The 144179-nt window shown below is 45.3% G+C and overlaps 1 protein-coding gene across 5 annotated transcripts; it reads left to right on the forward strand.

The window, feature by feature from the left end:
• The first annotated feature begins 18719 nt into the window (after positions 1–18719).
• P2RY6 (pyrimidinergic receptor P2Y6) lies at positions 18720–110122 on the forward strand. 5 transcript variants are annotated; one of them, XM_075334734.1, is made up of 3 exons: positions 18720–19014; positions 97708–97826; positions 107741–110122. In XM_075334734.1, the coding sequence occupies exon 3, from the start codon at positions 107781–107783 to the stop codon at positions 108759–108761; it is 981 nt and encodes a 326-aa protein (XP_075190849.1). In that variant the 5' UTR covers positions 18720–19014; positions 97708–97826; positions 107741–107780; the 3' UTR covers positions 108762–110122. The 5 variants fall into 5 exon arrangements, with proteins under 5 accessions (XP_075190849.1, XP_075190848.1, XP_075190851.1 ...); XM_075334736.1 differs by lacking the exon at positions 18720–19014 and adding an exon at positions 91268–91396; XM_075334733.1 differs by lacking the exon at positions 97708–97826 and having other exon boundaries at positions 18721–19014.
• Positions 110123–144179: the final 34057 nt, after the last annotated feature.

Genomic DNA, 144179 nt, shown 5'->3' on the forward strand with positions numbered 1-144179 from the left:
GGTTATCACAGTGTCGCCCGGGCATCTCACCGTGACCCCCCCAACAGTGAGTAAACACATTGAAAGACTTTTAGACTGTGTTTGAGTCATTCTGCGACTTGTGGTACTACAAACCCACACCGGGCCCTGGGGCTTGCCTCACTCTCAGGAGGCTACTATATCCGACTGCACCCACCATCAGCCCCAGGCGTCCCCTAACCTGCAGTGGCGGTCCCCACTGACCGCAATACTGAGAGTGGCGTCACGATCAAAACCGAAGATTCCCTACCTGTGACCAGTACCAGCTACGTGGAGTCCCTGAAGGTATGCACCGACACAACACCTGCGGGGCTTCACAGTTACTTGAATAAAGTGGGAAGGAGCATCGAATCCACTTAATTAGAGTAACAAGCACTTTATTGCTCGCTCGTCACTGATGATTATGCTTTTCAGAGTCAGATTTAAAGTGGTCATGTTACTTATATTTGACTCCACGCATTTTGTCTCCAGCAATCACAACACTGCTGAACCAAAATGTATATAAAAAAGAATAGATTTTATATATTTTTTAATCAGCCCAAAGCTGCAAAATATGATCCTGCGGCCTCAGTGCATTCACGTGTTTGCATTCCACACGTGGGGCGATAAGAGGGAAAAATTTATTTTTTTAATATCTGACACAGCTGAAATGGAAAATAGGGCAGATAGCAGGAATTCCTGGAGAAATCAGCAGCAACCTGCGAATTTTCCACTGTCTTATCACTCACTTCAATGTCGGAGATTGATCAGTGCTATTTTAAATATTTCCAATGTTCATATTCATAAATTCATTTACAATTTGGGACAGTTTCCAGATAAAAAATGTTTTTATGTTTTTTGAAAAAGTATGAAACTGTGGAGAAATCACTCGCATGTGCTTACTTTTCAAGGTAGCAAACAAGAACACTGTCACTTTAAATGTCCAGCAAATTTATTAAACCGCCATAAACTTGCATTATAGCAGCATAACATGAGCCTTCTTGTGGCTTCCAAGGAACCCAAACCCAGGGTACAGTCCCTTACTGGTCAGGACTAGAGTTGAGCGGATTGCTAATAATCCGGGTCCGGCGGATCAGTGGCGGGTTGACAAAGAAGTCCGGATCTGATCCATATAAGCACATATAAGTCAATGGGGAGCGGAATCCGGGACGAGAGAGAGAAAGAAGAGAGAGAAGAGAGAGAAGAGAGAGAGAGAGAAAAGAGAGAGAAAAGAGAGAGAAAAAAGAGAGAGAAGAGAGAGAGAAGAGAGAGAGAAGAGAGAGATAAAGAGAGAGAAGAGAGAGAAAAGAGAGAGAGATAAAGAGAGAAAGAGAAGAGAAGAGAGAGAGGAGAGAGAGAGAAGAGAGAGAAAAGAGAGGGAGAGAAGAGAGAGAGAGAAGAGAGAGAGAAGAGAGAGATAAAGAGAGAAAGAGAAGAGAGAGAGAAGAGAGAGAAAAGAGAGAGAGAGAAGAGAGAGAGAGGAGAGAGAGAAGAGAGAGAGAAAAGAGAGGGAGAGAAAGAGAGAGAGAAGAGAGAGAAGAGAGAAAAGAGAGAGAGAAGAGAGAGGAGAGAGAGAGGATAGAGAGAAGAGAGAGAGAAAAGAGAGGGAGAGAAAGAGAGAGAGAGAAGAGAGAGAGAAAAGAGAGAGAGAGAAAAAAAAGCCGAATCCGGACTGTGCACCCGGAATCCCGGATCTACCGCTGAAACCGCGCGGATCCGGATTTTTACAGTTCGGGTCCGCTCAACACTAGTCAGGACAAGCGGATCCCCTTTCTCTCAGAGAATCCTACCAGAGGAACTGCAACCTCTGGACACTGACCATGTGTCAAACAGACACCATTATAACACAATGGCACACACTCATGGGTGGAGGTATGTGAATAGGCAGACACATCCCTTTGAGCCTCTTAGTACTACAGGTCCCAGACTCACCATCTTACATACCCCCATCTACCTAAAGTCGTTGGGCTTGGCACCTTTCACAACCAGACCAGAGAGTCTTCTGTATCAACCCCTGAGACACAGTCTGTCTCTGTCACCAAACCCTTTGGTAAGCACCACTGTCAGACCTCCACCTCCATGATGGCCACCTATGGTTAGTACGGTAGTGAGATTCCCTTACACTAGAATGTACTGTCTGGCCTTATCCAGTACTCTACAGGAGCTACTATCTGGATCCTTCAGCTTTGAGCTTTCATAAGGTTTACACTTTTAGATCCTCTACATTCTCGTTTTGAAGATCGACTATTGTCACATGGAGTTTTGCACAAAAATCGCCAACTGTCATGGCGGCGTTTGGCGCTTTTCAGATTGCAGAATCTGTCACTGCGCCCAATGAATTCACTGGACTCTGGGATCAACACAGGCAGACTCAGATGTCAATCTGCTGATACATAGGCAGGTTAGCAAGAGTTAATCTTTGCTAGTCTGCCTTCTCCTTTAATGACATGTTGTGGGGAGACCTATGACATCTGCTCCCCTTCTATTTATACTGGTTGAATATGTGGAGCCCCACATTACTTTCAGGTCGCCTTAGGGTTTTCAGGGACTCCACGTGATGGGATTCTGCCGACAACAGGCAGGTCAGGTTAACTATAATAGGAATCGTGACGCCACTCTCGGTAATTGCGGTCAGGGGTGACCTGAACTGCAATTTAGGGAGCCCCCTGGGGCTGATGGTAGATGCAGTTAGTTGTTGTGGCCGCCCGAGAGTGAGGCTGGCCCCAGAGCCCAGTGTAAGTGTGTAGTACCACAGGTCGCAGACGAACTCAAACACAGGCAGCAATGTCTTTCAGGGTTTTTACTCACTTTTCTGGTGGTAACGTGAGACAACCCGGGCGATGCTATGATGAACCAGGTGGAACCAGGTATCCTTTAGGCTGATCCAGGGGTGACTGCTGACTCGCCTTCCTAGCCCTTCTTGTTTGGGGTGACCCCTGACTTAGTAGTATTGCGGGGATCACCCAGGGAAGTTGCTACTGTCGTTCTCCCCTTTCTGGCCCGTTTGCTGGCAGCGTGGACCAAGGTTAAGATGGCTCCAGGCTCAGTCCTCCTTATGGGCCCCCTCGTTGCTGCTGATGCTGCGGACTCTGTGTGGTTCGGTGAGGTGCATCCAGCACCCTCACCAGCAGGTTTAGCAGGCTGAGTAAATGGCTTCCTGCTCTAGGGACCTGTTTCCCCGTGCGGGCTGGTCTACCGGTAGTCCCCTTATTCAGCCACCTCTTCACTAGGTGGATTTCAGGCGGCACCACAGGGTAGCCTCTCCCCCCCGCCAGCAGCCACTACAGGTGCAGGGTCTGGCTAGTGTCCTGCTCTTCAGCTCTATACCTCCAGACTCGGCTGCTCCACTCCTGCTCCTCTGACTGCCACTGCACAACTCCTCAGCTCCCAGTTCCACCACCCACCTTTAGCTGGGAAGCGAGGGCCACGCTCCCTCCCTGGGTCTGCTCAGCGGTCCCCTCTAAGCTGTGTGTGTGTGTCCTGGTTACTACATGTTTGTGTGTCCACACCCTAGTCAGCCTTTGGGAATACCTGTTTGTACTAACCCAGACATGGGTGCAATACTCAGTGGCGCCTGACCAGGTCAGGGGCGCCACAAATACTTCCATCCATGCCAGCTATAGTTAATTATTCTATGTTGGTCTGGCAGGTGTGGTGCCCCAGACTCTCTGGTGAATGTTGAGCTCATTGCTTGGAGCAGTTGTGGAGTTTACCCCTGTTGTTTTGTTGCTTCCTTCCTGCTCTTGTTTTTCCTCCTGAATCTCTTCTTGTCTTTACCTTTGTGTGTGCGTGTGTGTGACAGAGTTTTGGTTTTCCCTTGTCTGTCTTTATCTGTGTTTTTCATTACACCCGTGTCCCATCGTCCCTGGGGGCAGAAGGGGAATCAGATCAGGACTGGTCAGGAGCAGGGCTAGGAAGGAGACTCAGGCTTCTCCATCATCAGGAGTATCCCTGAGATTAGAGATAGAGTACCGCCCCGTGCTCGGCAGCCGAGCCGCTTGGGTCCGGACCTTCAGTGGGTGGCTCAAGGGTCTCCGGACCCGGGAGTCCTTTGGTCACTTCGATCAAAAGGGGGTTTGTGGTTTGGGGACGTGGATGTACGGCCGGAGCCGTGTTAACTTCGTGACGCCACCCACGGGATGTGGTGAAGGTGGACACCACCGCTGCAGTTATGGGGCACCCGGGGGAGATGTTGCGCAGCAAGTTGTTAACCCCTCCGTGGGTAGGGATGGTGGCCCCGGGACCCGTTGGGGAAGTTGGGCGGTGCAGGGAGATGGGCAGCCGGAGGGCATTGATGTACTCACTATTAGTAAACACACGAGTCTCTGGTAAACCAAGGTGATGGTGGTCGGTGCTCGCAGCCGGCTGCAGTCTGGTCCCCCACCCGGTTGGTGGTCTCTGCCTTTCTCCTGCACCTGTTTGTGATGGTAGACTACCTGCGCTTGCAACTTCAGGAGTCCGCTCCCGGCTTGTGGTCGTCTGAGGAGCCCTTTGCACGAGGGCTACTACCCTGGCACCTGTCCAATTTGGATTCTCTCCTCCGCTGGAGCTGCACACAGCTCCAGCCCACACATCTCTCCAACTTGAACTCTGACACTTTTGTGTTGCTACTTTCCCGCCTCAGGCTGTCTGAGACTCCTTGGTGGGCGTCTTCTAACCGCCTGGTTCCGCCCTCTGGTGTGTCCATCAAGCCCTGAGGGAGGTGACTAGGGTGTAATGTTTGGCTGTGTGTTACCTATGAGGGACTGGTGTAATGCGAGGCGCTATCTGTGACTACCTGGCCCGGCCAGGGTGTCACAATAGCATAGGGTCTCCTAGCTTGAAGGACAGCTTATAAGCCACAGTTCTTCACTATCCCACAGTCATCGTGACAATTACGTCTTCTTCCAGAATGTCTTTGTCTGTCTCTCTGTCGGTGAATATTCATATCACCATCTCCAGCTGGAAACGTGTCAATAACTTCACCCCTACTTCCAGATTTAATTTCAAAAGATTTGGAACGTTCAGCTGTTGTACCACAGCGCAATGTCTACTTGGGTCCTCTATGACTTCGCCTCCTTCCACTGTATGGACTGCTTCCCTGGACAAACGAGGCTATATATTGATCAGGTGGGACATCCTCTTCTTTCTTTGTGTCCCAGCCTGAAGGAGATTGCCAACTCATACCAACTTGATGACAAAGTTGTTCCTCAATCTTCAGTCCTTCCAGACTTAATTGCTCTACGTCTTCCAGATATGCAACATGATAGTCTAGAAGAGTCCATACATTTCCAATACTTTCCCTCGTTCCTTCAATATCAAATGGAACTGTATCACCTCCACGGGAAATTCTGGCTTCATTATCAATCTCAATTCCCACAAATCCAGCTTTGTCTATAAGCTCCTGGATGACTTCTCCATTCTTCCCAATAAACTTTCTTGACCTCCGTTCTTGGCACCTGGTTGAAGTCTTCAACAAATTCCAATAACGTTCGAGCTCTCTTCACCAGCTCTGCTCTTTCTCCATAAATTCAAAATGTTCCCATATCTTCATCAAATTTGATAGCTGAGATACTCGGAATCTTCCTGGCTTTCTGAACGTTATTTCCAAGGGTGCGCAGTGCGCTCCTATGGCTTTGTTGAATCCTTTTCACTGGCACAAGCTTCTCTCAAGGCTTTGAAAACATTGTTGATGACTCTTGTAACAAACTCCGTCAGAGCCACGCAGCTCTACGATCGGATCCTTCATGTTGGAACCACGACAGGTTACGGTATGGATTTGTTCTCCTTCACTTCCATCGGACAGTTCCTTAGCAGCAGGTTCAATCGAGATCTCAGCTTCTGATGAAACCTCTGGTTCAGTGTTTACTTCTTCATTGGCATTTTCCAGTTCTGCAGCTTCAGCTTCCTGTTGGGTCTCGGGAGCGTCAGATTTCTCACACTCCATCTTCTCAGCCTCAGGTTTTCCAGAGTTCTCAATATTTTCTTTTTCAGATTTCTCTCCTTTTTCTGCCAGGGTGTCATACCCCTCACCGTAGTACTCTTTTTACTTCCCGTGGTTTAGTGCAGTTTCCATTGTCAATCACCCCACACCGGTCGATACACGGTCTGCTCACCGTGACCTTCGTGGATTTCTCCTCCACCAGTGCTCTCCAGGATTCCTGCTCCTACTGTGTCCTCCAGGATTTCATCTCGTCCAAGATTTCTTCTCCTATACCGCTCTCCAGGATTTCTTCTCCTATAGCGCTCTCCAGGATTTCTTCTCTTACTGTGCGTTCCTGGATTTCATCTTATGCTGCACTCTCTGGGATTTAATTTCCTTCAGGATTGCAACTCCTATAGTGCTCTCCAGGATTTCTTCTCCCACTGCGCTTTCCATGATTTTGTCTCCTACTGTGCCCTCCAGAATTTCATCTCCTACTGAGCTCTCCAGGATTTTATCTCCTCCAGGATTTCTCATCCTACTGCACTCTTCAGGATTTCTTCTCCTACTGGGCTCTCCAGGATTTCATCTCCTCCCGAATCTCTTCTCCTACTGAGCTCTCCAGGATTTCATCTCCTCCTGAATTTCTTCTCCTACTGCGCTCTCCAGGATTTTTTCTCCTACTGTGCTCTCCAGGATTTCATCTCCTCCAGGATTTCTCCTCCTACTGTGTTCTCCAGAATTTCTTCTCCTACTGTACTCTACAGGATTTCTTGTCCTACTGTGCTCTCCAGGATTTCATCTCCTCCAGGATTTCTCCTCCTACTGTGCTCTCCAGAATTTCTTCTCCTACTGTACTCTACAGGATTTCTTGTCCTACTGTGCTCTCCAGGATTTCATCTCCTCCAGGATTTCTTCTCCTACTGTGTTCTCCAGAATTTCTTCTCCTACTGTACTCTACAGGATTTCTTGTCCTACTGTGCTCTCCAGGATTTCATCTCCTCCAGGATTTCTCCTCCTACTGTGCTCTCCAGGATTTCTTCTCCCACTTCGCTTTCCATGATTTTGTCTCCTACTGTGCCCTCCAGAATTTCTTCTTCTACTGAGGTCTCCAGGATTTTATCTCCTCCAGGATTTCTCATCCTACTGCACTCTTCAGGATTTCATCTCCTACTGAGCGCTCCAGGATTTCATCTCCTCCAGAATTTCTTCTCCTACTGAGCTCCCCAAGATTTCATCTCCTCCAGGATTTCTCATCCTACTGCGCTCTCAAGGATTTCTTCTCCTACTGAGCTCTCCAGGATTTCATCTCCTCCAGGATTTCTCATCCTACTGCGTTCTCCAGGATTTCTTCTTCTACTGTGCTCTCCAGGATTCCATCTCCTCCAGTATTTCTCCTCCTATTCTGCTCTCCAGGATTTCTTCTCCTACTGTGCTCTTCCGGATTTCTTGTCCTACTGTGCTCTCCAAGATTTCATCTCCTCCAGGATTTCTCCCCTACTGAGCTCTCCAGGATTTTATCTCCTCCAGGATTTCTCATCCTACTGCACTCTTCAGGATTTCTTCTCCTACTGAGCTCTCCAGGATTTCATCTCCAGCATTTCAACTTCTACAGCGCTCTCCAGGATTTCTTCTCCCACTGCGCTTTGCATGTTTTTTCTCTCCTACTGCACTCTCCAGGATTTCATCTTATGCTGTGCTCTCAAGGGTTTCCTCTCCTGTAGCGCTCTCTGCCAACAGATCATCATCTTTATGCTCAGAAATTTTATGAGGACACCAACACTGTTTCCCCGGTTGTCTCCTTTTCTGTGATTTCATTCTGCTGATTTCTGTCGTCACAATGCATCTTCTCCAATTGTCTGCCTCTAAATCAGCGGTCGTAACTAGCAACATGCCTTTATCCTTCCTTCCATACCCATGCACATATCTTGGCTGTGTATCAAAATAAGAGGGTATACATTTCAGCACCAAATCTGCATCTCTTGGCAAAAAAACATGGTTTTCTGCTATGAGATGCATGTCTGTGAACTCAGTTCACCTGAGGTGAGGTCACTGAGTTTAATGAGGTCCCTTGAGATCAGTTTATCTGCGATCACAGGGTACCTCCAGCTGTGACTGCAAATAAACTGTGTGACGATTCCACTCATCGCTGCGACTCAGTCAGTCTCTGCCTGAAGCCACAGCGTGCGGTCATGTTCTGTGCCTGCATGCTGTGACTTCATTATGAAGCAGAGTCGGGATTGTAGTTTTGTTTGTATTTTATTTGAAATAAAGGACTTTCTCGATGTTTATTTCTTTTCACTTACAGATTAGTAATGGGGGTCTCATAGACCATCCCCATTACTAGTCTATGCCTTAGAAGCAGCTGTGAGCTGTCATTAACACTTTATTATCCTAATTGCCACCGCACCAGGGCAATCGAGAAGAGCCAGGTAAAGTTCTGGGATTGTCACGTCTGATGAATGTGACACCTACCCTCGGATCTACCTTGGGCCTGCTGCTGCTGTTGCTCCTCCGCTCCATAAGTCTTTGTGGACCCATCGATCAACAAGCTAAAGCTCCCTGCAGCTGCTACACATGCATTCTGGATTGCTGCCCGCAGTCTTCCACCAAATGTGTGGAATCACTCACTTGACCTCACTTCTCGAAGGAGCAAACAGGAACACTGTCACTTTAAATGTCCGGCAAGTTTATTAAACCGCCATACACTTGCACTAGAGCAACATAACATGAACGGCTTCCAAGGAACAGAAACCCAGGACATAGCCCCTTCCTGGGACAAGCGGATCCGCTTTCTCTTAGAGAATCCGACCAGAGAAACAGCAGCCTCTGGACACTGACCATGTGTCAAGCAAACAGCCTCCATTATAACAAAATGAGATCCACCCATGGGTGTAGGGCCGGCTCCAGGTTTTTGTGGGCCCCGGGCGGAAGAGTCCCAGTGGGCCCCATCCACACACAGACACCGATACGAACACGTACATATACATATTTATAGACAAACTCACAAAAATACATATAAACAGACAAATCTATACAGTCATATACACTTACAGACAGACAGACACACACACACACACACACACACAAGTCTGCTGCATACAGACACACACACACAAGTCTGCTGCATACAGACACACACACACACACACACACACACAAGTCTGCTGCATACAGACAAACACACACAACTCTGCTACATACAGACAGACAAACACACACAACTCTGCTACATACAGACAAACACACAAAACTCTGCTACATACAGACAGACAAACACAACTCTGCTACATACAGACAAACACACAACTCTGCTACATACAAACACACACAACTCTGCTACATACAGACAGACAAACACACACAACTCTGCTACAAACAGACAAACACACAGAACTCTGCTACAAACAGACAAACACACACAACTCTGCTACATACAGACAAACACACACAACTCTGCTACATACAGACAAACACACACAACTCTGCTACATACAAACACACACAACTCTGCTACATACAGACAAACACACACAACTCTGCTACATACAGACAAACACACACAACTCTGCTACATACAGACAAACACACACAACTCTGCTACATACAGACAGACAAACACACACAACTCTGCTACATACAGACAAACACACACAACTCTGCTACATACAGACTGACAAACACAACTCTGCTACATACAGACAAACACACAACTCTGCTACATACAAACACATACAACTCTGCTACATACAGACAATCACACACAACTCTGCTATAAACAGACAAACACACACAACTCTGCTACAAACAGACAAACACACACAACTCTGCTACGTACAGACAAACACACACAACTCTGCTACATACAGACAAACACACACAACTCTGCTACATACAGACAGACAAACACAACTCTGCTACATACAGACAAACACACAACTCTGCTACATACAAACACATACAACTCTGCTACATACAAACACACACAACTCTGCTACATACAGACAAACACACACAACTCTGCTACATACAGAAAAACACACACAACTCTGCTACATATAGACAAACACACACAACTCTGCTACATACAGACAAACACACAACTCTGCTACATACAAACACATACAACTCTGCTACATACAGACAAACACACACAACTCTGCTATAAACAGACAAACACACACAACTCTGCTACATACAGACAGACAAACACACACAACTCTGCTACATACAGAAAAACACACACAACTCTGCTACATATAGACAAACACACACAACTCTGCTACATACAGACAAACACACAACTCTGCTACATACAAACACATACAACTCTGCTACATACAGACAAACACACACAACTCTGCTGCTCTGTGGGGCCCGCACCCGCGGCTCGGCGGGGCCCGCACTCGCGGCTCGGCGGGGCCCGCACCCGCGGCTCGGCGGGGACAGCACCTGCGGCAGCACCCGCGGCATCGGCAGGGATGGGGGGGATTGGCAGGGCATACATCTGGGGGGTTAGAAGCAGCTCACTGGGGCCCATAATGGGGAGGCGGGGAGGGCACTTACCCGATTAGGTCACGGTGGAGAGGGGGCCCACACAGCGCCGGACAGAAGCTCGCCTCCCTCATCTGTGGGACTGAGAAGGCGGTAGCTCCGCCCACAGATGAAATTCAAACCAGGATGTCTGCGCGCCTTAAAGTGACGGCGCCGCAGATTGCTGCCGAGGACTGCGGTCCCCGGAACTCGGCCTGGGGCAGCAGAACTGTAAAGGCGAATGGGCCCTGGCCAAGGGACAGGAGAACTGACGAGGCCGAGTGGGCCCCCCCGGCTCTCCAGGGCCCCGGCATTTGCCCGGGTTTGCCGGGTGCTGACGCCAGCCCTGCATGGGTGGAGGTGTGAATAGGCAGAGATGCCCTAATGAGTCTCTTAGTACTACAGATCCCAGACTCTCCATCTTACAAAACCTTAACAAAACTTTTCTTTTCTCCCCAAATGCATCTAAAAAAAAGAAAAAAACAAACAACGTTACAATTAGTGACGGTTTTATTTATTTAATTGCTCTGTGTATACAGCTCGTGGTTACAATAATATAAATATCCTTCAATGTTTTTCTCAGTCACCAAAGCTTTGGGTCACACAAAGTAACGTTTTATAAATAGTATGTAAGTGGGGTTTATTACAGATTTTGCCTTAAAGCCAGAAGCAATTACACAGAAAGAACACATCATTATTATGGGCTCTGCTGTCAGACAAGCCCCCAAAGGACGTCACTGGAGCTCAGTGTGTACAGATTTTTATAGCCCCCATTAATTTCAATGTCTATTCTATAAATCTATGTACAGGGAGCTCCCCCTAGTGGTGACTGCAGACAGGATCTTATCATGCATCTCTGTATACAGGGAGCTCCCCCTAGAGGTGGCTGCAGACAGGATCTTATCATGTATCTCTGTATTGAATTGTATTGAATTGACCCTCTGAATTTCCTGCACAGATCCTAATCTGCTCTCCTGTTCTGTCTTCACACTTAAAGCTGTTTCTGATATTGGTATGTTAAACTGACCTATCTCTGCTGTGTAATTAGTTATGTGTTGTCTTCTCTCCTGTGAGTTGTTTCCATACATGGTGTAACTCTTTGATCTGCTTCCTTCTCTCTTGCTCACCTGCTGTTCATCTTGTGTAATGAGACTGGTATAAACTTAGGGCATTAGGTCTGTGTACCTTGGTCTGTGTACTTCTACAAGTGCTTCATAAGTGCTCAGAAATATACCAGAAATGTCCCAGAAGTGACCAGAAGGTGAATTCTACCTCTTTAACTGTGTGTCTTTCACTTGCACTTTGTTCCTTCCCCCTTATTCCCACTTGAAAACCCAATTCACACCATGTTCACTTATGCCCTCACAGTCTTTGCTCCACTCCTCCTCACTCTCCTTCGCTATCCCCAAACCCCAGCACTCTCCAAACAAATATTCATCTCCCCTTCCCTCTTACCTCCCCACCTGTCCTCATCTGCTGACCTGCTCCTAAACCTCAGATCGCTTCTAGTATCGCGCAGACCAGGCCGTCCACTCTCCTTCTCCCACCTGCTCTCCCTCTCCTCACTGCTGGTGACATATCTCCCAATCCTGGACCCCCACAGATCAGACACTCCTCTTTATCACCCCCCTATCGCTCCCCATCTAGTAGTAACTACCGCAACCTCTCCAACATAAAATCCATTCCCCTCTCTGCCACTCCGCAGCCCCCTCTCTCTGGAGCGCTCTGGAATGCCCGTTCCGTCTGTAATAAACTGCACTTCATTCACGACCTCTTTACCTCTAGCAATCTATCCTTTCTGGCCCTCACCGAAACATGGCTGACACCCTCCAACACTGCCTCCCCTGCTGCGCTGTGCTACGGCGGCCTTCACTTCACCCACACTCCTCACCCTGGCAATAGACAGGGTGGAGGAGTGGGCCTCCTCCTTTCTAACAACTGCAGCTTCACCCCAATGCCACCTCTACCCTCCCTTGTCCTGCCTTCCTTTGAAGTGCACTCTGTCCGCATCTATTCTCCCTCCAACCTCCAAGTGGCCGTCATATACAGACCCCCGGGCCCAACCACTGCCTTTATCGACCAGTTCTCTGCCTGGCTTCTACACTTTCTCTCTGCTGACATCCCCACAATCATCATGGGTGACTTCAACATCCCCACTGACACCCGCCAGTCAGCGGCCTCCAAACTCCTCTCCCTCGCCTCATCTTTTGGTCTAACTCAGTTGTCCGCCTCTGCCACCCACAAAGATGGCCACACACTAGACCTTATCTTCACCCGTCTCTGCTCTCTATCTAACCTCACCACCTCCCCTCTCCCCTTATCTGACCACCATCTGCTTACCTTTTCAGCCCTGTCCTCCTCACCTGCCCCCCCTGTCCAGCACGTATCACACCCCCGCAGAAACCTTGCACACATCAACATACACACCCTTTCTGACTCTATCCTACCACTGTCCTCCATATCTTCACTCCACGACACAAACAGTGCCACCATTTTCTACAACGCCACTCTCACATCAGCTATTGATTCAGTCGCTCCTCTTGTGAACGGCAGAGCAAGACGAATCAATAGACAACCCTGGCACAACAGCCTCACTAAAAAACTACGGCAAGTGTCTAGAGCCGCAGAGCGGCGGTGGAAGAAAACGCACTCCCAGGAAGACTTCACCACATTCAAAAATGCAATTCACACATTTCGCTTGGCCCTTACCTCGGCTAAACAGGATTACTTCAAAAACCTCATATCCTCTTTAACACACAACCCCAAACAGCTATTTAATACTTTTACCTCCCTCCTTCGCCCACCGCTGCCCCCTCCAACCTCCCACATTTCCGCAGAAGAATTTGCCACATATTTCAAAGAAAAGATCGACCAAACCAGACAAGTCTTTTCTGCTGAACCACCACAACCCCTTCATATAACAGACCACTGCCCCTCCCCCATAAACTTCCTCCCCACTATCACCGAAGGGGAGCTTGCACATCTTCTCTCAAAAGAGCACCTCACTACATGCGCACTTGACCCCATCCCATCCCACCTCCTCCCCAACCTCACCACTATCCTTATTCCCGCCTTATCCCATCTCTTCAACCTCTCTCTAACAACTGGTACCTTCCCTTCTGCCTTTAAGCATGCAACAGTCACACCTATCCTAAAGAAACCTTCCCTCGACCCAACCTCTACTACCAGCTATCGACCCATATCGCTACTCCCACTTGCCTCAAAACTCCTGGAACAGCACGTCCATGCTAAACTTTCCTCCCACCTCTCCTCTAACGCTCTCTTTGACAACCTACAGTCCGGCTTCCGTCCACATCATTCCACTGAAACTGCCCTGACTAAAATCACAAATGACTTACTTACCGCCAAAGCTAACAACCACTTCTCTGTACTCCTACTTCTAGACCTATCCTCAGCCTTTGACACTGTTGACCACTCCCTGCTACTACAGATCCTCTCTTCCCTTGGTGTCAGAGACCTCGCCCTCTCTTGGATCTCTTCATACCTCTCCAACCGCACTTTTAGTGTCTCCCATTCCCACACAACCTCTTCATCCCGTTCTCTCTCTGTTGGCGTCCCTCAAGGCTCTGTCCTGGGACCCTTACTTTTTTCTATCTATACATTTGGCCTGGGACAACTCATAAAGTCCCATGGCTTCCAGTACCACCTATATGCCGATGACACTCAGATCTACCTCTCTGGTCCAGATGTCACATCTCTGCTGTCCAGAATCCCAGAGTGCCTATCTGCTATATCTTCCTTCTTTTCCTCTCGCTTCCTAAAGCTCAATGTGGCCAAAACTGAACTGATCATCTTTCCTCCATCTCCCCTGCACTCTCCACCTGATCTATCCATTACAATTAATAACATCACGCTCTCCCCAGCACCCAAAGTTCGGTGCCTCGGAGTGACCTTTGACTCTGCCCTGTCCTTCATACCGCACATCCAATCCCTCACCACCTCCTGCCGTTTTCAACTCAAAAATATCTCCAGAATCCGCCCTTTCCTCAATCCCCAATCTACAAAAATGCTAGTGCATGCCCTCATAATCTCCCGCATCGACTACTGCAACATCCTCCTCTGTGGTCTCCCTGCTAACACACTCGCCCCTCTCCAGTCCATCCTTAACTCTGCTGCCCGACTGATCCACCTCTCTCCTCAATACCACCCCGCTTCTCGTCTCTGCAAGTCCCTCCACTGGCTCCCAATCTTCCACCGTATCCAATTCAAATTACTAACACTGACCTACAAAGCTATCCATAATCTGTCTCCTCCATATATCTCTGAACTAATCTCTCGCTACACTCCAAAACGTAACCTCCGGTCCTCCCAAGATCTCCTTCTATCCTCCTCTCTCATTCGCTCCTCATGCAACCGACTCCAAGACTTCTCCCGAGCATCCCCAGTCTCCTGGAACTCACTGCCTCAACACGTCAGACTATCTACTACACTTGCAAACTTCAAACGGACCCTGAAAACTCATCTGTTCAGAAATGCCTATAATCTACAATGACCTCACCGCCCCACCACCGTGCGGAGCTGCCGCCCCACCACCGTGCGGAGCTGCCGCCCCACCACCGTGCGGAGCTGCCGCCCCACCACCGTGCGGAGCTGCCGCCCCACCACCGTGCGGAACTGCCGCCCAACCACCGTGCGGAGCTGCCGCCCAACCTACACCCCACCTACTGTCTCCTCCCCAAAATCCTTTAGGATGTAAGCCCGCAAGGGCAGGGCCCTCTTCCCTCTGTGCTAGTCTGTCTATTGTAACGTGTATATGTATTCTGTATGTAACCCCCTCATGTACAGCACCATGGAATCAATGGTGCTCTATAAATAAACAATAATAATAATAATAATAATATACAGGGAGCTCCCCCTAGTGGTGGCTGCAGACAGGATCTTATCATGTATCTCTGTATACAGGGAGCTCCTCCTAGTGGTGACTACAGACAGAATCTTATCATGTATCTCTGTATACAGGGAGCTCCTCCTAGTGGTGACTGCAGACAGGATCTTATCATGTATCTCTGTATACAGGGAGCTCCCCCTAGTGGTGGCTGCAGACAGGATCTTATCATGTATCTCTGTATACAGGGAGCTCCCCCTAGTGGTGGCTGCAGACAGGATCTTATCATGTATCTCTGTATACAGGGAGCTCCCCCTAGTGGTGGCTGCAGACGGGATCTTATCATGTATCTCTGTATACAGGGAGCTCCCCTAGTGGTGACTACAGACAGAATCTTATCATGTATCTCTGTATACAGGGAGCTCCTCCTAGTGGTGACTGCAGACAGGATCTTATCATGTATCTCTGTATACAGGGAGCTCCTCCTAGTGGTGACTGCAGACAGGATCTTATCATGTATCTCTGTATACAGGGAGCTCCTCCTAGTGGTGACTGCAGACAGGATCTTATCATGTATCTCTGTATACAGGGAGCTCCTCCTAGTGGTGACTGCAGACAGAATCTTATCATTTATCTCTGTATACAGGGAACTCCCCCTACTGGTGGCTGCAGACAGGATCTTATCATGTATCTCTGTATACAGGGAGCTTCCCCTAGTGGTGGCTGCAGACAGGATCTTATCATGTATCTCTGTATACAGGGAGCTCCTCCTAGTGGTGACTACAGACAGAATCTTATCATGTATCTCTGTATACAGGGAGCTCCTCCTAGTGGTGACTGCAGACAGGATCTTATCATGTATCTCTGTATACAGGGAGCTCCTCCTAGTGGTGACTGCAGACGGGATCTTATCATGTATCTCTGTATACAGGGAGCTCCCCCTAGTGGTGACTGCAGACAGGATCTTATCATGTATCTCTGTATACAGGGAGCTCCTCCTAGTGGTGACTGCAGACGGGATCTTATCATGTATCTCTGTATACAGGGAGCTCCCCTAGTGGTGGCTGCAGACAGGATCTTATCATGTATCGCTGTATACAGGGAGCTCCCCCTAGTGGTGGCTGCAGACAGGATCTTATCATGTATCTCTGTATACAGGGAGCTCCCCCTAGTGGTGGCTGCAGACAGGATCTTATCATGTATCTCTGTATACAGGGAGCTCCCCCTAGTGGTGGCTGCAGACAGAATCTTATCTTGTATCTCTGTATACAGGGAGATCCCCCTAGTGGTGGCTGCAGACAGAATCTTATCATGTATCTCTGTATACAGGGAGCTCCCCCTAATGGTGGCTGCAGACAGGATCTTATCATGTATCTCTGTATACAGGGAGCTCCCCCTAGTGGTGGCTGCAGACAGGATCTTATCATGTATCTCTGTATACAGGGAGCTCCCCCTAGTGGTGACTGCAGACAGGATCTTATCATGTATCTCTGTATACAGGGAGCTCCCCCTAGTGGTGACTGCAGACATGATCTTATCATGTATCTCTGTATACAGGGAGCTCCCCCTAGTGGTGGCTGCAGACAGGATCTTATCATGTATCTCTGTATACAGGGAGCTCCCCCTAGTGGTGACTGCAGACATGATCTTATCATGTATCTCTGTATACAGGGAGCTCCCCCTAGTGGCGGCTGCAGATAGAATCTTATCATGTATCTCTGTGTATAGGGAGCTCCCCCTAGTGGTTGCTGCAGACAGGATCTTATCATGTATCTCTGTATACAGGGAGCTCCCTCTACTTGTGGCTGCAGACAGGATCTTATCATGTATCTCTGGATACAGGGAGCTCCCCCTAGTGGTGGAGGCAGACAGGATCTTACCATGTATCTCTGTATACAGGGAGCTCCCCCTAGTGGTGGCTGCAGAGAGGATCTTATCATGTATCTCTGTATACAGGGAGCTCCCCCTAGTGGTGGCTGCAGAGAGGATCTTATCATGTATCTCTGTATACAGGGAGCTCCCCTTAGTGGTGACTGCAGACAGGATCTTATCATGTATCTCTGTATACAGGGAGCTCCCCCTAGTGGTCACTGCAGACAGGATCTTATGTATCTCTGTATACAGGGAGCTCCCCCTAGTGGTGACTGCAGACAGGATGTTATCATGTATCTCTGTATACAGGGAGCTTCCCCTAGTGGTGGCTGCAGACAGGATCTTATCATCTATCTCTATATACAGGGAGCTCCCCCTAGTGGTGACTGCAGACAGGATCTTATCATGTATCTCTGTATACAGGGAGCTTCCCCTAGTGGTGGCTGCAGACAGGATCTTATCATGTATCTCTATATACAGGGAGCTCCCCCTAGTGGTGGCTGCAGACAGGATCTTATCATGTATCTCTGTATACAGGGAGCTCCCCCTAGTGGTGGCTGCAGACAGGATCTTATCATGTATCTCTGTATACAGGGAGCTCCCCCTAGTGGTGGCTACAGACAGGATCTTATCATGTATCTCTGTATACAGGGAGCTCCCCCTAGTGGTGGCTGCAGACAGGATCTTATCATGTATCTCTGTATACAGGGAGCTCCCCCTAGTGGTGGCTGCAGATAGGATCTTATCATGTATCTCTGTATACAGGGAGCTCCCCCTAGTGGTGGCTGCAGACAGTATCTTACCATGTATCTCTGTATACAGGGAGCTCCCCCTAGTGGTGGCTGCAGACAGAATCTTATCATGTATCTCTGTATACAGGGAGCTCCCCCTAGTGGTGGCTGCAGACAGGATCTTATCATGTATCTCTGTATACAGGGAGCTCCCCCTAGTGGTGGCTGCAGACAGGATCTTATCATGTATCTCTGTATACAGGGAGCTCCCTCTAGTGGTGGCTGCAGACAGAATTTTATCTTGTATCTCTGTATACAGGGAACTCCCCCTAGTGGTGGCTGCAGACAGGATCTTATCATGTATCTCTGTATACAGGGAGCTCCCCCTAGTGGTGGCTGCAGACAGTATCTTATCATGTATCTCTGTATACAGGGAGCTCCCCCTAGTGGTGGCTGCAGACAGTATCTTATCATGTATCTCTGTATACAGGGAGCTCCCCCTAGTGGTGGCTGCAGACAAACAGGATGTTATTATGTATATATATTTAGGGATTTCCTTCTAGTGATGTTACAGTGAGAAGTAAATCATTTATGAAGTCAACAAGAAAAAATCATAAACAAATTCAATCACTGTAGAATATTGGATTCAAATGCTGTATATTAGTAAAGTGCTGGAACATTTGGGAAGTGGGTGTTTTTGTTATGTATAGTCTCTGGGGTTAGTATGGGGGTATTCTGCATGGACGGGTCAGTATGAGGAGGCTGGAGTTTCCCTTCTCTGCAGGGCTTTTGCGGGTCCCCCCTGGCTCTGGGCTGACAGCTCTCCGCAGAGGAGCTGTGTACACTCCTACATGAGCTATTGACAGTTTCTGTGTAAGAAGGGAGGGGGAGTAAAGTGCAGTCCAGGGCTGGGAGGCTGGAGGCTGCAGACCTTCATTGTACCGAATCCTGAGAAGTCCGAGGAGCCCCTGGAGGAGGAAGATAAGGGGGCGTAGTCTGCAGAAGGTGCCCAGGGCTGGATCACAGCAGCTGTATACAGGGATCTGATTACAGTGACCTTGTCAGATCTCAGAAGTGGAAATCCACAGGACATGGCTCAGCTGTCAGGATAATCCAGGACCCCCTGCTCCAAGGTAAGGGGCTGCACTGGACCCTCCGGGCACTGTACTCAGGGGGCATTACACCGATTTTTGTGATTGATTAGATCATCTGATTTGCAACTATTTTACATAATGGGGAGTTAATAGAACTTGTTCTAACCCCCAAGAAAGGAGGGGATCTACTGTACATTGCGCCACAGTTTGGAAATGTGACCTATTTTAATCCCAATTTTTGCCAATATCCAGAATGTTGATACCATTCTTTTCACAGGGGAGGGTTTGTCACAATTGTATCCAGTCCAGAACCTGAGACTGACACATTCTATCTGCACTGATACATTATTACAAACTATCAGATCTACTGAGGTCCGGAGACGTTCTCAGATACTGAGGTCCGGAGACGTTCTCAGATACTGAGGTCCGGAGACGTTCTCAGATACTGAGGTCCAGAGACGTTCTCACATACTGAGGTGCGGAGACGTTCTCAGATACTGAGGTCCGGAGACGTTCTCAGATACTGAGGTGCGGAGACGTTCTCAGATACTGAGGTCCGGAGACGTTCTCAGATACTGAGGTGCGGAGACGTTCTCAGATACTGAGGTCCGGAGACGTTCTCAGATACTGAGGTGCGGAGACGTTCTCAGATACTGAGGTCCAGAGACGTTCTCAGATACTGAGGTCCAGAGACGTTCTCACATACTGAGGTCCGGAGACGTTCTCAGATACTGAGGTCCGGAGACGTTCTCACATACTGAGGTCCGGAGACGTTCTCAGATACTGAGGTCCAGAGACGTTCTCAGATACTGAGGTCCAGAGACGTTCTCAGATACTGAGGTCCAGAGACGTTCTCAGATACTGAGGTCCGGAGACGTTCTCAGATACTGAGGTCCGGAGACGTTCTCACATACTGAGGTGCGGAGACGTTCTCAGATACTGAGGTCCGGAGACGTTCTCAGATACTGAGGTCCAGAGACGTTCTCACATACTGAGGTGCGGAGACGTTCTCAGATACTGAGGTCCGGAGACGTTCTCACATACTGAGGTCCGGAGACGTTCTCAGATACTGAGGTCCGGAGACGTTCTCAGATACTGAGGTCCAGAGACGTTCTCAGATACTGAGGTCCGGAGACGTTCTCAGATACTGAGGTCCAGAGACGTTCTCAGATACTGAGGTCCGGAGACGTTCTCAGATACTGAGGTGCGGAGACGTTCTCAGATACTGAGGTCCGGAGACGTTCTCAGATACTGAGGTCCGGAGACGTTCTCAGATACTGAGGTCCGGAGACGTTCTCAGATACTGAGGTGCGGAGACGTTCTCAGATACTGAGGTCCAGAGACGTTCTCAGATACTGAGGTCCGGAGACGTTCTCAGATACTGAGGTCCGGAGACGTTCTCAGATACTGAGGTGCGGAGACGTTCTCAGATACTGAGGTCCGGAGACGTTCTCAGATACTGAGGTCCGGAGACGTTCTCAGATACTGAGGTCCGGAGACGTTCTCAGATACTAAGGTCCGGAGACGTTCTCACATAATGAGGTCCGGAGACGTTCTCAGATACTGAGGTCCGGAGACGTTCTCAGATACTGAGGTCCGGAGACGTTCATAGATACTGAGGTCCAGAGACGTTCTCAGATACTGAGGTCCAGAGACGTTCTCAGATACTGAGGTCCAGAGACGTTCTCAGATACTGAGGTCCGGAGACGTTCTCAGATACTGAGGTCCGGAGACGTTCTCACATACTGAGGTCCGGAGACGTTCTCACATACTGAGGTCCGGAGACGTTCTCAGATACTGAGGTCCGGAGACGTTCATAGATACTGAGGTCCAGAGACGTTCTCAGATACTGAGGTCCAGAGACGTTCTCAGATACTGAGGTCCAGAGACGTTCTCAGATACTGAGGTCCGGAGACGTTCTCAGATACTGAGGTCCGGAGACGTTCTCACATACTGAGGTCCGGAGACGTTCTCACATACTGAGGTCCGGAGACGTTCTCACATACTGAGGTCCGGAGACGTTCTCACATACTGAGGTCCGGAGACGTTCTCACATACTGAGGTCCGGAGACGTTCTCAGATACTGAGGTCCAGAGACGTTCTCACATACTGAGGTCCGGAGACGTTCTCACATACTGAGGTCCAGAGACGTTCTCAGATACTGAGGTCCGGAGACGTTCTCAGATACTGAGGTCCGGAGACGTTCTCACATACTGAGGTCCGGAGACGTTCTCAGATACTGAGGTGCGGAGACGTTCTCAGATACTGAGGTCCGGAGACGTTCTCAGATACTGAGGTCCGGAGACGTTCTCAGATACTGAGGTCCGGAGACGTTCTCAGATACTGAGGTGCGGAGACGTTCTCAGATACTGAGGTGCGGAGACGTTCTCAGATACTGAGGTCCGGAGACGTTCTCAGATAATGAGGTCCGGAGACGTTCTCACATAATTAGGTGCGGAGACGTTCTCACATAATGAGGTGCGGAGACGTTCTCACATAATGAGGTGCGGAGACGTTCTCAGATACTGAGGTCCGGAGACGTTCTCACATACTGAGGAGCGGAGACGTTCTCACATACTGAGGTGCGGAGACGTTCTCACATAATGAGGTGCGGAGACGTTCTCACATACATACTGAGGTCCGGAGACGTTCTCACATAATGAGGTGCGGAGACGTTCTCACATACATACTGAGGTCCGGAGACGTTCTCACATAATGAGGTGCGGAGACGTTCTCAGATACTGAGGTCCGGAGACGTTCATAGATACTGAGGTCCAGAGACGTTCTCAGATACTGAGGTCCAGAGACGTTCTCAGATACTGAGGTCCAGAGACGTTCTCAGATACTGAGGTCCGGAGACGTTCTCAGATACTGAGGTCCGGAGACGTTCTCACATACTGAGGTCCGGAGACGTTCTCACATAATGAGGTCCGGAGACGTTCTCAGATACTGAGGTCCGGAGACGTTCTCAGATACTGAGGCCCGGAGACGTTCTCAGATAATGAGGTCCGGAGACGTTCTCAGATACTGAGGTCCGGAGACGTTCTCAGATACTGAGGTCCGGAGACGTTCTCAGATACTGAGGTGCGGAGACGTTCTCAGATACTGAGGTCCGGAGACGTTCTCAGATACTGAGGTCCGGAGACGTTCTCACATAATGAGGTGCGGAGACGTTCTCATATAATGAGGTGCGGAGACGTTCTCAGATACTGAGGTCCGGAGACGTTCTCACATACTGAGGAGCGGAGATGTTCTCACATACTGAGGTGCGGAGACGTTCTCACATACTGAGGTCCGGAGACGTTCTCACATACTGAGGTCCGGAGACGTTCTCACATACTGAGGTCCGGAGACGTTCTCAGATACTGAGGTGCAGAGACGTTCTCAGATACTGAGGTCCAGAGACGTTCTCACATACTGAGGTCCGGAGATGTTCTCAGATACTGAGGTCCGGAGACGTTCATAGATACTGCGGTCCAGAGACGTTCTCAGATACTGAGGTCCAGAGACGTTCTCAGATACTGAGGTCCAGAGACGTTCTCAGATACTGAGGTCCGGAGACGTTCTCAGATACTGAGGTCCGGAGACGTTCTCAGATACTGAGGTCCGGAGACGTTCTCAGATACTGAGGTCCAGAGACGTTCTCAGATACTGAAGTCCGGAGACGTTCTCACATACTGAGGTCCGGAGACGTTCTCACATACTGAGGTCCGGAGACGTTCTCAGATACTGAGGTGCGGAGACGTTCTCACATACTGAGGTCCGGAGACGTTCTCACATACTGAGGTCCGGAGACGTTCTCAGATACTGAGGTGCGGAGACGTTCTCAGATACTGAGGTCCGGAGATGTTCTCACATACTGAGGTCCGGAGACGTTCTCAGATACTGAGGTCCGGAGACGTTCATAGATACTCTCTCTCTTTCATAGATACTCTCTCCTTCCTCGCCATCACAGAAACCTGGCTCACCCCCTCTGACACTGCCTCTCCTGCTGCACTTTCTTATGGTGGTCTCCAACTCTCTCACACCCCCCGCCCCAGTAACAAGCATGGTGGAGGAGTTGGTTTGCTCCTGTCCGACCAATGCTCCTTTACACCAATTCCTCTACCACCCTCTGTCACACTCCCCTCTTTTGAGGTGCACTCCGTACGCATCTACGCCCCCTCCAACCTTCAGCTGGCTGTCATTTACCGCCCTCCAGGGCCAGCCACTGCCTTTTTTGACCATTTCACCACCTGGCTACTACACTTCCTTTCCACCGACATCCCCACCATCATTATGGGTGATTTCAATATCCCCATTGACACTTCCCACTCATCTGTCTCCAAACTTCTAACACTCGCTTCCTCCTTCAGCCTCACCCAATGGTCTTCTGCAGCTACTCACAAAGATGGCCACACGCTGGACCTCATCTTCACTCGCCTCTGTTCCCTATCTAACCTCTCTAACTCGCCTCTCCCCCTGTCTGACCACAACCTACTCACATTCTCTTCCCTCTCTTCTCCAAGTATGCAACCCCCCCTCCACAAATTTTCATACCCTCGCAGAAATATCAAACACATTGATTTACACGCCCTTTCTCAGTCCCTTCTCCCCCTCACAGACATTGCATTTCTACATGATGCAGATGCCGCTGCAACTTTATACAACACTACAATCTCTGCAGCTCTCAAATCAGCTGCCCCCCTCACACACACCAAAACCCGCACAATCAACAGGCAACCCTGGCACACAAGGCAGACTAAAGAACTTAGACGGGCTTCCAGAATTGCTGAGCGCAGATGGAAGAGGTCTCATTCCACTGAACACTTCATTGCATATAAAGAGTCCCTCACCACTTTCAAGTCCACACTCACTGCTGCAAAACAAACCTACTTCTCATCCCTCATATCTTCTTTCTCTCACAACCCTAAACAGCTATTCAACACTTTCAATTCTCTCCTCCGTCCTCCGGCACCACCTCCCTCTCCTCTCATCTCAGCTGAAGACTTTGCCTCTTTCTTCAAGCGGAAGATTGACAACATCAGAGCAAGCTTTGGCCCACAATCACCACAGCCCCTCATCATAGCTACTCATCCCTCTTCCTCCAAATCCAGCTTCTCCACCATGACAGAAAACAATCTCTCCACTCTACTCTCAAGATCACATCTAACCACCTGTGCACTGGACCCGCTCCCATCGCACCTCATCCCCAACATCACCGCAGTCCTCATCCCAGCCCTAACCCATCTCTTCAACCTATCACTAGCAAGTGGTGTATTCCCTTCATGCTTTAAACATGCCTCTATTACACCCATCCTCAAAAAGCCCTCCCTTGACCCATCCTCTGTGTCAAACTATCGCCCCATATCCCTTCTCCCCTATGCCTCAAAACTACTGGAACAGCATGTCCATCTTGAATTGTCCTCATACCTCTCCTCCTGCTCCCTCTTTGACCGGCTTCAATCTGGCTTCCGACCACATCATTCTACCGAAACTGCCCTAACCAAAGTCACCAATGATCTACTAACCGCCAAAGCCAAGCGACACTACTCTATCCTCCTCCTCCTGGACCTGTCCTCTGCCTTCGACACAGTAGACCATTCCCTCCTACTACAGATTCTCTCATCTCTGGGCATCACAGACTTGGCCCTATCTTGGATCTCCTCATACCTAACCGACCGAACTTTCAGCGTCTCCCATTCTCACACCACTTCCTCAGCTCGCCCCCTATCTGTCGGTGTCCCTCAAGGCTCAGTTCTTGGACCCCTGCTGTTCTCCATCTATACCTTCGGCTTGGGACAGCTCATAGAGTCCCACGGCTTCCAGTATCATCTCTATGCCGATGACACACAGATCTACCTCTCTGGACCTGACATTACCTCTCTACTAACCAAAATACCACAATGTCTGTCTGCTATTTCATCCTTCTTCTCTGCACGATTCCTAAAACTTAACATGGACAAAACAGAGTTTATTGTCTTTCCTCCTCCTCACTCACCTCCTCCAACAAGCCTTTCCATCAAACTTGATGGTTGCTCACTCACCCCAGTCTCACAAGCTCGTTGCCTTGGAGTAACCCTCGACTCTGCTCTATCCTTCAAGCCACACATCCAAGCCCTCTTCAACTCATGCCGATTACAACTCAAAAATATCTCCCGGATCCGTGCTTTCCTTAACCAAGAATCTTCAAAAACATTAGTGCATGCCCTCATCATCTCCCGCCTCGACTACTGCAACCTCCTGCTCTCTGGCCTCCCTTCCAACACTCTTGCACCCCTCCAATCTATCCTAAACTCTGCAGCCCGCTTAATCCACCTCTCCCCTCGCTACTCCCCAGCCTCGCCACTCTGCCAATCCCTTCACTGGCTTCCCATCGCCCAACGACTCCAGTTCAAAACATTAACCATGACATACAAAGCCATGCACAACCTGTCTCCTCCCTACATCTGTGACCTAGTCTCCCAGTACCTACCTGCACGCAACCTTAGATCCTCACAAGATCTCCTTCTCTGCTCCTCTCTTATTTCCTCTTCCCACAATCGTGTACAAGATTTCTCCCGTGCATCCCCCATACTCTGGAACGCTCTACCTCAGCACATCAGACTCTCCACTACCGTGGAAAGCTTCAAGAGGAACCTCAAGACCCACCTCTTCCAACAAGCCTACAACCTACAATAGCCCTCAGCCCAGTAGACCACTGCGCAACCAGCTCTGTCCTCACCTATTGTACCATCACCCATTCCCTGTAGACTGTGAGCCCTCGCGGGCAGGGTCCTCTCTCCTCCTATACCAGTCTGTCTTGTACTGTTAATGATTGTTGTACGTATACCCTCTTTCACTTGTAAAGCGCCATGGAATAAATGGCGCTATAATAATAAATAATAATAATAATAATAATACTGAGGTCCAGAGACGTTCTCAGATACTGAGGTCCAGAGACGTTCTCAATACTGAGGTCCGGAGACGTTCTCACATACTGAGGTCCGGAGACGTTCTCAGATACTGAGGTGCGGAGACGTTCTCAGATACTGAGGTCCAGAGACGTTCTTACATACTGAGGTCCAGAGACGTTCTCAGATACTGAGGTCCGGAGACGTTCTCAGATACTGAGGTCCGGAGACGTTCTCACATACTGAGGTCCGGAGACGTTCTCAGATACTGAGGTCCGGAGACGTTCTCACATACTGAGGTCCGGAGACGTTCTCACATACTGAGGTCCGGAGACGTTCTCAGATACTGAGGTCCGGAGACGTTCTCACATACTGAGGTCCGGAGACGTTCTCAGATACTGAGGTCCGGAGACGTTCTCACATACTGAGGTCCGGAGACGTTCTCAGATACTGAGGTCCGGAGACGTTCTCAGATACAGAGGTCCGGAGACGTTCTCAGATACTGAGGTCCAGAGACGTTCTCAGATAATGAGGTGCGGAGACGTTCTCAGATACTGAGGTGCGGAGACGTTCTCAGATACTGAGGTGCGGAGACGTTCTCACATACTGAGGTCCGGAGACGTTCTCACATACTGAGGTCCAGAGACGTTCATAGATACTGAGGTCCGGAGACGTTCTCAGATACTGAGGTCCGGAGACGTTCTCACATACTGAGGTCCGGAGACGTTCTCACATAATGAGGTCCGGAGACGTTCTCAGATACTGAGGTCCGGAGACGTTCTCACATACTGAGGTCCGGAGACGTTCTCAGATAATGAGGTCCGGAGACGTTCTCACATAATGAGGTGCGGAGACGTTCTCACATAATGAGGTGCGGAGACGTTCTCAGATACTGAGGTCCGGAGACGTTCTCACATACTGAGGTGCGGAGACGTTCTCACATAATGAGGTGCGGAGATGTTCTCACATACTGAGGTCCGGAGACGTTCTCAGATACTGAGGTCCGGAGACGTTCTCAGATACTGAGGTGCGGAGATGTTCTCACATACTGAGGTCCAGAGACGTTCTCAGATACTGAGGTCCGGAGACGTTCTCACATACTGAGGAGCGGAGACGTTCTCACATACTGAGGAGCGGAGACGTTCTCACATACTGAGGTCCGGAGACGTTCTCACATACTGAGGTCCAGAGACGTTCTCACATACTGAGGTGCGGAGACGTTCTCACATAATGAGGTGCGGAGACGTTCTCAGATACTGAGGTCCGGAGACGTTCTCACATACTGAGGAGCGGAGACGTTCTCACATACTGAGGTGCGGAGACGTTCTCACATACTGAGGTGTGGAGACGTTCTCACATAATGAGGTGCAGAGACATTCTCAGATACTGAGGTCCGGAGACGTTCTCACATACTGAGGTCCGGAGACGTTCTCACATAATGAGGTGCGGAGACGTTCTCACATACTGAGGTCCGGAGACGTTCTCACATACTGAGGTGCGGAGACGTTCTCAGATACTGAGGTCCGGAGACGTTCTCACATAATGAGGTTCGGAGACGTTCTCACATACTGAGGTGCGGAGACGTTCTCACATAATGAGGTGCGGAGACGTTCTCACATAATGAGGTGCAGAGACGTTCTCAGATACTGAGGTCCGGAGACGTTCTCATATACTGAGGTCCGGAGACGTTCTCACATAATGAGGTGCGGAGACGTTCTCACATACTGAGGTGCGGAGACGTTCTCACATACTGAGGTGCGGAGACGTTCTCAGATACTGAGGTCCGGAGACGTTCTCACATACTGAGGTCCGGAGACGTTCTCACATACTGAGGAGCGGAGACGTTCTCACATAATGAGGTGCGGAGACGTTCTCACATACTGAGGTCCAGAGACGTTCTCAGATACTGAGGTGCGGAGACGTTCTCACATAATGAGGTGCGGAGACGTTCTCACATACTGAGGTGCGGAGACGTTCTCACATAATGAGGTGCGGAGACGTTCTCACATAATGAGGTGCGGAGACGTTCTCAGATACTGAGGTGCGGAGACGTTCTCACATAATGAGGTGCGGAGACGTTCTCACATAATGAGGTGCGGAGATGTTCTCACATACTGAGGTCCGGAGACGTTCTCACATACTGAGGTGCGGAGACGTTCTCACATAATGAGGTCCGGAGACGTTCTCAGATACTGAGGTGCGGAGACGTTCTCACATAATGAGGTGCGGAGACGTTCTCAGATACTGAGGTCCGGAGACGTTCTCACATAATGAGGTGCGGAGACGTTCTCACATACTGAGGTCCGGAGACGTCCTCACATAATGAGGTCCGGAGACGTTCTCAGATACTGAGGTCCGGAGACGTTCTCACATACTGAGGTCCGGAGACGTTCTCAGATACTGAGGTCCGGAGACGTTCTCAGATACTGAGGTCCGGAGACGTTCTCAGATACTGAGGTCCGGAGACGTTCTCAGATACTGAGGTCCGGAGACGTTCTCAGATACTGAGGTCCGGAGACGTTCTCAGATACTGAGGTCCGGAGACGTTCTCACATACTGAGGTCCGGAGACGTTCTCAGATACTGAGGTCCGGAGACGTTCTCAGATACTGAGGTCCGGAGACGTTCTCACATACTGAGGTCCGGAGACGTTCTCAGATACTGAGGTCCAGAGACGTTCTCACATACTGAGGTCCGGAGACGTTCTCAGATACTGAGGTCCGGAGACGTTCTCAGATACTGAGGTCCGGAGACGTTCTCAGATACTGAGGTCCGGAGACGTTCTCAGATACTGAGGTCCGGAGACGTTCTCAGATACTGAGGTCCGGAGACGTTCTCAGATACTGAGGTCCGGAGACGTTCTCAGATACTGAGGTCCGGAGACGTTCTCAGATACTGAGGTCCGGAGACGTTCTCACATACTGAGGTCCGGAGACGTTCTCAGATACTGAGGTCCGGAGACGTTCTCAGATACTGAGGTCCGGAGACGTTCTCACATACTGAGGTCCGGAGACGTTCTCACATACTGAGGTCCGGAGACGTTCTCACATACTGAGGTCCGGAGACGTTCTCACATACTGAGGGCCGGAGACGTTCTCAGATACTGAGGTCCGGAGACGTTCTCAGATACTGAGGTCCGGAGACGTTCTCACATACTGAGGTCCAGAGACGTTCTCAGATACTGAGGTCCGGAGACGTTCTCAGATACTGAGGTCCGGAGACGTTCTCACATACTGCGGTGTGGAGACGTTCTCAGATACTGAGGTCCGGAGACGTTCTCAGATACTGAGGTCCGGAGACGTTCTCAGATACTGAGGTCCGGAGACGTTCTCACATACTGAGGTCCAGAGACGTTCTCACATAATGAGGTCCAGAGACGTTCTCAGATACTGAGGTCCGGAGACGTTCTCAGATACTGAGGTCCGGAGACGTTCTCAGATACTGAGGTCCGGAGACGTTCTCAGATACTGAGGTCCGGAGACGTTCTCAGATACTGAGGTCCGGAGACGTTCTCACATACTGAGGTCCGGAGACGTTCTCACATACTGAGGTCCGGAGACGTTCTCAGATACTGAGGTCCGGAGACATTCTCACATACTGAGGTCCGGAGACGTTCTCAGATACTGAGGTCCGGAGACGTTCTCAGATACTGAGGTCCGGAGACGTTCTCACATACTGAGGTCTGGAGACGTTCTCAGATACTGAGGTCTGGAGACGTTCTCAGATACTGAGGTGCGGAGACGTTCTCAGATATTGAGGTCTGGAGACGTTCTCAGATACTGAGGTCCGGAGACGTTCTCAGATACTGAGGTGCGGAGACGTTCTCACATACTGAGGTCCGGAGACGTTCTCAGATACTGAGGTCCGGAGACGTTCTCATACACTGAGGTCCGGAGACGTTCTCAGATACTGAGGTGCGGAGACGTTCTCAGATACTGAGGTCCAGAGACGTTCTCACATACTGAGGTCCGGAGACGTTCTCACATACTGAGGTCCGGAGACGTTCTCAGATACTGGGGTCCGGAGACGTTCTCAGATACTGAGGTCCGGAGACGTTCTCAGATACTGAGGTCCGGAGACGTTCTCAGATACTGAGGTCCGGAGACGTTCTCACATACTGAGGTCCGGAGACGTTCTAAGATACTGAGGTCCGGAGACGTTCTCACATACTGAGGTCCAGAGACGTTCTCAGATACTGAGGTCCGGAGACGTTCTCAGATACTGAGGTCCGGAGACGTTCTCAGATACTGAGGTCCGGAGACGTTCTCAGATACCGAGGTCCGGAGACGTTCACAGCCTCTGGACAAGGAAGTTTCCATCCACTAACAGCAAGCAGAGATCTGATTTCCTCCCTGTATCAGTGAAAGGGAAAGTTCTTCTTTATGATCCTAATAATCAGAGCCCTAATGCTTCTCACAGCTGATTGTTTGTTACATTTGCATCTATTTAAAACAATCCTTATAATCACATAGACCCCAGACTGATACATTGTAACACACTATTCCCCAGGCTGCAGATTTCTCGGCTGCTGATGGAAGTGTCTGGACTGGACGCAGTTTCTTGCCCTCTGCTGTGGGAAATGTGAAACGATGAAATAGAAAAAAAAGTTGCAGAATTTTTCATTATACAATAATACACTTTACTCACTGAATTTGCACATTCATTCTGGAACTTTGTAACTCTTAAAATCTTCTAGTGGAAGATATCTATTAAAGGGAACGTGGCATAAAAAAAAATCATTTGTTTAAATCAGCTTTTTATATACAGTCATATGAAAAAGTTTGGGCACCCCTATTAATGTTAACCTTTTTTCTTTATAACAATTTGGGTTTTTGCTATTTCAGTTTTATATATCTAATAACTGATGGACTGAGTAATATTTCTGGATTGAAATGAGGTTTATTGTACTAACAGAAAATGTGCAATCCGCATTTAAACAAAATTTGACCCGTGCATAAGTATGGGCACCCTTATCAATTTCTTGATTTGAACACTCCTAACTACTTTTTACTGATTTACTAAAGCACTAAATTGGTTTTGTAACCTCATTGAGCTTTGCACTTCATAGGCAGGTGTATCCAATCATGAGAAAAGGTATTTAAGGTGGCCACTTGCAAGTTGTTCTCCTATTTGAATCTCCTATGAAGAGTGGCATCATGGGCTCCTCAAAACAACTCTCAAATGATCTGAAAACAAAGATTATTCAGCATAGTTGTTCAGGAGAAGGTACAAAAAGTTGTCTCAGAGATTTACATTGTCAGTTTCCACTGTGAGGAACATAGTAAGGAAATGGAAGAACACAGGTACAGTTCTTGTTAAGCCCAGAAGTGGCAGGCCAAGAAAAATATCAGAAAGGCAGAGAAGAAGAATGGTGAGAACAGTCAAGGACAATCCACAGACCACCTCCAAAGACCTGCAGCATCATCTTGCTGCAGATGGTGTCACTGTGCATCTGTCAACAATACAGCGCACGTTGCACAAGGAGAAGCTGTATGGGAGAGTGATGCGAAAGAAGCCGTTTCTGCAAGCACGCCATAAACAGAGTCGCCTGAGGTATGCACAAGCACATTTGGACAAGCCAGTTACATTTTGGAAGAAGGTCCTGTGGACTGATGAAACAAAGATTGAGTTGTTTGGTCATACAAAAAGGCGTTATGCATGGAGGCAAAAAAACACGGCATTCCAAGATAAGCACTTGCTACCCACAGTAAAATTTGGTGGAGGTTCCATCATGCTTTGGGGCTGTGTGGCCAATGCCGGCACCGGGAATCTTGTTAAAGTTGAGGGTCGCATGGATTCAACTCAGTATCAGCAGATTCTTGTCAATAATGTGCAAGAATCAGTGACGAAGTTGAAGTTACGCAGGGGATGGATATTTCAGCAAGACAATGATCCAAAACACCGCTCCAAATCTACTCAGGCATTCATGCAGAGGAACAATTACAATGTTCTGGCATTTCTGTGTATTGTCTGTTTTATTAGATTAGAATAGTGTCTCAGTGCTGGTGCTTAGGCTCTTTGTCCTTCTAATTTTTGGGTTTCCTGTTTGGTTCCCCTTTTTGTTGTATAATGGTTCTATTATGCTACGTTTTATCTGTATTTCAATTATATCTTTAGGTGGACAGTATATCTGCTAGTGAAGCGGCTCAACTGACAGATTCTTCATTTTTGTCTTTTTGTTGACATTTTTTGTATATCATAGTTTATGGTTCATGTATTATAATGTGGTGAATATTTCTGCCCTTTTTTGTTACCATGATTGTATAATGCCATTATTTCTGTACACTAAAAAATTTTTCATGTATCTTTTTATTGTAGTGTAAACTGATGAAGGTCGGATGACCGAAACGTCTTTAATAATTACACAGATCAATGAATAAAATATAAAACAATTTCAGTTGAATGCTTTGAGTGCTGGATTTTTTTCAATTTTTTAATGTTCTGGAATGGCCATCCCAGTCCCCAGACCTGAATATCATTGAAAATCTGTGGGATGATGTGAAGCGGCTGTCCATGCTCGGCGACCATCAAACTTACCTGAACTGGAATTGTTTTGTAACCAGGAATGGTCAAATCTACCTTCATCCAGGATCCAGGAACTCATTAACAGCTACAGGAAGCCACTAGACGCTGTGATTTCTGCAAAAGGAGGATCTACAAAATATTAATGTCACTTTTATGTTGAGGTGCCCATACTTTTCCACCGGTCAAATTTTGTTTAAATGCGGATTGCACATTTTCTGTTAGTGCAATAAACCTCATTTCAATCCAGAAATATTACTCAGTCCATCAGTTATTAGATATATGACACTGAAATAGCAAAAACCCAAATTGTTATAAAGAAAAAAGGTTAACATTAATAGGGGTGCCCAAATGTTTTCATATGACTGTATATATATAGCAAATTTTATTTTCCATCTCACAATCTGTATCTAAATTTATAAAAAAAAATTGCAATTTTCGCAAGCGTTACTGGGTCTTTTTAGGCTCTTAACTCCCTGTTGTTTTAGGAAATGCACATATACATTAACAGCAATGAACAGACCCCAACTCTGTCTTTTGTACCAAAGCATCTAATGAGCGTGTGCAAAGGTCATTGTGAAGAAAGAGGGTGGAGGTGAGCGGTGACATCATGTATTGTAACTGCTGGTGGATCCAGTGTTATATACTGTATATAGAGGTGTTATTAGTCATTGTACAGGAGAACGAGGTGAGCTGTGACTTCACCTATAGTGAAAGGTTGATCTTGTTTTATCTAGTGTTTATAGTGGTGTTATCAGTCATTGTACAGGAGGAGGTGAGCTGTGACATTACCTATTGTGAATGGTGAATCCTGTGTTATCTACAATATATAGAGCTGCTATTAGTCATTGCACATGAGGAGGAGGAGGTGAGCTGTGACATCACCTGTTATGAATGGGGGATCCTGTGTTATCTACTGTAAATAGATGTGAGCTGTGACACCACCTATTGCGAATGATGAATCCTGTGTTATCTATTGTATACAGAGGTGTTATCAGTCAAGTACAGGAGGAGGTGAGCTGTGATATCACTTATTGTGAATGGTGGATCCTGTGTTGTCTACTGTATATAAAAGGTGATATCAGTAATTGTACAGGAGGAGGAGGAGGTGAGCTGTGTCATCACCTATTGTGAATGGTGGATCCTGTGTTGTCTACTGTATATAAAGGTGATATCAGTAATTGTACAGGAGGAGGAAGTGAGCTGTGAAATCACATATTGTGAATGGTGGATCCTGTGTTATCCACTGTATGTAGAGGTGGTATCAGTCATTATACAGGGTTATACATTATACAGAAGAGGAAGTGAGCTGTGACATCATCTACTGTGAATGGTGGGGTGTCGGACCCCAGTCGATCAGACATTGATGACCTATCTTAAGTAATGCATTGAGTTGTTAGATAAGAAGGGGGCATCAAAAATCCACATATTATCGGTATTTGGAGAATTCACATATTGCTACTATTAAACATATGGAGGGAATGTTCTGCAGCTGGGGCAGAAAGTTACAAACAAACCTTATAAAGTTTGAAAAAGTGAAAAATTAAACACAGAAACAAACAGTAACATTGCACTGGGCTGCAGGGTCTTGTCTGGAGATACATAGTGTGCTGGCAGGGAGCTGCGTACACAAAACGAGGAGGGATCTTTAATCAGGACAGGAGCCTGGTTATGTGGAGGGACCGCTTCTTGGTAATGGAGCCCCTCTTGTTCCCCTGTGTATTTGGAAAAGAGGGGGCCACAGAGCCACCTCTCCATCAAACCTGGGAGTCCAGGAGACAAACTGTGAGACCGCTTTGTATTGGGCATGTTAAATTATTATATAATTATATTATACATTGTTCTGTATTATTTCCATATTTATATTTTTCCCATTTAAAAAAAAAAACAGCAAAAAAATTATCTATTACTCAAAATGATACAATAAATAATGCTGCCATTCCACGTCACTATGTGTGCTGCACAGAGGCTTCTCCCACACCTTCAGCGAGAAAACAGCAAAACCTCCGAAGAAACCACAAGGAAACTTCCACTTCAGCTTTTCTTTCTGATACGATTGAAGTCAATGGCAGGAAAAAGGCGACATAAACACAGCAAAGACTCAAGAAAAAAACATCAATAAGAGCCAAGAGTCTCGGGGTTTGTGTTTGTCTTAAAGTAAAATCAGAATGGAAATATATATATATATATATATATATATATATATATAGACACTGTCCCTTTAAAGACCCACATTTGCCTTATATGTTAAATGGTATCTGGGATAGTACAGCGAAGGGTTAATGTTACTACAGGTTCAATCTATCAGCAATGAGAAGTATAATAAACACATTATAAATAGCCAAACCGAGCATGTGACAGCAACAACAGCCTGGACACCTCTGATACATGAGATCATCCCCGATCCCTCATAACCGGAAAATCAGCGGCGGCCAAGAACACGAGAAGAAACGGGGTCATCAGAAGCTGTAATCCAAAGTATCTGTACTGAGAAAGGACATGAGCGGCTGCATACCGCCAACAGAGGGCAGTATTATAGCAAGTCTATTATACATAGGGGCAGTATTATAGTAGTTATATTCTTGTACATAGGGGCAGTATTATAGTAGTTATATTCTTGTACATAGGAGCAGTATTATAGTAGTTATATTCTTGTACATAGGGGCAGTATTATAGTAGTTATATTCTTGTACATAGGGGTCAGTATTATAGTAGTTATATTCGTGTACATAGGGGGCAGTATTATAGCAGTTATATTCTTGTACATAGGGGGCAGTATTATAGTAGTTATATTCTTGTACATAGGGGGCAGTATTATAGTAGTTATATTCTTGTACATAGAGGCAGTATTATAGTAGTTATATTCTTGTACATAGGAGCAGTATTATAGTAGTTATATTCTTGTACATAGGGGCAGTATTATAGTAGTTATATTCTTGTACATAGGGGCAGTATTATAGTAGTTATATTCGTGTACATAGGGGGCAGTATTATAGTAGTTATATTGTTGTACATATGGAGTATTATAGTAGTTATATTCTTGTACATAGGGGGCAGTATTATAGCAGTTATATTCTTGTACATAGGGGCAGTATTATAGTAGTTATATTCTTGTACATAGGGGGCAGTATTATAGTAGTTATATTCTTGTACATAGGGAGTATTATAGTAGTTATATTCTTGTACATAGGGGCAGTATTATAGTAGTTATATTCTTGTATATAGGGGCAGTATTATAGTAGTTATATTCTTGTACATAGGGGCAGTATTATAGTAGTTATATTCTTGTATATAGGGGCAGTATTATAGTAGTTATATTCTTGTATATAGGGGGCAGTATTATAGTAGTTATATTCTTGTACATAGGAGCAGTATTATAGTAGTTATATTCCTGTACATAGGGGGCAGTATTATAGTAGTTATATTTCTGTACATAGGGGGCAGTATTATAGTAGTTATATTCTTGTACATAGGAGCAGTATTATAATAGTTATATTCTTGTACATAGGAGGCAGTATTATAGTAGTTATATTCTTGTACATAGGGGCAGTATTATAGTAGATATATTCTTGTACATAGGGGGCAGTATTATAGTAGTTATATTCTTGTACATAGGAGGCAGTATTATAGTAGTTATATTCTTGTATATAGGGGCAGTATTATAGTAGATATAGTCTTGTACATAGGGAGCAGCATTATAGTAGTTATATTCTTGTACATAGGAGGCAGTATTATAGTAGTTATATTCTTGTACATAGGGGCAGTATTATAGTAGTTTGGCGCTCCCATTTTTTAGTATTGCCTGTGTTTATCTGTGATTTGTGATCTTTCTTATTTTTACCCTTCTTGTGATTGTTTTTTTACTCTTTAGACCTTTCTTCTTGGCTCTAGGACTCATAATGGGGTTAAATAGGAAAACTCTATTCAGTAAAGATTAGAAGTGTGAAGAGGAATAAATGCTGAATGTGTGAAGAGAGGGAAAGTCGTGTGGAGCGACATCTAATAATGGACATTACATCAGTGTGTGTTTTCCTTCCCTGAGAACAGACCCGTTCGCTGCGCACATTGGGCTGGAGGTTGTGTAATGTGCTGCGCTGCGCCAACCGGATAAACACTGCGCTCGTTTATGGGAGCACAATATAATCAAGCGCGGAGACCTTACATTATATACATGAGATTAGATGGTATATAGATAGTGAATATAGATTATTCAAAAATTGAGCATTTAATGGGTGTGTATACTTTTGCAATCTATTGGTTTTTGTTGTTCCAGTGTAGTTAACATGAATAGTTATTGTCTAAAATAAACACCTCCTGTGCAGACGTGTACGTCTCCATGGTCACAGACTACAAAGGATCACTAAGTAGTCACATCCTCGATTCTATCCTTTACTTTTTGATATTTTTTGCAGAACAGAACAGAACAGCCAAATCAGATTACACAAGGGATGTTTAGTTTAGTTTGTAACTACATAAGTCTGCACTGGAGCTGTGTACAGAAAACGGCGGAGGATAAATGCATCACCACCAGCTAAGGAGCTCTTACTGGGATGGGGATAAAATGCTGAATGTTTCCAAAGGCAAAATCTGGAAACAACTCAGAGAAAATCTGATGCAACAACATTAGGATTTCTCATAAACACTGAAAGACCGGCGTGACCACCCGAGCCTCGGATTCATTATTTACATTTATTATTTTTAAAGTCGCTTTCCTTCTTTGTCTTTTTGGTATTATTTGCAAGTTCTATATTATTTATTATAATTAATATTATTATTTATTATTTATAATTATTATTATTACAAGTTATTTGGCGCATGTGGCTCCCGAATTTGGCACTAAGGGGTACTTTGCACACTACGACATCGCAGGTGCGATGTCGGTGGGGTCATGTCGAAAGTGACGCATTTCCTGCGTCGCTCTCGACATCGTAGTGTGTAAATCCTAGATGATACGATTAATGATCGCAAAAGCGTCGTAATTGTATCATCGGTGCAGCATCGGCGAATTCCATAATTACCTTGCTGCAACGGTGCGATGTTGTTCCTCGCTCCAGCAGCAGCATACATACGAGGAACATCTCCTACCTGCGTCACCGTCGGCTATGCGGAAGGAAGGAGGTGGGCGGGATGTTTACATCCCGCTCATCTCCGCCCCTCCGCTCCTATTGGCCGCCTGCCGTGTGACGTCGCAGTGACGCCGCGCTACCCGCCCCCTTAAAAAGGAGGCGGTTCGCCGGCCAGAGCGACGCCGCACGGCAGGCGAGTGCATGTGAAGCTGCCGTAGCAATAATATTTGCTACGGCAGCTATCACAAAGATATCGCAGCTGCGACGGGGGCGGGGACTATCGCGCTCGGCATCGCAGCATCGGCTTGCGATGTCGTAGTGTGCAAAGCCCGCCTAAGGGTCTTTTTTTCCTCATTTGAACTCTTCTATAACTTCTAAGGCAATATGCGCACTAGAAAGTGACTATTTCTTATGAAAAAACCGGACCCTCTGAAAGAATCCCGCACCCATGGTAAAAACTGCAGGAAAACCGCACCCACGATTTGCTGTGGTTTTGCCGCGGATTTTTCGCAAGTTGGATCCCGCGGATTTTTACCATTATCTATGGCAAAAACCGCAGATATGTGTGGAAAAGAAGTAATTCTGCAGCAGAAAATCTGCAGGTATCAAAAAAAAAACGCAGTGTGCGCACAGCATTTTTTAAAACCAATAGGTTTTGACTGCAGCAATGTTAGGCTATGTGCCCATGCTGCGGAAAATGCGCGGAATTTGCCGTGGATTTTTCGCGGAAATTCCGCGGATTTTTCAAACATCTGCAGCACAGCTACTCTCCAGCCATTTCTACGGCATTTGGGAACTGCTTTGCCCACGCTGCGTTTTTTCCCGCAGCGGAAATAATGCGGATTTCCCTGCAGAAAAATCAGCAGCATGTCACTCATTCCTGCGGATTTTGCCCATGCAAGTGAATGTAAAAAAAAAAGCAAATTCTGCAACGAAATCCGCACCTATGCAAAGGTGCGGTTTCCGGGGGAATGCTGCGGATTTAGCTGCAGAAAAATCCACGGAAACAGAGTCCTGTGGGCACATAGCCTAAGGCTATGTGCCCACGGGCGCTCGTACCGGCGGATGTATCCGCCAGTACGAGCGCATGTTTCCCGCAGCTGCCCGCCAGCGTCCGCAGCTATTTTTAGCTACTAGATTACAGCAGAATAGCTGCGGGAAACATGCGGACATTCATGCGGCTTACCTGCGGACATCCCGGCCTCTTCACTGCATAGCGGAGGGCCGGGACATCCGCAGGTAATTCCGCATGAATAATTGACATGGAATTATACATGCGGATGCCTACATCCGCAGCATGTTCGGCAGCCGCACTTTCGGCAGCGTGGACACAGCACTCCCCATGTCCCATAGGATAACATGGGGAGTGACTGTACATGCTAAAACCTGCGGATTTATCTGGAAAATCCAGAAAAATCCGCAGGTTTTCCGCAGCAAAATCCCAGGTAAATCCGCAGCATGCGCACAGGGGCTTAGAGCTAAAAATCGCACTTTCATAAAATGGTGCAAACTTTGCCAACAAAGAGGGAAAAAAAATGCAGGTGGGCACATATAGAAGAGATTTCTGAAAAGGCGCAAATAGAAGAAGATTGGCGCAAAAGCTTTGATGATGTGTTCATTGGCCAGCAGGGATACATGTGTTCATTGGCCAGCAGGGATACATTGTTGCCTTTGATAAATATTATGAAGTTAAACACCACAAATCACAAAAGGAGGCGCAGCCTTTGTTAAATAAGTAGCAAAAAAATAAATACATGTGAACAGGAGGAGCAGACTATATACAGCTGCAGACTATATACAGCTGCAGACTATATACAGCTGCAGACTATATACAGCTGCAGACTATATACAGCTGCAGACGGACCTGGAAAAAGAGGCCGGACCCATTCATTCTTGAATTCGTGACATTCTTATTTTATTCTTTTAATTTGCACCTTTTTATAATTCCATTCTCTTCGTGTCCTCCTGCTTGTTGTATGCTCATCATTATGGCAGGGAGTTTGGAGTTGTCAGATATTTTTTAGGCAATTAAAAAGTCGCAACATCTTTGCACAAATGTTTCCATGATTTTACACCGGGTGTTTTTGAAACAAAAGCTGTTCAGCAAAACGCGAGACTTTCTGCTGTAAATAGCGGCACATCAGGATGAAGACAAAACTGAAAAGCATTTGCAAAATTTATCAACCACTTGCGCCATTTCCAAGAATTTGTTCCCCCCCCAAAAAAAACAAAACAGTCAGTGGATACCACAGAACAAACAAAGAATAGTGACATAAACCCTCCCTACAAATGGTTATTTAGGTCTAGGCTGGGTGCAGAGCACCGTATTTGTTAGGTCCTGGTGGTGGATTCTCTGGACCGTGCACCGGACTCCCCTCGAGAGGCAACCAAGAGCTAACCCCTATACAGGGACTGTCTGGTCGCCCCACCAGAGGGCCTAAATGCACGGCAGCCGGAACACAGGGAGTCCGGGGTACGGGTCCTTCAGAGAGTGGCACGGGAGAGGAGTAGGAGTCCAATGGTAACCGGAGGCAGCGCAACTGGCGGGAACTGGGTACAGGTGCCGAGTAGTCCCAGCCGACGGGATCCAGATCCAGCGGGACGTGCAGACAAGTATCCAGGTGAAGCCCAGGTGACGGGTTCAGACTGACAGGAGTTGGCGGAATCCTCAGTACACAGTCACCGGGACACTTCCTGGGAGATCGGCACTCTGGGACCAGGTCAGGACAGCAGACGGGCTCTGCGGAAGACAGAGGGTTAATTGCGTTGCAAGGCACAGAGAGACCTGACATCTAGCTCTAAGGAACACATGGAGCAGGCGCCGCCCACATGGAAAGGGCAATCTTATATGCCCTGTCCCAGTATCATGTCATCTCCTGCTTCAGGAGTGCTGGGCCTATAAGTTAAGGTGAGTGGGCGCGGCCCCGCCCTATACACATGCATGGGCCTCAGAATCAGAGCCAGACCACTCAGAGTCAGACACAAGGGAGCAGGACGCAGGGGAGCACGAGCGGGAGCCGTGACCGATGGGCACGTGGGTAAGGAGCGGTGCCGTGATGGCGTGACCGGATCGGTGGGTAAGGAGCGGTGCCGTGATGGCGTGACCAGATCAGTGGGTAAGGGGCGGTGCCAGGACATTGGGAGCATGACAGTACCCCCTCCTTTACAGACCCCCCTCCGCGCAAAGTACCCCCAGGGTACCTCGGACCGGGCCACCGGGCCGCGAAACACCCCATCAACAGGGAAGGACCGCCTACCCCATACCGTTTTCATAGCCACGATACCCCTTACCGGATAACCCTTGTCAGTGGCAACAGAAAGAGGAGGAGCACAGGTAGTAAAAGAGGGAATCGAGGACGACCGGCTCGGGTGTCTCGGACCGGGCACAGGACGGACAAGCAGAGACAAAAGGAGGCGACATCCTGAGGAAGAGACGGCCACCAATGGGCCCGACCAATAGCGCTCAGGGTGTCCTCCTAACTGGCATGTTCGGTCATCTCAGAAGAATGCCCCCACTGGAGGACCTCGGGTCTGTCGAGCTCCGCGACGAAGGACTTCCCAGGAGGAACCTGTTCCAGGGGGGACGTAATCACCGGAACGACTTCATCAGGACCGGGGCCGGACTGAGTTATCTCATCAACTGGATCCAGGGGCACAAAAGACTCTAGGGCCAAAGACTGAGGAACGACGCTGGACTGTGTCGTTTCTTCTTGTTCCTGCGGCATGACAGACTCCGGTGCCAGAGACTGAGGAACGGGCGGCAGACAGTTGTCGTGGCACAATGGGCCCCAGCGAGTGATTGCGCCAGAGCGCCAACTGACTACAGCATCATGGAGTCGCAACCAGGGCAGACCCAGCAGGAGTGCATGGGGCATTCTTGGGATTACTTATAGAGCAATCGTCTCAGTATGCTGAGCGCCCACACGGAGTCTCACGGGTTCGGTTATAAACAAGACAGGTTCGTGTAAAGGTCTTCCGTCCACGGAGGCGAACCTGAGGGGTTTAGCAAGCGGGATGACGGGTATGCAATGTCCGTCCACAACAGCCTGGTGGATGAAATTGCCCGCTGCCCCCGAATCAATGTAAGCCTCTGCCGTGAACCGGGTTTTCTCGGTTGTCACCTGGACAGTCTGTGTAGCTGGAACGGAGAGGGTTCCGGTACCAAGGGTGGCGGTTCCCACCAACCCTTGGACTTGGGGTCTTCCTGGTCTCTCAGGGCAAGAGCGGAGCAGGTGTGTACCATCTCCGCAGTAGAAACAGGCCTTTCGCGAGCCGTTCTGCTCGGCGTTGCTCGGATTGGCTCAGTCGGTCCACTTGCATAGGTTCGGAAGTAAAATCGTGTGATGGCGGTGGCGGAGGAACGGTAAGCCTCTGCGGAATGGAGGTGTGACAGATTGGTCGCTTCTCCCGGGATACTTCCTTGGATCGTTCCTGAAAACGTAGATCAATCCGGATAGCTAGAGAGATCAGTGCATCCAAGGTACGAGGAACGCCACGACCGGCTAATTCATCCTTGATGCGGCCGGAGAGACCCTCCCAAAAGGCCGCCGTCAGAGTCTCATTGTTCCATCCTAACTCAGAAGCGAGGGTACGGAACTGGATGGCGTACTGACCCACCGTTAGGATTCCTTGGCGTAGCCGGAGTGACGAAGAGGTAATCGCGGTGGTGCGTCTTGGTTCATCGAAGGTGCTACGAAAGGCCAGAAGAAATTCCGAGATGTCGGTAGTCACTGGGTCCTCATTCTCCCACAAAGGATTTATCCAGGCCAATGCTTCGCCTTCCAGGTGGGACATCACAAAAGCCACCTTTGCTCGGTCAGTGGAAAAGTGGTGTGGAAGCAATTCAAAATGCAGGGAGAATTGATTCAGGAAACCTCTACAGGTCTTGGGGTCCCCAGCATATCGAGGCGGAGCGGCTAGGCGAAGTTTCGACATCGAGGAGGAAACAGATGCGGATGCAGTCGCTGTTTGCGCTGAAGAGGACGCAGCTGCGGTCTGTAACGTATACACACGGCTGTCCACAGACGTCAGGAAATTCAGTATGCGGGTGAGGGTCTCGCTGTCGCACCAGTTCCTGGCGCAGTTCAGCCAGTTCAGATGTTTGTGCTCCGGCAGAATCCATGGCCTGATCAATCTGTTAGGGCCTGGTGGTGGATTCTCTGGACCGTGCACCGGACTCCCCTGGAGAGGCAACCAAGAGTCATCCCCTATACAGGGACTGTCTGGTCGCCCCACCAGAGGGCCTAAATTCACGACATCTGGAACACAGGGAGTCCGGGGTACGGGTCCTTCAGAGAGTGGCACGGGAAAGGAGTAGGGGTCCAATGGTAACCGGAGGCAGGGCAACTGGCGGGAACTGGGTACAGGTGCAGAGTAGTCCCAGCCGACAGAATCCGGATCCAGTGGGACGTGCAGACAAGTATCCAGGTGAAGCCCAGGTGACGGCTTCAGACTGACAGGAGATGGCGGAATCCTCAGTACACAGTCACCGGGACACTTCCTGGGAGATCGGCACTCTGGGACCAGGTCAGGACAGAAGACGGGCTCTGCGGAAGACAGAGGGTTAATTGCGTTGCAAGGCACAGAGAGACCTGACATCTAGCTCTAAGGAACACATTGAGCAGGCGCCGCCCACATGGAAAGGGCAATCTTATATGCCCTGTCCCAGTATCATGTCATATCCTGCTTCAGGAGTGCTGGGCCTATAAGTTAAGGTGAGTGGGCGCGGCCCCGCCCTATACACATGCATGTTCCTCAGAATCAGAGCCAGACCACTCAGAGTCAGACACAAGGGAGCAGGACGCAGGGGAGCACGAGCGGGAGCCGTGACCGGTGGGCATGACTCGCCCACCCCAGGGCTATGGGACACCCGGTGCCAGGCCGGACTAGTCCGGTGGTAGTCAGTGGTGGCTGGGCCCAGCTCCGTGGCCCTGGTGGGTGTCAGTAGAATATGTGGCTTGCTTGTTAATGGTTGTGTTCGTGACGCCACCTGTGGTATGCGGCTAATAAGTCGCCGCTGCTATGTGAGGCCTCCGGGGGATGTTATGGCAGCAATGGTGGTACTGCTCCCCACAGGTGGAGCAATGCCCGGGGCACAGTTGGTGCTTGTGAATGTCTATGCAGATGAAATAACTGAGGCAACTTCAGAGGTGCAGTTCAAGTTCTTTACTCACAGTTCTTGTCAGGGCAGGCAGAACCCTTGGACTGCTGGGACCACTGTCAGGGACCTCCGTCTTCTGGGTGATTCCGAGTGTGAAATCCGGTACCCTCTCTCTTAGTGTCTCTTTCTTCTGCTGTCTTCCTTAGCCTTGCCTTTGTTAGGGTGGACCTGGCTTGGCCTCCATTACAGCCTCCAGGCTGGGGGGTCACCTGTCGGCTGATTACCCCTTTTCTGAAGGGCTGCTCTGGGTTCTGGCCCTGGGAGCTTGCAACGTCCCTGGGCCTCGGTTTTTACTGTTTGGAGATAGTCTTTGCACTCCTCCAGTCTCTAGGGACCGTCCCCTGTCGCAGCTTAATCACTCCACCGATGTCACTGTGGACCAGGCCACCGCAGCCTGCAGCTACTCGTAGCGCCTCTAGGCCCTCGGCTTCGGTACCCAACAAGGACTGCTCGTGGTACCTACAGGACTACCCGCGGCCCTGCGACCCTTTCTTTCCTTCTCTTCTTTCTCCTCCTTGCCTGCTTCCAGCAGGCCTCCTCCTCCCTCCTGTCTCTCGTTCTTCTTCTCCCACTACATGCTCACTCCTCACTCTCTCACTCCCCGAGCTAACTGACTAAACTTGACCTTCCTCTCTGTGTCTGCTCTCCTTGGCTCCTCCCACCTCCCCAGTTGCTAAGCAGTAACCTATGGGAGCAGGGATGGGTCTTACGGCCCCTCTCAGCATGCAGCATGGGAGGGTTGTCTGCCACTTTCCCTGGTCCTGTGTGTCCCTAGCAATGGGTGTAGTGTGGATTTACCAGGGGACCGGAGTTCACTCTCTTCCTCTCCCAGAATGGGCATCACACCGCAGGTGGGGTGCAATGACCTGTGGCGACGGAAGCCTCAGGGGCGCCACAGGCACGTGGACCGGATCAGTGGGTAAGGAGTGATGCCGTGACGGTGAGACTGGGTCAGTGGGTAAGGGGCGGTCCCGGGACACCGGGAGCGTGGCAGTATTCATGGTTCAAGTGGCATTTAACAAAACATTGGATGGCACTCGGAGCAATCCTTTTCTGCAGGGATGTGCAAAACTCCATTTTTACATCGTACTAAGTATAGTGGAAAAAAAATGTCAGCGTGCAGGAATTGCCTCCATAAATCGGATCGCACTAGGTCCTGTAGTCAGTGGGGCATGGAAAAAACTGGACAACACTAAGGGTACTTTCACACTTGCATTGTTTTCCTTCCGTTACAATCCGCCCTTTTGGAAAACAGCGGAATCTGTTAACGGATTCCGCTGTTTCCCATAGACTTGTATGGGTGACGGATTGTACCAAAAGGACCTGCGTTGCTTCCGCTGGGCGACGCTCCGTTGCTTCCGCCCAGCGGGAGGAACGCAGCATGTAACGTTGTTTTGAGCAGCAAAATCCTCTGGATTTCACTGCGCATGCTCCTTTTTTTTTTTTGTAAATCACAAACTTTATTTTGGCTCGCGGTGGCCGAACGTTCAGCTGAGCGCCCGGCCGTCAGCAAGTGACAGCGCTCAGCTGAGCGACCGGCCGCCGACATGCCCGGGCGCCGGCAAGTGACAGCGCTCAGCTGGGCACCCGCCCGCCGGCAAGTGACAGCGCTCAGCTGAGCGCCCGCCCGCCGGCAAGTGACAGCGCTCAGCTGATCACCCGGCGGCCGGCTGCAGGGAGCGATCAGCTGATCACTCGGCGGCCGGCTGCAGGGAGCGATCAGCTGATCACCCGGCGGCCGGCTACTGAGAGCGATCAGCTGATCACTCGGCGGCCGGCTACTGGGAGCGATCAGCTGATCACCCGGCGGCCGGCTGCAGGGAGCGATCAGCTGATCACTCGGCGGCCGGCTGCAGGGAGCGATCAGCTGATCACCCGGCGGCCGGCTACTGAGAGCGATCAGCTGATCACTCGGCGGCCGGCTACTGGGAGCGATCAGCTGATCACCCGGCGGCCGGCTACTGGGAGCGATCAGCTGATCACCCGGCGGCCGGCTACTGGGAGCGATCAGCTGATCACCCGGCGGCCGGCTACTGGGAGCGATCAGCTGATCACCCGGCGGCCGGCTACTGGGAGCGATCAGCTGATCACTCGGCGGCCGGCTACTAGGAGCGATCAGCTGATCACCCGGCGGCCGGCTACTGGGAGCGATCAGCTGATCAACCGGCGGCCGGCTACTAGGAGCGATCAGCTGATCACCCGGCGGCCGGCTACTGGGAGCGATCAGCTGATCATTCACAATAGTCTACTGCCGGTAAAACTGTTAAAAAAAAAAAATCAAAACGGATTCCGATTCCGTCGTTTTGCAGCATCCGTTGCATCCGTTACACAACGCAATGCAACGGATGCCGTTCAACGCAAGTGTGAAACTAGCCTAAGCCGACATTAGACAAAAATGTAGAAGATAGAGAATTTTTTTTCTATCTTTTATATCTGAAAAAAATGGAAAACAGCAGAGTGTGATCAGCAGAATCAGAGGGATTTTCTTGGATGAGAAAGTAGAAGGTCATCTGCACCCGCACTCACAGAGCCGAAGGCCTCCTTCACATGGTCCGCTTCATCCATCCGTGTGACTATATGTATATGTGTCATCTGTGTGTCATCGGTGTGCCATCCATGTGTCATTGCTGTGCTACCTGTGTGTCATCGGTGTGCCATCCATCCGTCATCGGTGTGCCATCCATCTGTCATCGGTGTGCCATCCATCTGTCATCGGTGTGCCATCCATCCGTCATCGGTGTGCCATTGTGTGCTACGGGCCATCTGTGTGTTAACCTTGTGTCATCTGTGTGCCATCCATGTATCATTGTTGTGCCATCCATGTATCATTGTTGTGCCATCCTTGTGTCATGCATGTGCCATCCTTGTGTCATCACTGTGCTATCTGTGTGTCATTCGTGAGCCATCTGTGTGCCATCCACGTGTCATCGGTGTGTCCTGTCCGTATGTGTTGATCTGTGTGTGTTGTAAAATGTCGTTGCTACATGCCCGCTGACAGCCGACACAGACAGAGACGAGCGATGAGAATGAACTCGGATGAACTTCACCCGACTTCATTGTCATACCACGGCTCAGTCTGTGTGTGGCATCCTGATTAGCGGTCACCCGTGAAGGACTCACCAGTGACCGCTAATCCCCTGAGTGACTGAAGTTAGCGGCATGATTATCGTTGCCATCACTCAGGCTACCCGCAGCTAGCTGGATCCTCCACCTGACACCGCAACTCACCTGTGACTTTTTTGCAGATCGCGCAGCTCACTTCAGTCACTTGGGCGACTTGCTGTCACAGTTGGAGGATCCAGCAGTGGCCGCGAGTAACCTGACTGACGTCATCGCTGATTGCGCGGCTCACCTCAGTTGCTGCGTGGAGCTGTCAGAGAGCGGTCATGGTATGTGGCCGCTCCTGTCACCTTCATGTAGCAGAGCTGAGAGCGTCGTGGAACCTCCGTGGATTACGCCGGACCTGGAGGGGTATTTGTGGCTTAATAAAGTGGTGAAAGAGGGTGTTTGTTTTTCTCTTTTATTCCAAATAAAGCATTTTTCCTTGTGTGTGGTTATTTACTTTCACTTACAGGTTAATCATTGGGGGTATCTCATAGACGCCTGCCATGATTAACCCCTTATTACCTCGATTGCCACCGCACCAGGGCAATTTGGGATGAGCTGGGTAGAGTCCCGGAAATGTCGCATCTAATGGATGCGGCAATTCTGGGCGGCTGCTGGCTGATATTGTTAGGCTGGGGGGCTCCCCATAACGTGGAGCTCCCCAACCTGACAATACCAGCCTTCAGCCGTGTGGCTTTATCTTGACTGGTATCAAAATTGGAGGGACCGCACGTCGTTTTTTTTAATTATTTTATTTATTTTACTGCAAGATATAGACCCGCCCGCCGGCGGCTGTGATTGGTTGCAGTGAGACAGTGGTCACTCAGCGTGAGGGCAGGTCTGACTGCAACCAATAATAGGCGCCGGTGGGCGGGGGAAGCAGGGAATACGAGATGGAATAATGAGCGGCCGGCATTTTCAAAAAAGTAAAAGCCGCCAGAGGTTTTTGACAGCCGTGCAGCGCCGCGCCGGGGATCGGTGAGTATGAGAGAGGGGGAGAGACTGACTGACGGACAGAGAGATAGAGAGACCGAGAGACAGACAGACAGAGCGACCATCTGACAGCGAAAGATACCGACCGACAGAGGGAGATCGACCGACATTGCATCCAAAAGTCACCAGAAAAACGCACATGGATGATACGGGTAGAACACGGACATGCTTCGTGTCACATACGTGCAGGCACAGACCCATTGACTTTAGCGGGTCCATGCCTGCGTGATGCCGGAGAAAAACGGACATGCTGAGAGTGTGGAAGAACGCACACACATACAAACGACACGGACACACGTTCCGTGTGATTTTACGTGTGTGTGCCTGTTACCATAGGGTAGCATTGGCGTACCACGTGTTTCCATGCCACCGATACGTGCAAAAACGTACCAAACACGTACCGGCGGCACGGATGTGTGTCGGAGGCCTTAGACACACACAGCACATGGATATCACACATATGTCATCCGTCTGCTCTAGTGTTATTAGTAGTTGACTTGTATGGATGTGCTGCTGGTTAAAAACAGATCATACCTGGTCCATGTGAAACCACGGAGGAGTGAAGATCCCCATAGGTTATAATGGTTATGTGGGAACATGTTTCCGGTACGTGTGAAAACGGACACCACACTTACCGGAAACACGGAGGTGGGGAGGAGCCAGAGCTGTATACACAAAACGGCAGGACCTGTGTAACCATTATTATCTGACCATATTGTGTGTAATCAGGACACAAGTGCTGTATTTGAGGATTGCCTCCCCTCTGGCACCAGCGCCCCCTCTGATGATGGAGCGGCGTCGCGTTGGCACGGCTCGTCACCGCACGGGTCACTGCCCTCCTCAGGAGGCCGCGCAGCGTCCATTGTATCAGGAGCATTCCGATCTGTGTGACGGTAACGAGGATTATTACAATCCATAGCAACCGGACACTTCACACAAATCCCCCAATGACAGAACCTCCATTGTTCTCCGGCAGAGATTGGGGGGCGCTCACACCCCCGGCATATGCGGTCACTAATGACCAAGAATGACACGAGGCGCAGAGCCCCCCGCTGCACGTAATACCCCACAGGGGGCTTATAACATCCTACTGGGAGGACGTCATGATAAACCTTACGGAGTAAATCTGGAGGGAATGCTCCAAACCCCTGCATATGAATAAAGCAGCATTTAACCCCGTCACGACCTAGGACGTAATGCTACGTCCCAAATCATGAAGGGGTGATCACCTCCGGCTGCTACGGTGAGGCGGTGGTGATCCCCGCACATGTCCGCTGATTTGTACAGCAGACATGTGTGTCTCGCAGGCGCAGGTGGATCCGTGATCCACGTGCGTCTGTTAACCCCTTAAATCGCGCTGTCAAAATTTTAAGTTCTGCAGCGGTTAATGGACCTTTTTCCACCGCCATCAGAGGCTCTGTGACGCGATCACTGGGAGCCAATGGTCGCCATGGTAGCTCAGGGTCATGTGATGACTCCTGTTGCTTTCATGACGTAGTTCCTGTTACAGCCGACAAAGCAGAAGCTAACACAGGAACACAGCATTTCTGCTGTGTTCCTGTGCAGAAATGAATGAGCGATCAGACTGCTGATCCTTATAGTCTCCTAAGGGGACTAGTAAAGTAAAAAAAAAAAAAAGTAAAAAAAGTTTTAAAAAATTAAATTAAATTGAATTAAAATATTCCCCCCATTCGCCCCATTGAAAATTAAAGGGTTAAAAAAAATTAAAAATATGCACACATTTGGTATTGCTACGTTCACAAATGCCCGATCAAAATATAAAATCAATTAATCTCATTGGTAAACAGTATAGCGGGAAAAAAATATGCTTTTTGGGATGTCGCAAATTTTGCGCAAAATGCAATAACAGGACATCAAAAAGTAGCACCTAAGAAAAAATAGTACCATTAAAAACGTCAGCTCGAGACGCAAAAAATGAGCCATCACTGAGCCATAGATCCCAAAAAATGAGTACACTATGGGTCATGGAAAATGGCGCAAAAAATGTCCCACTTTTTTTGGACAAACTGATTTTTGTTAACCCCTTAGATAAAAGTAAACCTATTCATGTTTGGTGTCTACGAACTCATACTGACCTGAGGCATGACACCCACACATCAGTTTCACCATATAGTGACCACAGTGAATAAAATATCCCAAAAACAATCATGCAATCACACTTTTTTTGCAATTTTTCTGCACTTGTAATTTTTTTCTACATTATATGGTAAAACTCATGGTGTCATTTAAAAGTACAGCTTGTCCCGCAAAAAACAAGCCCTAATATGGCAAGATTGAAAAAATAAAAAAGTTATGGCTCTTGGAAGAAGGAAAGCAAAAAAAACAAAAACGAAAAGTCGCTCGTGGGTGAAGGGGTTTTAAAGGGGAACTCCACTTTTTTACCAGCATTTCATACCACATCACAGATATCTACTTGTAATATGGAGTCCTTTTGTGTAAATATTTTGTATCGATCTGGAGTTCCATCCTGCCTGAAACTCCGACCATACTACACAGATACAGAGACTTTCCCATAAATGTGCCCTGACGGCTCAGCAAAGGTGGTGCAGCGACCACCAGACACGTCTGACACTAATCAGAGGGGATGAAGTGGCCACAATCACCATCGCTCATCATCGCTGCCATCCAGCTGTCGGATACAAGTTGTTGCCACATTCTGGTCTCAGCCAGAGCAGCATTCATAATTCTGCTGACTTCAAAGTGGGTTTTCTTTACAAATTTAGTGCAGATTTCGGAATAAAAAAAAGGAAGTAAAACAAGACTGCAACCATCTGCAAACAGCATGTGACCCGTCCAAACAAGACGCAGGTCACTTCAGAGCTGCGCTTCAAGGGTTCGCTCACTTTTGCATATAAGAAATCACCCTGATTTACTTCCAGGAGAGTGGAATGAGTGAAATCTGTTTTCTCCACCAGGATCTGTGTGATGTGTTTTTTTTTCTCATCAGCTGTAAATCTGTGATCATATCTGTGTTTTTATGGAGAAGAGCTGCAGTGAAAAGCATGGTGGACAATGTAAGAATGATCGGAGCCTTTGATGAGCTGGGGAGGGGTTCAGGTTAAAATAGACTCTGATAGACAATGCAACAACACTTGAGTCACTGATCATATCTGTGTTTTTTATGGAGAGGAGCTGCAGTGAAAAGCATGGTGGACAATGCAACAACAATTGAGTCATTGATCATATCTGTGTTTTTGTGGAGAGGAGCTGCAGTGAAAAGCATGGTGGACAATGCAACAGTGATTGGAGCCTTTGATGAGTTGGGGGGGTCAGGTTAAAATAGACTCTGATAGACAATGCAACAACAATTGAGTCATTCATCATATCTGTGTTTTTGTGAAGAGGAGCTGCAGTGAAAAGCATGGTGGACAATGCAACAATGAGTGGAGACTTTGATGTGCGGGGGTGGGGGAGTTAAAATTAAAGTAGACTTCAATAGACAATGAAACAACACTTGAGTCTCTGATAATATTTGTGTTTTTGTGGAGAGGAGCTGCAGTGAAAAGCATGGTGGACAATGCAACAGTGATCGGAGCCCTTGAAGAGCTGGAGGGGGGGTCCAGGTTAAAGTAGAGTTCCTACTGAATCAACGCACAGGAACGGTCGGACACCGAATTCTGGGACTGTGATGCACAATGCAATTAAGCTGGAGTCATTCATTATGGCTCTTTCCTCATAGAGCAAAGCTGCAGTGTAAAGCATGGCGTAATGGAGTACAGCAACATGAATCTGTAAAAAAAAAGCATTAGAGCATTGATCATAGTTGATTCTTATGGATCAGAGCTGCAGTGCAAAGCATGGTGTAATGGAGTACAGCAACACGAGCCTGTAAAAAAGCATTAGAGCATTGATCATAGCTGATTCTTATGGATCAGAGCTGCAGTGTAAAGCATGGTGTAATGGAGAACAGCAACATGAGCCTGTAAAAAAAGCATTAGTGCATTGATCATACCTGATTCTTATGGATCAGAGCTGCAGTGTAAAGCATAGCAAGGGACACAGAAGCAGCAGGAGCCTGTGATGGAGCAGAAGGTGAACTCCAGCTTGGATGATGCAGATACTGATCGTCATTATGTGCTAATAGAGGAGAGAGGAAGTGTAAAGTATGGTGTAAGGCCGAGGAGATTGATTTCAGCTCAGCAGACAATGCAGTTTATTCCCAGATCTTAGCTGTACTTTGCTGGAGAAGAGCTGCAGTGCAAAGCAAGGAAAAGCTTCTGATGAGACCGGGGTAGATTTTAGACCCCCGATTGATAAAATGGAGCAAAGCTAAGGAGCGTCACACACAGACTGTGGAGTCTCCTCCTGCGCTGTCACTTTAACAGAGGCTCATTCCAAAATCCTATGTTCCCCGGATCAATACATTTTAATGTATGCGTCTCCTCCGGGCGGATTAATCACAGCCATGATTTATTCAGGAATGCGGGAGGTAAAGGGGAATCTGATCCTATCTGAGATCCAGAAATCACCTCTAGGATCCCTGGAGCCGATCAGCGAGCTCAGAAATGTAACAAGGTGGCACCAAGACATGCCTGATGGCTGCAGGGACCACTGCTATGGGGGGGGGCTGCGTGCACTGTAGGGAGCTACATACACTGTGGGGGTTGTCTACACTGTGGGGGGCTATGTACACTGTGGGGGGCTGTATACACTATGGGGGGGGCTGTATACAATATGGGGGGCTGTGTACACTGTGGGGGCTGTATACACTATAGGGTGCTGTATACACTAGGCTGCGTGCACTGTTGGGTGCTGCATACACTATGGTAGGCTGCGTGCACTGTTGGGGGCTGTGTACATTGTGGGGGGCTGTGTACACTGTGGGGGGCTGTATACACTATAGAGGGCTGAGTACACTATGGCGGGCTGCGTGCACTATGGGGGGCTGAGTACATTGGTGGGGGGATGTGTACATTGTGGGGGGCTGCATATATTTTTGGGGAGCTGAGTACACTGTAGGGGCTGCATATATTGTGGGTGGCTGCATGCACTGTAGGGGGCTGTGTATACTGTGGGGGGCTGTGTATACTGTGGGGGGCAGTATACACTGTGTAAAGAGCAGCAGGGGCAGCAATATGACTTGTGTGGGAATTACAGGATCATCTGCTACTAATGGGGCCTGTCTGTGCAGTTCCTGCATTATCCCTCCTTCATTCTTTACACTGCAGCACTGCTTCCTCAGATTGGCTGTTTTATATCAGTCTACTATATGGAAGCAAAGTTGATTGGTGACTCTAGTTTATCCCTGGAGTCTGAGGAAGTGAGATATATACATCCTCCCTCAAATGATGTACTGGAAAATAAGTGCAATTCCACTATGTTTTTTTGCTTTTTATTTACCGTGTTGACTATATGGTAAAACTGACCAGGTAATATGATTCCTCAGGTCAGTGCAAATACGTAGATACCAAACATGTATATATTTTTTTAAATTATTTAATTGGTGAAAAAAAGTCAGGAATTTGTGGAAAAACAATGGCGCTTCTGTCTCCAGATTCCGAGACCCGTAATGTTCTCATTTTTCGGGATCTGGGCTGTGTGACTGATGTTTTCACTGAGAACAATTTTGGGTAAATTCAATGTTTCGATCGCCTCTTATTGTAATTTTGTGGCTGCAAATAAAAGTAATTCTGGTAATTAATATTTTTTTTGCTACACTGTTTACTGATCAGATTAATTTATTTTATATTTTGATATATCAGACATTTCTGAACTCAGCAATAATAAGGATGACAGCGCTCCTCCGGGTGAAAAAGCATGCAATTCTTTATTCCATCAGTTGTATAACAGCAACGTTTCGACCTGGTGGTCTTTGTCAGGCATGCACCACCAGGTCGAAACGTTGCTGTTATACAACTGATGGAATGAAGAATTGCATGTTTTGTCACCCGGAGGAGCGCTGTCATCCTTATTATTGGTATGTTATTTCAAGTGATCCCTTGATCATGGACGTGCGCTCCTGAGGTGCTGATTGTGCTGTTGCACAGGCACTTAAGTTTTTTAACCAAGCTGCTGTGGACTTTGCTTTTTTGGATTTCTGAACTCAGCGACACCAAATATGTGTATTGTTTTATTTTTGTTTTTTATTTTCAACTAGCTATAGTACCCGGCATTGCCCGGGATAGTAATTGTCTCTCTGTCTCTTTCCTTGTCTGTTTGTGTCTATGTCTCTGTTTGTCGTTGTATCAGTCTATCTGTCTCTATCTCTGTGTCTGTCTGTCTCTCTCTATTTCTGTCTCTCTGTCTCTTTCCCCGTCTGTCTCTTTCCCCGTCTGTCTCTTTCCCCGTCTGTCTCTTTCCCCGTCTGTCTCTTGCCCCGTCTGTCTCTTGCCCCGTCTGTCTCTTTCCAGCTCTGTCTCTTTTCCTGTCTGCCTGTCTCTGTCTGTCTCTTTCTTTGAGTGTCTCTAGCTCTGTTTCCCTTTCCAGGTCAGTATCTTTTCCAGGTCAGTATCTTTTCCAGGTCAGTATCTTTCCCAGGTCAGTATCTTTCCCAGGTCAGTATCTTTCCCAGGTCTGTCTCTTTGCCCCGTCTGTCTCTTTGCCCCGTCTGTCTCTTTGCCCCGTCTGTCTCTTTGCCCCGTCTGTCTCTTGCCCCGTCTGTCTCTTTGCCCCGTCTGTCTCTTTGCCCCGTCTGTCTCTTTGCCCCGTCTGTCTCTTTGCCCCGTCTGTCTCTTTGCCCCGTCTGTCTCTTTGCCCCGTCTGTCTCTTTGCCCCGTCTGTCTCTTGCCCCGTCTGTCTCTTTGCCCCGTCTGTCTCTTTGCCCCGTCTGTCTCTTTGCCCCGTCTGTCTCTTTGCCCCGTCTGTCTCTTGCCCTCTCTGTCTCTTTTCCTGTCTGCCTGTCTTTTTCTGTCTCTTTCCCCAATCTGTCTTTGTCTATCTCTCTGTCTGTGTCTTTCCCTGTCTGCCTGTCTGTCTGTCTCGTTCCCCATCTGTCTCTGTCTGTCTCTCTGTCTGCCTCTTACGCTGTCTGTGCCTATGTCTGTCTGTTTCACTGTCTCTGTCTCTCTCTTTCTCTTTCTCTCTCTATCCGTCTCCCCACTGACATCTTATTACCTCACATATAAGCTTCTTATACTATGAATGTGTTTTGTTCCTATAGCAACCAATCACAGCTGCTATTAATAGCCTGTAGTTCCAGGCTCCATTCACTTTAATGGAGCCAGGTTTTTTGGAGACTAACTGTAAAGCGCGGGGTTAAATTTTCCTGTCAAAATATAGTCTATGACGTTCCCTGGGTCACATGGGGAGTCTGCAAACTTTTGTGATTGTAAATGCGATGGTGCGGATTCCTTTAGCGGACACACACACACACAGACACAGCTTTATATATTAGATGGGGTAAAAGGGGGGGGGGTTAACCTTTTGTGGGGTTTTGTATTTTATTTTTTTTATATTTTTTTAAAACTTTTTTTCACTTTTTATTGAATTTACTAGTCTCCTTAGAGGACTTTGAAGCTGTAACTTTCTGAGAACTTGTGCTGTACAGAGCAGGGCATCTGCATCAGCATCAGCATCAACATCAGGGTCAGAATTATCAACATCAGGGTCAGCGTCAGCATCAGGGTCAGGATCATCAGGAACAGCAACGGCATCAGCATAAGGGTCAGAGTCAGTATCAGGGCCAGCATCATCAACAACAGTGTGAGCATCAGTATCAGCATCACTGTCAGCATCAGGGTCAGCATCAGGATCAGGGTCAGCATCAGCAGCAGGGTCAGCATCAGGATCAGGGTCAGCATCAGCAGGGTCAGGATCATCAGGAACAGCAACAGCATCAGGGTCAGAGTCAGTATCAGGGTCAGCATCATCAAAAACAGTGTAAGCATCAGGGTCAGCATCAGCATCATGGTCAGCGTGAGCATCAGGGACAGGATCATCAGCAACAGCAATAGCATCAGCATCCGTGTCAGCATCAGGGTCAGAATCAGTATCAGGGTCAGCATCATCAACAACAGTGTGAGCATCAGTATCAGCATCACTGTCAGCATCAGCATCACTGTCAGCATCAGCATGAGCATTAGGGTTAGCATCAGCATCAGGGTCAGGGTCACCATCAGGGTCAGCATCAGGGTCAGCATCAGGATCAGGGTCACCATCAGGGTCACCATCAGGGTCAACCTCAGCATCAGCGTCAGAACCGCTCTGCACGGCAGAAATCATGACCTCCTACGAATGTCGCTCGCAGCCGGCGTTCGCAGGATACCGTCATGACAGAGACAGAGGTCATCAGCTGACCATTGGCGCCCTGCGATCACGTCACAAGGCTGGCGATAGGAACAGGGAATGACATTTCCCCTCCAGGACGTGTTACATTCTGCAGTCAGAATCCGACAGCGAGATTTACCTGGTTAGCAGCTGCAGGCGGATGTCCGATCCACCCGCGCCTGTTAGAGGCACATGACGGCTGATCAGACCAATCAACACGTGCACAGACATAACATATGACGTACCGGTATGTCCAAGGTCATTAAGGGGTAAGGAGGCAGGAATGTAAAAATAATTGTACTGTCTGGTAGGCTATAACTTTAAGGAGTTCACCGAATGAGAGGAACAAAATGTACTAAAATACATAAACAATCGTTAATTAAAAAATACAAAAAAATGCCACGAGGCAACTGTTATCTGATTGGACGTAGAATCAGAATCTGTGAAAAAAGAGAAGCTCGAAAAATAGTAACTCATAGAAAAAATACAATAAAAAAGACCAAAAATATAAATCATGCAGCAATAGTAGAAGAAATGCTACAAAGTAATGTAAAGTATTACAAGAAAATTGTTCCGCACCTTCTTGCTGGACAGAATTCCGGCTTCCTGCTGCCACCACTAGAGGGAGCTCATCACATTAATGAAGCTAATAGGAGCTATATACATAAGCTGCAGCTCCCCCTAGTGGTGGCTGCCGGCAAAGTCTGACGACTACTATGCAATAGCTTTATTCTCCCAAATTCATCCGATTTACAGGGTCCCCGCGTCTGACCTGTGTGATGTCTCCTAAGCAGGAAACACTGACCGGTCATCTGGAGAAGTAATGGATATTCACTGTATGACAGGAGGCAGCTGCTGGAGGCGACATGACGGGGTTCAGATATTTTGTTCTGGCAGAAAATCAGATGAGTGATCGGTAGAACGGCTGCAGCAGCTCAGCGCAGATTACACCCGTCACCGAAACGCCCCGCACACAAGAGACAAACCTCACCGAGGCACGAGACACCGGAGGGAAAGCAGGGGACATTCCACCGAAAAAGGTCCTATATATATGAAACCTAATCCCTATATAATAGAAACATTTTGTAACTGTCAGATATACATTGTTGTTCAATTCTTTACCATTTACAAGAACTCTGCTTGGTTTCAGTGAATGAAAGCACTAATGATCCAGTAATACTGCCCCTATGTACAAGAATATAACTACTACAATACTGCACCCTATGTACAAGAATATAACTACTACAATACTGCACCCTATGTACAAGAATATAACTACTATAATACTGCCCCCTATGTACAAGACTATAACTACTATAATACTGCCCACTATGTACAAGAATATAACTACTATAATACTGCCCCTATGTACAAGAATATAACTACTATAACACTGCCCCTATGTACAAGAATATAACTACTATAATACTGCCCTCTACGTACAAGACTATAACTACTATAATACTGCCCACTATGTACAAGAATATAACTACTATAATACTGCCCCTATGTACAAGAATATAACTACTACAATACTGCCCCTATGTACAAGAATATAACTACTATAATACTGCCCCTATGTACAAGAATATAACTACTATAATACTGCTCCTATGTACAAGAATATAACTACTATAATACTGCCCCCTATGTACAGGAATATAACTACTATAATACTGCACCCTATGTACAAGAATATAACTGCTATAATACTGCCTCTATGTACAAGAATATAACTACTATAATACTGCTCCTATGTACAAGAATATAACTACTATAATACTGCCCCTATGTACAAGAATATAACTACTACAATACTGCCCCTATGTACAAGAATATAACTACTATAATACTGCCCCTATGTACAAGAATATAACTACTACAATACTGCCCCTATGTACAAGAATATAACTACTATAATACTGCCCCTATGTACAAGAATATAACTACTATAATACTGCCCCCTATGTACAAGAATATAACTACTACAATACTGCCCCTATGTACAAGAATATAACTACTATAATACTGCCCTCTACGTTCAAGACTATAACTACTATAATACTGCCCCTAAATACAAGAATATAACTACTATAATACTGCCCCTATGTACAAGAATATAACTACTACAATACTGCCCCTATGTACAAGAATATAACTACTATAATACTGCCCCTATGTACAAGAATATAACTACTATAATACTGCCCCTATGTACAAGAATATAACTACTATAATACTGCCCCCTATGTACAAGAATATAACTACTATAATACTGGTCCTATGTACAAGAATATAACTACTATAATACTGCTCCTATGTACAAGACTATAACTACTATAATACTGCCCCTAAATACAAGAATATAACTGCTATAATACTGCCCCTATGTACAAGAATATAACTACTACAATACTGCCCCTATGTACAAGAATATAACTACTATAATACTGCCCCTATGTACAAGAATATAACTACTATAATACTGCCCCTATGTACAAGAATATAACTACTATAATACTGGTCCTATGTACAAGAATATAACTACTATAATACTGCTCCTATGTACAAGAATATAACTGCTATAATACTGCCCCCTATATACAAGAATATAACTACTATAATACTGCCCCCTATGTACAAGAATATAACTACTATAATACTGCCTCTATGTACAAGAATATAACTACTATAATACTGCCCCCTATATACAAGAATATAACTACTATAATACTGCCCCTATGTACAAGAATATAACTGCTATAATACTGTAGTAAGTGTACATACAGTTATGCTGCTATATTTCTCTGTTTCCCTTGTATTACTGTAAACAGCTGCTGGCGTCACATTTGACCTCGCTGCACAGGTTCTTTCTCATTTGATACTAAATATAGTAAATATTGTTTTTTCCTAGAATTATGACACAATGTGACCTATTATCTGCCGGTGGACACCGGTGACTTGATGGTTTTGGAATCTTTTGCCAAGGACACTCAAAATATCCAGCAGTCTTCAAGTGAAGATAACTATTTAGCTTTTGATAACCTGATTGTCACAATGTAATGGTAAGATGATAAGTCTATTATTTAGGCGCTGCAGAATATGTTGGCGCTATATAAATAAAAAAAATATCAAAAAAAAAAATATTATTGAAACAAGGTTTCATTATAATTTGAAAATGAGACAAGAGCTTCCAATCTAACATGTGAGCCCTGTTCAGACTTCATTGAAGTAGGACCTCCTGGTGTGGACAGGTAATTGAACTGGTTATCTGCTGAGAAGCTGATATAAAGTCTGTGGAAAAGGCTGCTAAGTGAGAACATTCACCCCTGTGTGCAGAACTATTTCCATCTTCAATGAAATAGAATAGACAGATTTTTTAGCTATGAATATTTGGGATTTATGGAAAGCATAGATCCTATAATTATAAGAAATAAAAGAAAAAGAGGGTGCGCTCCTGTGTAAAATCTAATGATAACTTATTACGTGTGCAGTGTGATGGTCACACTCACCTGATCCTGTTGTACGTCAGGTACAACACTGGGGAGACAGCCGAAGGGAGGTCCACGGTGTACCGCTATGGCATCAGCGGGGATCTCGTCCTTTCCAGCCCGCAGTATTTCCAGCTCAGGCTGCCGCTCACACGATCGATATCCCACATGGAGAGCACAGCCGTCAGACCAGCACTGAGCTGCAGCTCCTCCTCTGTGGTGGACGGACCCGTAGAAAAGATGCCGGTGGCTTATAATCTTGCAATAAAAAAAGTTTTTTTTGGAACAATACCATCATCTTTATGAACTTTAATAGCAGCGCAGCCAACACCGTGGTTTTTTCATTATCCCCAAATCCATAATTATAAGAAACACATTTTAGGCTTTGTGACCCCCAAACGGAATAACATGCATGTTATTACGTAATTGTGTGGCCTGACCATCAGCCCCAAATTAATATCAGTCAGATGGGTGATGCTATCCGTATCATGTTTCATCTCTATGGAAGGGTAAAATCATGATAGGAAACATGACCACGATATCTTCAGCCTAGGACCTCCAGGAGCAAAGATATCCTGAAGGTTGGTAATCCCATAATTTTCTAGAAACCAAATCCACATCTCATGACCAGCACCATCTGAGATCACCAAGGGGAAGTATGTGACAGTGACTGTTGTTTAATAAATACAGACGTTTGAGATGACGCCTTGTTTGATGCTAGAACATGCACTTTGGTGTAAGATTATTCTAAAGAGAACTGTGCCATTCCTGCAACCGCAGGTCAAATACTTTTCTTTTGTTTAGCCGTTTTATTTTATGGAACTGTATATACTGTATTGTTTTGTTGCCTTTGTAACATCTTTTGGATATTTTTATAAACACTGCCTACTTTTCAGATTAAATATTTAAATTTAAGATTTGTTCCCCTTGCTCTATAAATCGCATCCCAGATGCCAAACACTACCTGTAATGAGTGTCCAATCGGCCTGTATAAGTGACATGTGGTGGCAGCTAGTAGTTTTTCTTGGGTTATTCTGGAGCTTGGCAGGGATTGTATCGAGGTGTGTATATATATATATATATATATATATATATATATATATATATACACACCGTATATAAATCCGTTGTGTATGTACTATACAGTCACTCTGACTAGTAGTGGAAGCAGCCGTTGCCTCGTACATCAGTGATCGGTCACTTGATTAATTCTCCTGATGATTAGAGGCAGTTGGGTGCTTATATTGGTGGCCGTGGTGGGATACCTGCGTGATCTCCCAGACTGTGATCTTGCACACAGATACTAATATTACTTTTATAGGCAGAATATTCTCCATCTTTTGCTGTATAAGACAAAATGCCCTTCCAATATACAATGTGTCCACTCATATCCTGTCCACCGCCATTAACTTGAGAATGGCGGCAGCTATAGGCATAGAAGTGGTGTCTAGGTATAGTAAAGTATCCATGCACTACGCAATGAAACTACCTATAGCGCCACCTGGTGGAAAACAACGGAGTTAGCATTTTTTTCTCAAAAACGGAACGAGATAAAGAAAAAAAAGTGAATTACAAAGTTTTGGGCGTCATCAATTCAATACGAATCCACACCTTACATACAGAAATGCTATCATAAGAAGGTGTAAACCTCACAAGGCTGCGGACGTGAAGCGATACCTCATGGAGACCTTCCTACAAGTCATTGGGTATGGTGGCTGTGTGGAGTGGCCTCCGCTCACCTGACCTGACCCCATTGGACTTCTTTCTGTGAGGTCACATCAAACAGCAGGTGTATGCGACCCCTCCCCCAACATTGCAGGACCTACGACGACGTATCACAGATGTGTGCAGACGTGTCACCTGCCATATTGCACAGCGTGCAGCAAGATACAGTATGCTGTGCAGAGGCCAGATGTGCATTGCAGCTGACGGGGGCTACTGATGAGCGCCATATGCGTGACCAGCATTCAATGTTTGGGGGGTCATGGGTTTCATATCATAGCATTTCTCTATGCAAAGTGTGGATTCGCATTGAATTGATGATGCCCAAAACTTTGTAATTCACTTTTTTTCTCTATCTCGTTCCATTTTCGAGATAAAAATGCTAACTCCGTTGTTTTCCACCAGGTGGCGCTATAGGTGGCTCCATTGCATAGCACATGGCTACTTTACTATACCTAGACACCACTTCTATGCCTATAGCTGCCGCCGTTCTCAAGTTAATGGCGGTGGACAGGATATGGGTGGACACACTGTATATAGGTGCGGTGTATACAGGATATGGGTGGAGACGCTGTATATAGGTGCGGTGTATACAGGATATGGGTGGACACACTGTATATAGGTGCGGTGTATACAGGATATGGGTGGACACATTGTATATAGGTGCGGTGTATACAGGATATGGGTGGACACACTGTATATAGGTGCGGTGTATACAAGATATGGGTGGACACACTATATATAGGTGCGGTGTATACAGGATATGGGTGGACACACTGTATATAGGTGCGGTGTATACAGGATATGGGTGGACACACTGTATATAGGTGCACTGTATACAGGATACGGGGGGACACACTGTATATAGGTGCGGTGTATACAGGATATGGGTGGACACGCTGTATATAGGTGCGGTGTATACAGGATATGGGTGGACACGCTGTATATAGGTGTGGTGTATGCAGGATATGGGTGGACACGCTGTATATAGGTGCGGTGTATACAGGATATGGGTGGACACACTGTATATAGGTGCGGTGTATACAGGATATGGGTGGACACTGTATATAGGTGCGGTGTATACAGGATATGGGTGGACACACTGTATATAGGTGCGGTGTATACAGGATATGGGTGGACACACTGTATATAGGTGCGGTGTATAGAGGATACGGGGGGACACACTGTATATAGGTGCGGTGTATACAGGATACGGGTGGACACGCTGTATATAGGTGTGGTGTATGCAGGATATGGGTGGACACGCTGTATATAGGTGTGGTGTATACAGGATATGGGTGGACACGCTGTATATAGGTGTGTATACAGGATATGGGTGGACACACTGTATATAGGTGCAGTGTATACAGGATATGGGTGGACACACTGTATATAGGTGCGGTGTATACAGGATATCGGTGGACACACTGTATATAGGTGCGGTGTATACAGGATATGGGTGGACACACTGTATATAGGTGCGGTGTATACAGGATATGGGTGGACACACTGTATATAGGTGCGGTGTATACAGGATATGGGTGGACACACTGTATATAGGTGCGGTGTATACAGGATATGGGTGGACACACTGTATATAGGTGCGGTGTATACAGGATATGGGTGGACACACTGTATATAGGTGCGGTGTATACATTATATGGGTTGACACACTGTATATAGGTGCGGTGTATACATTATATGGGTGGACACACTGTATATATGTGCGGTGTATACATTATATGGGTGGACACACTGTATATAGGTCACATCCCCAATCTTGGAAGCAAAAAAAAAAAAAAAGTGCGCATATTAACAATCAAACAGTATAATGATACAGACCCCAGACGACATAGACACAAATTCTAGGCCAGACGCCTAAATTAATACAAGTTCTAGAGAATTCCATAAAATAAGCACATACAAACTCTATTTGGTCTTTCTAAAAAGCTTAGATCAGACTCTCTAAAGTGATGCAGACCTCAGGAGATTGGAGTCTCCCCGTTTTTTCAGGGGAGTTGGTAATTATGATGTGCAAGCTGACAGGGATGGAAACATGGGGGTGACGAGGTATAAGAAGTAATCAGCATTATTAGATGACCTAACTCAGTATTACCGCCACTGACTCTGATCTATTCATTCAGTATGAGCATAGAAAGTTACCCAATGAATAGAAAAGAATGCGGAGAATTATCCAGAAGCACCAGGAAATGATGGAAATGATAAGCAACAAATTCAGAGGAATTTCACCCAACATTTCCCAAGAGTCACAGTATAGAACACCGGAGGAATGAGAGGCGCAATTACTGAAAACTATCAGTAATTAGAAAGCAATCCGGCCACTTAGTGGAAAATAATATCAGCTGGTTTAACTGATGCCAATAAAAAGGTTTCTCATTAACAAGGTGTCACACAAGAAACATCTCATGAAGGGTAAAACCAGTGAGCCGTCTCACGATCTTCACAACCGGATTGTTATAAAACATTCTGATAGCATTGGTTACAGAAGGATTTCTAAACTCTTGAAATGTTCTCCCTTGTTTCATCTTTATCATCCTGGTAGATAGCAGCAGATTTTTATTTGTCCATTATTGCAATTATATGAAGTTTCCCAGTGCCGTATGCTGAAAAGCATCCATGATGTTCCCACTTTCAAACTTATAATAAGCGCAACATATTTTGCAGCACTTTACAATTTAGCAGGGACATGTACAAACAATAAAAGCAAAATAAAGTATCACATCGTTCACCAGTTTCAGGAGGAGGGAGGCTCCTGCTCAGAACCTACAGGAAATAGGGGGACACAAAAGGTGGAAGGTGCTGGTTGTGTATGGTCCAGGAATAATTATAATAAATAGAGGTAAACTCCACTGTTGTTGATGATTTTGAGGTGATTTGCCTTTTGACCTCCAAACACAGTGTGTATTATGGCCTCCAAAGAGTTCAATTTTGGTTTCATCTGACCAGACTCTATTCTCCCAGTATTTCTTATCTATATGTTGTTGAGCAAAATTTAAGTGTGCTTGAACCTGCTTCTTGTTCAGCAATGGATAGGGATTAGTGAACCTGATCGATAAAGTTCGTGGTTTGTACCGGACACCAGATGTCCAGGGCTCAAACCCGGACATGGTCGTTAAAAAAAAAGTCAGTGTGCGAGTTTGGGTGCTGTTCGTATTCTAACAAAGTTTGTTGAAAGGCTCTTCTGATGATTATTTTCACTCCTCTGTCTGAAATCCTTGGTCGTGGCCGATTTATGGTGAAATTATGTTCTTTCCACTTCCGGATCATGGCCTTAAAGTGCTCCCTGGAGCTTTCAGTAGTTCAGAAATCCTACTGCAACCAATGCCATCAGTATGTTTTACAAGAATAAGGTTGCGAAGATTTTGAGACAGCTCACTGGTTTTACCCATCTTGAGATGTTTCTTGTGTGGCACCTTGGTAATGAGACACCTTTTTATACGCCATCAGTTTAACCAGCCGATATTATTTTTCATTAAGTGGCAGGATCGCTTTCTAATTACTCATAGATTTCATTCTTCCGGTGTTCTATACTGTGACTCTTGGGAAATGTTTTGGTGAAATTCCTCTGAACTGTGTTGCTTATCATTTCCATCATTTCCTGGGTGCTTCTGGATAATTCTCCGCATTCTTTTCTATTCATCCGGTAACTTTCTATTCTCCTCCTGGATGAATAGGTCAGAATCAGTGGTGGTAATACTGAGTCAGATCGTGACCCCGCTGTTTCCCACCCGTAGTACTATAGTCATATATCAGGTGTCACTTCCTCTTCTTTCTCAGGACCTCATTGTGGGGACGTTGTTAGGCATGAATGGCTTCTCCTAAAATAATTCTCAATTTACTATGAACCGTCTCTTAAAAGGACCTGACAGTGCAAGGAGCAGATGAGCACCCCAAATTATATATCCGCTTGAGGGAATGGATGGAGTGACAATCGTTACACAGTAAGTGGCAGGATTGCTTTCTAAATACTGATACATTCAGGGCCGGCTCCAGGTTTTTGTGGGCCCTGAACAAAAGAGTCTCAGTGGGCCCCATCCACACATAGACATGCACAGATACATACACATACAGGTATACATGCACATACAGGTATACGTACACATACAGGTATACATACACATACAGGTATACATACACATACAGGTATACATACACATACAGGCATACATACACATACAGGTATACATACACATACATACAGGCATGCGTACACATACAGGCATACATACACATACAGGCATACGTACACATACAGGTATACATACAGGCATACATACAGGCATACGTACACATACAGGTATACATACACATACAGGTATACATACACATACATACAGGCATACGTACACATACAGGCATACGTACACATACATACAGGCATGCGTACACATACAGGCATACATACACATACAGGCATACGTACACATACAGGTATACATACAGGCATACATACAGGCATACGTACACATACAGGTATACATACACATACAGGTATACATACACATACATACAGGTATACGTACACATACAGGTATACGTACACATACATACAGGCATACGTACACATACAGGCATACGTACACATACAGGCATACATACACATACAGGCATACATACACATACAGGCATACATACACATACAGGTATACATACACATACATACAGGCATGCGTACACATACAGGCATACATACACATACAGGTATACATACACATACAGGTATACATACACATACATACAGGCATACGTACACATACAGGCATACATACACATACAGGCATACGTACACATACAGGTATACATACACATACAGGTATACATACACATACAGGTATACGTACACATACATACAGGCATACATACAGGCATACATACACATACATATTTAAAGAGAAATTCACAAAAATACATCTAAATAGACATAAATACATACACACTGACATACATAGATATACGCATGATACATGCACACACAGACACATTAGAGGTATTATTAATATTGGGAAGCCGGCAGCAGCCTCCTCCCTTCCCCCGCTTGTCTCCGTCCAGCTCCTCCTGGGCATGTGTCTGTGCCACGCTGATTGGTGGCCATCACTAACAGACATGGCCGCACATAGAGAACACTAACACTGCTGTATACGGTGTACAGTGCCTTGCAAAAGTATTCAGCCCCTTTGAATTTTTCAACCTTTTTCCACATTTCAGGCTTCAAACATAAAGATAAAAATGTTCATGTTCTGGTGAAGAATCAACAACAAGTGACACAATTGTGAAGAGGAACAAAATTTATTGCTTATGTTAAACTTTTATAAAAAATAAATAACTGAAATTTGGGGCGTGCAATATTATTCATCCCCTGTAAGTGAATACTTTGTAGCGCCCCCGTTTGCTGTGATTACAGCTGCAGTCTCTTGGGGCATGTGTCTATCAGTTTTGCATATGGAGAGGCTGAAATTCTCGCCCATTCTTCCTTTGTAAACAGCTGGAGCTGAGTGAGGTTGAATGGAGGCGTTTGTGAATAGCAGTTTTCAGCTCTTTCCACAGATTCTCGATTGGGTTCAGGTCTGGACTGTGACTTGGCCATTCTAACACCTGGATACGTTTATTTGTGAACCATTCCATTGTAGATTTTGCTTTATGTTTGGGATCATTGTCTTGTTGGAAGACAAATCTCCGTCCCAGTCTCAGGTCTTTTGCAGACTCCAACAGGTTTTCTTCAAGAATGGTCCTGTATTTGGCTCCATCCATCTTCCCATCAATTTTACCATCTTCCCTATCCATGCTGAGGAAAAGCAGGCCCAAACCATGATGCAGCCACCACCATGTTTGACAGTGGGGATGGTGTGTTCAGGGTGATGAGCTGTGTTGCTTTTACACTAAACATATCGTTTGGCATTGTGCCCAAATAGTTTGATTTTGGTTTCCTCTGAGCAGAGCACCTTCTTCCACATGTTTGGTGTCTCCAGGTGGCTTGTGGCAAACTTTAAACAACACTTTTTATGGATATCTTTGAGAAATGGCTTTCTTCTTGCCACTCTTCCATAAAGACCAGATTTGTGCAGTGTATGACTGATTGTTGTCCTATGGACAGACTCTCCCACCTCAGCTGTAGATCTCTGCAGTTCATCCAGAGTGATCATGGGCCTCTTGGCTGCATCTCTGATCAGTCTTCTCCTTGTGTGAGATGACAGTTTGGATGGACGGCCGGGTCTTGGTAGATTTGCAGTGGTATGATGCTCCTTCCATTTCAATATGATCGCTTGCACAGGACTCCTTGGGATGTTTAATGTTTTGGAAATCTTTTTGTAACCAAATGCAGCTTTAAACTTCTCCACAACAGTATCACGGACCTGCCTGTTGTGTTCCTTGGTCTTCATGATGCTCTCTGTGCTTTACACAGAACCCTGAGACTATCACAGAGCAGGGGCATTTATACGGAGACTTCATTACACACAGGGGCTTATATTTATCATCATCAGTCATTTAGGACAACATTGGACCATTCAGAGATCCTCAATCAACTTCTGGAGGGAGTTTGCTGCACTGAAAGTAAAGGGGATGAATAATATTGCACGCCCCAATTTTCAGTTATGTATGGTTTTTTTAGAAAAGTTTAAAATAAGCAATAAATATCATTCACCTTCACAATTGTGTCACTTGTTGATTCTTCACCATAATATTAAATTTTGTATGCTTATGTTTGAAGCCTGAAATGTGGGAAATGGTTGAAAATTTCAAAGGGGCCGAATACTTTTTCAAGGCAATGTACATCAAAGGAAAGGCTGGGGAGATACACATTACTGGGGGCATACATATTACTGAGGAAAGGGGTATACAGAAATAGGGGACATACAGTTCTAGAGGGGGGCAGAGGCTCTGGAGGAGGCATACACCTCTGAGGGCATACAGCACTGGGGTGGGGGGACAAACAGCTCTGGGGTGGGGGGTGACATGCAGGTCTGAGGAGGAGGCATACAGCTCTGAGGGCATACAGCTCTGGGGTGGGGGGACAAACAGCTCTGGGGTGGGGGGTGACATGCAGGTCTGGGGGTATACAGCACTGGAGGGGGGACATATAGCTCTGGGGGTATACAGCACTGGGGTTGGGGAACATATAACTCTGGGGTGGGTGGACATACAGCTCTGGGGAGTATATAGCACTGGGGTGGGGGGACATACAGTTCTGAGGGGGTATACAGCACTGGGGTGGGGGGACATACAGCTCTGGGGGGTATACAGCACTTGGGTGGAGGGGACATACAACTCTGGGGGTATAGGAGTATGCAGCCCCCATATTCCTCCATATAGTGTTATGAAGCCCCCCTAGTCCTCCATATAGTATTATGCAGCCCCCATATAGTATTATGTAACTGCCATATAGCACTATACAGCCCCCATATAGCACTATGCAACCCCCATATAGCACTATGCAGCCCCCATATAGCACTATGCAGCTGCCATATAGCATTATGCAGCCCCCATATAGCATTATGCAGCCCCCATATACCACTATTCTTCACAAATATAGCATTATGCAGCCCCCATGTAGCACTATGCAGCTCACATATAGCACTATGCATCCCCCATATAACATTAAGCAGCCCCCATATGATATTATGCAGCCCTATGTAGCATTATGCAGCCCCCATATAGCACAATGCAGCCCCCATATAGCACAATGCAGCCCCATATAGCATTATGCACCTTCATGTAGTATACAGCCCCATATAGCACTATGCAGCCCCATATCCTACAATGTAGCTCCATATAGCATTATGCTCCCTCATGTAGTAAACAGCCCTCATATAGCACAATGCAGCGCCATATAGCATTATCCACCCTCATGTAATATACAGCCCCAATATACTACAATGTAGACCCATATAGCAATAGGTACCCTCATGTAGTATACAGCCCCAATATAGCACAATGCAGCCCTATATAGCATTATGCACCCTCGTGTAGTATGCGGCCCAATATAGCACTATGCAGCCCCATATTGTACAATGCAGTCCCATATAGCATTATGCACCCTCATGTAGTATACAGCTCCCATATAGCACAATGCAGCCCCATATAGCATTATCCACCCTCATGTAGTATACAGCTCCCATATAGCACAATGCAGCCCCATATAGCATTATCCACCCTCATGTAGTATACAGCTCCCATATAGCACAATGCAGACCCAGATAACATTAGACACCTTGATGTAGTATACAGCTCGCATATAGCACAATACAGAGTCAGACAGCATTAGGCACCTTCTTGTAGTATATAGCCCCCATATCATTTAATGCACCCCTATAGTCATCTGGTCACTGTGACTGAATACATACTCACTTCTCCTCATTTCCCCACTGCTCCAGTCTCCTCAGCGCGTCCACTGCTCTGTCGCTCTGACCTCTCAGCACTCACTGCAGGCGCACAATGTTGACGTCACCGCAGGCAGACACAGTGGGGGAATGATGGGAGAGGCAGCGCGCTGCTCCATATCATCATTGCTTTCAATTTTATCAAGAACTGGGATGCCGATACAATTGAAAGTGCGATCCTCGGCGGGGGGAGTGGGGGCGGTGACAGCGCGGGCACCGGACCCCTCTGACTAGCGGTGGCGTGGCCTGCCGCAGTTGATGATACGCCACTCCTGCCACTGCGAGTGCCCCCCCCAGCGGACCAGGGCCCCTGCATTTGCCCGGGTGTGCTGAGTGCTGGCACCGGCCCTGGATACATTTCAGCTGGTGTCAGGACTTTCCAGGGCTTTTTGCCCCTCTTGTTCTTCATGTGTTCAATACTTTTTACCATCATGGTAACATTATGACTGTCTGACCCCAGATCCATAGATCACTCCTGCAGCAAAAATTAATGGCACCTTCTGGACCTGATAAAGTGAGAAAACCCCACACTGGTCACTGATATGGCTCGAAACTGGTAAAATAACTGACAAAGTAATTTTAAGTTTTACATTTACGGAATATCAACTAATAAGAACCAGATTTTGCTTGTGAATTGTGATTCAACAGAAAAAAAAAGAGTGAAAATAATTTGACTGTAGCGACATGTGGGACTTAGGTGCGTCCTGTAATTAGCATTTATCTTTACAAACTTGAACTCAGTAAGTCTGTTTATTTATAGAATGAAAAGTAATCACTGTGCTGTTTGTTATCATGGTGTGTACCATGCTGAGCAATGACCAAAGAAAACCAAGGAGTGAGTTGTCTCAGGAGATTAGAAAGAAAATTATAGACAAACAAGTGGCACACTCGCTACTGGAGATGGAGAAGTGGGGAGCTAAAGTGGGACCCACTGGACCACAGGGGTACCCCGGGCTTACCCTTTCCGTGGGGGGGCTTGTACATAGAAGCAGTATTATGGTACTTATATTCTTGTATATAGGGGGCAGTATTATAGTAGTTATATTCTTGTACATAGGGGGCAGTATTATAGTAGTTATATTCTTGTACATAGGAGCAGTATTATAGTAGTTATATTCTTGTACATAGGGGGCAGTATTATAGTAGTTATATTCTTGTACTTAGGGGGCAGTATTATAGTAGTTATATTCTTGTACATAGGGGCAGTATTATAGTAGTTATATTCTTGTACATAGGGGCAGTATTATAGTAGTTATATTCTTGTACATAGGAGCAGTATTATAGTAGTTATTCTTGTACATAGGGTCAGTGTTATAGTAGTTATATTCTTGTACATAGTGGCAGTATTATAGTAGTTATATTCTTGTATATAGGGGCAGTATTATAGTAGTTATATTCTTGTACATAGGGGGCAGTATTATAGTAGTTATATTCTTGTACATAGAGGACAGTATTATAGTAGTTATATTCTTGTACATAGGAGCAGTATTATAGTAGTTATATTCTTGTACATAGGGGCAGTATTATAGTAGTTATATTCTTGTACATAGGGGGCAGTATTATAGTAGTTATATCCTTGTACATAGGGGCAGTATTATAGTAGTTATATTCTTGTACATAGGGGGCAGTATTATAGTAGTTATATTCTTGTACTTAGGGGCAATATTATAGTAGTTATATTCTTGTACATAGGGGCAGTATTATAGTAGTTATATTCTTGTACATAGGAGCAGTATTATAGTAGTTATATTCTTGTACATAGGGGGCAGTATTATAGTAGTTATATTCTTGTACTTAGGGGCAATATTATAGTAGTTATATTCTTGTACATAGGGGCAGTATTATAGTAGTTATATTCTTGTACATAGGAGCAGTATTATAAAAGTTATATTCTTGTACATAGGGGGCAGTGTTATAGTAGTTATATTCTTGTACATAGTAGCAGTATTATAGTAGTTATATTCTTGTATATAGGGGCAGTATTATAGTAGTTATATTCTTGTACATAGGGGCAGTATTATAGTAGTTATATTCTTGTACATAGGGGGCTGTATTATAGTAGTTATATTCTTGTAGTTAGGGGCAATATTATAGTAGTTATATTCTTGTACATAGGGGCAGTATTATAGTAGTTGTATTCTTGTACATAGGGGTAGTATTATAGTAGTTATATTCTTGTACATAGGGGCAGTATTATAGTAGTTATATTCTTGTACATAGGGGCAGTATTATAGTAGTTATATTCTTGTACATAGGGGCAGTATTATAGTAGTTATATTCTTGTAGTTAGAGGCAATATTATAGTAGTTATATTCTTGTACATAGGGGCAGTATTATAGTAGTTGTATTCTTGTACATAGGGGCAGTATTATAGTAGTTATATTCTTGTACATAGGGGGCAGTATTATAGTAGTTATATTCTTGTACATAGGGGCAGTATTATAGTAGTTATATTCTTGTACATAGGGGGCAGTATTATAGTAGTTATATTCTTGTACTTAGGGGGCAGTATTATAGTAGTTATATTCTTGTACATAGGGGCAGTATTATAGTAGTTATATTCTTGTACATAGGGGCAGTATTATAGTAGTTATATTCTTGTACATAGGAGCAGTATTATAGTAGTTATTCTTGTACATAGGGTCAGTGTTATAGTAGTTATATTCTTGTACATAGTGGCAGTATTATAGTAGTTATATTCTTGTATATAGGGGCAGTATTATAGTAGTTATATTCTTGTACATAGGGGGCAGTATTATAGTAGTTATATTCTTGTACATAGAGGACAGTATTATAGTAGTTATATTCTTGTACATAGGAGCAGTATTATAGTAGTTATATTCTTGTACATAGGGGCAGTATTATAGTAGTTATATTCTTGTACATAGGGGGCAGTATTATAGTAGTTATATCCTTGTACATAGGGGCAGTATTATAGTAGTTATATTCTTGTACATAGGGGGCAGTATTATAGTAGTTATATTCTTGTACTTAGGGGCAATATTATAGTAGTTATATTCTTGTACATAGGGGCAGTATTATAGTAGTTATATTCTTGTACATAGGAGCAGTATTATAGTAGTTATATTCTTGTACATAGGGGGCAGTATTATAGTAGTTATATTCTTGTACTTAGGGGCAATATTATAGTAGTTATATTCTTGTACATAGGGGCAGTATTATAGTAGTTATATTCTTGTACATAGGAGCAGTATTATAAAAGTTATATTCTTGTACATAGGGGGCAGTGTTATAGTAGTTATATTCTTGTACATAGTAGCAGTATTATAGTAGTTATATTCTTGTATATAGGGGCAGTATTATAGTAGTTATATTCTTGTACATAGGGGCAGTATTATAGTAGTTATATTCTTGTACATAGGGGGCTGTATTATAGTAGTTATATTCTTGTAGTTAGGGGCAATATTATAGTAGTTATATTCTTGTACATAGGGGCAGTATTATAGTAGTTGTATTCTTGTACATAGGGGTAGTATTATAGTAGTTATATTCTTGTACATAGGGGCAGTATTATAGTAGTTATATTCTTGTACATAGGGGCAGTATTATAGTAGTTATATTCTTGTACATAGGGGCAGTATTATAGTAGTTATATTCTTGTAGTTAGAGGCAATATTATAGTAGTTATATTCTTGTACATAGGGGCAGTATTATAGTAGTTGTATTCTTGTACATAGGGGCAGTATTATAGTAGTTATATTCTTGTACATAGGGGCAGTATTATAGTAGTTATATTTTTGTACATAGGGGCAGTAATATAGTAGTTATATTCTTGTACATAGGGGCAGTATTATAGTAGTTATATTCTTGTACATAGGGGCAGTATTATAGTAGTTATATTCTTGTACATAGGGGGCAGTATTATAGTAGTTATATTCTTGTACATAGGGGCAGTATTATAGTAGTTATATTCTTGTACATAGGAGCAGTATTATAGTAGTTATATTCTTGTATATAGGGGGCAGTATTATAATAGTTATATTCTTGTACATAGGGGGCAGTATTATAGTAGTTATATTCTTGTACATAGGGGCTGTATTATAGTAGTTATATTCTTGTACATAGGGGCAGTATTATAGTAGTTATATTCTTGTACATAGGGGGCAGTATTATAGTAGTTATATTCTTGTACATAGGGGCTGTATTATAGTAGTTATTTTCTTGTACATAGGAGCAGTATTATAGTAGTTATATTCTTGTACATAGGGGCAGTATTATAGTAGCTATATTCTTGTACATAGGGGCAGTATTATAGTAGTTATATTCTTGTACATAGGACCAGTATTATTGTAGTTATACTCTTGTACATAGGGGCAGTATTATAGTAGTTATATTTTTGTACATAGGGGCAGTAATATAGTAGTTGTACTCTTGTACATAGGGGCAGTATTATAGTAGTTATATTCTTGTATATAGGGGGCAGTATTATAGTAGTTATATTCTTGTACATATGGGGCAGTATTATAGTAGTTATATTCTTGTACATTTATTATAGTAGTTATATTCTTGTATATAGGGGGCAGTATTATAGTAGTTATATTCTTGTACATAGGGGGCAGTACTATAGTAGTTATATTCTTGTACATATGAGGCAGTATTATAGTAGTTATATTCTTGTACATAGAGGCAGCATTATAGTAGTTATGTTCCTGTACATTGGGGCAGTATTATAGTAGTTATATTCTTGTACATAGGGGCAGTATTATAGTAGTTATATTCTTGTACATAGGGGGCAGTATTATAGTAGTTATATTCTTGTACATAGGGGCAGTATTATAGTAGTTATATTATTGTACATAGAGGCAGTATTATAGTAGTTATATTCTTGTATATAGGGGCAGTATTATAGTAGTTATATTCTTGTACATAGAGGCAGTATTATAGTAGTTATATTCTTGTATATAGGGGGCAGTATTATAGTAGTTATATTCTTGTACATAGGGGGCAGTATTATAGTAGTTATATTCTTGTACATATGGGGCAGTATTATAGTAGTTATATTCTTGTACATTGGGGCAGTATTATAGTAGTTATATTCTTGTACATATGTGCAGTAGTATAGTAGTTATATTCTTGTACATTGGGGCAGTATTATAGTAGTTATATTCTTGTACATATGTGCAGTATTATAGTAGTTATATTCTTGTACATAGGGGCAGTATTATAGTAGTTATATTCTTGTACATAGGGGGCAGTATTATAGTAGTTATATTCTTGTACATAGGGGCAGTTTTATAGTAGTTATATTCTTGTACATAGAGGGCAGTATTATAGTAGTTATATTCTTGTACATAGGGGCAGTATTATAGTAGTTATATTCTTGTACATAGAGGGCAGTATTATAGTAGTTATATTCTTGTACATAGGGGCAGTATTATAGTATATTCTTGTACATAGGGGCAGTATTATAGTAGTTATATTATTGTACATAGGGGACAGTATTATAGTAGTTACATTCTTGTACATAGGAGCAGCATTATAGTAGTTATATTTTTGTACATAGGGGCAGTATTATAGTAGTTATATTATTGTACATAGGGGCAGTATTATAGTAGTTATATTCTTGTACATAGAGGGCAGTATTATAGTAGTTATATTCTTGTACATAGGAGCAGTATTATAGTAGTTATATTCTTGTACATAGGAGCAGCATTATAGTAGTTATATTCTTGTACATAGGGGACAGTATTATAGTAATTATATTATTGTACATTATGGTCTTTATTTCATTACTTTGGATTGGTTTCCACTTGTATTATTGATATTTAGTTTCTTCTTGCTCATAGTGTAGTTGCTTGGAGCTGGATCTGGTTGTTATGTCGGCTTTTCTCACCTTCTGACCTTCCTGACTATTCCTCATGGACTCATTGTCTTTACTCTATTTTTGTGCTGTGTTTACTCTGCTTATTACTCCATTATGTGTGATACTGCGACATTTGAGCACTTATCGCTCCATACGTTATTCTCTTTATAATCAGACACCTCCTGTCTTATCTCCGGGTTCCATGTCGTATTAAACGTCACAGATTCGCTCTTTTATCTTGTTTATTTTGTATATTGTAGAAATAATATTTTGGTAGTTTGCTGAATAACCTTAGGCCTTTCTCTTAATCATTGCATAATGAATTTCCTCAGAAACACGATAGAAGTCATGTTTTTTTTTTTCTTTATCTGATTCATTGTCTGTACTGAGAGCTGTGAATGGAAGGTCAGACTTTCCCCATCTAACGATATCGATTGAGCAAAATGAGGTGAAATATAGTTCACTTCCCCGTCCCTTACCGCATGCCTTTGTGCATTTTAAAATAGGTATATAATATGTCTGCAAACTTTCTGGTGTTCATAGGGAAAAGAAGATATGAAACCCCATATAGACATTTTGATTTTAGGTTGCAGCAGCAGTATGGCTACAGAAGGACTGAAAGGCAATAAACCCTGCCTATATGCCTCTAATCAAAAACTATCCCTCATTCACCAGCTATCCCTACACTGAAGGAAGGTAACAGTGGTTTTACTAAAGAAGAACAGAATGTAGCCCTGAAAAGTACTTTTGTTTTTACGTTTTGGCAGCAGTATGGCTATAGAAGAACTGAAAGGCAATAAACCCTGCCTGTATGCCTCTAATCAAAAACTAGCCCTCCTTCACCAGCTATCCATATACTAAATGCAGGTGACAGTGGTTTTACTAAAGAAAGAACAGAATGTAGCTCTGAAAAGTACTTTTGTTTTTACGTTGCAACAGCAGTATAGCTATAGAAGAACTGTAAGGCAATAAACCCTGCTTATATGCCTTTAATCCAAAACTAGCCCTCCTTCACTAGCTAACATCTCACTGAATGCAGGTAGAAATGGTTTTAATAAAGAAAGGACAATATGTAGCCATGAACATGACTTTTGTTTTTATGTTGCAGCAGCAGTATGCCTATAGAAAGACTGTAAGGCAATAAACCCTACCTATATGGCTTTAATCAAAAACTAGCCCTCCTTCACTAGCTAACATCTCACTGAATGCAGGTAGAAATGGTTTTAATAAAGAAAGAACAGTATGTAGCCATGAACATGACTTTTGTTTTTATGTTGCAGCAGCACTATGCCTATGGAAAGACTGTAAGGCAATAAACCCTGCCTATATGGCTTTAATCCAAAACTAGCCCTCCTTCATTAGCTACCATCTCACTGAATGCAGGTAGGAATGGTTTTAATAAAGAAAGGACAGTATGTAGCCATGAAAAAGACTTTTCTTTTTAGGTTGCAGCACCAGTATGGCTATAGGAAGACTGTAAGGCAATAAACCCTGCCTATATGGCTCTAATCCAAAACGATCTCTCCTCCACTAGCTATCCCTACACTAAAGGAAGGTAACAGTAGTTTTACTAGAGAAAGAAGAATATGTAGTCCTGAAAAGGACTTTAGTTTTTAGGTTGCAGCAGCAGTATAGATATAGATAGACTGTAAGGCAATTAACCCTGCCTATATGCCTCTAATCCAAAACTATCCCTCCTCCACTAGCTACCATTACACTGAATGCAGGTAGCAATGGTTTTAATAAAGAAAGGACATTATGTAGCCATAAAAATGACTTTTGTTTTTAGGTTGCAGCAGCAGTATGCCTATAGAAAGACTGTAAGGCAATTAACCCTGCCTATATGCCTCTAATTCAAAACTATCCCTCCTCTACTAGCTACCATTACACTGAATGCAGGTAGCAATGGTTTTAATAAAGAAAGGACAGTATGTAGCCATAAAAATGCTTCTAATCCAAAACTATCCCTCCCTCCACCAGCTATCCCTACCCTAAGGAAGGTAACAGTAGTTTTACTAGAAAAAGGACAATATGTAGTCCTGAAAAGGACTTTGGATTTTAGGTTGCAGCAGCAGTATTGGTATAGAAAGACTGTAAGGCAATAAACCCTGCATATATGCCTCTAATCCAAAACTATCCGTCCTCCACTATCTACAATTACACTGAATCCAGGTAGCAATGGTTTTAATAAAGAAAGGACAGTATGTAGTCATGAAAAGGACTTTTGTTTTTAGGTTGCATCAGCAGTATGCCTATAGAAAGACTGTAAGGCAATAAACCCTGCCTATATGCCTCTAATCCACAACTATCCCTCCTTCGCCAGCTATCCATATACTAAATGCAGGTAACAGTGGTTTTAGTAAAGAAAGAACAGAATGTAGCCCTGAAAGGACTTTTGTTTCAATGGTGTCACAGTAGTATACAATTACTGCAGTAAAAATGAAACCCTGCCTATATGCCTGCTCTAATCTAAGCTCTCCCTCCTAGATCAACTCTCCATGAACTGCAGTGTGCTGAGCATCGCAACTCTGGGCTTATATAGACCCAATGACATGATGCGACACGATGGCTATGGCATTACTGTGTACGGCAGGCAATCTCTGCATGTTGATTGGCTAACAGCTGCAAAATATGTGAAGCATGGACTTGAGCATGGCGCTTGAGCACCCTGATACTCGATTGAGTATCGAGCAGTGGTGAGCACGCTCGCTCATCACTAGTCAAAACCAGAAATCTTGAAGAATGTTGAAGAGTTTTGCAAGAGTGATGTCATCATTTGCATAAATTTTCATGGTTCTCCCCTGGAGGTCGGCTATTTAATCCCAATTCTTTTAGCCTGGCACGACTGCAGTATACAGTGTATTATATATCCTTTGACCCTAACAAGGAGGTATACGCTTTTTTTGGTCGAATTCCCAGATCTTGGACCTCAAAATAGAGAACATTTGGCAGCTATGACGCTGTAGAGATGTCTGAAACCATTAAGATTGAGATTGGAAATTAAGCCGGGTCATCACTGAGAGACAGAGGTCATGTCGCGGGCGGAGGAGGGGACGCCGCGCTCTCCCACTGCTGCTCAGGTCCGGCTGCTGCGGCCTGCTGCTGCTCGGTGGCTCGAGCGATGAGCCGGATCCCGGGGACTCTAGCGGCGCTCCTCGCCCGTGAGTGAAAGGGGGGTTGTTGGGTGTGGGGATGGTTTATTGTCCGTGACGCCACCCACAGTTGTGGTGATTTATTGGCACCACCGCTGCTCTGTATGGGGATCCCGGGAAGGGTGGTATGGAGCAGCCAGTTGTTGTGTTGCCCCTCCGTGGGTAGGAGTTGGTGATCCCGGGGCCCAGTGATGAGATGGGAGATGCAGGGCTTGGTGGGCGCAGGGACGCGGGGGCAGCACTGTGCCTTGCGGCACTGTGGTACTCACTCAGCCTAAGACGTTGATACAGTTTTACGGTAAACCACACGGCTGGAAAGACGGTTCCCACGGACGGCTGCACTTGCTCTCCCAGTAGGTAACGGTGATGTCCCTTTGACCTGCACCTAGTGTTTCTATGTTGGTAGCGATGGGTTCCCACCGGTAACTCGCTCCCCGGCTTGGATATGGGCCAGAGGAGCCCTGCTTTCCCCGCAGATGCTGGCCCCGAGGAACTGGTGCCCTGGCGGTGGCGGTGTTCCTCCTTAATGGTTGGACTTTTGCCTTCAGTCGGGACTTGGTTGTTGGGGGATCGACGTCCCCTTCACTGACGGATTTGGCAAATTATGGCGACTCCTAGCCTTTCCGGGGTCTGAGAGGCCCCTGCCCTGGTGCTGACTGTCCTTCGTATACTTCTCCAGACCGCCGGGCCACTACCCGTCCGCGGTCCTTCCAGCAACCTTCGAGCAGTCCCCCTCCAGACAATCACCACTGTTGCTGACCTTGCTGACACTGTCCTGCACTTAGCCGGACCAACTTCAGGGCTTTCTACGCTCACTTTTACTCCTTTTCTTCTTTGCTCCACTACCACTTCACTTTCACTTAGCTCCTCTACCACTTCCTTCTACTTTGAACTTCCACTTCTCTCTCTTGACTCAAGCTCTTCCCTGAGCTGACTCTAACACTCAACTGCCTGGTTCCTCCCGCCTCCAGGGCTGTGTACTCCTCGATGGGCGGAGCCAACCGCCTGGCCCACCCCCTGGTGTGAACATCAGCCCCTGGAGGAAGGCAACAAGGATTTTAGTAGCTTTGGTGTTCCTAACTGGGATGTAGGGTGTGGTGGTGTGATGACCTGTGACCCCTGGCTTGCCCAGGGCGTCACATTCCCCATTAGCAAAATGCAGACCGTCCGCGGGCTGCCGTCCAACACCGGTTTTATTTTCTGTAAATGTAATAAAAGGTAACATGTAAAGCATAACATCATCCCACATGGGAGGCACATTTCTTAAACGTTACTAAACGGTTTTACGGGTACGGTTTCCGCTCTCTCTCACCCAAGCAACCTGGCCCTGATGCTGCCCCTAAAACCCAGGCAGCACCCCTTGACCCACAGTCCAGCACAAGTTACCCGAGCGGGATCTGTCCCTCCCCTCCAGAGGGTAGCCACCGGCTCCTTTGGTGGCTGGGCCCCAGCCTGCTCTGCTGAGGGCCCTCCCTCCAACCTGCCTCTCCGGAGGCGGCAACTGCGGAAAACGGTACGGTAAAACATCTTATTTACAAGCCACTTAACGTTTGTGGTTGCCCTGCAAGTTCACGGGCCTGTCCATGGACAGTTCCCATGCTAACTTCCTAAACGGTCCCCACGGGGACAACGGTGCCGGCTCCGGCCGGTTCAATCACTGTTAATCAGGTGAAGTACACGGTAATCATCATTTTTGCTTATCATCACTTTAAACTTTCAAACAACACTCTGGTGGTCCCAACGGGGACTGGACAACGGTGCTCCGCTGCCCCACTCCAGACCCTCCGCTTCATCCGAGGGAGGGGGTGCAGGACTCACTCTGCTCTCCTGGCTGCCCCGCAGTTTGGCATCTAGGGCAAACCACCCCCTCTCTCCTCAGTGTCGGGTACACTGCACAACATCCCCCGGCATCAGATTACGGCCAGGGTGCTCTTCAGGCAGGTGGGCATTCACATCCCGCCGGGCTACAAACACTTCGGCCTCCAGGCCCGGTTCATAAATAAACCCGTAGCCCCGGCGGACATCAAACCGCCTCACCTGCCCCTCGTACAGCGGGCCCCGGACACGGAACGTGGCCTGGCGGAGATTTTCTTTCTCCCTTATAGCTCGGGCCACCAGCTCGGCCTTCTTCCTCTCCCGCTCACCGATCTCCAGGCCCAGCGGTACCGGCTCCCTGTCCCAATACGGTGCTGCTGCGAGCTCCGGCGCACGGATCAGGCCCCGCGGGACATCCTGGACGTTGCCCACTGTCAGGGCTCTGGGCGGCAGGTCCCGCGGTGTCTTGGCCTTGGGCGCCGCCTTACAGCGACAACCCGGCGCCACCTCGGCCGAGGTGTGGGGGATGGGCACAGGGGCTTTCCGCGGCTGGGCCTTCGGCTCGGAACGGGTCACCAGCTCCGGCTCAGGGAACTTCTCAGGGACTGCCTCCGGTGCAGACTTTGGGGCCTTCCATGGCAGCACCTCCGACTTGCCACGGGCTCTGACTGCAGGTCGGTCCGCGAGGGCGGATGGGCTGGGTATCGCTACCGGTTGCGGTGGTAGCGGGCCTAGTGACGGGGTCACGGCCTCCGGGACGGGTGGCGAAGGAGGCAGCGGAGGGAGAGGGTTTCGACCGGGTCCCTCAGCCGCAGCGACCGGTCCCTCGGGGACATAGGGGCGTGGGTCACTCACCCTCCCTTCCTCCACCTCCTCCTCGCGTCTCCGCACGGTGGCTATAACGTCCGCCATGTCGGTCTCCCACTCCTCCATGAGGAGCTGCATCTTGACCTGCAGCCTCAGGTAGAGCTGCGCGGTACGGATTTCCACCCACGCCGCGGTCCCAGGCGCGGGGGCTACGGTGTCGCGGGACGGCATCCACATGTTGCTGGCGGCCTTTCCCAGGAACAAGATGTCTGCAGAATCCTGGCGTCCCTGCTTTTATAGCTGCGTTCACATGCAGCCAGCCGCCATCGCGTCCCCCTTAGCTTCTTTTCGGCCCCTCCTTTATTGGGGCGGAGTTTTGGCCTTCGCGCCTCTGCTACTCGAGAAGACGCTCGAGCGGGAACTTTTCGCGCCAAAGATGGCGACTTCTGGAAATTTTCAGCCGGATACCTCCGGCGGTTACAAGGCGCACCTCTACCCAACGGCAGAGCGGTAAGATCCTGTTCGTGACGCCAAGTTGTCGCGGGCGGAGGAGGGGATGCCGCGCTCTCCCACTGCTGCTCGGGTCCGGCTGCCGCGGCTGCTGCGGCCTGCTGCTACTCGGTGGCTCGAGCGATGAGCCGGATCCCGGGGACTCTAGCGGCACTCCTCGCCCGTGAGTGAAAGGGGGGTTGTTGGGTGTGGGGATGGTTTATTGTCCGTGACGCCACCCACGGTTGTGGTGATTTATTGGCACCACCGCTGCTCTGTATGGGGATCCCAGGAGTGATGGTATGGAGCAGCTAGATGTTAGTCCTCCCCTCCGTGGGTAGGGGTTGGTGATCCCGGGGCCCAGTGATGAGATGGGAGATGCAGGGCTTGGTGGGCGCAGGGACGCGGGGGCAGCGCGGTGCCTTGCGGCACTGTGGTACTCACTCAGCCTGAGACGTTGACACAGTTTTACGGTAAACCACACGGCTGGAAAGACGGTTCCCACGGACGGCTGCACTTGCTCTCCCAGTAGGTAACGGTGATGTCCCTTTGACCTGCACCTAGTGTTTCTGTGTTGGTAGCGATGGGTTCCCACCGGTAACCCGCTCCCCGGCTTGGATATGGGCCGGAGGAGCCCTGCTTTGCCCGCAGACACTGGCCCCGAGGAACTGGTGCCCTGGCGGTGTTCCTCCTTAATGGTTGGACTTTTGCCTTCAGTCGGGACTTGGTTGTTGGGGGATCGACGTCCCCTTCACTGACGGATTTGGCAAATTATGGCGACTCCTAGCCTTGCCGGGGTCCGAGAGGCCCCTGCCCTGGTTCTGACTGTTCTTCGTATACTGTCCAGACCACCGGGCCACTACCCGTCCGCGGTCCTTCCAGCAACCTCCGAGCAGTCCCCCTCCAGACAATCACCGCTGTTGCTGACCTTGCTGACACTGTCCTGCACTTAGCCGGACCAACTTCAGGGCTTTCTACGCTCACTTTTACTCCTTTTCTTCTTTGCTCCACTACCACTTCACTTTCACTTAGCTCCTCTACCACCTCCTTCTACTTTGAACTTCCACTTCTCTCTCTTGACTCAAGCTCTTCCCTGAGCTGACTCTAACACTCAACTGCCTGGTTCTTCCCGCCTCCAGAGCTGTGCACTCCTCGGTGGGCGGAGCCAACCGCCTGGCCCACCCCCTGGTGTGGACACCAGCTCCTGGAGGAAGGCAACAAGGATTTTAGTAGCTTTGGTGTTCCTAACTGGGATGTAGGGTGTGGTGGTGTGATGACCTGTGACCCCTGGCTTGCCCAGGGCGTCACAGTCACAATGTGACAAACTAGAAGAGAAGACACAACCAGAAGACCTGGAGGTGTCTGCAGTCAGAAGACCATATTTCAGGGGTCTTGAAGAATGAGGTCGTCTCAAAACCTATAAGTCTTTGAATTTGTGGCTTAGAAGCCCACAACAAAGAATTATTCCGGGGTTTCAGGAGAAATGTCTCTTCATTATTAAGTTCCAGATCCCATTAACGCTCGAGCAGCTGCTTCAGGATTTCTGGAGGAAATGACTTGAGGCTGAATCTCTCCCCAAACATGGAGGACCAGATGCCAAACCCTTGTGAATAGCATCTATCTGCATTTCCAGGCTCATCAGCAACGCACTGATGCCCAGGAATTGAGAGGAATGGCTGAAAATAATAAAATTAGGAAATTGCTTTTTGAAGGAAATGAAATATGAATTGTAACAATTAAGAAAATTAAGAGGGAATTGGAATGATCCTGTGTCCCATTGTCCTCAGAATATATTGAAGGTTTTGTTTTTGTTCTACATATAGTATATAATTGGATGAAAGCCTCTATAAACGACATGGACCCAGCACAATATCCACTCACGATTAATAAATGGATGTGTCAAGGCTAAGGGGGTCTGTGTCTCTCCCAGTAATCCAGAGAATGCAAAAGAACGCGGTCTTGAAAGCGCTAAGGAGGCCACGGGGATATAATAGTTTTGTAGATTTATTAGATGTTTACAGCCACAACGCGTTTCGATATCACAAGATCTTCATCAGGTGGATATAAAGCGAAGTGTGGGGAATAGTATTTAAAGGGGCCAGTGTGATTTCATTGGCTACCATCAAATTGATTAAAAGATTAACCCTTGATTTATCACATTGGCACCCTACATGGACAATAATTGATATAAAAACCAGGGCTGTGGAGTCGGAGTCGGAGCTCATTTTGATGGAGTCGGAGTCGGTTTAAAATGTACCGACTCCGACTCCTAAAATATATAATAAATTGGGGACAGGAGTGCAATGCAGAATGTGCTGAATATTTTTTCATAGGAATTTGGGAAATTTATGAAAACAGTATGTGTGAGATGGAGCCACAGCGCTGTTCATGTAACTGAGGAACAAACAGATATTACAACAGAAGAACAGCAAAATGATACTTTAGAATTAGATGATCTTGTTGAAGCTGCTTCAAAACACTTTCCTATTCATCACATGCGCTGTTTTGTGCACACGCTGCAGCTGGCAATAAGAGAGAGTCTGCAAGAGGGACCCCGGTTTCACACATCCGGCTTTTCGCTGGTTTGGCGGATGCGGCACACTCCAGTACAGAGTATACAGTACAGTGGCAGCGCGACAAACGCCGGTCACATGCTGTCATGTGACCAGAGCATGTGACCCGGACGTTGCCAAATCGGCGAAAAGCCAGATGTGTGAAACTGGGCGGACATGCTGGGAATCTAATTGGAAAAGTGAGGAAGTTGGTTATTGCCGCCAGAACCCCTAAAATTGATTCCATCTTGGAGACGTGCTGGGAAAGGGGCAATTGTTGATCAAGCCACTCGGTGAGGCAGCACTTATTTAATGACTGAGCGATTGCTGGAACTAAAATCATTTTTTGTAGATATGGCAAACCCTCAAGTAACATTAAATGAAGGTCAATGGACACAGGTGAGTGTATTGAAGGAATTGCTTAATCACCCATTTACCGTGACTAAAAAATTACAAGCTGAGGATTTAACTCCTAGCATTTTCATAAGGGAGTGGAAGAACTTGCTATTTTGCCTGTCCCAAAGAAGAGGTTTAATCGCAGATGGCATTTCTGCTTCAATGAAATGGAGGGAAACACAGCTATTGGAAAATAAAATTCTTCTGGCAGCTGTTTATGTGGACCCAAGTCATCGTATACTGCTTGTAGATCAACAGCTTACTAAAGGCAAAGAAGCTCTGACTAAGGTAGCAGTTAGGATGAGCGGCTACAGGACTGCCAGATGTTGAGATGTTGCCCATGTGGTTACGGCTTTGCCTCCAACCCAAGTTACTGTAGAGAGGTTGTTCTCCAGCCTTAACATTATTAGGCCAGATTTGAGGTAGGTCATCTATAAAGGAGGATCTGATGGAGGCGATTCTATTTCTTACAACAAATTCATGGACTGCACAAATGTTATTTACTATGGTTTTGTTGAAAACTGTTTTTTTGCCACTTACATAGTGTATTACGTAGTGTTATATATAACACACAATATATACTGTATATATAACACTATATAATAAACTATGTAAGTGGCAAAAACAGTTTTCATCAAAAATATATCAAATAATAACATTTAGTATAATGCTGAAAAATGTATTGTAGTACAATGTGAACATCAGACATATAATTATTTTTATGATACAATAATCAATATATTTGGATAGAACATAAAATATATTTATTGGATACAACTTTAGAACACAAAAAACTAAGAAATTGTAAATATGTAATACAATATGTAATATATATATACATACACACACGATATATATGTAATCTACTGTATATTACATATTGTATTACATATTTACAATTTATTAGTTTTTTGTGTTCTAAAGTTGTATCCAATAAATATATTTTATGTTCTATCCAAATATCTTGATTATTGTATCATAAAAGTGATTAAATGTCTTATGGTCACATACACATGTTCATGTACCACAATAAATTTTTCACTTAACTATAAGCAATATATGTCGGAGTCAGAATCTGAGTCGGTGCAAAGGAAATTGAGGAGTCGGAGTCGAAGGTTTGGCTTACCGACTCAGCCCTGATAAAAACTAGTGAATAAAATATATATTTTTTTAAAACATTTAAATCACAGTTATAAGAATGAATTAAAAACACAAAAATATTAATAAAGTTAAGTTAAAACCGTAAACCGTAAACGGAGTTTAATTACCACCTACCGTAAATCTAGAATTCAAATACATAAACTCCTGGAGAAATATTGGTTTATTTTACGAGGCGACCCATTGCTTCAAGACCAGATTCCCCTTAACCCTTCCATCACCTACCGGAGGAATACAAATCTTAAAAATTTAGTGGCGCCAAGTAACCCTAATCTTAATGGTTTGTCTAAAAATACCACCATCTCCATTAATAATGGAAACTTCAGGTGCAACACCCCTAGGTGTATGTGCTGTGAAGTAATTGGGAATAATATTACCTGTTTCACTTCCCGGACCACAAATTCCCTTTTTCCCATCCAATTCCATCTGGATTACATTGTCTATGAAATCTACTTGCTTGAGTGCACGTGTGGCCTGCAATATGTGGGCCACACAGTGCAAACAATGCATGCTAGGTTGAACAAACATAGGTCTAATATTAAAAATGGTTTTCAACAGCATAGTCTGTCCCGACATTTTTATAATGTACATCAAAAAGACCCTAAATATTTGAGATTACTAATCATCGATCATATAGATAATTCTGGGTCTGACTGCTTCGAAAGACTCATTAAACGTGAGAGTTATTGGATTTTTAAATTAGGGACTCTACATCCCGAGGGTTTGAACCTGACTATTGAAAACATAGCCAAACATTGATCTGGGGTTCTCTGTTTAACTGAATCCATATCTTGGATTCCTGAAAGGGGAGCAACAGCACCTATTGTGCTGGAAAATGCACTTAACTGTTGTCCAACAATGGATGGCTGCCTACAATCCACAAATAGGTGGCACCTTCTAAATAATGACCCTCCCTTTTTTCTTCCTAGCTACATGCAGTATAATAATAGGTACAGAATCCACACATGGCTTTTATTCTTTCATTTTTATCTCCCTGTGTTTGATTTTAGGAAGGTAGTGATGGGTTATATTAACATTCTCATTGTTTTAACTTAACTTTATTGATATTTTTGTGTTTTTAATTCATTCTTATAACTGATTTAAATGTTTTTAAAAAAAAATATTTTATTCATGAGTTTTTGTATCAATTATTGTCCATGTAGGGTACCAATGTGATCAATCAAGGGTTAATCTATTAATCAATTTGATGGTAGCCAATGAAATCACACTGGCCCCTTTAAATAATATTCCCCGCACTTCGCTTTATATCCACCTGATGAAGATCTTGTGATATCGAAACGCGTTGTGCTGTAAACATCTAATAAATCTACAAAACTATTATATCACCGTGGCCTCCTTAGCGCTTTCAAGACCGTGTTCTTTTGCATTCTCTGGATTCCTTCCCCGTTGTGGTACTCAGGGCACGAGCAGCTTGGCCTGAGGTCAGATCTCAATCAGCACCAGAGACGTCCACCAACCCCAGTGACCTGTCACATGACCGGCTTCTAAGGATTCCGTTCCTCTGGATGGTCACTACGGGCCGACTCCCTGGCAGCGCATTAAACCCTCGTTCTACACCGTGGTTGTGCAGGGCTGCACAACCACATCAGGTGAGCACCTTCTAACACTATCCTTAACATTATCCCGTGGATCCTTCACATGCGCCCCTTTTTTCAAATTCTTTACTTATTTCCCAGTAATATAGGCTGGATGTGAGTTCTGTGTCTCTCCCAGTAATATAGGCTGGATGTGAGCTCTGTGTGTCTCTACCAGTAATATAGGCTGGATGTGAGCTCTGTGTGTCTCTCCCAGTAATATAGGCTGGATGTGAGCTCTGTGTGTCTCTCCCAGTAATATAGGCTGGATGTGAGCTCTGTGTGTCTCTCCCAGTAATGTAGGCTGGATGTGAGGTCTGTGTGTCTCTCCCAGTAATATAGGCTGGATGTGAGCTCTGTGTGTCTCTCCAGTAATATAGGCTGGATGTGAGCTCTGTGTGTCTCTCCCAGTAATATAGGCTGGATGTGAGCTCCGTGTGTCTCTCCCAGTAATATAGGCTGGATGTGAGTTCTGTGTGTCTCTACCAGTAATATAGGCTGGATGTGAGGTCTGTGTGTGTCTCCCAGTAATATAGGCTGGATGTGAGCTCTGTGTGTCTCTCCAGTAATATAGGCTGGATGTGAGCTCTGTGTGTCTCTCCAGTATTATAGGCTGGATGTGAGGTCTGTGTGTCTCTCCAGTAATATAGGCTGGATGTGAGGTCTGTGTCTCTCCCAGTCATATAGACTGGATGTGAGGTGTGTGTGTCTCTACCAGTAATATAGGCTGGATGTGAGGTCTGTGTGTGTCTCCCAGTAATATAGGCTGGATGTGAGCTCTGTGTGTCTCTCCAGTAATATAGGCTGGATGTGAGCTCTGTGTGTCTCTCCAGTATTATAGGCTGGATGTGAGGTCTGTGTGTCTCTCCCAGTCATATAGACTGGATGTGAGTTCTGTGTGTCTCTACCAGTAATATAGGCTGGATGTGAGGTCTGTGTGTGTCTCCCAGTAATATAGGCTGGATGTGAGCTCTGTGTGTCTCTCCAGTAATATAGGCTGGATGTGAGCTCTGTGTGTCTCTCCAGTATTATAGGCTGGATGTGAGGTCTGTGTGTCTCTCCAGTAATATAGGCTGGATGTGAGGTCTGTGTGTCTCTCCCAGTAATATAGGCTGGATGTGAGGTTTGTGTGTCTCTCCCAGTAATATAGGCTGGATGTGAGGTCTGTGTGTCTCTCCCAGTAATATAGGCTGGATGTGAGGTCTGTGTGTCTCTCCCAGTAATATAGGCTGAATTCTTCAGTCATGGCAGTGCCCAAAGGCATAAGAAACAAATCCTCGACCACAAGAACCATGTCTTCGTTATCTCAGATAAGTTGCTTCCTTTAGCCATATCTCATGAAAGAACTTTCAATATTTCCCATGTAGTAAAAAATCATAATGATATAATCGTAACTATAAGGAAGCCTTCTCCCCTCCGGTCTAATCCTCTGACGGTCACCACTGCTATACTTCTATGTTATGTGGTGGTATTCTATTATCCACCCACTTCTAAGAGAGAACTTGGATGGGATCCATTTTTGCTAATGGAGCGGATAATCTTCACAATATTTTTGTTTTTCTTATTCTAGATTTCTTACTTTTGTTTCTATAAGATAATCTGTCCACAAACTTTCCCGTATTTTTCTGCGTACATAATAATCTAAATCAGTGCATGAATTATTTAATGCATTTTTGACAATATCAGCTGAAGAGGAGACGGTGAGCCTTGCCAGGGATACACAAATGCCAGAATCTAAAATATGCATTCACATCATGACTTGCTGGAGGTACTTAAGGACTGAAGATTAGAAATGATGACTAAGAAGTTGTAAGGATTAGTGTGTTGTGATCTTGTAGTGTTTGTAGTCATTTGAACTTAGCTGCATTGGACAATAAGCCTCATTGTACTGCACTAGGGGTAGGATTCGTGCCCATCGCCATCCCCTTGGATCAATTTCTAGAAGCCTATAAAATACACAAGAAATTACTAAGTGGTTGATTCATTAAATGTAACTGCTTTCAGCTGAGCACTTCTTGTCTGACTCTTAGCAAAAGCTGATTTTACAAATAAATGCCATATAGTGGCCATCCATATGAATAGGGGCACATATATCCAACAGAATAAGAACTCTCTATGATATATCCTGCAGTAATAGATTTATAGGAGTTATATTTATGTCTCCACTGATCCGCAGAGACGACAATTTGTTACATTTGTTTCTCTTGTGCCAGTAGTAGGGATTCTTACCCATAAGCACAGAACTGCGGCAGTTGATGAAGTTACTATGAGTATAAGTGAAATAAAGTGCTAAGTAATAATAAACATGAGTGAAATACCTACAGGTTTACAATAGTGGGGGATCTGAGTGTAAATCTCTCATGTATATTGGCTGAAAAATCTATAAATATAGAATAAAAAAAGCAGATCTATAAAAACCATATGGAGAAGAGAAGGAAGAAGTGAAAGGATGAGAAAAGGGAAAGTAGGAAAACGGAAAAAGAATTAAAAGGTAAGGAGGAATAAGAGAAGAGAAAAAGGGAAAAGAAGAAGTAGGAGCAAAGTAAAAAAGGAGGAAGATCAGGAGCAAAGAAAGAAAGGGAGAAAGAAAGAAAAAGAGAGAAAGAAAGGGAGAAAGAGAAAGGAAGAAAGAGAGAAAGACAAAGGAAGAAAGAGAGAAAGAAATAAAGAGAGAATGAAAGGGAGAAAGAAAGAAAGACAGAAAAAAGAAAGAAAGGGAGAGAGAAAGAAAGAGAAAGAAAGGAAGAAAGATAGAGAGAAAGAAATAAAGAGAGAAAGAAAGGAAGGGAGAAAGAAAGAAAGAGAGAAAGAAATAAAGAGAGAAAGAAATAAAGAGAGAAAGAAAGGAAGGGAGAAAGAAAGAAAGAGAGAAAGAAATAAAGAGAGAAAGAAATAAAGAGAGAAAGAAATAGAGAAAGAAATAAAGAGAGAAAGAAATAAAGAGAGAAAGAAATAACGAGAGAAAGAAACAGAGAGAGAAAGAATGAAAGGGAGAAAGAAAGTCAGAAAGAAAAAAGAAATAAAGAAAAGGAGAAAAAAAGGGAGAAAGTGAGAAGAGAAATAAAGAAAGATAGAGAGAAAGAAAGAGAAAGTAGGAAAGAAACAAAGAATGAACGGGAGAAAGAAAGAGAGAAAGATAGGGAGAAAGAAAGAAGAAAAGAAAGGGAGAAAGAGAAAGGAAGAAAGAAGGAAAGAAGAAAGAAAGAGAGAATGAAAGGGAGAAAGAGAGAAAGAAAGAAACGGAGAAAGGAAGAAAGTAAAAAAGGAAAATAAGAGTAAGAAAGGGAGAAAAAATGAAGGTAGAGAAAAGGAAGTAAAGGAAATTAAGGGAAATGAAGGAAATAATGTAATGAGAAAATATAGATAGCAAAATAAATAAAGAAAAGGAAAAGGGAAGAAATTAATTAAATAAATTGAAGGAAGAAAATAAAAAGAAAACACAGGAAGATGAAAGATTAGGGAAAAAAAGAAGATGGAGTAGAAGGAAAGAGAAGAAAATAAAGCAACGAAAACAAGAAGTAAAAAGTAAATCAAGTTACTACAGATGAAGGAAATGAAGAGAAGAAAAGAGAGAAAAATATGGTGGGCCATAGGAGAAAACGGAGAATAGCAACAAAAGGAATGAATGAAGGAGAGCAAAGAAAAAAATAATAATAATAATAATAAAAATGATAATAATAATAAAAAATAATAATAATAATAAATTGACCAGTAAAAAAAACAATAATTAGTAATATTTACCTAGTAATACTTGTATCATTTCTTTTCTTGTGTGGATATAATTCTGGCCATTATCAGTTTCTCTCCACTCTCCGGACACATTATACTATTAACATTACACCGCCCTCTGCCCCGACCTCCGCAGGCGCAGGCCATTATCTGAAGCCGAGGAGAGTCATGATATTAATAATATCTGATTTATGGCTCCTCCACATCCTCCCAGGGCTCCGGGTCTCGCGAATCCTTCTATTCCACAAGCAGTACATGGTCCAGGCTACTGCTATCTACAGTCCAGTGTTCATGGTCAGGATGCCTGGAAATTGTTAGAATATCCCAGGATTTGTTTACATGGAGTTTTCAGGTAATTATACTGACAATTACTATGTGACTATGATTGTACTGATAGAGATTATTAGGATGTAGCAGAGCTAAATGTGGGATTTTACTACTTGAGGGTGTATTATCTCTGTATCATAGCAATACTAAAAATACAGATCCTATGTAACACCACAGATAACACGGGGTATTCCTGTACATAGAGGCAGTATTATAGTAGTTATATTCTTGTACATAGGAGCAGTATTATAGTAGTTATATTCTTGTACATAGGGGCAGTATTATAGTAGTTATATTTTTGTACATAGGAGCAGTATTATAGTAGTTATATTCTTGTACATAGGGGCAGTATTATAGTAGTTATATTCTTGTACATAGAGGCAGTATTATAGTAGTTATATTCTTGTACATAGGGGCAGTATTATAGTAGTTATATTCCTGTACATAGGGGAAGTATTATAGTAGTTATATTCCTGTACATAGGGGGCAGTATTATAGTAGTTATATTCCTTTACATAGGGGAAGTATTATAGCAGTTATATTCCTGTACATAGGGGGCAGTATTATAGTAGTTATATTCTTGTACATAGGGACAGTATTATAGTAGTTATATTCTTGTACATAGGGGCAGTATTATAGTAGTTATATTCCTGTACATAGGGGCAGTATTATAGTAGTTATATTCTTGTACATAGGGGGCAGTATTATAGTATATTCTTGTACATAGGGGCAGTATTATAGTAGTTATATTCTTGTATAGCAGGGTCCCGGTGCAGGAACAGTATTATAGTAGTTATATTCTTGTACATAGGGGGCAGTATTATAGTAGTTATATTCTTGTACATAGGGGGCAGTATTATAGTAGTTATATTCTTGTACATAGGGGCAGTATTATAGTAGTTATATTTTTGTACATAGGAGCAGTATTATAGTAGTTATATTCTTGTACATAGGAGCAGTATTATAGCAGTTATATTCTTGTACATAGGGGCAGTATTATAGTAGTTATATTCTTGTACATAGAGGCAGTATTATAGTAGTTATATTCTTGTACATAGGGGCAGTATTATAGTAGTTATATTCCTGTACATAGGGGAAGTATTATAGTAGTTATATTCCTGTACATAGGGGGCAGTATTATAGTAGTTATATTCCTGTACATAGGGGAAGTATTATAGCAGTTATATTCCTGTACATAGGGGGCAGTATTATAGTAGTTATATTCTTGTACATAGGGACAGTATTATAGTAGTTATATTCTTGTACATAGGGGCAGTATTATAGTAGTTATATTCCTGTACATAGGGGCAGTATTATAGTAGTTATATTCTTGTACATAGGGGGCAGTATTATAGTATATTCTTGTACATAGGGGCAGTATTATAGTAGTTATATTCTTGTATAGCAGGGTCCCGGTGCAGGAACAGTATTATAGTAGTTATATTCTTGTACATAGGGGGCAGTATTATAGTAGTTATATTCTTGTACATAGGGGGCAGTATTATAGTAGTTATATTCTTGTACATAGGGGCAGTATTATAGTAGTTATATTTTTGTACATAGGAGCAGTATTATAGTAGTTATATTCTTGTACATAGGAGCAGTATTATAGCAGTTATATTCTTGTACATAGGGGCAGTATTATAGTAGTTATATTCTTGTACATAGAGGCAGTATTATAGTAGTTATATTCTTGTACATAGGGGCAGTATTATAGTAGTTATATTCCTGTACATAGGGGAAGTATTATAGTAGTTATATTCCTGTACATAGGGGGCAGTATTATAGTAGTTATATTCCTGTACATAGGGGAAGTATTATAGCAGTTATATTCCTGTACATAGGGGGCAGTATTATAGTAGTTATATTCTTGTACATAGGGACAGTATTATAGTAGTTATATTCTTGTACATAGGGGCAGTATTATAGTAGTTATATTCCTGTACATAGGGGCAGTATTATAGTAGTTATATACTTGTACATAGGGGGCAGTATTATAGTATATTCTTGTACATAGGGGCAGTATTATAGTAGTTATATTCTTGTATAGCAGGGTCCCGGTGCAGGAACAGTATTATAGTAGTTATATTCTTGTACGTAGGGGGCAGTATTATAGCAGTTATATTCTTGTACATAGTGGCAGTATTATAGTAGATATATTCTTGTACATAGGGGCAGTATTATAGTAGTTATAGTCTTGTACATAGGGGGCAGTATTATAGTAGTTATATTCTTGTATATAGGGGGCAGTATTATAGTAGTTATATTCTTGTATATAGGGGGCAGTATTATAGTAGTTATATTCTTGTATATAGGGGCAGTATTATAGTAGTTATATTCTTGTACATAGGGGGCAGTATTATAGTAGTTATATTCTTGTACATAGGAGCAGTATTATAGTAGTTATATTCTTGTACATAGGGGCAGTATTATAGTAGTTATATTCTTGTATAGCAGGGTCCCGGTGCAGGAACAGTATGTGGGGTCTCTGCAGTCCTGTAGCTCCTCATAATGCACACTTCCCCCTGCAGCGGTTGCGTCCATGATGATGTTTCCGCCCCTGACATGACGCCATTACTGGCCGGTGTCTGTGTGGAGCGCGGTGGCAGTGCATGGAGCGCGGTGGCAGTGGTTGGAGCGGGCACCAGTCGTATTTCGTCTGTTTGCTCCATGTAAAGTCTTCTATAAACAATGTATCAGATTTGGTGATTTCCTCGGACAGAAACTCTAGGCGTTGAGTACTTTGCTGCAGGGTATTTACCTTGGCGGAGCGCGGGCAGTTTGGGGGGATAAGATTTACCTCCTCCGTGGGTCGTTTTTCTGTGATCAGCGTAAAAGATGTGAGTCAAAATGTGACTTTAAGTCAATGAATGAAGAATATGCGGCAGAAACACAATCAATCCACAGCAAAGCCTTTATATAATGGAGATCAAAGGCCATGTACCCCAATAAGAAGAGAATACGGCAAATATTAACCCTCCAGAGTGTGGCTTTCACATTGGTTGATACAAAAGTTTAATACCTATGGTAATAGTAGCAGACGTCTAGGATGGTTTGCGGTGAATGGTGTAAAACTTTGAAGGGTTAATCCTAAAAACAAGCTATTCTTTCTCCATCTGGGATAACTTGCTGATTATTGGGGGTTCGATGGTTGGGACCCCCAGAGATCACGAAAACTCAGTGGTGCTCTGCGGATCCATCTTGAATGGATGGAAGCTGTGCATGGTGAACCCCCCCCCCCCTCCATTGTCTGTACTCAGCTTTACCCAGCACTAAATAACCCTTTTATGAGAGTAATAACTACATCCCTGGTGGTCTAGTGCAAAGGAGTTGGTCACTTATGCTCTCTGATTGTCATGAGTGTCAAAGGGTTAAACCTTTACATCCCATAACTACATCCCTGGTGATCTAGTGTAAAGGAACTAGTTACTTAATGTTGTCTGATTGTCATGAGTGTCAAAGGGTTAAACCTTTATACATCCCTGGTGGTCTAGTGTAAAGAAACTGGTTTCTTATGTTGTCTGACTGTCATGAATGTCAAAGGGTTAAACCTTTACATCCCATAACTACATCCCTGGTGGTCTAGTGCAAAGGAAGTGGTTACTTATGTTCTCTGATGGTCATGAGTGCCAAAGGGTTAAACCTTCATACATCCCTGGTGGTCTAGTGCAAAGGAACTGGTTACTTATGTTCTCTGATGGTCATGAGTGCCAAAGGGTTAAATCTTTAAATCCCCAGGAGGAATCTTTCTCACCTTTCAGCATTCTGTGGCTCTTATTTCTCTTCCTTCAAAATTTCTATAAAAGACCCCAAACGTACTCACCAATATCTATTATATAATGGGATGTTGTAGAGAAGGGGGAGAGGAGGGAGATGCAGCTGCAATATCTGTTCCTCTGTTTGAGACTCATTCTTGTAGAACAAAATTTGGATCCTATTAGAAACTCTCTACCTGTGTGGGAAATTCATTGTAAAAGAGGACAATAGAATCCAAACCTACTCATCAAAACTATTATATAATGGGATGTTGTGGAGAAGGGGGAGAGGAGGGAGATGCAGCTGCAATATCTGTTCCACTGTTTAAGACATTCTTTTAGAATGGAAGGTGGATCCTTTTATCCTTTTATAAACCGTCTACCTGTGTATGGAATTCATGCTGAAAGAGGGAAATGGAACTGTAGACCATGATGAGGGGACCTAGGAGATCAGACAAAAATATGAAAGGCAGAAAAAGGGGTGGGAGATGATCCAGCATCCAAAGAGAGTCTCACAACATAAAACTATAGAAGCAGCAAAGTATTACCCCATCTTAAAATCCAAATCTCAAAAATGCAAAGGGAGAAAAAACATTGTGCAACCTTACGCGTTTCGGATCTCACAAATATGATCCTTATTCATCAATACCGTACCTGTGAATAAGGATCATATTTATATTTCTCGAGATTCTCCTTTGATGCTGGATCATATCCCAAACTTTTCTTTTCTTTATGTATTATATTTTCTGATATACCTGTCATGCTAGGTACGGTAAAGCACCAGGCGAACAGCGAAAGGGAAGGTGAGGGGACCCCTGCGTCTAGGGAAAGGGAAGCTGGTGACCCCTGACCGAACCTACTGCTGGTGCCTGGGGTCCCTCACCACCCTAGATAGATTCCTCACCTATGCACCGAGCAGGATACCTGACCCTAGGTATCCCTAGTGCTAGACCCTAAATAGGGAACGGATGGGACGAGCTCTTCATCTACTCCACTAAACACTATAGAAGACATAAGGAGATCACACGGGGAAAAGCATGAAATACTTGTCTACAGATGACATAGGTAGAAGTTCAGCAGAGTTCCAGCAACTATACCATAGAGGAGTACAAGCCACCTGCTTGCAACCAGAGCTAGAATGAACTGAAAAATATCACCAGCACCAGTGCAAGGAAGGAAGGGGTATATAAGCACCAAGAGCTGGGTGGAAGGCAAGCTCCTACCCGGTCCAAAAGGGGGAGAGATGAATCCTGCAGGACAGCTACCTATTCCAATGAATACTGACAGCATGAACAACAGAAAGTCAGGAGCATTCTGCACAGCCAAACACTGTGACCTTCTATGGCAAGAAACCACATAACTGTTTGATACTTGTGACACACCTGTGACAGTTCCAACCTGGAAATCATCCATCCGTGCATCATCTTTTCCATGGACTATATTACAATGGCATCACGGAAGGCTGAATACTTTTTCTTTTTGTCTATAAAAAATATTAAAACAGCGGAATACCGAATACTAAATACAATACCTCCTAAAAATAGGGTGCAGAAAACATTAAAGTTATGCCATATTCTGATTGGTGGAAGTAGAGGGTCTTGCTACATCTCAGCGGATACATTAACACGGACCATCCCTTTAATTAAGCACTGACATGTACAATAGGGGAACTGGGGCCTTGAGCCGTCCCCACATACTCGATGTGACTATATACCGAGGGGGGAAGTGATACTGTGCATCTAAGCAAATATAAATATAGAGAATTCTGATGATGCCACATAACGGACGAGATGAGGAAGCGGCACACGTGGTCCGTGGCACACACCCGACCTCATAACTATAGACCTAAAGAAGGAGGGGGTGATAGTGCTGTAAAAAAGTACCGTATATGCCCCCCTCCACATATGAGTCCAACCAAATACATAATGCAAAGTTCTCACTCTTATCGCATTTATCTGAAGGGTGTGTACACTTTTGCAACCATTTTAATTGATTCCAAATACTCTGAGCAGAGTTTTTGCATTTCTGTTCACTACCTGTAAATGAGTGCAATAGTGAAATATTATAGGGGAGCAGATTAAGTCTGGTGTTTCATATGGCAATATTAATATGAAGGCCCACTGTCACGAGGGTCCCATGACGGAGAGCGGTCCCTCCTATTTCTGGTGTCGGGCTTCATACACACTTGCTCAGGTTAATACTGCTGGCTGTGCAGATTCTCTTTTATCCAGCACTGCTATTGGTTAAGTAAATCCTCTGGTCTCCTGACCTCTGAATGAAAGCTGTAGTCAGCTGTTCTCTATTGCTAATCAGCTCTGCTATAAAGACTTCTCTTCTAGCGCTGGTAATTGCTGGTGATAGTTTCTGCTTTACTTGCCTCGGAACCTTTGAGCTGTGGACCAGAAAGCCATTCAGAGAACATTTGCTGGAAGATAGTTGTGTTGTTTTCCCTTCCTTAGTCCTCTTTGTTTTCCCCCTCTGGTCTGTTCCTCATTATTACCTCTTGTTGTTTGGAGTGCTTTGTATGATTGCTGTTTATTTTACCCTTGTCTTTCAAATCCTCTCTGTGTTTTTAACCTAGAGCGGGACTAGTGTTTCCGCTGCCCTGCTCACTATACACGGCTGAGTCCAGGCACGTCATCAACGACAGGGTGAAAGAACTCATATAGAGACATCAGAGAGTGCAGGGATCAGACTCAGGTGAGTTTAGGATGTGACCCTGCTCCCCTTCCCCTAGCGCAAGGGCCTACCGTTGTATCGTGTACCCTGTGTGTTTCAGCACTTGCCGAGCTCCAACCAAAGGTGTAGCTACAATAGGTGCAGGGGTTGCAATCGCACGTGGACCCAGGGAGTCTGGGGGGTCCCAAAAGTCCTTTTGGACAATTTGAAATAACCAACGCTATTAAAGACGTTTAATAATTGGGGGCCCCATTGGAGCTTTTGCTTCAGGGCCCATGAGCTTCAACTTTCACCGCTAGCTCCAACCCCTCCATACTCCAAAAAGTCGGGGAGAGAAGAGAAAAAAATGAAAACTGCAAATTATGAAACAGAAATGGAATAAAGTCTCCTATGGCTTTATATATATATATATATATAGGCTTAGATTAGGAAGACACCATCAGTTATAGGAAGAGGAATAGTCACAATTACAAAAAGGAGATAGATAGATAGATAGATAGATAGATAGAGGGATAGATAGATAGATAGATAGAGGGATAGATAGATAGAGGGATAGATAGAAAGAGGGATAGATAGATAGATAGATAGATAGATAGATAGATAGATAGATAGATAGATAAATAGATGGATAGAGGGATAGATAGATAGATAGATAGAGGGATAGATAGAGGGATAGATAGATAGATAGAGGGATAGATAGATAGATAGATAGAGGGATAGATAGAAAGAGGGATAGATAGATAGATAGATAGATAGAGGGATAGATAGATAGATAGATAAATAGATGGATAGAGGGATAGATAAATAGATGGATAGATAGATAGATAGATAGATAGAGGGATAGATAGATGGATAGATAGATAGATAGATAGATAGATAGATAGATAGATAGAGGGATAGATAGATAAATAGATGGATAGAGGGATAGATAGAGGGATAGATAGATGGATGGATGGATAGATAGATAGATAGATAGAGGGATAGATAGAGGGATAGATAGAGGGATAGATAGAGGGATAGATAGATAGATAGATAGATAGATAGATAGAGGGATAGATAGATAGATAGAGGGATAGATAGATAGAGGGATAGATAGATAGAGGGATAGATAGATAGAGGGATAGATAGATAGAGGGATAGATAGATAGAGGGATAGATAGATAGAGGGATAGATAGAGGGATAGATAGATAGATAGAGGGATAGATAGATAGAGGGATAGATAGATAGATAGATAGATAGATAGAGGGATAGATAGAGGGATAGATAGAGGGATAGATAGAGGGATAGATAGAGGGATAGATAGATGGATAGATAGATAGATAGATAGAGGGATAGATAGATAGATAGATAGAGGGATAGATAGATAGAGGGATAGATAGATAGATAGATAGAGGGATAGATAGATAGAGGGATCTAAAGAAAACCAACATCATGGTGTTCCAGAAGAGAAAAAGAAGATGTGACCAGCATCCTTCATTTGTCGTAAACGGCTACACTCTAACAGGAACAGACAAATACACCTACTTGGGCCTGGAAATTCACCAGTCAGGGAGCTTCAAACAAGCCATAGAGACCCTGAAAAACAAGGCCTGCAAAACCTTTTATGCCATCCGAAGGAAATTGTATCATCTGAAGCCACCAGTGAGGGTCTGGCTAAAAATCTTCGATTCCATCATTGCCCCAATCCTCCTGTACGGCAGCGAAGTCTGGGGCCCTCACACTTACCCAGATTGGTCAAGGTGGGATTCCAGCCCAACAGAAATATTCCACCTGGAATTCTGTAAGCACCTTCTCCAGGTCCATCGAAGCACCTCCAACAGTGCCTGTCGGGCCGAGCTGGGCAGATTCCCTCTACACCTAGCAGCTCTGAAGAGGTCACTATCATTTCAGGCTCACCTACAGAGTAGCAATCCAAGCTCCCATCACCACAAAGCTCTGATATATATACGTGGGCCAGATGAACCAGGACCCCGGGCACAGCCCTCCCAAACCCAACTGGATAAAATCACCAATCACAGCAGCCTGACAAGAACCAGAATCAGGAAGATGGTAGACGAGGGCCAGGAGAGGTGTCAGTGACTGGAGGACCGACATCAACACCTCACAGAAACTGACCACGTACCAGAGACTACAGAGAGACTACAGACTGGCCCCGTATCTGGAGAAACTCCCGGACCCCAGAGACCGCAGGACCCTGAGCCGATATAGACTCAGTGCCCACAGTCTAGCCATCGAATCCGGCCGACACAAGCAGAGCTACAAGCCCAGGGAGGACAGACTGTGCCAACACTGTGACCTGGAGGCCCTGGAGGATGAAACCCACTTCCTGCTACACTGCACCAAGTACTCAGCAGTGAGGGACACTCACTTCAGGAGACTCTCCCATCTCTTCCCGGATTTCAGCTCCATGAAGGAGGAAGAGAAAATATATATCCTGCTGGGGGAAGAAGAGAGCGCAGTGGAGATAGCAGCGCGGTATGTGAGCGAATGTCATAGACTTCCAGAAAGAGAACTATGATAAGTCATGGACTTCCATAGCCCCCCATCCCAGATGTGGCCCCCCCAATCCCCACCCTGAATATGCCCCAACCACCGTTACTACAGTCCCCACCCTGGATATGCCCCATCATAAGCCATGGACTTCCATAGCCCCCATCCTAGAAGAGCCCCCACAGTCCCCACCCTGGATGTGCCCCAACCACCGTTACTACAGTCCCCACCATGGATATGCCCCATCATGGGCCATGGACTTCCATAGCCCCCCATCCCAGGAGTGGCCGCCCCAATCCCCACCCTGGATATGCCCCATCATAAGCCATGGACTTCCATAGCCCCCCATCCCAGATGTGGCCCCCCCCAATTCCCACCCTGGATATGCCCCAACCACCGTTACTACAGTCCCCACCCTGGATATGCCCCATCATAAGCCATGGACTTCCATAGCCCCCATCCTAGAAGAGCCCCCACAGTCCCCACCCTGGATATGCCCCATCCATCCTTCCTACAGTCCCCACCCCCCATCCCCACAGCCCCAGCCCCTAATGTACACTTGCTTTGGCAAAACTAATTTGTATTTGGTCCTGCCAATAAAGCTTATTTGATTTGATTTGATTTGATAGATAGATAGATAGAGGGATAGATAGATAGATAGATAGAAAGATAGAGGGATAGATAGATAGATAGATAGATAGATAGATAGATAGAGGGATAGAGGGATAGATAGATAGATAGATAGATAGAGGGATAGAGGGATAGATAGAGGGATAGATAGATAGAGGGATAGATAGATAGATAGAGGGATAGATAGATAGATAGATAGATAGATAGATAGATAGATAGAGGGATAGATAGATGGATAGATAGATAGATAGATAGATAGATAGATAGATAGATAGATAGAGGGATAGATAGATAGAGGGATAGATAGATAGAGGGATAGATAGATAGATAGAGGGATAGATAGATAGATAGATAGATAGATAGATAGATAGAGGGATAGATAGATGGATAGATAGATAGATAGATAGAGGGATAGATAGATAGAGGGATAGATAGATAGATAGATACATAGATAGAGGGATAGATAGATAAATAGATAGATAGATAGAGGGATAGATAGATAGATAGATAGATAGATAGATAGATAGATAGATAGAGGTATAGATAGATAGATAGAGGGATAGATAGATAGAGGGATAGATAGATAGATAGAGGGATAGATAGATAGATAGAGGGATAGATAGATAGATAGATAGATAGAGGGATAGATAGATAGAGGGATAGATAGATAGATAGATAGATAGAGGTATAGATAGATAGATAGAGGGATAGATAGATAGAGGGATAGATAGATAGAGGGATAGATAGATAGATAGATAGATAGAGGGATAGATAGATAGAGGGATAGATAGATAGATAGAGGGATAGATAGATAGAGGGATAGATAGATAGATAGAGGGATAGATAGATAGATAGAGGGATAGATAGATAGATAGATAGATAGAGGGATAGATAGATAGAGGGATAGATAGATAGATAGATAGAGGGATAGATAGATGGATAGATTAATAGATAATGGATTGATAGATGATAGATGGATGGATATAGTCATAGATAGATAGAGGGATAGATAGAAGATAGCGATTTTGGTTTGTGCAATGTTAGAAGTGTAGCGTCTGCGGTTTCCACATTTAACTTGAAGATCCTTAGAAAGGGGAAGTGTTCTCCATTATTAAGGGGCCGGCGTCCTCGCTTGTGTCACTCTGGGTCCGGCTGAGTCCAGTGATGGAGCCGCAGCCTTCACAGGTATCTCATTTATTGTAGTTATTATTTGTTAGTCTGCGTTTCCCTCCTAACGTGGCTGATTTGTATGTTTTATTTGCCTTCTTACCCACAGTTTAGCGCTGCGCTATGAGGGGGTAGCGGTATCAGTTGCACACTGGTTCTGCAGGCTGCGGAGGTCCAGGCTAGCTCTGCCACAACCTAACCCTTATTGTCCTCTTCACACTGTAAGAGGGCCAGTCCTGGATGGAGGATATGTATCACTGAGGTGCATAGCCGCAGTGATGTGAAACCCGGAGAGAACGCTCCAGAACTAATAGTGCTGAGAGGTTCATTTAATGAGCTTGGATTCTGGTCCGGGGGTTCGGATGCTCGTACCTTTATGTCCAATCCAGGCTTTGCAGATCATGGTAAAGGCTCGGAGCTGCTCAGAAGGGGTCTGTGACTTGAGGTGACAGATTGTGCCTCTGTGTGGGAGGGAGATGGTAAAGTCTGATGTGAGCGAGGCTCTGCTGGACACTGAGTCTTGGAGGAAAATCTGAGGTAGGAACGGTTTATCTTCTGTTTATGTTTGTGCTGAAGAAAGGCTGTTTTTTCTTCTTTTTTTTTGGCGAGCTGCGACGGTTTGTGGACTGTTAACAAAACCCTCACTAGTTTGAACAAAAGAATTGGATCCCTGTGTGCACAAGTGTCTACCGGAGGCAGCACCACCTCAATACACACTGTCTACCGGAGGCAGCACCACCTCAATACACACACACTGTCAGCCGGAGGCAGCACCACCTCAATACACACACACTGTCAGCCGGAGGCAGCACCACCTCAATACACACACACTGTCTACCGGAGGCAGCACCACCTCAATACACACACACTGTCTACCGGAGGCAGCACCACCTCAATACACACACACTGTCAGCCGGAGGCAGCACCACCTCAATACACACACACTGTCTACCGGAGGCAGCACCACCTCAATACACACACACTGTCTACCAGAGGCAGCACCACCTCAATACACACACACTGTCTGCCGGAGGCAGCACCACCTCAATACACACACACTGTCTACCGGAGGCAGCACCACCTCAATACACACACACTGTCTACCAGAGGCAGCACCACCTCAATACACACACACTGTCTACCAGAGGCAGCACCACCTCAATACACACTGTCTACCAGAGGCAGCACCACCTCAATACACACACACTGTCTACCGGAGGAAGCACCACCTCAATACACACTGTCTACCGGAGGCAGCACCACCACAATACACACACACTGTCTACCGGAGGCAGCACCACCTCAATACACACTGTCTACCGGAGGCAGCACCACCTCAATACACACACACTGTCTACCGGAGGAAGCACCACCTCAATACACACTGTCTACCGGAAAACAGCACCACTTCAATACACACTGTCTACCAGAGGCAGCACCACCACAATACACACACACTGTCTACCGGAGGCAGCACCACCTCAATACACACTGTCTACCGGAGGCAGCACCACCTCAATACACACACACTGTCTACCGGAGGAAGCACCACCTCAATACACACTGTCTACCGGAAAACAGCACCACTTCAATACACACTGTCTACCGGAAAACAGCACCACTTCAATACACACTGTCTACCGGAAAACAGCACACCTCAATACATACACACTATCTACCGGAGGCAGCACCACCTCAATACACACACACTGTCTACCGGAGGCAGCACCACCTCAATACACACACACTGTCTGCCGGAGCCAGCACCACCTCAATACACACTGTCTACCAGAGGCAGCACCACCTCAATACACACACACTGTCTGCCAGAGCCAGCACCACCTCAATACACACACACTGTCTGCCGGAGGCAGCACCATCTCAATACACACACACTGTCTACCGGAGGCAGAACCACCTCAATACACACTGTCTACCGGAGGCAGCACCACCTCAATACACACTGTCTACCGGAGGCAGCACCACCTCAATACACACACACTGTCTACCGGAGGAAGCACCACCTCAATACACATTGTCTACCGGAAAACAGCACCACTTCAATACACACTGTCTACCGGAAAACAGCACACCTCAATACATACACACTATCTACCGGAGGCAGCACCACCTCAATACACACACACTGTCTACCGGAGGCAGCACCACCTCAATACACACACTGTCTGCCGGAGGCAGCACCACCTCAATACACACACACTGTCTACCGTAAAACAGCACCACCTCAATATACACTGTCTACCGTAAAACAGCACCACCTCAATATACACTGTCTACCACCTCAATACACACACACTGTCTACCAGAAAACAGCACTACCTCAATACACACTGTCTACCGGAAAACAGCACCACCTCAATACACACTGTCTACCGTTAAACAGCACCACCTCAATACATACACACTGTCTACCGGAGGCAGCACCACCTCAATTCACACTGTCTACCGGAGGCAGCACCACCTCAATACACACTGTCTACCGGAAGCAGCACCACCTCAATACACACACACTGTCTACCGGAGGCAGCACCACCTCAATACACACACACTGTCTACCAGAGGCAGCACCACCTCAATACACACACACTGTCTACCGGAGGAAGCACCACCCCAATACATACACACTGTCTACCGGAGGCAGCACCACCTCAATTCACACTGTCTACCGGATGCAGCACCACCTCAATACACACACACTGTCTACCGGAGGCAGCACCACCTCAATACACACTGTCTACCGGAAAACAGCACCACCCCAATACACACTGTCTACCGGAGAGCAGCACTACCTCAATACACACACACACACACACTGTCTACCGGAACAGCACCACCACAATACAGACACACCACCCTGGAAACGCTCTAGTGTCCGACACAAGACAGACAAAGGTAGTTACATACAAAGATTGGGAGAAGTGGCACCCCTTTAAGGATGACGTCATCGGCAGCCCCTGATAGGCTATTATGGATGGCGCTACAGTTCTGGCACAGGTGGAATAATAAGGCCCTATGGGGACTGCGGTAGAGCTGGCAGAATGGACGGCACTGTGCTGCCTGCACTGGGGCTATTAGGGCTGTTGTAAACCTGCCACTATAATAGGAATTACTATAGGGTCGGCCTTTATAGCTGAATTATTGCATATGTTATTGTCTTATAGGCTGGGTTCTCTGATTTGTTGGCCCCTAAAAGGAGAAGTGTTGGAGGGAAGCCACAGTTACTAACGGCCCGATTACAGAACTGCCACTAACTGAAGGAAATGAATCAAAAAATTAATTTCTCTATTTGCAATTTGAGAATTTTTGCTGCTCGGAGCCAATGTGAAATATGTGACTCGTTCACAATAGCATGTGCGCCACCTGGTGGTGAAAAGTAAAAATTACAAGTGATAGATTTTGATAAGAACAAGTAATACTATAGGGGCGATAATAGGGGCAGTGGTTTTGGGGCATCCGCCAGCAAGTTCCTCCAACTCCTCCAAAATTAAATAAAGTTGCATTTATATATATTTGTTTTTTTTGTGGCCATAGGGATAAGTTGCACCCAGACATCTCTAGTAACGCTTATCTCTCTGTTGAACAACTTCCATTATTTGCACTTTTTCGACTATAGAAGCCATCTTTGCACAGTGGGCCTGGCCCCATGCACATTACATGGACAATGTGGACATTGGCGCCATCTAATCTGCGTGTCCACTTTTCATTATAGGTCTCTGCTTATTTTAGAATGGAGCTGCTCCAATTTGCCAATAAGCAGAATCGGGTCCAATTCCCTTTGTGGTGTCTGAGAATCCCTGGGGTATAAATCTCATCAGTCTTTAAATTCATTTGGGAATCTATTTCCATTGTTCTATTCAATAGTGCAGGTGCAATCAACACTTAAAGGGAACCAACCACCAGGAATTTCCCATATAATGTAAAGGCAGTGCCATACAGGCGCTAGGATGGGGATTAAAATCCCGCCTTCACTTTCCAGATTGGATCTATGATTGCAGAAAAAAACATTGATAAAGATCCAGAAGTTGGTGCATTCCTCGATTGACATGTGCAGTGGTGCAGGCCTTTGTGGGTCAGGTCCTCTGTGTATATGACTGGATCGGTGTCCTCCTGGCTTACCCCTTTAAATTTCGCGATGCGCTGCCATTGCCAACGCATGCACATTTGGTACAGTAGTGGTGTCTTCATTAAAATGGCACCGTAGTCCGCACATGTGTATACCGCAATATCCAGTCGCATTTTATTGAAGACACTTGGGAGAAGACATGGCAATGGCGCATGCTCAGATGAAAAGCAATAATTAAATCTGCACATGCACCTATGTTGGGCATAGTCTTCTCCACAATGTCTTCAATAAAATGGTGCCGGAGACAGTGCATGCGCCTACTACAATCTCCGGCACCATTTTATTGAAAACACTAGGGAGAAGACTATGAGCAGCATCAGCACATTCGCAGATGATAAAAAAAATTAAATATGCGCATGCGCCAATGCTGCTCATGGTCCTCTCCACAAGGTCTTCAATAAAATGGCGCCGATTTCAGTGCATGAGCATACTACAATCTCCGGCATCATTTTATTGAAAACACTAGGGAGAAGACTATGAGCGGCATCAGTACATTTGCAGATGATAAAAAAAATAAATCTATGCATGCGCCGATGCCACTCATAGTCCTCTCAGCGATGTCTTCAAAAAAATGGCGCCGGAGTCAGCTCATGCACATACAACAATCTCCAGCGCCATTTTATTAAAGGTACTGGGGAGAAGACTATGAGCGGCATCGGCGCATGCACATAGGGCAAAAAAATTAAATCTGCGCATGCGCCGATGCCAGTCATAGTCCTCTCCACGATGTCTTCAATAAAATGGCAGCAAAATCAGCACATGCGCATACCACGATCTCCGGAGCACATTTTATTAAAGGCACTGGGGAGTAGACTATGAGCGGCATCAGCGCATGCACATAGGGCAAAAAAAAAATTAAATCTGCGCATGCGCCGATGCCGGTCATAGTCCTCTCCATGATGTCTTCAATAAAATGGCAGCGGAATCATTGCATGTGTCTACTACAATGCACGCGCTAATGCCGCTCATAGTCTTCAATAAATCAGCACCATAGATTGTGGTATGCGCATGCGCCGACTCCGGCACCATTTTAATGAAGACATTACTGTTCTACAAATGGCAATGGCGGCACAGCACAAACTTTAATGACAAGGGGCAAGCCAGGAGGATGGAGTAGGAAGAATTTACATAGCGTACAGAACCCACAAAGGCACGCCTCACTACACACGTCAATCAAGGAATGTCCCAACGTCTAGACCTTTATCAACATTTTTTTCTGCAATCAAAGATCCAATATCAAAAGTGAAGGAGGGATTCTAATAACCATCCTAGGGCCTGTATGTCACGGCCTTTACTTTATATGTAAAAATCATGGAGGTTAATTCCCTTTAAGGCCGGACATGACTTAATTCACCACGTACAACCCACTAAGAGCAAGTCTCTTTCTTGCCCACAGGACCCAACTGGATATAATGGTCATCAATGACTCTTATTGAGCTCAATGAGGTTTATCGAACATCTACTGGATCTCTCATTTAAGTGTTGTCTTCTCTTTGCTTCCAGATTCTGAAGTAACCATGTGATCACCTCCACCTCCAGCGACATGGACAACATTACGTCAGGCCCCATCGGGAAGAATTCATGCACTTTCCATGAAGAGTTTAAGCAAATCCTCCTTCCTGTGGTCTACTCTGTGGTCCTGGTTTTTGGTTTTCCACTCAACTTTATCGTGATCCTTCAAGTGTGTCTTTCAAAAAAGGCCCTCAGCCGCACTGCGATCTACACCTTGAATCTGGCGGTGGCTGACTTCCTCTATGTCTGCTCCCTCCCTCTTCTCATATATAATTATGTCCATCATGACTACTGGCCATTTGGAGACTTCACTTGCCGGTTTGTCCGGTTCCAATTCTACACCAACCTCCACGGAAGTATCATGTTCCTCACCTGCATGAGCTTTCAAAGATACATGGGCATCTGCCACCCCTTATCAGTTTGGCATAAAAAGAGGGGCAAAAAATTTACATGGGTGGTGTGTGGGATTGTCTGGTTTATTGTCATTGTCCAATGTATACCCACCTTCATGTTTGCATCTACAGGAACCCAGAGGAATCGAACGGTCTGCTATGACTTGAGTCCTCCAGCTTTATCATCTCGGTATTTTCCATATGGCATAACGTTGACTGTTACCGGGTTCTTGATCCCTTTCATTGCCATTTTAGGTTGTTATTGCGCCATGACCAAAATCCTCTGCCAAAAGGATAACTTTTCCGATGTTGTGGCCCGTCGAAGAAAGGACAAAGCCATTCGTATGATCATCATTGTGGTCATGGTCTTTGCCATAAGCTTCTTTCCTTTCCACCTCACCAAAACCATCTATTTGGTTGTACGTTCCAAGTCTGGGGTCCCATGTTTGGAGCTGCAGACCTTTGCCATTGTATATAAATGCACAAGGCCTTTTGCTAGTATGAACAGTGTCCTTGACCCAATCTTGTTCTATTTTACACAGCAGAAATTTAGGCAAAGTACCAAATTGTTAGTAAAGCGGGTCACCACCAAATGGAGGACCGAAGCAACGAACACTTAAAAATGACAAATGGAATAGTCTGAAGGAGACCCTGTAAATAAAAGTAACTTGTCTGTAGTGTGTTCTCTGGCAAGCAGTGTAAGAATCTCTCGGGGAGGTATAATTTCCAAAAAATATGTTTTTATCCTGTTGGGTATCATTTCCCTGTGCAAATTAAAGTGGTCACGTGACCATAAACATATGACAGAACAGGTTGAAATTAAAAGGGGGAGCTGGACAAATGTTCCTTGCCTTTGTAAATATGATAGATACTAAAAGCAACACTATAGAAACCACTGTTGAAAATGGGAACACCAACTTATCTTTTAGTTTTCCATAATCAAAGAAGAATGAATACAAGCAAATTTAGAAAAGGGGACCGCAATGGGGTTACAACTCACCCCTAACTACTGAACAAAATCTATCACCACCATTGCCGTCTCCTAAGGTTTTTTACGTGTATCACATGATTGCATAGTCTACGCCATGTTGTTTCTGTACAGCCAGAACTCTAGACAATTGAATAACATTGAGGATATGAAAAATCAGCAATAATTATATGAATTCAAAGGTTCCAGCAAACCTCCGAAAGAGTAAAAAAATGACTTGTATGCTTACTGTCACGGTATCGCAAGAGAGCTTCAAAGCCACGAATTGGACACCATCTTGGAAATGCAGTTCATTTTTACAGGGTTCTGTATAAATTGTATATAGTCAAAAATGTAAATACAAACTAAAAATGTGAACTGTATGACAACAAACATAAACTTGCAGTATTATATTAGAAATATCATAGATTGTAATGTGAATTGTAGCATTAAGTAAAATCAGCAAAACATGATTAGTGTTTGTTCTATATGGTACTGCCTGGTGGAGATCAGTAGTTGGGCAAGATCCTTCTAAAACCACGTGCACATTGAGTGCACATACACTATAGTTACATACTGTCATACTGTATTTTGTGAAGATTTCGCACACATTTCAGGAGTTCATGTGATTCTTTCCTGGGGGATAAAATCTTCTGCAAAATTAAAAAAAATGATTAATCAAAATATTCCGTATAAGTCCACCTTAAATAATTATATTAATCAAAAAATACCTTTAAAAACCAGAATACGGTTCAAAAAAAGGGATTGGTGTCTTTTCTTTAAAAATATTAATTTTTATTCAAAAGTTTTTTTTAAAATACATGTAATAAATATTCAAAGATATATATATATATATATATATATATATATATATATATATATATATATATATAAAAGGACAGGATCAAAAAACCCATAGTAATGCAGCAGCGGTAAAACAGAAAATGTAGATATTCAGTGTATTGACCAAAACATATAAACTTTCATTAATATATCGCATAAATAATAAATAAAGTGCAAAGTGCTTTTCTTTATATGTATCGCTATATATGTATGGTAATAAGGTATGAAGCAAAAATAGCATACAGAAATAAAGTGCCAGTGAAGTGCAAGGGAATATTGCTAGATTCAATATACCTTAGTAGTGGTCAGGAATGTTCTGTGTACCGCTATGTTCCGACGCATTCCCTGAAGAAAACACGCTTGAAACGTGCGTCGGGACATAGCGGTACACAGAACATTCCTGACCACTACTAAGGTATATTGAATCTAGCAATATTCCCTTGCACTTCACTGGCACTTTATTTCTGTATGCTATTTTTGCTTCATACCTTATTACCATACATATATAGCGATACATATAAAGAAAAGCACTTTGCATTTTATTTATCATTTATTCTTTATGCTATATATTAATGGAAGTTTATATCTTTTGGTCAATACACTGAATATCTACATTTTCTGTTTTACCGCTTTTATGTCCTTTTCTGTCCTTTTATATACGTTATATCTCTTTGAATATTTATTACATGTATTTAAAAAAAAAAATTGAATAAAAATTAATATTTTTAAAGAAAAGACACCAATCCCTTTTTTTGAACCGTATTCTGTTTTTTAAAGGTATTTTTTGATTAATATAAAATAAAAAAAAAGTAACAGCAAATCGCAAATTGATCGAATTTACTAAGTCTTGCGAATTTCAGACTATTTGATACAATTTCGATTAGCATACAATCAATTCAGTCATCTATATTGTTTTTTAAGACATGAGATGAGATGAAAGCCTCAATGCTGTTGTAGGACGAGGCGAGGAAGACTCACACTCTTGGGATTTACAGTCACAACTATGTAGAGTCCCATATATATGCAGTGACTCTAATGGCAGCTCAGGTTCCCTCATGGGTGGGGGTCTACATGTGTTTGGTGGCCCTATGTTGGATGTTTGCTTTTTAAATGCATTATTCCCTAGGTGGGCTTCCTAATAGAGGGTTCTAGTACATAACACGTGTCTACTGGTGCCGCAATTCATCGTCTCTATGTGGAAGACCAACTGCGTCAAGTTGCAGGATAGCTAGATTTCCACGGACCTGGGTGAAAAATTTGGACCTGGGCCCCATCTGCATGTTGGTCAGATGAATAGGCCCTTGTAGCATTCTTAATCCTATAAAGACAAACAAGTTGCACCGCCCATAATGTAATAATGTCCCCCATCGTGTACTAATATTACCCATTCTGCTCCCCTTCCTGGTATAATGTCCACCATCCTGGTCCCCTTCCAGTAATAATGACCCCATCTTGTGCCCCTTCCGATAATAATGTCTCCCATCCTATGCCCCTTCCAGTAATAATGTCACCCATTCTGGGCCCCTTCCTTTTTTATAATGTCAGCCATTCTGGTCCTCTTCCAGTAATAATATACCCTATCCTGTACCCCTTCCAGTAATATTGTCCCCACTCCTTGGCCTGTTGCCAAAGTATTGCCCCTATCCTGGCCCCTTTCCTTTAATGTTTTCTTATCATGAGTTCCTTCATGTAATAATGTCCCCCTGCTGGCCCCTTCCTGGTATAATGTCTCCCATTCTAGGCCCTTTGCAGGAATAATGTCCCAAATCCTCAGCCTCTTCCTGGTATATTATCTCTCATCCTGAGACCCTTCCTGGTATAATGTCCTCCATCCTGGGCCCCTCCTGATACTAATGTCCCCAATCCTGTGCCCTTTCCAGTAATAATGTCACCCATCTTGGGCCCCTTCCTGATATAATGTCCACCATCCTGGTCCCCTTCCAGTAATAATACACCCCATCCAGTACCCCTTCTAGTAATAATGTCCCCAAACTTGGACCTCTTGCCATAGCAATGCCCGTATCCTGGCCCCCTTCCTTTAATGTCCCTTATCCTAAGCCCCTACATGAAATAATGTCCCCATGCTGGCCCCTTCCTGGTATAATGTCGCCTATCCTAAGCCCTTTGCAATAATAATGTCCCCAATCTTCGACTGCACCTGGTATATTATTACTCATCCTGAGCCCCTTCCCTGTATAATGTCCCACATTCTTGTCCCCTATTAGTATAATATGCTTCAACTTGGTCTTCTATGTGTTATAATGTTCCCCATCCTGGTACAATGTCCCCTTACAGTAATAATGTCTGACATCCTGAGCCCCTTCCTGGTATAATTTCCCCATTCCTGGACTCATCCTGTAATAATGTTCCCTGTTGTAACATTATTTTCTAATACATAATAAAAAAAATACTTCTCACCTACACCCACTACCACAACATGCGGCATTCTCTTCTGTAGCTGAATTTGGCGTGCCTGCTATGATGATGCATAATGTCATTGCTATGCACCACCTGTGAATGGCGCACTCAAGTCAGCTGCCAGCCTCTGATTGGCCAGCAGAGTGTATTGCCATGCAGGGACCCAGCGAGTCTCTGTGCCACAATACATTTCAGCTTATTCAGCTTAATGTGGCCCTCAGTCGCACATGCAGCTAAAATACAGTAGGTTATGGGGTAAGCAGATCCCCATCCAACTTGGGCCTGGTCACAGTCGCTTCCCCTACTATTTGTTCTCCATCATAACCAGATATAACATTTTAAGTTTGCAATGCAGAAGCTGCACTCTGGTTATAGGTTTTCTTACCTGTGACCCTGGATGTTTTAGTAAGCTTTCAGCAAGTATATAATTTTTGTAGCAGTATAAGGATGAAATAGAATATATCCCCATTACCACCGGTGTTCATAACTGTATGGTAACAATAGTCTGTAAGTTATAATGGTATAATCCGTGGACTTTATATTATACAGATATGTATTGTAATAGAATACTCATAGTGGAGGATCGTACCACTTCTATGGGATGTAACTCAAGGACAGATCGGCAATTCATGGCATAACATTAGTAAATTGGAATTTTAGAGCAGGTTCACCTCATTCCTTTCCTCCAGAAAGATCTGCAGAACTGTCCTTAGTAGTAGGGAGAGTACATTTGAAAAAAAAGACTGATTTTTAATTGTTTGCCTCCACTATGTGTACAGTATATGTATTACACAGTAGAAAAAAAGGGTACCGCTATGGGGTCAAAATTCACCTCTAAACTCTGATCAGACAATTTGTCCATCAAATTTGTCTTTTAAGAGTCTTTTAGTCATCTACATAACAATATCCACTCTCACCATGTTGCTTTATCCAACTCCGATATATGCATCTAATAACTATAAAGCCCACACATACATTACAGAGCCCAAAATAGTCATAAATGATTGTATATGATAAGGATACACAATTATTTGTGGCTTATTTATTTGAGGTAACAGAGTAAGTGACTGTACTACATAGGTCTGCCCAAATGAGATATCTGTTCAGTTAATATAAGATATTTGACACATTGTTACCAATTTTTTATATAAACTATCAAATGTGAATTTGGTTCCTGGACTGTATGTTCTGTAGCATCAGCTGGTTTTCTGAATAAAGATAAAATCTGGATATTATTAGAACATTTTGATATTCAGAAACTTTTTTGTATATTATTTTTTATAAGGGTGTCTTACTATCATATATTTTTAGTTATAAAGGATTTTAAAGCTCACCAACCATCGAGCCAAAGAATAATCGGGGAAACATTTTTCCAACAGAAGAAGTGGACACATTGAATTGGAGAAGAAGAGAAGAAAAAAACAGTACAAATAAATGTGCTGTTATGCACATATCCACTCAGACATGGCTACAGGGAGATATAAAGCCTGACATACTGTAGCCGCACCCATACCCTACTGGTTCGTGTAGAGACTAGAATATCCTTAGCTGCACAGTTCAGACCTGGCTCTCTGAAAGGCCATTGATGAGTAAGCCTGTTTGGTTCGCGTTTGCCAACTTCAGATTCGGTACGAGCCTTGGCTGATTCGTTCGGACTTGGCTTACCAAAGTCGGCAAAGTTCGGTAAGTGTTTACAGAAAAATCCCTCCTGGCCCCATCACAGCCATATCAAGTATTGGCATGGCTGTGATTGGCCAGGGAAATCATTGGAAAAAAAAAGGAAACAAAAGAGTTAAAACATGACATACGGTACTTACTGAATCTCCCCGCGGCTGTAACTGCTCCTGCGGCTGTACTTTTAGGGCCGCTTATTATCACTCATCCATATTCACTACTTTCCCCGCCCACCGATGACTCTGATTGGCTGCAGTCAGCCCCGGTGGGCGGCAAAAGCAGTGAATATGGATGAGGGATAATCAGCGGCTCCAGAAGTACAGCCGCGGGAGCAGTTACAGCCACGTCTGGATTTATTTTCTTTCTTTTACAGCCCCCCTACATAATTTTGCAACACTTAAGTTTTGCTTCCTATTAAGATCAATGGGCTCGGCAAACACCAGGAAGCTCGGTAAAGATCGGCGAAACGAACTTTGAAAGGTTTGCTCATCTCTGCTCCTGAGGAAGCCGAAGGGAGGTCGCGACACACAACTAACCAAGATAAGGCAAGTGTGCAGGGGTAGACGGAAACCCAAGGTGAGCAAACCTAAAGCCCGTGCACAAGAGTGGAAAAAGGAGTATAATCAATGTAAACAAGGGTAACCTCATACCAAACTAACAGAAAACAGAAGAAAGGGGCAGGGAAGGTAACCGCAAACCAATGGAAGAAAAGAAATGACGGAGAGCAACCAGTATGTGGCTCAACAAGGTAGGAAACTGACAAGCGGTAAGAGGTCACCGGATCGAGTCCCGAAATCAAAGCATGATGAGTGCTTCCTCCTCTTACATAATTGGGCACTTGAATTTGGTGAGATCCCAGAAGTCAAACGTCCACGACGCCCTCCATCAGGTTGAAGGTTTGTTTTCATGATGTATTTAAAATTCACTGTTCCTGTCTTCTGTCCTTAACTTCCTCTCTTCGGGGATCGTTAGCACAAGATAGAGAAATATGACACACTCTGGTTGACCGGCCGTCTGACCAAGAGAAGTTAGCGGTGGTGAGACCTGCACTCTCACAGGAGATGTTCAACGTGCAGCGTAAGATATGAAACCTTGAGGGCAGCTTACATTACTAATCATATATACACCGTGTGCAGAATTATTAGGCAGATGAGTATTTTGATCCCATGATACATGTTACACATGTCTTATACTTGTTATACGTGTCGTCCTACTCCAAGCTGTATAGGCTGAGAGCCAACTACCAATGAAGTAACTCCGGTGCTGTGCCTCTCTGTAATGAGGAGGGGTGCGGTGTAATGACATCAACACCCTATATAAGGGGTGCTTAATTATTAGGCAACTTCCTTTCCTTTGGCAAAATGGGTCAGAAGAGAGATTGGACGGGCTCTGAAAAGTCCATATTGTGAGATGTCTTGCAGAGGGATGCAGCAGTCTTGAAATTGCCAAACTTTTGAAGCGTGATCACCGAACAATCAAGCGTTTCATGGCAAATAGCCAACAGGGTCGCAAGAAGCGTGCTGGGCAAAAAAGCCGCAAAATAACTGCCCATGAATTGAGGAAAATCAAGCGTGAAGCTGCCAAGATGCCAATTGCCACCAGTTTGGCCATATTTCAGAGCTGCAACGTTACTGGAGAATCAAAAAGCACAAGGTGTGCCATACTCAGGGACAGGCCAAGGTAAGGAAGGCTGAAAACCACCACCTCTGACCAAGACACAGAAGATAAAACCTCAAGACAGGGCCAAGAAATATCTGAAGACTGATTTTTCACAGGTTTTATGGACTGATGAAATGAGAGTGACTCTTGATGGGCAGATGGATGGGCCAGAGGCTGGATCAGTAAAGGGCAGAGAGCTCCACTCCGACTCAGACGCCAGCAAGGTGGAGGTGGGCACTGGTATGGGCTGGGATCATCAAAGAGGAACTTGTGGGACCTTTTCGGGTTGAGGATGGAGTGAAGCTCAACTCCCAGACCTACTGCCAGTTTCTGGAAGACAACTTCTTCAAGCAGTGGTACAGGAAGAAGTCAGTATCGTTCTAGAAAAACATGATTTTCATGCAGGACAATGCTCCATCACATGCATCCAACTACTCCACAGCATGGCTGGCCAGTAAAGGTCTAAAAGATGGAAAAATAATGACATGGCCCCCTTGTTCACCTGATCTGAACCCCATAGAGAACCTGTGGTCCCTCATAAAATGTGAGATCTACAGGGAGGGAAAACAGTGCACCTCTGGGAGCAGCGTCTGGAGGCTGTGGTGTCTGGAGGCTGTGGAGTCTGGAGACTGTGGTGGCTGGAGGCTGTGGTGTCTGGAGGCTGTGGAGTCTGGAGGCTGTGGTGGCTGCTGCATGCAATGTTGATCGTAAACAGATCAAGCAATGACAGAATCTATGGATGGTCGGCTGCTGAGTGTCACCACAAAGAAAGGGGGCGATATTGGGCACTCATTTTTTGGGGTTTTGTTTTTGCTTGTCAGAAATGTTTATTTCTAAATTTTGTGCAGTTATATTGGTTTACCTGGTGAAAATAAACAAGTGGGATGGGAATAGATTTGGTTTTTATTAAGTTGCCTAATAATTCTGCACAGTAATAGTCACCTGCACAAACAGATCCTCCTAAAAAGCCAAATCTAAAAACCCCTCCAACTGCCAAAAATATTAAGCTTTGATATTTATGAGTCTTTTGGGTTGATTGAGAACATAGTTGTTGATCAATAAAAAAAAAATCCTCCAAAATACAACTTGCCTAATAATTCTGCACACGGTGTAATGCAAAGTGATGATATCTTTTGAGGCTCCTACTGTTACGCTGTTACTTCTGGGGTTCTGCTATGAATAAGGCAACTCCCAGCAAGCACCACAACAAACGGGGTACACGATACAATGTGGACCTTGACGCTAGATGAAGGGAAACGAGGTCACCTACAGTATTCAGCTGAGTCTGTACCCTACGCTGCCTAACGTCCTTATACAGGTTCTTTCCCCCTGCCGCCAATCACGTGCTTAGGCCCTCGCTTTCCCTCAACTAACCCTGGCTAGTGAGAAGGTCGGCGAGAGCGCTAGTCTCATCACTGCAATAATCCAACACAAGGTGATGGTGAAAGATAAAGGGAAAAATAGACACAAAAATGAAAACACTTCAAGCAACTCCAATGCTGCTAACACAACAGCTGCAACATCAGGCTTCTTCCAGAGACTGGTGTGACGCCCTGGCCTATCAGGTGGTCACAAGGGTGCCGTGCAATCTGCCCTTCTGCATGGTACCCCCTCCTCCTTGGTTATGGGTCCTGTCAATTTGGTGTTGCTACCAACAGGTGTACATAAATCCTGAGGAACACTCTGCACCACACCCACCAACCACCCATTGGGCAGCCTGAGGGGAAAGGGCCACCCAGATGGGGGGGATGGAAGAGGGAGGGCAGAGATGTCAGTAGTAGTTGAGTAGAGTTGAGCAGTGAGACAGCGGTGACAGTGCAGGTCACGCTGCGGAGCTGGGCTCCTGTACCCGTCCCAGATGCCAGACGTTGGCCTGGCCAGAAGGAGCTGGAACCCCGGTCGCAGGGGTAGTGACAGGGAGCACGGTGCTGCTACAGAGAGCAGGCCGGCTGTCATCTGCTACAACCGGGCAGGGGCCAGGGCACGACGGGGTATGCGGACCCTAGGCTGGGAAGAAGCTTCACGCAGCCCAGTAATTCACCCGACGGGAACGGAGTCTTCAGGAACCGTTCCCCACCCGCTCCAGAATCGGGGTACTAGCGCAACGAGGGGGATAGGACTTCCCAAAATCGTCCAGAAAAATCCCAAGCGTGAACCCTGAGAGCAAGCTCACCCTGCTAGCCACACAGGTGAGCGGGACCCGAGTAGTCTTAGGCGAAAGGGATCCACTAAGTTACACACAGTGCCAAGGGACAAGGCTTCAGACCAACCAGCAACACCAAAGGGGCATGGACCCAGCGTGCTCAGCCAAGAGAAACAGAGCATTCACGAGTTTGGTTTACCTGGTGTCAGCGTCAGTGACTTTGGACTGTGTGAGTACCCGATATCTCTTCACCCCCGACGGGTTCCCCACTCCATACAACACCAAACCCCCTACCCATGGAGGGGTTAAAACATCCTGCTGCTTCAACGTCACCGGGCTCCCCGACAGCAGCAGTGGGCTCTCCTATTACCACGCACCGTGGGTGGCGTCACGAACGTTATCCCATTCACCACCCCAAAACAGAAAATTCCCCCTTTTTATTTCCGAGGTAGCCGCGCGACCCCGCCTTGGATCCGGAGACCCCTCAAGCCACTGCGAATCCGGGTCCAAGCAGCCCGTCAGCTGTCGCAGGGGCGGCACACTGGCTCCTTCCAAAGGGGACAACTTAGATATGAGAATCTATAACCGACTTCAGGTGTTAAGACACGTGACCTTTTATAGCGAAGGGGAGTGATCACAAAGAGCTGCACCTGAGATCAAGGCTACAAAGGATAGACAGATATATAGTCTTTAACCCCTACAGCACCAAAGGAAAGCAAATACATTTAATCACAAGCTGCAGAGCTGCAATAAGGTGATCTGACCTTCTGGTCCCAGACTCACCAGAGGTCTCCCCAGAGCAGGGAACACCCATAACATTACCCCTCCTTCTATGACGGGACTCTGGACTCTCAGAACCGGGCATGTCGGGGTGAGATGCATAGAATGAACGCTGTGTCTAGAGAAGGGGGAGATGGTTGTGACGCCCTGGACTATCAGGTCGTCACAGGGTATTGCACAATCTGCCCTCCCGTGCAATATCCGCCTCCTTCTTGGTTACGGGTCCCCAACTACATGGTGTTGCCTACATCAGCTAATTAAAATCCTAGGTACACCCTGCACCACACCCACCAGACACACCAGTGGACGGCCTGAGTGGAATAGGGTAGCCCACCTCGGAGGTTGGTTAGGGGAGGTCAGGAGTGACAGGAGAGCCGGTCGAGGGTTATAGTTTGGAAGTGAAGGAGAGAGGAGGTCAGGAGCTGGGCTCCTAAGAAGCCATCTAGGTAGCAGACGGTGGTCTGGTCCTAGAGGAGCTGGACCCCCGGTCGCAGGGGATCGTGGCAAGGGGCACGGAACTATCGAGGAGGACAGACAGCGGCCTTGCACCATCACCGGGCTAGGACCAGGGCACGACGGGGTACGCGGAACCTAGGTAAGGGAGTAGCTTCAGGCAACCTGACAATTTACCCGATGAGAACAGAGCCTTCAAGGTCCAGAATCGGGGTACTAGTGCAACGAGGGGGATAGGACTTTCCACAAAACGGTCCAGGAAATCCCAAGCGTGAACCCTGAGAGCAAGCTTCCACACGTAGCCATAATGGGGAGCGGGACTCAATTAGTTCCATACTACTGGGACCAACAGAGAAGTAAACTTAGTGCCCAGAGGTCACGGATGACCAGGCAGCACCATTGGGAACGGAACCCGAACTAAGCTCCCCTCAGCGGCAGTGGTATACAGAACTTTGGTTTATCCAGTTGTCGATGTCAGCTTAATGGACTCAGTGAGTACGCAAGTGACCCCCTGCACCCAACGGCACTCCCCAAACACCATCATCGAGTCCTGGGCCATCGCCCTACCCGTGGAGGGTCACAACATAAGGCTGACCCCCTCCATCGCCCCCGGGTACTCCCAACTGCAGCGGTGGTACTCCATATACCACACCCCACAGGTGGCGTCACAAACACTAAATATAATCCCCTGTAAATACCCCCTTCATTTGAGTGGCCGCCTGACCCCCGGGTCCGGATGCCCCTCGAGCCACCGCGGATCCGGATCCGAGCAGCCCGGCTGCTGACGCGGGGGCGGCACACATAGGATACCATTTACACCACAATAGGAAGAATATAATGTCAGGGAAGACTTTGTGTAGCCAAATGCTGCGACCCTCTACAGTTGGATACCACAGGTCTGACACACCCATGACAAATATTGAGTGTAAAAACTATATCCCATTCAAAATCTTTTAGACTATACACTACTACAAAGAAGTGCATGTGCGGAATATATGGACTCCTCATTGATTTCCATCTCGAACTGTTGATCAAACACATGCTAGCAAGTCACACAAGAGATTACAGATAATGGCCAGATTTTACTGTAATCACTCTACTATCATGGGTTTCTTGAAGCAATGGCTCAGGGGTTACATATGCCCTATAGATCCGCTGTATATGGTTTTGTTCACATCAGCAATGGAGCCTCTGTTTTTGTTTCTACCAATTGGCAAAATGTTAATATTGCAGTTCTAAATAGGATGGTCCTGAAAGAGTTAATGGTTTTGTCATCAATCACTTGTTATTGGCACCGCTATTTTGTGGGTTTGGTGTCCCTATAGCACCCCCGCAGGGGAAATAGAGTATTACACCATTTAAATCAATGGTCTGTCCATGCAATTCCGAGTAGAGTCAGGTGAGAAAAGAAGAGAACATAATTGCTGGATTCATGCATCTGCACCTTTTTTCTCTAGTTTCTGGTGTTTTTTGCCTGTTTTTTATTTGCACCTTTTTATTCATTTGTATTTTTATTAAATTATATTTTATACGTATTCATCTGGTTTTTTTGGAGGGTTTTATGTTTGTTTTTGTGAGCAGGATTTGGACTCTCCAGATGTTTTCGGCTGATTCATCAATTGTGACTTGTAAAAGTCACCACATTTTTGCACAAATGTACTTCTGTTCTCCACTTGGATGATTTTATACAATTTATATTTGAAATTTTTGAGATTTTAGCGAAACATGTGACTTTTTGTGTTAGAAAGTCATTAAAAAAGTTAAATAGAAAAAATATAAAGGGCACTTTTTATTCGATTTGATCCATTGCAAATGTTCTCGGTGGTTGTGGATGGATGAGGTTTCTTAGAATGTCAGACCGGCTCTCTTTTAAAAAAAATCCACATCCGGTCCAAAATCCAGCCCCCATATAAGTCTACGGCGATCAGAATCCGGAGATTAAGAATGGTGGTAGAAAGGACAGAGAAATGGGAGCGCAAGCGGTGGATTTACCAAGGCTCCAGCATGGCTGTACGCTGCTCCCGGGCTTCGTATTCACTGCCTGGGCCGCTAATTACAGTCAGACACACTCCCACCCTGATTGGCAGCTGACTGCATCTGTGACGCCCCTGGACTATCAGGTCGTCACAGGGTATTGCACCATCTGCCCTTCTGTGCAATATCCACCTCCCTTTTGGTTATGGGTCCCTAACCAAATGGTGTTGCCTACATCAGCAAATCAAAATCCTAGATACACCCTGCACCACACCCACCAGACACACCAGTGGACGGCTTGAGTGGAATAGAGTAGCCCACCTGGGTGGTTGGACCTGTCAAGGAGGACGGCCGTCAGCCTAGCACTATCACCGGTTCGGGACCGAGGGCACGACGGGGTACACGGACCCTAGGTTGGGGAGTAGTTTCAGGCAACCCGACAATTCACCCGACAAGGAAGGAGCCTTTATGATCCGTTCCCACCCGCTCCAGAATTGGGGCACTAGCACAACGAGGAGGATAGGACTTTCCAACCCAAAACGGTCCAGAAAATCCCAAGCGTGAACCCTGAGAGCAAGCTCCTATACTTAGCCATAGTAGGGAGCGGGGCCCGGCAAGTTTCAGGCTACTGGGCCATCAAGTTGAAGTAAAACTAAGTGCCAGGAGGCAGGTCACGGATCACCAGGCAGCACCACTTGGGGACGGGACCTGGACGTGCTCCCCTCAGCGGCAGCGGTGTCCAGAGACTTGGTTTACCCGGTTGTCAGTGTCTGCTTATGAACTGAGTACGAGACTGACCCCTGCACCCCACTGCATACCCCCCCTTCACCGAGTCCCGGGGCATTCCCCCTACCTGTGGAGGGTTACAAAACCTTGCTGCCCCACTCCATCACCCTGGGTACTCTCAGCGGCAGTGGCGGTACTTCTAATTACCGCACACCACGGATGGCGTCATGAACTATAACTCCCCTGTAAATACCCCCTTTCACTCGAATGGCCGCACGACCCCCGCGAACCATAGCGATCCCGGATCCGAGCACCAGAATGGTCAGTGGGCAGTGTAACTGAAGGAGCCCATACACTCTAGCATCTACCGTGAGCCTAGAAAGTATGGGCTCATTCCAAGTTAGTGGGCGTGGTGATGTTTCCTCTGATCCGCTTTGCCTCCCCCCCTGCACTCCCCCTATCTTGAGGTCCCCCACTTCTATTATAAATAACTCCATGCCCACGTGGACTTAGAAACTGAATGTTAATTCTAGCTGGAAACATCGGACGGCATTTTGAACACGTCCCTATCATGTGATATATCATGTGATAGGGGTCATGATGAAATGACATCTTCCTGGAAGGAGCCCATACATTCTAGCATCTACCCTTAGTACCGAGGAATAAAAATAAATTAATAAAACAATTGGTGCAGGATCCCCCCCATATTTTGATACTAGCACAGACAAGCAGGCTGCAGCCGTGCGCTTATCTTGGCTGTGTATTAAAAGAAGAGAAACTGCATACGGCTTTTTTTTTTTATTTAAATAAATAATTTAAAAAACGACATGCGGTCCCCTCAATTTTGATACCCAGCTAAGATAAAGCCCCACAGCTGGGGGCTGGTATTATCAGGCTGGGGAGACCCATGCTTTTTGACCCACCCCCAGCCTAAAAATAATAGCCTCCAGCTGCCCAGAATTGTGACAGCCATTAGATGTGACAAGTTCATCCTGATTGCCCTGAGGCGGTGGCAATCAGGGTAATGAGGGATTAATAACAGCCCACAGCTGCCACTAAACCCTAGATTAGTGACGGCAGCATCTATGACACCCGCATCACTAATCTGTAAGTTAAAGTAAACAAACACAGAAAAAGTCCTTTATTTGGAATAAAATACAAAAACAAACCCGCTTTCACCACTTTATTAACCCCCCAAACACGCCTGTAGGTCCGATGTAATCCACGCAAGGTACCACAGCGATTCAGCTCTGCTATATCCAAGTCATAGCGAGCGGCCATAGAACATGACTACCCACTGTGAGTGCAGAGAATGAATGAGCTGTGCAATGAGCGGAGACATCACACAGAACATTTGAAGTCACAGCTGGAGGTTCCCACAAGCCTTCAGGTAACCTGACTGCAGGTGAGGTCACTGAGTTCACAGACCTGCATCTCCTGTAAGAAAAACGCATTTTTTTTTATAAGAGATGCAGATTTGGTGATGAAATTTTTACACCACATTCCTGCACCCAATCTACACATCCTGGCAAACAGTTTTTTTTACGCATTTTTTTTTTGCCCTGGTTTTTGCTCCGTTTTCTTGCCGTGGTTCTCTGCCAGGAGGTGCACTTTTGGTGCTGAAATCGTCTGCACCAGATTTCAGCACCAAATTTGTACCTCCTGGCAGAAAAAAAAAGTTTTTTTGCATTTTTGGGCCAAGGGATGCAAATTTAGTGATGACATTGTTTTACACCATGTTCCTTCACCCAATCTACACATCCTGGCAAAAAAACCCCTGTGGTTTTTGGACGTATTTTTTGCCGCGGTTTTTGCCTCGATTTTTTTGCCACGATTCTTGCAGCGGTTTTCTGCCAGGAGGTTCATATTTGGTGCTGAAATCGTCTGCACCACATTTCAGCACCAAATTTGTACCTCCTGGCAGAAAATAAACTTTTTTTTTTTGCATTTTTGTGCCAAACGATGCAAATTTGGTGATGACATTTTCAGCACCAAATCTACATCTCTTGACAAAAAAAAACTGCAGTTTTCTGCCAGGAGATGCAGGTCTCACGTGAGGTGAGGACACTAACGTTACTGAGGTCACCTGAGGTCAGGTTACCTGCTGTTACAGGTGGAGGACCGTGAGAATCTCCAGCTGTGACTGCAAATAACCTGAGTGATGTCATCACTCACCGCAGCTCAGTCATTGTCTGTCTGCACTCACTGCGGGCAGTCATGCTCAATGGCCGTTCGCTGTGAGATTCGGATGTAGCAGACCTGAATCACCTTGGGATCTTGTGTGGGTTACTTCAGACCTACAGGTGTGTTTTGGGTTTAATGAAGGAGTTAAAGAGGGTGTTTTTTGTTTTTTATTCCAAATAAAAGATTTTTTGGTGTGTGTGTGTTTATTTACTTTCAATTACAGATTAGTGATGCGGGGTGTCATAGACACCTTCCATCACTAATCTAGGGTTTAGTAGCAGCTGTGGGCTGTTATTAACCCCTGCTATTACTCCGATTGCCACCGCACCAGGGCAACGGGAAGAGCCTGTAAAGTGCCAGGCTTGTCACATCTAATGGATGCAACAATTCCAGGCAACTAGAGGCTCATATTTTTAGGCTGAGTGTCCGTAGCCTGAGAATACCAGCTCCCAGCTGGCTTTTTCATGGCTGGGTATGAAAACTGGGGGGACCGATGTCGGGTTTTTTAATTATCTATTTAAATAACTGCTGCATGCAGTTCCTCTTCTTTTGATACACAGCCAAGATAAACGCAAGGTTGGGTCGGCAACCTGTAGTGTGACGCCCTGGCGCCGCCAGGTGGTCCGCCACCAATTAGGCCCCCACACAACACCTTCCCTCACAGGGTTACATCTAGCCAACAAAACCCTCGTCACCCCCCAGGGTAGGTCAGGCACACAAGTGGGCAGGACCAGGCGGATGGAGAACGTCCACCTAGGGGTCTAGAGACCCGGGACGGGAAAAGGAGTCAGTTAAAGTAGTTCGAGTAGTTCAAGCTAAAGTTGAGGTGGAAGTAGGAGTTCAAGTTGGAGCTCAAGTTGAAGTGGAGGAGAGGAGAAAGTGCAAGTGAAGTCAGAGAGGAAAGGCGTCGGGGTTGGAGCCCCGGCGTGCTGGCTAGGTGGCAGACGATGGTCCGTGTCTGTCAGGAGACGGGAAGACGGCTGCCGGAGATCCGAGGTGGACCGGGACAGGGTAGGAGCCCGCCGGTACCGACACCGGAGAACGGACCCGGAAACCGTGCACAAAGGGGGTACTTGGACCCTGAAGTCAGGACCGGAACCAACGGCCTCGCTAATTAACCAATTGAGGACAGGATTACAGGTCCTGTCCCACCCAAAGTCCCAGAAAGGCAGACAACAGCCCACCGCAGGGGATAGGGCATCTGCCAGGGCCCGGTAGATCCCAAGGGTCAGCGTCTGCGGGCAAGGCTCCCAATAGAAGTACTGGGAGCGGACTCCCGTGTTCCATACTGGGAAGTCCACGAGAACTAAAAATAGTGCAGAGGAAAGTGACAGAGACCATCACCCCGGGTGAGGGACCTGAATACACCCCGCCGCAGCGGCCAGCCACCAACACCTTGGTTTACCGCTGGACTTGTGTGATTCATTTGACTGTGAGTAAATTAACATCCCCCGGTCCGACCGGGCACGCCGGCCCCTACAGCCACCATCCTCAGCACAGAGACACTGGGCCCCGGGGCATCCACCACTACCCACGGAGGGGTTAACATCCAGCTGCTATCCCATCGCCCCTGGGTGCTCCCCAACAGCAGCGGTGGTGCTACATCTCACCACACACCGTGGGTGGCGTCACGAAGTACCTATGGCAATCCCTGTACATAAATGTCCCCTTTTATTTGAAGTGTCCGCACGACCCCCGGGTCCGGGAAGATCCTTCGAGCCACACTGCGGGTCCGGATCAGAGCAGCCCGACTGCTGGCGTGGGGGCGGCACAGTAGCCATGGGCTTTATCTGTGCTGGTTATTAGAATACCAGTGGGGGACCCTGCACCAATTGTTTTATTTATTCATTTTTATACCTCGGTACTGACCCGCATACAGTGTCTGTCAGTGATTGCAGTCAGACACGGTTACACAGGCTGGGGGCGCGTCTAACTGCAACCAATCACAGACGACAGGACGGCCAGTGGGCGGGGAAAGCAGGGAAACCTGTGTGTATGCGATGAAATAATGCGCGGCACAGGAAGTGAATGCGTGACCTGGCAGCAGTGTGCCGCCATGACACGGAGCCTTGGTAAGTATGAAGTGCTCGCTTCATTCTTGTTTCCTTTATTTCTCCTTTATTTATTTTTTTTAAATTTCCCCAGTGCCAAATCTAGATCAAACACCCGGGCCCGGGCATCTTTGATAAAATATAATCATTATTAAAAAGAAATTAAACAAAAAAGACAGTGTAGTATTGCGCAGGAGCAGATTTCAGGCTTTTGGGGGGTGAATTAGTAAGGAGTCTCCACTCACTCTCATTGTACTCACTGTTACATTTTTCCATCAGTCCAGCAACATCACCACAATACACAGAAGCACAGTCTTGAGAAAAGTAATGAAGGAATTTCTTTTACGCATTCTATTCTTTTGGAAGCCTATGGACTCAGTGTTTGTGACAAAACTGTAGGTGATGGAAGTTTTTCAATATTATTACTGAGTTCAGCGATGGAAAAAACATGAAATATAATCGCCTCTTATTTTTAGAACAATTTTACCTTTGAAGACCTCTGTTATTCATTACACCAGTGTCCAGTAGACAAGTGACTATAACAGGGTGATAACATGTGTCTGCAATGGCACCAAATGGTAAAGAAATGTCACAAGACCTGAGGAAGAAAATCATTTCTGTACACAAGAAAGGTGAAGGCTACAAGATCACAAAGCTTCACTTAAAGAAAACCCCTTTTTTTATCATGTGTCAGCAATTGCACCACAGGGAAGAGAAATGTCACAAGACCTGAGGAAGAAAATAATTTCTGTACACAAGAAAGGTGAAGGCTGCAAGATCACAAAGCTTCACTTAAAGAAAACCCCTTTCTTTATTATGTGTCAGCAATGGCACCCCATGGAAGAGAAATGTCACAAGACCTGAGGAAGAAAATAATTACTGTATACAAGAAAGGTGAAGGCTACAAGATCACAAAGCTTCACTTAAAGAAAACCCCTTTCTTTATCATGTGTCAGCAATGGCACCACATGGAAGAGAAATGTCACAAGACCTGAGGAAGAAAATAATTTCTGTACACAAGAAAGGTCAAGGCTACAAGATCACAAAGCTTGGCTTATGAGTCAGATCCTGGACCAAATGTAATAGAAAGATGGAAGTGCAGCATCTCACATAGACGTCCCGGTGACCATGGAAGTGACCACCCACAGGAGCATCTGATGAGAAGGAAAAAAAATTCACATGTAAGTTCACTGCAGTTGTCTAAAGAAGTAGAAAACTGAACTAGGCTGAGTGTTTCCCATTACACAATCAGAGGCAAACTGCAGATGAACGGCATATGGTGGGCGACCACAGAGGAGCTGCTCCTAAAGCCCAAACTCAAAGGGTCACCTACAATGTGCCGGGGCCCACTCTCATAAACATGAAGGAGGGATGAGACCAAGAGAAACAAGGCAGGCCGACCAATCACAGACGCTGTTCCAGAAGGTGGGCGGGGAAGCAGTGAATATTCATAAGGGTTAATGATCGGACCCGAAAGCAGTGTGACAGCTGCGGGAAATTCAGTAAGTGCTTTAATGACCGCACATAATTTTTTTTTCCACTGTGCCTGCCAATCACAGTAATGCCAGTACCAAAGATGGCTACAGCATTACTGTAATTAGCAAGTTTAGTGGCTGAAAACCAGGCGCCAAACATTCAGGGAGGAGACTTGAAACACACGAGGTAAATACCAAAATATTCGACGAGTGACGAATATCGCCAATAGCTTAATATTCGTGCGCGTCTTGAATAGTGCCGTGCATATTCGCTCATCACTAGTACAATGTTTTGCAACTTTTACACCTGCTCAGCCCACTTTTTGAAAAGCAGGGAGGTCATCATAAGGGGATAGATTCACTATCATGTAAAGTACTAAAGTGGCGCACGTTTTCTGTGATTGGCGCATGGGCAGATGTCATAAGTGGCAATTTTATTAAGAGGCATCCAACCTCCCCCAAAACATATCCAATTACACAGTGCTTATGATGTAACTCAGCAGTTGACCACTAGAGGGCGGAAAGGATTAAGAAATGAAACTGGTGGCTGCTAAATTTGCTGCAGAACTAGGACTTGCTTAACCCTTTCTCAACCAGGATTTTTTTTTTGTTCTTGTACTTTTGTTTTAACATAGCCATAAGGGTGTTTTGTTTTGGGTTTTTTTTGGGGGGGGGGGATTTTGTTGTTTTTTTGTGGGATAATACGTAATTTTTGGATAATAATTCTTTTAATGAAAAAAAATAAATAGCGAAAAAATGCAATCCTTTCATTGATTTGTGGGTTTTGGTTTTCCCAACTTAAAAAATTCATAACTTTATGAATAAAAATGTGGGGTTTATATCGTTATTTTCGGAAACTAATTGTTTTTTTTCCAATGTTCGGTTGACGGAGCCGTGAGAGAACTTTATTTTTTTATTCGCTACTGAATTGGGAAAAGGGCAATTCAAAATGTCACAATTATTTTATCTTTTTTATGTTTAAAAAAAGAGAAAAAGTTTTTTCAATTTTTCCTTTTTTAGTCTCTTTTGGTGTCTAAAGGGTGCTTTACACGCTGCGACATCGCTAGCGATCTCATTAGAGATGTGACACGCCAGATCGCTAGCAATGTCGCAGCGTGTAAAGCACCCTTTAGGCATGGGATTGTTTTATCGCTTGTATAATATATAGGGACATTAACGCCACTGGTGGGCACAGACAGAAAAGGGCCCCTGTGCAAGAACAATATATGGGCCCTTTGCAGAAAAAAACTAATCAAAAATGCGTAATTCCACCTGCTTTCGAGGTAGAAATGGGCTTCCGAACCTCCTGGGCCCTTGTGCATCTGCACAGGCTGCACCAATGATATGTCCGCCCTTGATTGACGCTCACCTATGGGAGGACCAAGATGGCAGCAACACGGGCATTCAGTAAGCTCCTGGCTGCCATGATTAGGTAATCCATGATTGTTTTGTGAGGGGCAATTACACGTGCATCGGTAAACGCACTACCCAGAAACCAAAAGATTGAAATTCTTCTGTCGGCTTGCTCTGGTCACTGCTGATAGAGGCAAATGGCGGCTGTATAGTACAGCAGGACCTGGCAGGTATGGAGGAGGTATAGATCCTGAGGGGACGCCATACACGAGCAGCCGGACCTAGACATATAGTTATATTCATGTGTGGGCAGAGGATACAGTGGGAAAGGCCTAGTAAGCTTTCAGCCTAGGCAGGCCTGGGAGTGTTTGTTAGGCCCTAAGCTGCCATGGCAACCAAATGTCTCCCACTTGTGTTCTCACTGAGCGATCCAGAAAGGAAAGAGATAAAACAACCCAATAACATAAATCCCAATTTTGAAAGATGGAGGGACAAAAGGGCACAGATAGCAAGAGGCGGCAATTAACCCCTTCACCCCTGGCGATTTTCCGGTTTTCATTTTCGTTTTTCCTCCCCTCGCAGGAGCCATAACTTTTTTTATTTTTCCGTCAATCTTGCCATCCGAAAGCTTGTTTTTTGCAGGACGAGTTGTACATTTGAATAAAATCATTAGATTTTACCAAATAGTGTGCTAGAAAATGGGAAAAAAATCCAAATGCAGTGAAATAGCAAAAACAAAGTGCAATTGCATGATTGTTTTGGAGGTCTTTTATTCATTCATTTTTTAGTGTTCACTATATGGTAAAACTGATGTGCCGGTGCGATGCCTCAGGTCAGTGCGAGTTCATAGATACCAAACATGTATAGGTTTACTTTTATCTGACCGGTTAAAAAAATTTAGAAGTTTGTCCAAAAAAAGAATTGCGCTTTTGTCGCCATTTTCCAAGACTCATTTTTCGGGATCTGGGGCGCAGTGACACTATCAATCTAAGTGGTAAGCAGGTGTGGGTGGATCTCTGATCTACCCGTGCCTGTTAGCCAGCCACGCTGTCTGTTGATCGTATCAACAGACATGTGTGGGGATCACCTTGCCGCCGAAGCTCGTGGTTACTGGGGGGACATAATCTAAAACGTATATACACGTCCAAGGTCGTCAAGGGCTTAAAGGGAATCTGTCAACAGGTTTTTGATATGTTATCTGATATCTGAAGACAGCTGTAGGGGTTAAATTCAGAATTCAGAGATGCCTCTTCTCTCTTATCAAACTCCTTGCTGTTGTTTACTTGCTTTGATTGTTTTAGCCCCAGGACCTTAGGGCTACTTTGTCTCCTGCCTATTAAGCCGACACTGCCCCTGCTGTGATTAGCATCTCACTGTCTATAGACTTTGTACATAGAGAGCCTGGCAGGGGCAACTTTCTCAGTTCTGCTGCAATGGCAGCGTGTTCCTTCAAAAATAAGACAGGGTCTTATATTGTTTTTTTTTGCTCCAAAAGATGGACTAGGGTTTCATTTCAGGAGACCCCGAAGAGAGTGGGGCTCTAATCAATTACCACTTACCTACGCCCCCATTAGAGCTTATTTTTGGAGTAGGGCTTATATTTCAAGCATTCTCCAAAAATCCTGTAAAATCATGCTAGGGATTATTTTCAGGGAAGGTCTTATTTTTGGGAAAACATGGCATATCTAAAAACTTTGATTTTGTCAGAACCCAGTAAAATAAGTGTCACATTTTTGGATTCAGAGTCTCTTTTCCTACATTGTGCTGCTCTCAGATGAGGTAGCAAACGCCTGCCGACAGATTACCTTAAATATTTTACACAGTCACCTCACACACAGAAGAATACCACTTACATGGCCCCACGATGCCGCCCACATTTACTATGATGCCACCACAGTCCCCTTCCCACACAGTATGATGCCACCACAGCCTCCCACACAGTACGATGCCCTCAACTGGATCCTCTGCCTAAAATGATGCCGACCAACCTCAGCATATGCAAAGCACGACGCTAACCATAACTACTATACACACAGTATAATGCCCCCACAACCCCGCACACACAGTATAATGCCCCCCACAACCCCGCACACACAGTATAATGCCCCCCACAACCCCGCACACACAGTATAATGCCCCCACAACCCCGCACACACAGTATAATGCCCCCCACAACCCCGCACACATAGTATAATGCCCCCACAACCCCGCACACACAGTATAATGCCCCCACAACCCCGCACACACAGTATAATGCCCCCACAACCCCGCACACACAGTATAATGCCCCCACAACCCCGCACACACAGTATAATGCCCCCACAACCCCGCACACACAGTATAATGCCCCCACAACCCCCCGCACACACAGTATGATGCACCTACAGCCCCAAACACAGTATGATGCCCCCACAACCCCGCACACACAGTATAATGCCCCCACAACCCCGCACACACAGTATAATGCCCCCACAAACCCGCACACACAGTATAATGCCCCCACAACCCCCCGCACACACAGTATGATGCACCTACAGCCCCAAACACAGTATGATGCCCCCACAACCCCGCACACACAGTATAATGCCCCCACAACCCCGCACACACAGTATAATGCCCCCACAACCCCGCACACACAGTATAATGCCCCCACAACCCCCCGCACACACAGTATAATGCCCCCACAACCCCACACACACAGTATAATGCCCCCACAACCCCGCACACACAGTATAATGCCCCCACAACCCCGCACACACAGTATAATGCCCCCACAACCCCACACACACAGTATAATGCCCCCACAACCCCGCACACACAGTATAATGCCCCCACAACCCCACACACACAGTATAATGCCCCCACAACCCCGCACACACAGTATAATGCCCCCACAACCCCCCGCACACACAGTATGATGCACCTACAGCCCCAAACACAGTATGATGCCCCCACAACCCCACACACACAGTATAATGCACCCACAACCCCCCGCACACACAGTATGATGCCCCCACAACCCCGCACACACAATATAATGCCCCCACAACCCCGCACACACAGTATAATGCCCCCACAACCCCCCGCACACACAGTATAATGCCCCCACAACCCCGCACACACAGTATAATGCCCCCACAACCCCGCACACACAGTATAATGCCCCCACAACCCCCCGCACACACAGTATAATGCCCCCACAACCCCGCACACACAGTATGATGCACCTACAGCCCCAAACACAGTATGATGGCCTCCACAGCCCTACACACATACTATGATACCCCCATATATCCCCGCAATATACAGTATAATGCACCCACAACCCCACACACAGTATGATGCTCCTAGTCCCTTCCACACTCAGTATATTTTCCTCACAAACCTGCAGACACAGTATATATCTCCACAGTGCCCCACACAGTATAATGTCTCCACAGTCACCTTAAATCATATTATAAAAAAGACCCTACAGCTTGCACACCGTACAATGTCCCCACAATTCCACACATAGTATGATGTCTCACAACTCTACAAATACAATGTTTCCCCAACAGCCGCACACTCACAGTATAATGACCCCACAGTCCCACACACAATATGATGCCCCCACAACCCCCCACATACAGTATAATACCCCCACAGTTCTACACACAGTATGATGTCTCACAACTCCACACATACAACATGTTTCCCCAACAGCCGCACACACACACACACACACACACACACACACACACACACACATAGTATAATATCCTCACAGCTTGTACACACAATATGATACCCCTACAAACCCCCAACATACAGTATAATACCCCCACAGTCCCACACACAATATGATGTCCCACAACTCTGCACATACAGTTTGTTTCCCCACAGCCTCCCACATACAGTATAATGCCCCCACAACCCCCACATACAGTATAATACCCCCACAGGCCCACACACAATATATCTCACAACTCTGCACATAGTTTGTTTCCCCCACAGCCTCCCACATACAGTATAATGCCCCCACAACCCCCACATACAGTATAATACCCCCACAGGCCCACACACAATATATCTCACAACTCTGCACATAGTTTGTTTCCCCCACAGCCTCCCACATACAGTATAATGCCCCCACAACCCCCACATACAGTATAATACCCCCACAGGCCCACACACAATATATCTCACAACTCTGCACATAGTTTGTTTCCCCCACAGCCTCCCACATACAGTATAATGCCCCCACAACCCCCACATACAGTATAATACCCCCACAGGCCCACACACAATATATCTCACAACTCTGCACATAGTTTGTTTCCCCCACAGCCTCCCACATACAGTATAATGCCCCCACAACCCCCACATACAGTATAATACCCCCACAGGCCCACACACAATATATCTCACAACTCTGCACATAGTTTGTTTCCCCCACAGCCTCCCACATACAGTATAATGCCCCCACAACCCCCACATACAGTATAATTTCCTCACAGTCCAACACACAATATGATGTCTCACAACTCTGCACATACAGTTTGTTTCCCCCACAGTCCCACACACAGTATATTGCCCCCACAGTCCCACACACAGTATGATGTCTCCACAGTCACCTTAAATGATATTATAAAAAAAGACCCTACAGCTTGCACACACCAAACAATGTCCCCACAATTCCACACACAGTATGATGTCTCACAACTCCGCACATACAACATGTTTCCCCAACAGCCGCACACACACACAGTATAATGACCCCACAGTCCCACACACACACACAGTATGATGCCCCCAAACCCCCCACATACAGTATAATACCCCCACAGTTCTACACACAGTATGATGTCTCACAACTCCACACATACAATATGTTTCCCCAACAGCCGCACACACACATAGTATAATATCCTCACAGCTTGTACACACAATATGATGTCCCCACAACCCCCCACATACAGTATAATACCCCCACAGTCCCACACACAGTATGATGTCTCACAACTCTGCACATACAGTTTGTTTCCCCCAAAGCCTCCCACATACAGTATAATGCCCCCAAAGTCCCCCACATACAGTATAATACCCCCACAGTCCCACACACAATATGATGTCTCAGAACTCTGCACATACAGTTTGTTTCCCCCACAGTCCCACACACAATATAATGCCCCCACAGTCCCACACACAGTATGATGCAGGACTTTGATGCCAGTCACATGACTGAAATTGAAGCTTTTTTAATCTCTCCACAAACAAAAAGGTGGAGAAGACACCTGACGGTTCCCTGCTTCACTATTTTTTCCCACTGTTTTTGTGTCCTGAGGACAGGTGAGGGTGGGATATACCCCGATCTCCTGGGACAGTGGATAAATATCCAATTTCGGGACTGTCCCGCTGGGTTTGGGACTGTTGGTGGGTATGAGATTACAGATCTTCCTCACCATAGTCTTAGGTATTCTCAACCCAATCCGATGACGCAGGCGCAGCTTCTGCTCCTGCCCTATTTATACATCATGGTGCACCTAGTTTCACCTCTCGGTAACTGATGGTCCCAAAACCAAGAAAGATATTTAAAAAAAATGTGAAAATAATAAATAAAGCTGTTGTCATTGAATAGTAACCTGATGACATCAGCGAGCGGCGAGGAATCAGATTCCAGACATACGTGAGCCCGTGAAGATAATGACGTGACTGACGGGGTTAATCAGTAATCTCAGGGAAAACACACCGGTCATGCTCTGACTTTGGAGAAAAAACTGCCCTGACTGCAAAACAACAGTAAGTAAGTACACCCCATCACTATAATAGCAGAGTGTGAGCGGTGACATTCACTGAAACAAACCCTCAGCTGTAAAAGGAGAAGGTGTGAAGATGAATATTTCCATTCACTGACTGCAAGCAGACGTCTTATAGCGGTAAGGAATTAAAACATGGTTAAATCTTATGGTCCTTTACTGTATCTCAATGCTCCTCGGATTTTACATGGAGGGTCTCAGGATTTCTCTCATGATCTCCATATGAGGAGGAAAATGTGGCACCATATGGCGACACAGACTATTGGTCTTGAGGGCAAAGATGTGATTTGATGTTCCTAGTCTTCAATGGAAAATCTGTAACAGGATCAATAGTCAATAGGAACTTCACGGGACAATGCCGCCAGATAGTAGAGAGATCCCATAAACAGTCCATATCACAAATCCATAGGATCATAAATTTATGATCACTGACTGCCCACTGGGACTATGGATAATCAGATGGCTCTGCTGACCCTGCCCGCTAATGATGAGATGACTCTGCTGACCCTGCCCTCTAATGATAATGAGATGACTCTGCTGACTCTGCCCTATAATGATAATGAGATGACTCTGCTGACTCTGCCCTATAATGATAATGAGATGACTCTGCTGACCCTGCCCTATAATGATAATGAGATGACTCTGCTGACCCTGCCCTATAATGATAATGAGATGACTCTGCTGACCCTGCCCTATAATGATAATGAGATGACTCTGCTGACCCTGCCCGCTAATGATGAGATGACTCTGCTGACCCTGCCCTCTAATGATAATGAGATGACTCTGCTGACTCTGCCCTATAATGATAATGAGATGACTCTGCTGACTCTGCCCTATAATGATAATGAGATGACTCTGCTGACCCTGCCCTATAATGATAATGAGATGACTCTGCTGACCCTGCCCTATAATGATAATGAGATGACTCTGCTGACCCTGCCCTATAATGATAATGAGATGACTCTGCTGACCCTGCCCTATAATGGTAATGAGATGACTCTGCTGACCTCTCCCTCTAATGATAATGAGATGACTCCACTGAACATATCCTCTAATGATAATGAGATGACTCTGCTGACCCCACCCTCTAATGATAATGAGATGATTCTACTGACCCTGTCCTCTCATGATAATGAGATGACTCTGCCCTATAATGGTAATGAGATGACTCCACTGACCCTATCCTCTAATGATAATGAGATGATTCTACTGACCCTGTCCTCTAATGATAATGAGATAATTCTACTGACCCTATTCTCTAATGATAATGAGATGATTCTACTGACCCTGTCCTCTAATGATGAGATAATTCTACTGACCCTTTCCTCTAATGATAATGACATGACTCTGCTGACTCTGCCCTATAATGATGAGATGACTCCACTGAACCTATCCTCTAATGATAATGAGATGACTCTGCTGACTCTGCCCTATAATGTTAATGAGATGACTCTACTGAACCTATCCTCTAATGATAATGAGATGACTCCACTGAACCTATCCTCTAATGATAATGACATGACTCTGATGACCCCACCCTCTAATGATAATGAGATGACTCTGCTGACTCTGCCCTATAATGATAATGAGATGACTCCACTGAACCTATCCTCTAATGATAATGAGATGACTCTGCTGACTCTGCCCTATAATGTTAATGAGATGACTCTACTGAACCTATCCTCTAATGATAATGAGATGACTCCACTGAACCTATCCTCTAATGATAATGAGATGACTCTGATGACCCCACCCTCTAATGATAATGAGATGACTCTGCTGACTCTGCCCTATAATGATAATGAGATGACTCCACTGAACCTATCCTCTAATGATAATGAGATGACTCTGCTGACTCTGCCCTATAATGTTAATGAGATGACTCTACTGAACCTATCCTCTAATGATAATGAGATGACTCCACTGAACCTATCCTCTAATGATAATGAGATGACTCTGATGACCCCACCCTCTAATGATAATGAGATGACTCTGCTGACTCTGCCCTATAATGATAATGAGATGACTCCACTGAACCTATCCTCTAATGATAATGCGATGACTCTGCTGACTCTGCCCTATAATGATAATGAGATGACTCCACTGAACCTATCCTCTAATGATAATGAGATGATTCTACTGACCCTGTCCTCTAATGATAATGAGATGACTCTGCTGACTCTGCCCTATAATGATAATGAGATGACTCCACTGACCCTGTCCTCTAATGATAATGAGATAATTCTACTGACCCTGTCCTCTAATGATAATGAGATAATTCTAATGATAATGAGATGATTCTACTAACCCTGTCCACTAATGATAATGACATGACTCTGCTGACTCTGCCCTATAATGATAATGAGATGACTCCACTGAACCTATCCTCTAATGATAATGAGATGACTCCACTGAACCTATCCTCTAATGATAATGTGATGACTCCGCTGACCCTATCCTCTAATGATGGATGAGATTACTTTGCTGACTCTGCCCTCTAAGGAAAATGAGATGACTATACTGACCCTATCCTCTAATGATAATGAGATGAGTCTGCTGAGCCCACCATCTAATAATAATGAGATGACTCTGTTGTGCCCACCATCTAATAATAATGAGATGACTCTGCTGACCCTACCATCTAATCATAATGAGATGACTCTGCTGACACTGCCCTCTAATGATAATGAGATGACTCTGCCCCCTGTTGATAATGAGATGCTCTGCTCACTCCACCAGAGGACTGCTGATCTCACCCTGTAGTAATAATATGACACTTCTGCCTCTCCCCTCTAATGGTAACGACATTACTTTGCTCAGTCTGTCCCAGTCTACACTGCAAAGCTGACACATGAGCTACAGAAAATAGTGAGTGACGGCTGCTGTAACACACAGGGTACCCGAATATCCATCTCTACCACGCACACACCTTGTTTTCTATTTTTCCATCATGAACATTTCATAAACTTCAGCTAAATGTCATTAGTTTTGTTACGTGTAAATTGAGACTTATTAGCATTGAAACATCTCAAGCCGCTGGGGGCAAACAGTCCACGTAGAAGAACCGAGTCCTCCTCCTCTGTTTACAGCGCCGTCCTCGTGAACTTCGCTCCACTACACGACTTGGCTTCCAGTGAACTTGGAAACTTGGAGAAGTAGTAAATAAATCCGTGCATCCTAGGATCCCGGCGTTTGGCCTCGCTCCTATGGACGCCTGGAGTTCACCATCTGGTTTGTAGTACGTGTGCTTATCGCTGTATACAAGATGTTTACAAGCCCAAGTCACAAAGCAAAGCCACGAGCGAAGATCCACACAAAGCACGGAAAAAGGATCGGCCGGTGACCACAGACGACCTCACTGCAAGGATTTATATAAATATATATATATATATATATATATATATATATATATATATATATATATATATTACATGGAAGTTACGAGGCTGGCACTATATTGTTTTAATCTTCACGACAGAAAAACACAAGACCAAAGTTTACTAAAGTGTTATGGAAATAGTCTGGCATAGACCCCACATGGAAGAGCCATAGGGGTATACAGAGGCCACTTTGGGGAGAGATCCTAGTAACTGAGCAATCCAGAAAATACAAACTAAAACGCTTTTTGGCCACCACTAGGGGGAGCTCACTGCCTGTGAAGTGATTACTGAACCTTATAGGAGCTGTATAAATCCTTATGCAGCAAGCTCCCTCTAGTGGTGGATGTATAAATCTGTATGTAGTGAGCTCCCTCTAGTGGTGGATGTATGAATCTGTATGTAGTGAGCTCCCTCTAGTGGTGGCTGTATAAATCTGTATGTAGTGAGCTCCCTCTAGTGGTGGATGTATAAATCTGTATGTAGTGAGCTCCCTCTAGTGGTGGCTGTATAAATCTGTATATAGTGAGCTCCCTCTAGTGGTGGATGTATAAATCTGTATGTAGTGAGCTCCCTCTAGTGGTGGATGTATAAATCTGTATGTAGTGAGCTCCCTCTAGTGGTGGATGTATAAATCTGTATGTAGTGAGCTCCCTCTAGTGGTGGATGTATAAATCTGTATATACTGAGCTCCCCCTAGTGGTGGCTTAAAAATCTGTATGTAGTGAGCTCCCTCTAGTGGTGGCTGTATAAATCTGTATGTAGTGAGCTCCCTCTAGTGGTGGCTGTATAAATCTGTATGTAGTGAGCTCCCTCTAGTGCTGATTGTATAAATCTGTATGTAGTGAGCTCCCTCTAGTGGTGGCTGTATAAATCTGTATGTAGTGAGCTCTCTCTAATGGTGACTGTATAAATCTGTATGTAGTGAGCTCCCTCTAGTGGTGGAAGTATAAATCTGTATGTATTGAGCTCCCTCTAGTGGTGGCTGTATAAATCTGTATGTAGTGAGCTCCCTCTAGTGGTGGCTGAATAAATCTGTATGTAGTGAGCTCCCTCTAGTGGTGGCTGTATAAATCTGTATGTAGTGAGCTCCCTCTAGTGGTGGGTGTATAAATCTGTAGTGAGCTCCCTCTAGTGGTGGCTGTATAAATCTGTATGTAGTGGGCTCCCTCTAGTGGTGACTGTATAAATCTGTATGTAGTGAGCTCCCTCTAGTGGTGGGTGTATAAATCTGTAGTGAGCTCCCTCTAGTGGTGGCTGTATAAATCTGTATGTAGTGGGCTCCCTCTAGTGGTGGCTGTATAAATCTGTATACAGATGAGCTCCCTCTAGTGGTGACTGTATAAATATGTATGTAGTGAGCTTCCTCTAGTGGTGGCTGTATAAATCTGTATGTAGTGAGCTCCCTCTAGTGGTGGCTGTATAAATCTGTATGTAGTGCGCTCCCTCTAATGGTGGCTGTATAAATCTGTATGTAGTGAGCGCCCTCTAGTGGTGGCTGTATAAATCCTTATGCAGCAAGCTCCTTCTAGTGGTGGATGTATAAATCTGTATGTAGTGAGCTCCCTCTAGTGGTGGCTGTATAAATCTGTATGTAGTGAGCTCCCTCTAGTGGTGGCTGTATAAATCTGTATGTAGTGAGCTCCCCCTAGTGGTGGCTGTATAAATCTGTATGTAGTGAGCTCCCTCTAGTGGTGGCTGTATAAATCTGTATGTAGTGAGCTCCCTCTAGTGGTGGATGTATAAATCTGTATGTAGTGAGCTCCCTCTAGTGGTGGCTGTATATATCTGTATGTAGTGAGCTCCCTCTAGTGGTGGCTGTATAAATCTGTATGTAGTGAGCTCCCTCTAGTGGTGGCTGTATAAATCCTTATGCAGCAAGCTCCCTCTAGTGGTGACTGTATAAATCTGTATGTAGTGAGCTCCCTCTAGTGGTGGCTGTATAAATCCTTATGCAGCAAGCTCCCTCTACTGGTGGCTGTATAAATCTGTATGTAGTGAGCTCCCTCTAGTGGTAACTGTATAAATCTGTATGTAGTGAGTTCCCCCTAGTGATGGCTGTATAAATCTGTATGTAGTGAGCTCCCTCTAGTGGTGGCTGTATAAATCTGTATGAAGAGAGCTCCCTCTAGTGGTGACTGTATAAATCTGTATGTAGTGAGCTCTCTCTAGTGGTGACTGTATAAATCTGTATGTAGTGAGCTCCCTCTAGTAGTGGCTGTATAAATCTGTATGTAGTGAGCTCCCTCTAGTGGTGGCTGTATAAATCTGTATGTAGTGAGCTCCATCTAGTGGTGGCTGTATAAATCTGTATGTAGTGAGCTCCCTCTAGTGCTGGATGTATAAATCTTTATGTAGTGAGCTCCCTCTAGTGGTGGCTGTATAAATCTGTATGTAGTGAGCTCCCTCTAGTGGTGGCTGTATAAATCCTTATGCAGCAAGCTCCCTCTAGTGGTGACTGTATAAATCTGTATGTAGTGAGCTCCCTCTAGTGGTGGCTGTATAAATCCTTATGCAGCAAGCTCCCTCTAGTGGTGCCTGTATAAATCTGTATATAGTGAGCTCCCTCTAGTGGTGGCTGTATAAATCTGTATGTAGTAAGCTACCTCTAGTGGTGGATGTATAAATCTGTATGTAGTGAGCTCCCTCTAGTGGTGGCTGTATAAATCTGTATGTAGTGAGCTCCTCCTAATGGTGGATGCATAAATCTGTATGTAGTGAGCTCCCTCTAGTGGTGACTGTATAAATCTGTATGTAGTGAGCTCCCTCTAGTGGTGACTTTATAAATCTGTATGTAGTGAGCTCCCTCTAGTGGTGGCTGTATAAATCTGTATGTAGTGAGCTCCCTCTAGTGGTGGCTGTATAAATCTGTATGTAGTGAGCTCCTCCTAATCGTGGATGTATAAATCTGTATGTAGTGAGCTCCCTCTAGTGGTGGCTGTATAAATCTGTATGTAGTGAGCTCCCTCTAGTGGTGGATGTATAAATCTGTATGTAGTGAGCTCCCTCTAGTAGTGACTGTATAAATCTGTATGTAGTGAGCTCCCTCTAGTGGTGGCTGTATAAATCTGTATGTAGTGAGCTCCCTCTAGTGGTGGCTGTATAAATCTGTATGTAGTGAGCTCCCTCTAGTGGTGGCTGTATAAATCTGTATGTAGTGAGCTCCCTCTAGTAGTGGCTGTATAAATCTGTATGTAGTGAGCTCCCTCTAGTGGTGGCTGTATAAATCTGTATGTAGTGAGCTCCTCCTAATGGTGGATGTATAAATCTGTATGTAGTGAGCTCCCTCTAGTGGTGACTGTATAAATCTGTATGTAGTGAGCTCCTCCTAATGGTGGATGTATAAATCTGTATGTAGTGAGCTCCCTCTAGTGGTGACTGTATAAATCTGTATGTAGTGAGCTCCCCCTAGTGGTGGCTGTATAAATCCTTATGCAGCAAGCTCCTTCTAGTGGTGGATGTATAAATCTGTATGTAGTGAGCTCCCTCTAGTGGTGGCTGTATAAATCTGTATGTAGTGAGCTCCCTCTAGCGGTGGCTGTATAAATCTGTATGTAGTGAGCTCCCTCTAGTGGTGGCTGTATAAATCTGTATGTAGTGAGCTCCCTCTAGTGGAGGATGTATAAATCTGTATGTAGTGAGCTCCCTCTAGTGGTGGCTGTATATATCTGTATGTAGTGAGCTCCCTCTAGTGGTGGCTGTATAAATCTGTATGTAGTGAGCTCCCTCTAGTGGTGGCTGTATAAATCCTTATGCAGCAAGCTCCCTCTAGTGGTGACTGTATAAATCTGTATGTAGTGAGCTCCCTCTAGTGGTGGCTGTATAAATCCTTATGCAGCAAGCTCCCTCTAGTGGTGACTGTATAACTCTGTGTGTAGTGAGCTCCCTCTAGTGGTGGCTGTATAAATCTGTATGTAGTGAGCTCCCTCTAGTGGTAACTGTATAAATCTGTATGTAGTGAGTTCCCCCTAGTGATGGCTGTATAAATCTGTATGTAGTGAGCTCCCTCTAGTGGTGGCTGTATAAATCTGTATGAAGTGAGCTCCCTCTAGTGGTGACTGTATAAATCTGTATGTAGTGAGCTCCCTCTAGTGGTGACTGTATAAATCTGTATGTAGTGAGCTCCCTCTAGTAGTGGCTGTATAAATCTGTATGTAGTGAGCTCCCTCTAGTGGTGGCTGTATAAATCTGTATGTAGTGAGCTCCCTCTAGTGGTGGCTGTATAAATCTGTATGTAGTGAGCTCCCTCTAGTGCTGGATGTATAAATCTGTATGTAGTGAGCTCCCTCTAGTGGTGGCTGTATAAATCTGTATGTAGTGAGCTCCCTCTAGTGGTGGGTGTATAAATCTGTAGTGAGCTCCCTCTAGTGGTGGCTGTATAAATCTGTATGTAGAGGGCTCCCTCTAGTGGTGACTGTATAAATCTGTATGTAGTGGGCTCCCTCTAGTGGTGGCTGTATAAATCTGTAAACAGATGAGCTCCCTCTAGTGGTGACTGTATAAATATGTATGTAGTGAGCTTCCTCTAGTGGTGGCTGTATAAATCTGTATGTAGTGAGCTCCCTCTAGTGGTGGCTGTATAAATCTGTATGTAGTGCGCTCCCTCTAATGGTGGCTGTATAAATCTGTATGTAGTGAGCGCCCTCTAGTGGTGGCTGTATAAATCCTTATGCAGCAAGCTCCTTCTAGTGGTGGATGTATAAATCTGTATGTAGTGAGCTCCCTCTAGTGGTGGCTGTATAAATCTGTATGTAGTGAGCTCCCTCTAGTGATGGCTGTATAAATCTGTATGTAGTGAGCTCCCTCTAGTGGTGGCTGTATAAATCTGTATGAAGTGAGCTCCCTCTAGTGGTGACTGTATAAATCTGTATGTAGTGAGCTCCCTCTAGTGGTGACTGTATAAATCTGTATGTAGTGAGCTCCCTCTAGTAGTGGCTGTATAAATCTGTATGTAGTGAGCTCCCTCTAGTGGTGGCTGTATAAATCTGTATGTAGTGAGCTCCCTCTAGTGGTGGCTGTATAAATCTGTATGTAGTGAGCTCCCTCTAGTGCTGGATGTATAAATCTGTATGTAGTGAGCTCCCTCTAGTGGTGGCTGTATAAATCTGTATGTAGTGAGCTCCCTCTAGTGGTGGCTGTATAAATCCTTATGCAGCAAGCTCCCTCTAGTGGTGACTGTATAAATCTGTATGTAGTGAGCTCCCTCTAGTGGTGGCTGTATAAATCCTTATGCAGCAAGCTCCCTCTAGTGGTGCCTGTATAAATCTGTATATAGTGAGCTCCCTCTAGTGGTGGCTGTATAAATCTGTATGTAGTAAGCTACCTCTAGTGGTGGATGTATAAATCTGTATGTAGTGAGCTCCCTCTAGTGGTGGCTGTATAAATCTGTATGTAGTGAGCTCCCTTTAGTGGTGGCTGTATAAATCTGTATGTAGTGAGCTCCCTCTAGTGGTGGCTGTATAAATCTGTATGTAGTGAGCTCCTCCTAATGGTGGATGCATAAATCTGTATGTAGTGAGCTCCCTCTAGTGGTGACTGTATAAATCTGTATGTAGTGAGCTCCCTCTAGTGGTGACTTTATAAATCTGTATGTAATGAGCTCCCTCTAGTGGTGGCTGTATAAATCTGTATGTAGTGAGCTCCCTCTAGTGGTGGCTGTATAAATCTGTATGTAGTGAGCTCCTCCTAATGGTGGATGTATAAATCTGTATGTAGTGAGCTCCCTCTAGTGGTGGCTGTATAAATCTGTATGGAGTGAGCTCCCTCTAGTGGTGGATGTATAAATCTGTATGTAGTGAGCTCCCTCTAGTAGTGACTGTATAAATCTGTATGTAGTGAGCTCCCTCTAGTGGTGGCTGTATAAATCTGTATGTAGTGAGCTCCCTCTAGTGGTGGCTGTATAAATCTGTATGTAGTGAGCTCGCTCTAGTGGTGGCTATATAAATCTGTATGTAGTAAGCTACCTCTAGTGGTGGCTGTATAAATCCTTATGCAGTGAGCTCCCTCTAGTGGTGACTGTATAAATCTGTATGTAGTGAGCTCCTCCTAATGGTGGATGTATAAATCTGTATGTAGTGAGCTCCCTCTAGTGGTGACTGTATAAATCTGTATGTAGTGAGCTCCCCCTAGTGGTGGCTGTATAAATCCTTATGCAGCAAGCTCCTTC

The sequence above is a fragment of the Anomaloglossus baeobatrachus genome, chromosome 2, assembly GCF_048569485.1.
Source record: "Anomaloglossus baeobatrachus isolate aAnoBae1 chromosome 2, aAnoBae1.hap1, whole genome shotgun sequence".
Taxonomy (NCBI): Eukaryota; Metazoa; Chordata; class Amphibia; order Anura; family Aromobatidae; genus Anomaloglossus; species Anomaloglossus baeobatrachus.

What these genes read in the sequence shown, in the direction of transcription:
- P2RY6 (XM_075334734.1), top strand. Translation starts at nt 107,781, where the DNA reads ATGGACAACATTACGTCAGGCCCCATCGGGAAGAATTCATGCACTTTC.